A 122,875-nucleotide genomic window follows, 5' to 3' on the forward strand; every position below is an offset into this window, starting at 1 on the left:
CCTCACTAACTTGCCCAGTCCCCCTGTTGTAAGCCTGCTTGGGAGCTAGGATTTCTGGTTTGCACCACTGTGCCTGGCTGTATCTGACTTTTTTCTTTTTTTTTTTTGGTACCGGGGATCGAACTCGGGACCTTCCACTTGCAAGGCAGGTGGCAGAACCACTGAGCTAAATCCCCAGCCAATTTTGTTTGTTTGTTTGTTTGGTACCTGGGATCAAACTCGAGTCCTTGCGCTTGCGCAGCCGATGGCAAAACTACTGAGCTAAATCCCCAGCCCTGTATCTGACTTTTGAGGAACTGCCAACTGTGTCCACAGCAACTGCAGCAAGGTGTGATTTTCCCACATACTGGCTAGCACTTGTGGTCTTCCATTGTTGTTATGGCCTTCTGGGTAACAGTGAAGTGGTATTGATAATAGGAGGTAGGGTATGGCAAAGCTGGGGGAAAATAAGGGGGACCTGTCAACTACTAGATCCCAGGACAAACCGGGCATGGTACTGCACACCTGTAATCCCAGCACTCGAGAGGCTGAGGCAGGAGGATCGCTGCAAGTTTGAGGCTAATTTGGGCTAGCTACATAGCTTTTTGTTTTGTTTTGTTTTGGTACCGGTGATCGAACTCAGGTCCCTGCGCTGGCGTAGCAGGCTGCGAAACCACTGAGCTAAATCCCCAGCCCCTAGCTACATAGTTGTTTTTTTTTTGTTTTTTTTTTGGTACTAGGGATCGAATTCAGGTCCTTGCGCTTGCGAGGCAGGCGGCAGAACCACTGAGCTAAATCCCCGACCCCCTAGCTACATAGTTTAAGGACAGCCTCAGCTACATAGCAAGATGCTATCTCAAAAAGAAAAAAAAGAAGATCCCAGGACAGTGCCAAATAATTCCTAGGACCCCATATATGGGACTTTTCATGGGCTCCCACAAGACGACATATAAGGACACAGAAACCACTAGGAGCCCTCTATTTGACTCCTCAAAGAGCCCACTCTGTGTCTTCTAGACTAGGATGTCCTTTTATTTTTTGCTCTTTTTCTCCTTTCCTCTTTTTTTTGGTTCCGGGGATTGAACTTGGGTCCTTCCGCTAGCGAGGTAGGCAGTGGAACCACTGAGCTAAATCCCCGACACTCCTTTCCTTTTTTGTCTGGCTCAAGTTCACTCTGCAGAGCCAGTTTTTCCCTTAGCATTTCACCCTCACTTTTCAAATAAATTTTGGCATTTTTACAGTTCTTTGTTCAAGGCAAGAAGGACCTGGAATACATATTTGTGAGGCATTTCTTTCTTTTTTAGCAAAACATTTATTGGTACATTTTAGATATACATAATGATAACACTCATCGTAGGGAATTTGCATCTGTACAGTGAGGCATTATTATTCCATCTTTTTTTTTTTTTGGTACTGGGGATCGAACTCAGAACCTTGCGCTTGCAAGGCAGACAGCGCACCACTGAGCTAAATCCCCAGCGAGTGAGGCATTTTTTTTTCTTTCTCTCTCTTTTTGTTTTGTTTCTTTTTGATTTTCTTGTGAGGCATTTTTAAAGGAACTACTCTGTAACAGTATCTTTTGGCTTTTTGTATCTTAATTTTTTGCTGTCATTCACAGGTTGGGATTTCACTATCTGCAGTGGGATCTGACCCCAGCTCTGTGGGACCCCAAAGCCTGTACTTGGCCTAAACCTCTGCCCCATTGGGCTTCAGCTGCAGGGCCTGATGAAGTCCAAGGAGGCCCAGGGTGGGGGTAGGTGACGGACAGCACCTTTGCTCCTCCAGAGCCCTAGCGCTCGGGGAGCACCATCCCCTTCTGCCTGAGAGGGGAAGACTACAAAAGACACCTTCTGAGAGCCTCCCCCAGCCAGAGAGCAGCACCTCACCCTGGACCTGAGCTGAGCCCAGAAGAGCCATGGAAGGAGGACTTTCTTATCCTGGGTCCCTGGAAGTCCTCTCAAACTGTTATCAGGTAGCTCCTTTTAGAAATGACTCACCAATTAAACATTACCAGGGGGTCAGAGATTTAGCTCAGTGGTTTTGCTGCCTGCTGCGCAAGCGCAAAGACCCAGGTTCGACCCCCGGTACCAAAAAAAAAAAGTGTGGATGGAGCATAAGGGAGAAACTGGCTCTACAGAGTGAACTTGGTCCGAACAAAAGAGAGAAAAAAATTAAAAGCAAAAATAAAAGGGCATCCTTGGTCTGGGAGAGACAGGACAGGCTATCATGAAGGAACATGATAGTGAGTTCTTCATGGTGTCTGTGCCCTTTTATGCCATCCACACCTCGCAGGAACCTGCAAGAACTTGACATACAGGATCCTGAGAGGCAGCGTTGTAGATTCTGGGATGCTGCCACACTTCTCTTCCCAGCCAGTCTAGGCCATGACCTATCTCCTATCTCAAAACCACACTGGCACAGCCCGGGAAACCTTTCAGGGATGCCTCTTGGGTGAGAAAGGAGACCTGAAGTTGAAGAGACTTGGTGGGTAGGACCTTGCTGCTGAAGACCAAAGGGGGCCCTTTTACCCCAGGGGAGCTGTTCCCCAGGCTCATCTCTGGCTCAGCTGTGCAGGGCCCAACCCTACCAGGTTTTGTGACACCCCTCTTGGGTCCTATTCATTTGTAAAGCAACTCACAGAACTATGTAAGTGCTTTTCTTATGTTTACAGATGAATAGCCAAAAGAAAAAGATGTATAAGGAAGGGGGACTGAGCTTCCATGCCCTCTTCCAGTACGCCAGCCTCTTGGAACCTACACATGTTCAGCTACCCAGAACCTCAGAACTCAGTACCTTTGGATTTTTATGGAAGCTTCATTATATAGGCATAATAATTAAATTTCTGGCCATTGGTTTATGAACTCAGCTTTCAGCCCCTCTCTCTTCTCCCACTTGCAAAAGATGGGATGAGTAGAAAAAAAGATCCCAGCCCTGTATCACATGATTGGTTTCCCTGGCAACCAGCTTCCACCTGAAGCTATCTAGCTGCCCACCACCCCCTCACAGCCCTGTCTTCTCACATCATTATGAAACCATAGTAAGAGTTGTGACTGGCATATGGAAAAAGATGTAAGAAAAACTTAATGAACTAAGAGAAAGACAAAATCTCCTATAACATCTATCTATCTATCTATATCTATTCATTTTTGCAGTGCTGGGGACTGAACACAGGGCCTTTGCACTGAACTATGTTCACAGCCCTTTTTCATTTTTCATTTTGAGACAGGGCCTTGCCGAGTCATTAAGTTGCCCGGGCTGGGCTCAAACTTGTGATTCCCCTGACTCAATCTCCCAGGGTGCCACCATGAATGCACATAAAATAAGTGATGCTTCTGTGGGTCAAGGATCTGGGAGTGGCCTAGCTGTGATGCTTCAGCACAGGATCTCTTGGCAGGTTGCAGTCACACTGCCATCTGGGACCACAGACATCTGACAGCCTCAGCCCTTCAGTTCTTTTTCAGGAATAGGTAACTAGCCTCAGTGGTGGAGGTCCTTTACTGGGGCTCAGAGTTTACTGGAGGATGGCTCACTCATGTGCCTGTTGGGGAAAGGCCTGGCGACCTGGACCTCTTCTGCTCCCCACAAGACTTCTCTCCAACATGGGCACCAACTTCCCCTGGAGCAAGTGATGAGAGAGAGAGAATATGCACAATGAAAAATGGACTCAACATCCTTGTAATCTGATCTTGGAAGTAGTATACTATCACTTTGCCATGTTCCACTGTTTACTCTAGTACCCATCTCATATTTTCTGTATTCTTTTTTTCTTTTTGCAACAAGGTCTCACTCTACAGCTCAGGCTAGCCCCAAACACTATGTCACCCAGGCTGATCCTGAACTGGTAGCCGTCCTCCTGCCTCAGCCTCCTGAGTGCTGGTGCACACAACCACGCCTGGCATATTTTCTGTATTCTGATGCTTCCAAATCTGGGGCCTTTCTGACAACTTCTCCACACCCACACTGTGCTATGCCAGGGTTAGCCAATTTCTAGGGATAACAAACAACTTACCCAAGAGGAGTGTACCTCTCAAATGCAAACCACCCAATCTGGAGCTACTTCCTTTATTAGGTTCCCACACCCCACACCACATAGGGCAGGTTATAGACCCACAGGAACAGCACCTCCCTCCCCGCCCCTGTGCCCCAGAGCCTGCTGAAATTAATTTTAGTCAATTCCAAACCTGTTTACCCTTCCTTCCCTCAGAAACCATAATGAACTTGCCCATCGTTCCGCCCTCTCCTTCTGCCTTTTTTGTTTTTCTGGTACCAGGAATCAAACTCAGGACCTTGTACTTGCCAGGCAGGCGTGCACCGCTGAGCTACATCCCTGGCCCTCCTTCTGCTTTCTGACTTCGACTCCACTGCTTCTGACTGTCCCACCCCACCCCCGTGGTTCCTCCCCTTCTCTTGGAAACTGCAACTATTTTTTTTTTTTGCAGTCAAACCCTCAGACTCCTGAATGCTAGGCAAATGTTCTACCATAGTGCTACATCCTCAGCCCTTTTAATTTTTTATTTGTTTATTTTTTGAGACAGGGTCTTGGTACGTAGTTCAGGCTGGCCTTGAACTCATTATGTAGCATGGGCTAGCCTCAAATTTGTGATCCCCCTGCCTCAACCTCCCAGAGTGCTGAGATTACGGGCTTGCACCGCCATAACTGACTAAATTTTTTTTTTTGAGGCAGGGTCTCAACAAGTTGCCCAGGCTGGCCTGAGAACCTGTGATCCTTTTGCCTCAGTCTCCCTAAGTGGCTGGGTCTACAGGCATGCACTGCTACACCCAGCTTACACTTCTCAGTGGTGACCATTTCCTGCTCTGCTGTCCTTACTTCTACCTCAGATTTTCTAGTCATACCTTGTATTTTAGGACTGTCACACAGGCTGATTCTGATACAGTGTGGGAGGGACTGTACAGGGTGGAAATATGGAATGAGAGGTCTTTGGGCTGCCTTAGAGCTGTCTCCCCACACCACACATGTCCCATGGCAGAATGAATACAGGAGAAAGGCGTATAAAAGCCCCTCCTCATACAGGGACACGCTCAGGACAAGGGCAGTCTGATTCTGAAACCCATGACTAAGACAGGGCTGCTGAAACCAAGGTCTTAGAACCAAAAGGCAAATCCCCGAGCTCATTTACTCACTTATCAAGCAGTTAAATGACCGGGCTAGTCCAGGCATCTACATGCTTGAAGATTTGGTGGTGGACATCAAGGCCCTCACATGCCCTCTGGAGTAGACCTTGCCAGGTGTGGTGCTATGGCACTCGAAGGGCAGGTAGACCAAGGAAGAGAGCAAGGCACTCAGAGAATTGAGAGGAAACACAGGTTTGTTCGCTAGCAGGCCCAGTGGAAGTCACCTTCTAGAGTCTGAGCCCCAATTCTAAGTTTGTTTTCATTTTTGTATTACTCTTTAGGCAGGGCAGGGAAGCAAGCAGAATTTTACAGAACCAGAACTTAGCACAGGGCTAGGAAGGTGCAGGCAGATGTTGTTTCACCAGTTTATCTTTCAGGCACAGTGTCCTTCGTGGGTTTAGCGGAAGGAGCAAATCTTTTTTTTTTTGGTACCGGGGATAGAACTAAGGACCTTGTGCTTGTGAGGCAGGCACCTAAACCACTGAGCTAGATCCCCGGCCCAGAAGGAGCAAATCTTGAGACTGTTAGTCTCTGCCTTATCTTTTATTTGTTTCTATTTCAGTTGTGGCAAACACTTGTAACACCAGTTATTTGGGAGGCTGAGGCAAAAGGATCAAGAATTCAAGGCCAGCCTGGGCAACTTAGGGAGACCCTATCTCAAAATAAATGGCTGGAGAGGGCCGGGGATTTAGCTCAGTGGTTCCGCCGCCTGCCTCACAAGCACAAGGACCCGAGTTCGATCCCCAGTACCAAAAAAACCCCCCCAAAAAACAAAAGCAAAATAAATGGCTGGGGAGACCCAGCAGTGGTGGACAACAGCAATTTGGCAAGACCCTGTCTCAAAATCAAAAATAAAAAGAGGAACGAGGTGGAGGGGTCAGGGGGAGGCATGGGGATTTAGCTCAGTGGTGCTGCCACCTGCCTTGTAAGTGCAAGGTCCTGAGTTAGATCCCTGGTACCAAAAAAAAAAAAGAAAGAAAGTAAAAAGAAGGTTGGGGATGTAGCTCAGTGGTAGAGTGTTTCACATGGCCCTAGCTTCAATCCCTAGTACCACATAAACAAAATCTCAGTTTACCCCAAAATGTAGTTACTCAAAACAACCATTCCACTTTGCAAGGAAGCTGAGGCCCAGCTGGGCTGCTGGTTCCTGATGACTCTCTAACGGCAGCCTTGGCCTTAAACTGGAAGCTTGAGTGGGCTATCGGTGACCTCTACATGGTGGCAGCTCAAGGTGGTTAATAACAGAATCTGACAGGGAAGCCAATTGGGTGTAGTGGTGCACACCTGTAATCCCAGCACTCAGTTGGCTGAGGCCAGAGATCACCCCCAGTCCCAGGGTAAACTGAACTACATAACAAGAGCCTGAACTACATAGTAACAAAAACTGTTGTTTCAAGATTTTTGGCCTGAACACCAGAATGACAGAGCCACCCTCAACTGCAGCAGGAGTAGATGTAGAAAGATCCATCAACAGCCAGGCACAGGGGCACATGGTTGTAGTCCTCGTACTCAGGAGACTGAGGCAAGAGGATCACCATGAATTCAAAGCCAGATTGGGCTACATAGTAACCTTGTCTCAAAAAAAGGAAAAAAAAAAAACCCCACCATTACTGAGGCCACGTAACATAGGACAGACAGCCCAGGGAGGGGGAAGAGGTCAAATTTAGGGAAGCCCAAAAGATCTTTCCTAGACCTGGCCTCTTCTGAGTGTCACAGCCTGTGTGACCCAGCAACTCACTTTACTTGTCCTCTATCTTCAGTTTGTGAGTAGAAAGATTAATCCCTCTGATCTGCCTACTCTTTTTTTTTTTTTGGTACCAGGGATCAAACTCGGGTCCTTGGGCTTGCAAGGCAGGCGGCGGAACCACCGAGCTAAATCCCCAGCCCTGATCTGCCTACTCTTTAAAAAAAATCCTGGGGCCAGGGATTTAGCTCAGTGGTTCTGCCGCCTGCCTTGTAACTGCAAGGTCCCAAGTTTGATCCCCGGTACCAAAAAATTAAAATTAAAATTAAAACTTAAAAAAAAAAACCTGTATGGAAACTTGGCTGTACTGTACAAGTCCACAGGTTTCTATGAGAGAGTGGACAAGGTGTACGTAGTCTGGGCCTACTGTTTACCCACTACTTGGTAGATGCCGGGTGCTGGATGCTTTATTTACATGCTTTCATCCCCCACCAGAATCCTTAGTATAATTATTCTTTGCTGTAGTTTTAGTGATGAGAAAACAAGAAATACAGAGGAATCAACTACCTTTCCAAAGTCACCTTACCAGGTCTTCTGGGAGACCAAAGCTAGGCTTCATCTTCAGGCCCACCGGGACATAGCAACTGTAAAATTGATACAACTTTCTTTCTTTCTTTCTTTCTTTTTTTTTTTTTTGATACCGGAGATCGAACTCGTGTCCTTGCGCTTGTGCAGCAGGTGGCAAAACCACTGAGCTAAATCCCTGGCCCATCTATACAACTTTCTACACTTGCATTAGTTTTTCAGGGCAGCCATAACCAAAGGCCATAGACTGGGTGGTTTAAACAGCAGCAATTGATTTCCTCATCTTTCCAGAGGCTGATATCTGAGATCCAGGTGGCAGGAAGGGTAGGGTTTTTCTAGGCTTCTCCTTTGCTTCCCCATGACGCCCTCTGCCTCTTCTCATCAATTTTCCTGTGCACGACCTCCCTCATGTCTTGTGTTCTACTTCTCTTTCTTGGTGGAGCTGTGGGTAGAACCTAGGGCCTCATGCCAACTAAGCACAGGCTCTACTGCTGAGCTATTCCAGCCTTCATCTTGTTTTGTTTTGTTTGTTTGCTTGTTTGTTTTGAGACAGGGTCTCCCTGTGTAGTTCAGGCTGGCCTAGAACTCATTATATATCCCAGATTGGCCTCGAACTCAACGATCCTCCTGCCTCAGCCTCTGGAGTTCTGGGATTACAGACTTGTGCCACCACACCTGGGAGCCCTGTTTTTGGGGTACCTGGGATTGAACTCAGGATCTCGTGCTTGCAAGGCAGGTGCAGCACCACTAAGCTAAATCCCCGGCCCTTGCAGCCTCATTTTAACTTAATGATGTCTTTACAAATATGATGTTCAAATATAGTTACTTTCTGTAGTATTGAGTGGTGTTTTTTTTTTTTGGATACATTTTAGATATACATAATGATAACATTCATCATAGGGAATTTGTACCTGTACCTGATATATCTTGCTTCTTTTTTCCCATTACCCTTCCCACCCTTCAATTCCTCATCCCCTTATTTACAAAAGCTTTGTCTCCATTTATTCCTTTTATTCTCTTCTTTCCTCCTCCCCCCTCCCTCATTCTCCTTCTCATTTGAACATTTTCTTACCATTTCCCAATATCTATTATACATTTTGGTCCTTATTTCTACTTTGGTTTCTTTTCTTTTTTTTTTTTTTTGGTACTGGGGATCAAACTCGGGTCCTTGCGCTTGTGCAGCGGGTGGCAAAACCACTGAGTTTAAATCCCTGGCCCATCCACTTTGGTTTCTTAAACCAGAGAAACAATGTGGTATTTAAACATGTCTGACTTATTTCACTGAAGAATATGGTCTCTGGGCTGGAGATTTAGGTCAGTGGTTCTGGCACCTGCATCACAAGCACAAGGTCCCGAGTTCGATCCCAGGTACCAAAAAACAAAAAATTTAAAAATCAACATTAAAAAAAAAAAAGAGTATCGTCTCAAGGTGTATCCATTTAGCTTGAAATGTCTCAAGCTTATCCTTTTTATGGCAGAGTAGTACATTTATCCATTCATCGGTTGATGGGCATTTGAGCTGTTTCCAGGATTCAGCTATTCAAATTGTACGGCTATAAACATGGGTGTGCATATATTGCTGTTGTATGATGCTTTTCTTTTGGAAAGATACCAGGAAGAGGAATAGCTGTGTCAAATAGAACCTCTTGTTTTAGATTTTTTTGGGTTGTTTTTCTTTTTTTTTTTTTGGTACTAGGGATCAAACTCAGGATGTTGTGCTTGCGAAGCAGACAGCAGCACCACTGAGCTAGGTCCCTGGCTGTGCAAAAGCTTTTTTTTTTTTTTTTTTGGTACCGGGGATCGAACTCGGGTCCTTGCACTTGCACAGCAGGCGGCGAAACCACTGAGCTAAATCCCTGGCCTGAAAAAGCTTTTTAATAAGATGAGATCCCAGTTGTTGATTCTTTGTGATATTTTCTGTGTGATCAGGGTTTTGTTTATAAACTCTTTGCCTACACCAATGTCTTCAAGTGTTCTACCTATTCTATCTTCCAGCAAATTTAGTTTTTCTGTTTTCATATTTAGATCTTTGATCTATTTCGATTTTAGTTTAGTACATGGTGAAAGATATGGGTCTAATTTTTAAAATTTTTTTTGGTACCGGGGATCGAACTCAGGTCCTTGCGCTTGCAGATATGGGTCTAGTTTTAACCTTCTGCATGTGGAAAGCCAGTTTTTCCAGCACCATTTATTAAAGAAGCTTTCTTTCAATGAAGGTGGTTGGCTCCTTCTTCAAAGATAAAGTAGCTGACTGTGGTTGGAGTTGTTTCTGTATCTTCTAATCTGTTCCATTGATCCTAAGTTCTGCTTGGGTTTTTTTGTTTTGCTTTTTTTTTGGCCAGTACCATGCTGTTTTTATCATAGTAGCTTTGTAGTATAATTTCAAGTCAGGGATTGTGATGTCCCCTGCCTTGCCTTTGTGGCCCAGAATTAGTTTTGCTATTCTAGGTCTCTCCTGGTTCCAAATGAATTTTAGAATTGCTTTAATTCTGTGAGATGCACTATTAGTATTTTTTTTTTTTGGTGCTGGGAATCGAACTCAGGTCCTTGCACTTGCTCAGCAGGTGGTGAAACCACTGAGCTAAATCCCCAGCCCACTATTAGTATTTTAATTAGGATTGCATTAAATCTGTGTAATAATATTGGAAGTATGGCCATTTTCACTATATTGGTTCTTCCTACCCAAGAACAAGGGATATCTTTCCATTTTCTGATATCTTCTTCAATATTCTTTTTCAGAATACTGTAGTTTTCCATATAAAGGTTTTTTACTTCCTTCATTGCATTGATCACTAGGTGTTTCTTTCTTTCTTTCTTTCTTTTTTGGATGCTATTGTAAAAGCAATTATTGTTTCTCTAATTTCTCTCTCACTGAGTTTGTTATTTTTGTACAGGAATGCTACTGATTTTTTTTTTAATTTAAGTTTTTTTGTTTTTTGGTACCAGGGATCAAACTCAGGAACTTGTGCTTGCGAGGCAGGTGGCGGAACCACTGAGCTAACTCCCCGGCCCACTAAATCTGGAAGTCTCTTGGTGGAGTTTTTGCAGTCTCCTGTGTAAAGTATCATGTCATCTGCAAATAATGATAATTTAACTTCTTCCTTTCTTATCCTTATTCCTTTTATTTCTTTCTCTTGTCTAATTGCTTGGGCTAATAATTCCAGAACTATATTGAATAAGAGTAATGATAGTGGACACCCTTGTTTGTTCCTGATTTTAGAATGAAAGGTTTCAGTTTTTGTCCATTTAGTATGATGTTGGCTGTTGGTTTGTCATAAATGGCTTTTATCAGATTGAGGTAAAGATCATCTATTCCAATTTTCTGTAGTTTATACATGAATGGGTGTTGGACTTTGCAAATGCTTTTTTGTGCTTCTATTGAGATGATCATATGATTTTTGTCTTTCACTCTGTTATTATGGGGTATTACTTTTTTTTTTGGTTCTGGGGATCAAACTTGGTTCCTTGCGCTTGCCAGGCAGGCGGCAGGACCACTGAGCTAAATCCCCGGCCTGGTGTATTACATTTATTGATTTGTGTATGTTGAACCACCCCTGCATACCTGGGATGAATCCTACTTGATTTGCCATGTTCTGTTTGCCAGTATCTTATAGAGAATTTTTGCATCTATGTTCATTAAGGAGTTTAGCCTGTAGTTCTCTTTTTTAGGCTGGATCCTTCTCTGGTTCTGGTATCAGGGTAATACTTGCTTCCAGGAATGAATTTGAGAGTATTGCTTCCCTTTCAATTTCATTAAAGAGTTTGAGAAGTAGTAGCATTAAGTCTTCTCTAAATTTCTTGGAGAATTCAGCAGTGAATCTGTGAGGGCCTGTGATTTTCTTTGTTCATAGGTTTTTAATTACATCTTCAATTTCATTGACTGATACTGGTTTATTTAGAATTTTTATATCTTTTTGATTCAGCTTTGGTAATTCATATGTATCTAGGAATCTCTCCATTTTTTCTGTGTTTTTCCATCTTATTAGAACACAGATTCTCAAAGTAGGTATCGATTGTACGCCCAGCGAGAGAGAACCAACCAGAGACCGATATTAAATTCACACAGGACCAGCCAGGACAGAGCCGAGCATCAGACTCGAGCCCCGACTTGGGAGAGATTAACATATTTTATACACCTTTGAGGCCAACAGTTTCTAGGCCCCCCTATGGGATAGAACTAGTAAAGCAAGCAAAAGGTACAGAAGCGGAACATCCTGCTGTTAGAACATTTGTAAAACAATAGTTGATTAATTGTTATTTCTAAAGAGACTTTCTAAGGGAAGGAGGTTTTTAAGCTTCCTCCTTCTGAGTTCATCTAAAGGTCAGGCAGGTGGGTCAAGCAGCAATATGGAGTCTGTTTTGCTAACTAGGGTCCTTCATTGATGATCTGTGTCTCTGCAGGATCTGTTGTGACTTCACCCTTTTCATTCCAAATTGCATAGATTTGAGTCTTTCTTTCTTTTTGATAAGGTTGGCTAGGGGTTTGTCAATTTTATTTAATCTTTCAAAGAACCAACTCTTTGATTCATTGATTTTTTTGCATTGTTTTCTGTCTCAATCGCATTAATTTCTGCTCTGATTATTATAATTTCCTCCCTCGTACAAGCTTTGGGCTTGACTTGCTCTTCTTTTTTCTAGAAGCTTGAGATTCATTATTAGGTTGTTTATTTGAACTTGCTCTGTTTTTCTTATATAAATTTCCCTCATAGGGGGCCGGGGATTTAGCTCAGTGGTTCCGGCACCTGCCGCGCAAGTGCAAGGTCCCAAGTTCAATCCCTAGTACCAAAAAAAAAAACCCAAAAAACAAATTTCCTTCATAGGATTGCTTTCATTGTCTCCCCTAAGTTTCAGTGTATTGTGCTGGCATTATTGTTTAATTGTAGAAACTGTCTAATTTCTTCTTTACTTTCATCAGTGACCCATTGGTTGTTCAAGAGGGTATTATTTAATTTCAGTGTGTTTATGAGGTTCTTCTTTTTTTTTTTTTTTCTGTACTGGGGATCGAACTCAGGACCTTGCACTTGTGAGGCAGGCAGTGGAACCACTGAGCTAAATCCCCGGCCCCTGTTTGTGAGGTTCTTGTGGTTTCTTTTGCCATTGATTTCCAATTTCATTGCACTATGGTTTGATAATATGCATGAGATAATTCAGTTCGTTTGGATTTACTATGAGCATGTTCTATGAACTAGTGTGTGGTCTATTCTGGAGAATGTCCCATGCGCGGCTGAGAAGAATGTGTATTCTGATGTTGTGGAGTGGAACACTCTGTAGACATCTACTAAGTCCATTTGTTCAAAAGTTTGGTTCAGTTCTGATAGTTCTTTGTTGATTTTTTGACTAGTTGATCTACTTGTGACAGTAGGGTATTGAGGTCCCCCACTATAATTGTATTAGTGCTTATTTGATTTTTCATGTCCATTAATATTTGTTTTATATAGTTGAGTGGACTGGTATTTAGTGCATATATATTTATGATTGTTATCTCTTCCTTTTGGAATTTTCTCTTTACAAGGATGTAGTGACCTTCTTTGTCTCTCTTAATCAGTCCTGCCTTGAAAACTACTTTGTCTGCAAATAGAATAGATACCCCTGCTTTTTCCAGGTTCCTGTCACATGGAGTATTATTTGCCATCCTTTGACTTTCAGTCTATGAATTTCTTTTTGAATTAAATGTTTTTCTTATATGCAGCATATTGTTAGATTTTGCTTCTTTTTTTGTTGTTGTTGTTTCTGTTTTTTTTGTTTTGTTTTGTTTTGAGTCAGGGTCTCATTATGCAATTCAGGCTGGTTTTGAATTCACTATGTAGCCCAGGTTGGCCTCAAATTCATGGCAATCCTCCTGCCTCAGCCTCCTGAGTGTTGGAATTACAGGTGTGTACCATTATGCCTGGCTGGGTCTTGCTTCTGATCCATTCTGTGGGCGTGTTTCTTTTGATTGGTGAATTGAGACCATTTACATTGATGGTTATAACTGATATGTATTGATTTATCCTTGTCATGTTATTTTTCTGTTGTTGGTTCCTTTTTTTCCCACCCTATATTTAATTATTTGCCTTGTCTGTTGGATTAATTCTGTTGGAGTTCATGGAGTTGTAGTCCTCATGATCTCCTTCTGGAATGTCCTTCAAAACATTTTGGAGTAGGGCCGGGGATTTACCTCAGTGGTTCCGCTGCCTGCCTCGAAAGTACAAGGACCTGAGTTCAATCCCTGGTACCAAAAAAAAAAAAAAAAAACATTTTGGAGTGCTGGTTTGGTGGTCATGAATTTCTTCAGGTGTTCTTTGTCATAGAAGTATCTTATTTCTCCATCAATTTTGAAAGATAGTTATGCAGGGTACATCAATCTGGGTTAGAGGTTGTCATTTAGGGCTTGAAATACCTCACTCCAAGCTCTCCTGGACTTGTGGGTTTGTGTTGAAAAGTTTGCTATGATTCTGATGGGCTTTCCTTTATAAGTGATTTGTTTCTTTTTTCTAACAGCTTTTAATATTCTGTTCTTGTGTTGAATTTCTGGAATCTTGACCATTATATGCCTTGGTGTAGATATCTATCTATCTATCTATCTATCTATCTATATATATTTTTTTGGTACCAGGGATCGAACTCGGGTCCTTGGGCTTTCGAGGCAGGCAGCAGAACCACTGAGCTAAATCCCCGGCCCGGTGTAGATATTTTTTTGATCATAGGTACTTAGAGTTCTGTGTGCCTCCCTTATCTGTATGTCAAAATCTTTTTTTTTTTTTTTGGTACCGGGGATATCTAACTAGGGTCCTTGTCCTTGTGAGGCAGGTGGCAGAACCACTGAGCTAAACCCCTGGCCCCTGTATCTCAAATTCTTTTCCATGTTTGGGAAGTTTTCTGCCATTACTTCTGTGAACAGGTGTTTTTGTTTTTGTTTTTGTTTTTTGCAGAACCGGAGATCAAACTCAGGACCTTGCACTTTTGAGGCAGGTGCAGTACCCCTGAGCTAAATCTCTGGCCCTGTGAACAGGTTTTTTATATCATTTGCTTTATATCTTGCTTTTTCATTGACTCTGATAAATTTCATGTTATTCTTCTTTGTATTATATAGAAGCTGTTAGACTGATTTTTTTTGTAGTCCCTTGCTATTTTTAAGAAATCTTTCTTTTCACAATTGCTAACCACACTCCTGTCTTTTTTTTTTTTTTTTTTTTTTTTTTTTGAGACGGTTTTGCTGTCTAGTTCAGGTTGGACTTGAACTCACTATGTATCCCAGGCTGGCCTGGAACTCATGGCAATCCTCCTGCTTCAGCCTCCTGAGTGCTGAGATTACAGGTGTGTGCGACCATGCCTGTTTTTTTTTGGTTTTTGAGACAGGGTGTTGCTATGTACTTCAGGCTGGCCTTGAACTCACTGTGTAGCCCAGGCTGGCCTTCCACATGGCAGTCCTCCTGTCTCAGCCCCTGGATGCTGCGATTATAGGTGTGTGTCACCACACCCAGCTATAATCCTGTCTTCTATATCTGATATTCCGTCCTCACATTGGCTAATTGTGCTGTGAATACTTTCAATGAAATTTTTTTTTTTTTTGTACCTGGGATTGAACTCGAGACCTTGCACTTGTGAGGCAGGCTGTAGAACCACTGAGCTAAATCCCTGGCTCAATGGAATTTTTAATATCCTGAATATCTGTTTGAATCTGTTTCATGGATTCAATTTCTTTCCTATGTTGGGCATTCATGGCTTCCATCATTTTCCTAAGCTCCTGTATTTTTTTTTATCTGTATCTGCTCTAGAGTCACTAGCCTTGTCTCTCATTATGGTCATCATCTCTGTAGTTATCTGACAGATTATTTCTGATTTGATTTTTTTTCTAGAGCCTCATTCATATTTTTTTTTAATTTTTTTTTTTTTTTTGGTACTGGGGATTGAACTCTGGTCCTTGTGCTTTCCAGGCAGGTGCCGGAACCACCAAGCTAAATCCCTGGCTCGTTCATCTTCTTTGTTACTTCCACAGTTACCACTTCAGAGAGTCCAGGTGGGTGGCTTTCGAATTGTTCCACCTCACTGCCCCCTGAGTTTCCATTTGGTGGGCTGGAAGTCATGAGTTGCATCTTTTTTTTTTTTTTTTTTTACCAGGGATTGGACTTGGGACCTTGTGCTTGCAAGGCAGGCAGCGGAACCACTGAGCTAAATCCCCGGCCCCTTGGGGTTGCATCTTGCTTAAGTGTCTTCTCATTTTCTACTTTTCTCTTAATTTAATTCCTGGGTTGATGCTTGAAAATTGCTTATAGCAGGTAGCTTTAGTGCTAGTATTTAGAACCCTTAGGAAATGACTACTTCTCAGAGCTGTCCTCCAGGTATAGCTGGCTTTTGGGTTTTCAGTCTGTTGCAAGATCCTACCTCTTCAATTTATTGGGGTTGAGAAGTTGCTGCCTAATTGGCCTAGCCCCTGGCCTATAGTATTGTTTATCACTCTTAGGCAATCTGTTTTGGCATACCAGGAAGAACAACTGATTAGAACAATTACTTCATCTTGGCTAAAGTAGTACAATCAGCAATAACAATAGCATCAAACACAGCCTAGATACATATTGTGGTAACTATTAATTTGCCAGCTTTAACCATATGAACTGTATTAGTGATTATACAACAAAATCTAAAAGAAACCAGGAAATTATATACTGTAAATATGCCCTCAGTATGGTGATTTTACCCTCAGGGGAGAGATTTTTGTTTTTCCCTCAGGGGAGAAAATTTAAAAGGGATTGGGGGCGGGAGGGAAATAGAGAAATAGAAGAAGAGGAAGAGATTAGAAGCAAGGCTAGAGGACAAAGGAAGATTACGCAAACTTTGGAAAACTGGTGAAGAAGACAGGAGGGAAAGAGAGAAGGAAGAAATCAGAAGAACAGAACAGAACAACAACAACAAAATACTAGAAACGATGTTCACATTTATATAAAAATAAGAACAAACAAGAAAAAACAAAACAAAAGAAAAAAAGAAGGGAAAAAAATCTCCAGTTCAGGGCATGTCTTTACTGTCACTAGTAGACAGAGCCCAGATTTGTGTTGATTAATCCCAGTAAGCCAGCTGTAGAATTATGGTGGGGTAGTGGATAATCCCAGCAAGCCTGCACTTTTCATTCCACTGAAGTTCAGGCTGCTTTCTGGCAGTGAGGCTGGAACCTGATTTATTCAGCCTACAACACTCCATGTGCCTCCTGACAGCTTGAAATTGACTCCCTGCCAGCCTAAACTCAGCTCCTTGACCTTCTGCCAACTTGAACTTGGTTCCACCTCACTCTGACACTGGGAGCTGCTAGATAGAGCCATCCCGAAGCTGCTCTGAGTTCTGAGCTCATTTGGCCTCTCCAAGACAGCTACCAGGCAATAGTCCTCTCCTGGGAGTGCGTCTCAACCTGAATAACTCAGCAACCACTGCAGTCTGCTGCATCCATTGCTCCCTTCCATTGGCATGTTTCTCCAAGGAGACTTCTGGTGTCATCAGTAGTCACTGTGCATTTGTAGGATCAAGCCACCTCTCCCACACAGTGAGTCAGGGCTCAGGGAGAAAGTGTTACTTGGCATCTCTTTCTTCTGCATTGAGATCTCTCTCTTCACTCTCCTCATGGGCTTCAATTCTTGCTTCAGATCCTTGCTGGGTCCCAGGGACCCATTTCTCTCCTTCTCTTTCACACGTTACCATGTTCCAGCATCTGGACACCAAATCTCACAGAGGCTGTTTCTCTGCTGTTCACCACTCTGCCATCTTCCCAGAAGTCTGGTGCTGAGTGTTGAGACTTCAACATGTGAATTTGAGGCCACACACAGTTTAGCTCATCACAGTCCTTTGTGCTAAAAGATAAATGTACCACTATCAGAAAGGGTCTTATGGGCCAGGGATTTAGCTTGGTGGTTCCGCCACCTGCCTCACAAATGCAAGGTCCAGAGTTCAATCCCCAGTACCAAAAAAAGAGAAAGGCTCCTAATATTTTATTCCCTCAAAGTGTGAATCTTGGATTAATGCCTATAGTTCTCCTTATTCTTCTAAACAATACATAAGTTCTTTTTTTTAACAATACATAAGTTCTTTCAAATATATATCTAATTTGTTTTCTTCCCCTTTGAATTTTTTTTTTTTTGAGACAGGGTCTCACTATGTTGTCCAGGCTGACCCTGAATTCCTCAGGTCAAGTTATCTTCCTGCCTTAATTTCCCAAGTAGCCGGGATCATAGGCACAAACTACAGGACTAAGCTCTCCTTTCAATTTAATTTTAACTTATTCATTCTGACTCTCTTTATTTCCAGAATGTCCTCTTGAACTGTATTTTCAACTGTATCATTAGCCTTTGGCCATTTGTATACTTTGAGTACAAAAGTTTCCCTCCCTGTGATTTCTTGGAATAGCGAGAACATCTTAAAGGTGCACTTGTTTAAAAGAAATCCTGGGGCCGGGAATTTAGCTCAGTGGTTTCGCCACCTGCTGCGCAAGCACAAGGTCTTGAGTTCGATCCCTGGTACCAAAAACCAAAAGAAAAAAAGAAAAGGAAATCCTATAAGGGCCAGGGATTTGGCTCAGTGACACAGCACCTGCCTTGCAAGTGCAAGGTCCTGGTACCAAAAAAACCAAAACAACACAAACAACAAAAGAAATCAACTGTAAAGTTGATATGTTATATTTAGAAATATGAACAATATAAAGAATAGGCCTGGCTGGACATGGTGGCACACCTATAATCCCAGCACTCTGGAGGCTGAAACAAGAGGATCATTGTGAGTTCAAGGCTAGCCACTCTGAACTACACAGCAAGACTCTGTCTCAAAAAAAAAGAAAAAAAAAAAAAAAGAGTAGCCATAGAGGTAGAATGGGAACTTGTTGTGACAAAGGGTTAAAATTTCTCTGTGCACACAATCCTGCTCAGCGCACACAGAGTGTGCCAAAAATAATGTATACCCACTTCAGCAGTTTACCATACTAATAAATGTCTGGAAGCTCATGGCCACCACTTTGGAACTGTGTAATTGTAATGGCACCTCTTGTAATTATGAAGGCCAAAGGTAACTTGTATTAATCTCAAGATGCCCCAATATTTAGTATTAAAATATTTATGCAAGTTTTTCTTTTCCTAATGTATACAGGGAAGTCACACCACACTGCCCTAACACTGATAGAAACAGCACAAGATAAATACAAAAATAAATCAAAGACCTATTCATTCCTCCCAGCAAGTTCCAACCGATCTGGTCTCCGGAGTTGACATGGATAGATATCCTCGTGTGAAACTAAAGGCATCTGGGGGCAGAGTAAATGGCCTCCTCAATCAGCAACTCTAATGATCCACTTCAGACACAGGAACACAGGGTTCCAGAGGAATGAGCAGGAGCCAGGCAACCTAGAAAAAGCACTCCTGAGGTACATAGGCTTGCTGCCTATGACTCATACAAGATACATGGGCTTGCTGCCCAGACTCTTTTTCCACATCCTTGAACCCTGACTGTGTGAGTCATTTGTCTCTTGGAAGTCTGCTTGCTGTCCCTCTTGACAGTATACTCTGATCTGAATAAACTCCTCTTTTCTTGTTCTGATCTTGGTGATTTATTTTTTCTAGGGCCTTTGCATTGAGCTGTATCCCCTGCCCATTTATTGTTGTTGTTTTGTTTTTAAACATTTTCTTTAACTTTTTTTTTTTTTTGTACTGGGGATCGTACTCAGGTCCTTCCGCTTGCAAGGAAGGTGGCAGAACCACTGAGCTAAATCCCCGGCACTCCTGCCCATTTATCCCCTTTCATCCTTTTTTGAGATAGGGTCTAACTAAGTCACTAAATTAATTACCCAGGCTGGGCTTGAGTCTGGGATTTCTTGCATCAGTCTCCCAGAATGCTGGGATTACAGGCCTTCACCATGTCTTTTTTTTTTTTTTGGTACTGGGGATTGAACTCGGGTCCTTGCGCTAAATCCCTTGAGCTAAATCCCTGGGTTTTTTTTTTGAGACAGGATCTTGCTATGTAGCTCAGGGTGGCCTTGAAGTCATGGCATTCCTCCTGCCTCAGCCTCCTGAGTGCTAGGATTCCAGATGTATGCTCCAGGCCTGGGTAGGAAACTAGCATCTGGATAACTTTAAAACAGTCACCAAGGTGCTAGATGTGGTGGTGCATGCCTGTAATCCTAGCACTTGGGAGAGTGAGGCAGAGGGATCTCTGTGAGTTTGAGGTCAGCCTGAGCTGCATAGTGAGTTCAGGGCCAGCCTGCACTACATAGCAAGAGCCTGGCTCCAAAAACCAACCAACCAACCAACCAACCAACCAACCAAAAAACCTCCAAGGAACTTCTTAGCAAGCATTTCTTGTTCATTGTGTATGATGCAAACCACTGAATCCAAGAGATGTGAGACGGAAGCAGAGCCTCAGGACAGAGACTTATGAAGAAGTCTTGGGCTCAGCTGCACCTGAGGACAGAGGCCACATTGGGGTTTTTCGGTTACATCCTATATATGTGTCTTTTGCCCAGGTCCTTTCAGGGTGGAGTGAGGGGTTCACGTGAAACCTAAGAAGCTCTAGTAGATCTACACTAGACCTAGTTAGTGCACATGGCTGACATTGTTTCCTTTTTTTTTTTTCATTTCTACCAACTCAGTTATTTCCTTTTTATTAATTTTTATTAGTACATATTTGCAGTACATAATAATCACACTCATTATGGGAAAGCTGACATTTCTAGCTGACTTTAAGAAAGGAAATAAAGGAGTTTAGTCACGTCTTTCTGTTTGCTTTGCTTGTGTTGGGGCTGGTACCCAGAACCTCATGCATGACCTCCAAACCTATGCAACCAGGTATATCCTCAGCCCTGGGCCTGTCTTACTAGGGGATAAGAAAAAACAGACCTGAAAGGGTTTCCTGGAAGACCTGATATGATGGGGAGGCCACAGCCTGTTCCTGATCTTGTTCCTTCGTTTGCTTTATGGGGAGGAGAAGAGCAGAAAATATGAAGGAAGGACCCTTGAGGTTCCCAAGAGAGGTTCTTTGGGGAGAAAGTTCCTGAGGGTGCTTGAAGTCTCTTGAGGCTTGGAAATTGGTTGGGCAACTATTGGGCAGGAGAGACTCAAAGACTAACCCATCTGATCTCATGAGGCTATGAACCGCTCCAAAGGGAGGCCACCACTGCAGGACTGAATGATGCACCTGACTTCTGAGCTTCAGCTCTCAAGGGACTGGGGGGCTTGTAGAGTGCCCAGAGTTCTTGGGGCAGCTGGTCCTGCCCCTATCAGCCCATCACCAACCAATGTGTCGGAGTCTTCTCATCCTAGACTCTCCCAAGTTCAAGGTCCTTTTTCCCAGAAGAAAGAAAGCGCTTCTCAGATTGCAGAAGAGCTGTGAGAATGCCAGAGCAGAGAGGCCGGACGACATCAGCCTTGGCTCAAAAAGCCATACCATCTGAGGCCATAGTACAGCACTGAGGAAGCCCTAGTGGTTTGATCAAGCTACAGGTGGCCTTGAGGCTTTTTATATCAGCTTAGTGTTCCTTGGGCAAGAACTCAGAGCCTGGCCTTAGAGGACAGGGTGGAGACTGATGCCCTCTTCCTTTCTGGCTGGCCAGAACTCTGCCCTCTTCATGTTCATGCCACATTCTGCAAGAAGCCCTATCTTGACCGTCTCCTAGCAGAAAGAATCTGGGTAAACTGGACAGGAAGAGAACCTGCCCTAGGTACTTGCTGGAGGCCTGCTCCTCCCTTAGGCTTTCTTTGAATCCAGCTGTACAAAAAGCATCTTTGGGAGCCCAGTGCTCTGTGATGGCTGAGACCAGCTCCAGATCCCTCAGGATCATGATATGATAAGAGCGAGTGATAACAGCATAGCTGGGACCTTGAGTCAGACTCCTCAGGGTTTGAATCCAATTCTGGCTCTAGCTACCTGTGTGACTTTGGGCAGGTCACAACTCTTCTGAACCTCATTTATCTATCTAATCTGTAGTAATACCTCAGAGTGTTATCCTGAGGCTCTAGTGAGAGTGGGAGGACAAAACAAACCTTACAGGTGATTCTCATCAAAAGATTCTTTTTATCTTTTCCTTGATTGGCAGGATTCAAGTCATTGACTAATATACACTGGGAAAACAATGTTTTTTGTCATATTCTGAAGTTTAAAACTTAATATACAGGGACCTTACCTGGGATGATGAGGTGTTAGAGGACACAAAAGATATTTAGAAGGGCCGGGGATTTAGCTTGGTGGTTCTGCCGAATACCTCACAAGTTCGATCCCAGGTACCAAAAAAAAAAAAAAAAAAAGATATTTAGAAGCCCAGTGTGATGGTCCGCATGCTTGTAACCCCAGCACTCAAGAGGCTGAGGCAGGAGGATGCCCAGGAATTTGAGACCAGCTTGGGCTACATAGCTAGTTCAAGGCCAGTATGAACTACATAGCATCGGGCCGGGGAATTTAGCTCAGTGATGCTGCCGTCTACCTCACAAGGGCAAGGTCCCGAGTTCAATCCTGGGTACCAAAAAACAAAAAAAGAAAAGAAAAGAAAAAAAGAAATTACATAACAAGACCTTGTATCAAAAAAACAGACAGACAAACAAAAGAAGATATTTGGCGCTGTCAAGGTGGCCCTCTCAGTACATTCCTTGAGCCTGCTGTGGGCTTACTCATCAATATAGAGATGGGCAGGCATAGATGATCTTGGTGGAATGTTACAAAAGGATGCAGCAAGGGCCTAGAGGAGGGCTGAGTACCTAGATTCTGACTGAGGGCTTCACAGAGGAGGTGAAGATGGAGCCAAGCCCTGAAGGATGAGTAGGTGTTCCTGAGACGGGGAAGGACTTGTGAGGTAAAAGGAACATCCTGACATGGAGGTGGGATGGGGATAGTGTAGAGCCAGTGAGCAGTTTGGTCTGGCTGGGCTTTTGCTAGATGAGAATTTTGTTCTTTAAAAAAAGGACAAAAACTTACCTTAATTTATTATCATTCAAAGGGGAATTCAAAGACCCAATTCAAAAATGGGCATCTGAAAAGAAAATACATTTCTCAGACAAAGAAGAAAAAGCAGCAAATAAATATATGAAAAAATGTTCAATATCACTGGTCATCTGAGAGATGCAGATGAAAACAACACTGAGATTCCACCTCACCCCAGAAAGAATGGCTGCTATCAAGAAATCAACAAATTACAAATGCTGGTGGGGGTGTGGAGAGAAAGGAATCCTTCTCCATTGTTGGTGGGAATGTAGATTGGTGCAACCACTGTGAAAATCAGTATGGCGATACCTCAAAGAACTAAAACTGGAGGTTCCATTTGACCCAGCTATTCCCCTTCTTGGTATCTTCCCAAAAGAATTAAGAGCATCATACCATAGTGATATAGCACACTTATGTTTATAGTGGTGAAGTTTGCAAAGCTAAATCTTGGAAACAGTCCAAATGCCCATCAACCAATGAATGGATAAAGAAGATGTGGGGTGTTTTTTTATATATATATACAATGGAGTATTACTGTGCTGTAAAGAAGAATGACCTTGGCTGCCGCCCACCCGCTGCCTGCATCTCGAGAGCCCCGGTTTTGACAGACTTCACCAAAATGCCATCCCAAATGGAACACGCCATGGAAATCATGATGTTTACATTTCATAAATTTGCCAGCGACATAGGCTACTTAACAAAGGAGGACCTGTGAGTACTCATGGAAAAGGAGTTCCCTGGGTTTTTGGAAAATCAAAAAGATCCTCTGGTTGTGGACAAAATCATGAAGGACCTGGACCAGTGCCGAGACGGCCCTCTCATTCTGAAGACAGCGGGAAGCCATGAAAAATGGCGAGATGACCATGTCTGTGTTTTGTCAAGAAGACACCATGGTGGTACACCACGTACACCTGTAATCCCAGCACTTGTAAGGCTGAGGCAGGAGGATTGCTGCAAGTTTGAGGCTAGCCTGGGCTACATAGTGAGTTCAAGGCCAGCTTGAACTATATAGTGAGACCCAGTCTCAAGGAGAAGACAAAGAAGAAAATGAAGATGAAGAAGGAGAAGGAAAAGGAGAGGAAGAGGAAGAGGAAGGAGAAGAAGAGGAAGGGGAAAGGGAAGGAGGAGGAGGAAGAGAAAGAGAAGGAGAAGAGGAAGAAGAAGAGAGAAGAAGGAGAAGGAGAAGGAGAAGGCACTGGCACCGCTGTTGTTAGCTCTGGACCCTCATACCATCCTCCTGGACTGTGGCCACCATGCTTCTCTAGTTCCCTCTGATCCGATCTCCATCAACAATCAGATGAATTAAAAAAGAACAAGAAAGAAAAAACTGACCATTTTATCCCCTGATTAAAATCACCTAATGTAGGGCCGGGGATTTAGCTCAGTGGTTTTGCCACCTGCTGCCCAAGTGCAAGGACCAGAGTTTGATCCCCCATACCAAAAAATCCCCCCAAAATCACCTAATGTATGCATTTAATAAATGCTCCCTGGATAAAAGAAAAAAAAAAAAATAAACCTGGCTTGGCTGTGACAGGCAGGAAATGTGAATCCAGACCTGCTTCTCTTATCTCCTCCTGTAGCAGGCCCGGCTGTCCTGAGCCTCCCCCACCCCACACCGGGCCAAATGTGCTGATCTGGCTCCCCAGGACTCAGGCCCCGTCCTGGAGCAGGCGTGATCCCCACTCTGCCCCGCTGCACCACCACACTCGCTCCTTAGAGGGCAGTGCGCACTCCCTAAAGGAGCCCCTAAACCAGAGCTGGGCAGCACCTGAAACTCCCAGTGTTCTGGCTTCTTGTTTTGTTTTGTTTCCTTTTGTTTTTGACTATGCTGGCCTTGAACTCCTTATACAGTCCAGGCTGGATTTGAACTCCTGATCCTCCGCCTCTGCCTCCAGAGACCTGGGATTACAGGTGTGTGCCACCATGCCCCATTTATCCCAGCTCCTAGATATTTATTTGCCAATTTAGGAGATGGGTGAAGGACAGAATATGCCACCAGCTCTCACAAGTGGCTGGTGGTGACAGCAGAGAGCTGGACTGCTGGCCTGGCAGGGGTGGGGATACCACAGCACCAGTCCCAGCAACTCCTGCATGGGCATGCTGCCAGTCCTGGAAAGCTGGGAAGACTTTGCAGGGCACCGATCTCCCCTCAGGGCAGCACAGAGGGCTTCCTCCGTGACCCTCACCCTGAGGGACAGCCAAGGTCACAGCCTGAACCCTGCCACAGGCTTGCTAGAACCTGGCTTGCCGTGAGGCTCAGGCCAGGGCACCGGCCTTGCAGGCCTCTCTCTGGTTCTCAGTCTCATCCTCTGCTGTTTAGAAAGACAATCCGACTTCCAGCCAAGTGTCCTGCTACGATGTCCTGTCCAACTTCTCCACCAGTTCATCTTTCCTTCCAGAGCTCATTAAAGTGCCCCTCCTGTCACAAGCCACCTCAGCTCGTGACTACCTACCTCCCTGATGCCGGTTCCCAGCTCACTGGGTGCCTCAGTCATGACGCTTTCCAAACTCCCTGACGCATTGGAGCTATTTATAGACATGCTTGTCTCCCTGCGGGGAAGCAGATGTCAACCCCAAGCAGCTTCCAGAAATAGGCTCAAGAAAGTAGAGAAGGGCTGGAGAAAAACAGTGCTGTTGCTTGGGGAGTGTGTGTGTGTGTGTGTGTGTGTGTGTGTGCGTGTGTGTGTGAGACTGTTCATAAAAATTTACCAGTGTTACAAGGTTATAAATATAAGACTATTTAAAACAACATTCCATTTTATTTTATTTATTTATTATTTTGGTGTGTTTTTTTGTTGTTGGGTTTTTTTGGTACCGGGGATCAAACTCAGGTCCTTGCGCTTTCGCAGCAGGCAGCAAAACCACTAAATCCCCAGCCCTATTTTGGTTTTTTGAGACAAGGTCTCACTGTGTAGTTCAGGCTGGCCTAGAACTCACAGTGCTTTTCCTACCTCAGCCTCCCAAGTGCTGGGATTACAGGGATGCACCACCATGCCCAGCTCTCCAACCCTTTTTTTTTTTTTTGGTACCAGGGATCGAACTCTGGACCTTGTGCTTTTGAGGCAGGCAGCAGAATCACTGAGCTAAATCCCGGGCCCCTCCAACCCTTTTTTGCATAGAAAAAAAAAAGGAGGCTATAAAACAATTACCTCCAGTATCTTTTATAAAAGAAAAATCCTTTAATCACTATAATGATAATATATTTCTATTATGTATATACTTATGTTTGACTGGGTTATGCATGTGTGTAAACATATGTATGTTATATGTATACAGTATGTATATACACATACATACACAAGCATTTTGTTTTGGTGGTGCTGGGGATTGAACCCTGGACAGTCACACTGAGCTATACCCCCAACCCTTTAAAAAATTTTTCTCATTCCGCCTGCCTTGCAAGTGCAAGGTCCCAAGTTCAATCCCCAGTACCAAAAAAAATTTTTTTTTTTTTTCATTTTGAGACAGGGTCTCTCTGAGTCACTAAGCTGCCAAGGCTGGGTGTGAACTTGAGATCCTCCTGCCTCAGACTTCCAGAGTGCTGGGATTACAGGTGTGCACCACCATACCTGGCTCTGTTATTTAATATATCGATGTATGTGTATGTGTGCATGTGTGTATGCTTCATTTATGTCTGTGTATCAAGCTAACAGTAGTCAACTTGAAGATGGAAGGTTATATAGTTGGAGGGACTTTCATCATTTAAATTTTTTTTTTTGTATCAGGGATTGAATTCAGGACCTTGCGCTTGCAAGGCAGGTGTGGTTCATCATTTGAATTTTACAGGAAAGTGTCTGTGCTCCTAGGTATTTCTAAATAAATAAGGCGACAACCAGCTATTCCCCTTCATACTACAGCATCATACTACAGTGATATATGAACACTCATGTTTATAGCAGCACAGTTTGTAATATCTGAATTTTGGAAAAGCCCAAATGCCTATCAATGAATGAATGGATAAAGAAGATGTGGAGTTTTTATACAATGGAGTACTACTCTGACATGAAGAATAAGCTTGAGATACTTCTAACTAAATGGTTGCATCTTGAAACCATACTCTGAAGTGAAATAAATTGGGCACACATGTTTAAATATCGCATTGTTTCTCTGATGTGAGAAACCAAAAGTGTAAATAAGGACCAAAATGTATAATAGGCTGGGCCTGGTGGCGCACACCTGTAATCCTAGTACGCAGGGGGCTGAGACCAGAAGATTACCAAGAGTTCAAGGCCAGCCTGGACTACATAGTGAACCCTGTCTCAAAACAAAACAAAACAAAAACAAAGATTGCTGAGTTATATGCATGAGCAGCTACTGTCCTTCAGAGTAGTGAGCTCATGGCCCTGGGTCATCTTTTCTACCTGGCTGAAGCTGTTCATATCCACCACCCCACTTACCACAGAGCTGGCCCCCTTCTGCCTTCCTTAGGGTCCAAAGACTCTATTTGGCACTCTTTTGGGGGCTGGCAATAATTCTTTGGCTTTATTTTCAAACTTTGGATATTTTTTACTTGATAGAGAAGGATTTCAGCCCTCTCAGAAGCTTCTCTCCCCTCTCAATGATTCCCAACAACCTGAGCTACTGGGAACAAAAAGGAGCTGGGAGCTGGAGCCAGGAGCTCTCCTTGCTGAGGTGGGAATGGGGCGTGGCCAGTGGCTCCAGGCTGGGCTGGGTGAGGCTGATACACCTGGAGTCTTGGGGAAGTGGAGCTTGCCTGGTGCGCGGGCACACACACAACACACACTCTCCTTAGAATTCATTCTTTGATTTTGGGGGACACGAACTCAGTGTATCGGACACCTAGCAGGTTGGAAGTTACATTTATTTTCCCTATATTGCTGAAATTACAGGTGTGTGATACCCATCCCCCCTTATGTCTACCATTTATACAAAGGAGTGAAGTCACTCTATCAGTATAAGTTGACATGGCAGTAGACAGCTAATAATCACGTGGAGAAAATTCAGGCAGGCTTAAAAGAGGAGAGAAAACAGGCCAGGTCCAAAATTGTGCCTCAGTTTGGCTTTGGGCCTCGTGAGAGCCAAAGACAAAGCAGACAGAACCAGCTGCATGATTCTTCTTGACTCTGAGGAAAAGCATCCCAGTTCCTCAGGCAGAGGAAGTTGCTGGCTGTTCAGTATAAGGCATTTCTCACACCTATCATGGAAAGATGTGGCAGCTGTCCATAGCTGATGGCAGCTTTTCCTAACTAAATGCCAGTTCCAGAGCTGAGCAGCGTCAACAGGAAGCAGGGCGTGACTCAGCTCCGAAGCTCTGAGGGCAGGGAGGGTGCTTTCTGGGGCTCTAGCTGGTCCCAGGGAGGAGGCCTGGAGTTGAAGAGGAATGGACGACTGAATGCCGACAGAGGGTGTGGCCCCATCATTTTGGTTTACATAGCTAGATTTTGTTTTTGTTTTTCAGTGTTTAGGGAGGGGATCTGTCTCTCTCTCTCTCTCTCTCTCTCTCTCTCTCTCTCTCTCTCTCTCTCTCCCCCCCTCGATAAGCAAGTACTCTACCACTGGGACACACCCTCCCACCCAGTTTTTTGTTTTTTAGGATTTTTTGAGACAGGGTCTTGGTACACAGTCCAGGCTGGCCTTGCCACCTCAGTATTTTTAACCTGTATATTTCAACATCATCTACGGAATATACTTTTTTAGGGGAGGGAGGTGTTGGAGGAAGGGTCTCACTGTGTGACCCAGGCTGACCTCAAAATCTTGATCCTCAGCCTCCAGTGCTGGGATTATAGGCAGGCACCACCATGCTAGGTTTATAAAATTTTTTTTTTAAAGTGGGGGATTGGAATTGAATCAAGGCTCCAGATTTAATTACGTATTTACAGGAAGTCCAAAGGGAACAGACATTATTGCAGGGATATGAAAGGCAAAATCCAGAATGTGGAAAATTCCAAGCACAAGCAACTCAGAATCTTCAGCAAGAGTCTTAGCAGGCTTGGTGTAGTGGCACATGGCTGTAATCTCAGCACTCGAGGCAGAGGCAGGAGAATCGCCATGAGTTTGAGGTCAGCCTGGTCTACACAGTAAGTTCAAGGCCTGAACCACATAACAAGACCCTGTCTCAAAAATTAAAAAAGAATTTAAGAGGGCGGGGGATTTAGCTCAGTGTTTTTGCTGCCTGCTGCGCAAGTGCAAGGACCCGAGTTCAATCCCGTGTACCAAAAAAATAAATAAATTAATTAAAAATAAAAAGGCCTGGGAATGTGGTTCAGTAGTGCTTGCCTTACTATGCATAGTGTTCAATCTCTTCTTTCATGGGTCACGTGTGAGTGTGTGTGTGTATGTGCTTGTCAGTGTTCTGTTTATAGCTTTATGGAAATAACCAACTCTAAAAAGAATTAAGACAAAGTCCCTGGTGTGGTGCTACCTATGGAGGCTGGACAGGAGGATCACAAGTTTAAGGCCAGCCTGGAATACATGGTGAGAATCTCGCTAAAAAACAAATAGCTGGGAATGATGGCTCACACCTGTAATTCTAGCACTCAGGAGGCTGGAGCAGGAGGATCACCAAGAGTTTGAGGCTAGCCTAGGCTATGTAGTGAGTTTGAGGTCAGCCTAAACTACATAGTGAGATCTTGTCTCAAAATAAATAAACAAATAAAAATAAAAAACAGGCCGGGGATTTAGCCGCCTGCTGCGCAAGCGCAAGGACCCAAGTTTGATCCCTGGTACCAAAAAACCCCCAAAAAATCACAGCTACAATATATATTTGAGGACTAATTTTGTTTGTTTTTGTTTTGTTTTTTGAGACAGGGTCTTGCCATATTGTTCAGGTTAGCCTTGAACTCAAAGTCCAGGCTGGACTCAAACTCACAATGATCCTCCTGTTTCAACCTCCCCAGTGTTAGGATTACAATTGTGTGCCATCATGCCTTGCTACTAACCCCAGATCTCTTTCTCTCTTTTTTTTTGGTACAGGGGATCGAACTCGGGTCCTTGGGCTTGCGCAGCAGGCGGCGAAACCACTGAGCTAAATCCCTGGCCCAACCCCAGATCTCTTAACGAAGTACTTTCTGTGTTGTTCAATGGTCAATAAAATTCTGCAGGAGAGAGAGCTGGGGTGTGGTTCAATGGTAGAGAGTGAGTTTAGCATAGGTAATGTCCTGGCTTCAATCCTCAGGACCCCACCCCCAAAAGCAAAACAAAATGATCTTCCCTGGCAGAAGGGATTTATGGTAGTCCTTATTTTTCAGGAGTTTTTGCTTTTGGTCAGATGAGAGAAGCTCTAGAATGGCTTCTTTCTGATTCTAAAATACCTATAATCCAAGCACTCGGGAGGCTGAGACAGGAGGATCATCTTGGGGTTTGAGGCCAGTGTGGGCAACATAGTGTATTCAAGACCAGCTTACAGGACATAGCAAGGGCCGGGGATTTAGCTCAGTGGTTTCGCCGCCTGCTGCACAAGCACAAGGACCTAAGTTTGAAAAAAACAAAACAAAAAAAAAGCTGAAGGTAGTTTTGTTTGCTTGTTTAGGTAGGGTATTGCTATATCCTTTTTTTTCTTTGGTACCGGCGATCAAACTCGGGTCCTTGCGCTTGTGCAGCAGGCGGCGAAACCACTGAGCTAAATTCCCAGCCCTCTACCTTAAATTTTAAAATAATCCTATACCAACATGGCGTATTATGGGGTAGCACATTCAAATACCCTTCAGGGAACTGGAAGTTGTATTTTTTTTTTTTTTTGGTACCGGGGATCGAACTTGGGTCCTTGTGCTTGCGAGGCAGGCGACGGAACCATTGAGCTAAATCCCTGGCCCTGGAAGTTGTATTTTATTATATTTCCTAGCAGTGGAAAAGTTTATTAAAAAAAGTAAAAGTGAAGAGTGGGAGAGAAACTGGCTCTTCAGAGAGAGCTTGGGCTGAATAAATTTTTTTAAAAAGTAAGAGCAAAAATAAAAGTACATGCTGCGTCTGGGAAACACAGCATGGGCTATCATAGAAAGCTGTGATAGCTGGAACTAGAAGTGTACATGAAACAAAAGTGGCCAGAGGATAGTAAAGGTTGAAGCAGGGTAGTGAGTGACACAGGGGTTCATTAGACTATATTTATTACATTTTTTTTTTTGGTACTGGGGATCAAACTCGACACCTTGCACTTGCGAGGCAGGCGCCGGAACCACTGAGCTAAATCCCCAGCCTATTACTTTTTTCTATGTTTGAAATTTTCCATAATATAACTTTTGTGTGTGTGTGTGGTACTGGGGATGGAACCCAGGGGCCTTATGCACCCTAGGCAAGTGCTCTACCACTGAGTTATACTCCCCAGACCTCATAATAAAACATTTAAAAAATTAGATATAGCTGGGTATGGTGTCACATGCCTGTAATCCCAGCCTCTGGAGGCTGAGCCAGGCAGATTGCAAATTCAAGGCCAGCCTGGGAAACATAGGGATAGCCAGTTTCAATTAGGAAAAAAAGAAAAGAAAAAAAAGTATGTATTTTGACCTTGCCACTCACTGGCTGTGCAAACTTGGGCAAGTTTACTTCTCCGAGCCTCTGTTTCTCATCTGAAAAATGAGTAGGGCTGCAAAGATAGCTTCTTCCAAGCTTGCTACACAGATTGAGCTAATAGATGCACATAGCTCACTACATGGGAAACACTAAATATATGGTGCTGGCCTGTAGTTTTGACTCCTATAGGAATGTTGAGTTCCATGGATTTATTATGGAAAGTGGGCAGGAATTTAACTTAGGATCATGGGCTGGGGTGTAATTCAGTGGTAAAGTACTTGCCAGCATGCCTAATACACCGAGTTCCAAATCCAATGCTGAAAGAAAAAAAGAAAGAAAAAAAAAAAGGTAGGAGTGGTGGTACACACCTGCACTCGGGAGGCTGAGGCAGGAGGATCACCATGAGTTCGAGGCCACCCTGGACATATAGTAAGTTCAAGGCCAGCCTGAACTACATAGTGAGACCCTGTCTCAAACCCCTCCCCCCAAGAAATAGAGGGTCACAAACTCAAGGCCAGCCTGGACTACATAGCAAGATATATCTCAAAATAAAATTTACAAAAAGTGCTAGAGTTATAGCTCATTTCTAGAATGTTTGTCAAACATGTACGAGGCCCTGGTTCAATCCCTGGTACAGTTAAGGGGAGGATTAAATCTACTAATTTAGGATAATGTAATGTCAGCACTGGGACAGGCTCCTGGGAAATCTAGAAAGATCCTTTTGAGCAGGAGAAAGTGAGTCCCTGGGGGCTTTAGGAACTGCTGATGGTGCCAGAGGCAGTCAGTAGTAGGACAGAAATCAGACTCCAAAGGAGCTTCCTGGTGGTCCTGGGGTTCTGGGTTTTGTGGATTGAGTCATCTGTCCCCACCCTCCACTTCATAGGGCCATTCTTCCTTGGGTTAATATTGGTCAAGTAAAGACAAGTACACCAAGTGCACAGAGCTTTATAGTTTACAAAGTTGCAAACTTGGTCCAACAGACCCTCCCTCCAGCCTGGATGATAGTGAATTCTGGAGGAATATCCGATCTGGCAGAAAGACACCAAATCCCCCATGAGTGGGTTGGAAACTAAAGCTAATGGGCCAGGCTCTGCAATTGCTTGACTACTGTGAAAAATGAGAGTTCACCTTCAGAAGGTTAGATCTCTGCAAAACACTAAACGCCCGATACCCTCTTCGGCCTGTGGAAAAGTACTAAGCTACAGAGAAGTCAGCTACCAACTTCCAAGGAGGTTGGGAGGGGAAAGCAATTACTATGGCAACATCTTTGGCAGCCTCTTCTTGGCTAAAAACAGCAGCTTTCAGCAGGTTTCAGCAGGGTGGGGAAGAGCGAAGTCTTAACTCCAGCACAGCAACTGCTGGAAGCCAATCTCCTAGCAGAGCTCAGTGGCGAGAGGAAGATGACAGCCAATGAAGAGGCTTGGAGCTTGTGTCATCGTTTGGAGCTAGACTGAATTACCAGAAGGCAGGCACATGTGACCGTTTCCTTGGTGACCTCCCTTAGCAACTCTAACTGGTCCGTTTATGAGCTTTGGAAAATTCCACCCAGCACTTGCCTGATTTTTCTTTTTTTTTTTTAACTTTCTCTGTCTCTTCTTGCTCCAAGAAGAACAGGACAGGACGTCACTACCAAGATTTAACCCCTTTTAGATATGTACCTGGCTCTCGTCAGCTCTGGGGATCTAAGAGGGGTGCAGGCATCTCTTGGTTGTCCATGGTTACTCTAATTTCATAGCAGACTGCTGTTACCTACTGCCTTCTGCTTAGTACTGGAAGAGGGAGGGGAGGTGGCCCGAGACACGGAAGGGACAGCACCTCCTACAGGGTGTGTCACTTTGAGCCAGGCTCTGTACTCTGCTCCTGACCACCTCACAGCTCATTCCCATTTCACTGAGGAATAAACTGCTTTAGGATAAAGGAATTGCCAAGTTCCCTGAGTACATGCAGTAAGGAGAAGCAGGCTGGGACCACCTTGCCATGCAGGCCTCTGTCGTGCCCATGATGGGATGAGCCGCGACACACTGGGTGAGTGGAAGAATGGGAGGAAGCCCCTAGCAGCTCCAGGACACCCTAGTAGCCAGGCCGAGCTGAGGGCTGATGGATCCGGTTGAACATTTAGCCCATAGAGCTGGCCACACTGGGAATCTGGCTGAAGGCAGTGGAGAGGGCAAAGCTACAAGCACTCCTGTCTGGTTCCTGCTAGCCTGGGCTGGGAGAATCCACCAGGGACCACTGCCTAGAACCTACAGTGACTTTGAGTCCCCGGTGGGGCCTAGGCCACGCCCAACAGACTTGTGGATGACACATAAACTCAAGTAGGGCTGTGTCCTGAGGCAGGACTATAAGAAGACATGGACTCTGTTTTCAAGGTTATTAAGTGGCAATGACAAAACACAATAAAAACCATGTGGCATAGCTCAAGATAACAACGGATGAGTCATCAACTGAAAGGCACCATCAGGGGTGAAGTGGCTGGATGGCCTGACTGGGGGAAAGCTTCCAGGAGGGGGGATGGGGTCCCAGCTTGGTCCCTAACATTGGGAGGCTGGGGGCTCCCATTGTCAGGGAGAATGGCAGTGTTTTGGGAGAGAGGCACCTGGCTGGAGCTCCAGGGTAACTAGGGCCCCAGCAGGGAGCAGGAGTGGAGGTTTAACTGGGGGAGGGGCACATGGCCCTGCTTCAGGGCTGGGCAGAGAGTGAAGATGGGGGCGAGTGAGGAAGGGTGACATTTTTCATCCTAGGCTATCTCCCCATCTGGGGTCATTGTTGACACCTGGGCCTCAGCTGAAGTCTGCCTATGCAGAATAGTCACGGAAATTTCCACCCAGCTTCTTTCCCAGTGCTCAGTTCTCAGCTCCACCTTCTCCCCAGCCTGTGTAGGCTGCAGGATGGAGAGGCCGGCAGAGGGGGAGGATGACAGCGTCCTCCAGAACTCAGTGTGCCTGAGGCATGGGTGGCCTTCCCAGAGCACAGCACAACACAGTGGGTGGGGATGGACTGAGGCTGGGGGCACCTAAATGCTGTGAGTGTGATGCTGATGCATGATTTTCCTGGAGAGATGCAAAAGAAACATCCGCTTCCGAACTGAGGGGGACCAACAGTCCAAAGAATGACTCCGAAAAGTCCAGCTTGACAAGTAGATGAGTGTATTAGGGGTCACTTACAAAACAGTGGATGACTTGTGGGCTGCAGCACCCAAGGTCACCAACACCCACTTTGCTAAACTGCTGGTTTTACACAGTTCTAATTAAAATAGCAAAAGCGGGGTCAAAAGCAAGAGGTCTCTTTGGGAGAAGTTATGGCTGCTCCCCTCCCATCCCATCCTTAGTGGGAACTCTGATGGTCTCAGCAAACACTGTCTTGCCCCAGTGGTGGGTGGCCTCGTGCTGCAGTCTGGCACAGCCTCAGCACCCGGAGTTTAGGCATCAAAAGATGGAGTCACTTTGGCGAGGGTTCAGAGAACAGTTCTCACTACAACCACTCAAGCAGCCAGAACTGATCTGTGTGCTCTGATTTCTTGGGGAGAGTATTTTATATCTATGTCTAGAAACTTCCAAGTAGAAGTGGCTTCTTTGGGGAAAGAGGTTGGGAAGACACAGGAGCAGCCCCATCTCCCAGGAGCTCTCCGAGCAGCAGCAGTCGCTGGGAGTGCTGGGCTGGAATGAGTTCCTGTCACAGGGCCCAGGGCGATAGAGTTGGGTACCAACAGGCCCAGTGACATGCCTATGGTGTCCCTGCCATGGCCACAGGTGACAATGGGGCTGTCCTTCTGCCTCACTGGCACAATCCACTTCCCTGTCACTGCGTGGAGGCCCCAGAGGGGCACCTGTCCTCTCCCTGCAAATGAGAGGCTCCCTTTTGGCCCTCAGGGGACTGAAGGAACCCTGTTAACAAACACATAAGCATCCTGAAAACACAGGCCATGCTGGGGCAGAGAATGAGTGTGGGTGATGTTAAGGGACAGCTGGAGAGGCGGCTCACAGATCCTTTCTAAGGAGAGGTGCAGGGCAGGTGACGCGAATGACTGTGCCACCTGTGGCACTGGGTAGACCATTCCCTGAAGTTGGTCAGGGAGAGTAAAAGAACATGAGTCCAGCAGGGGCCAGGTGCTGAAGGACAGAAAGAAGAGAGCCTGTAGGGGAGCCATCATCCCCTAGTCTAGACCTCCACACCCTCTGACCTGGACTGTGACAATGAACCCAAGTACCCTCCCCTCCGCATCTCCCAGCTCGGCCACCTTACATATTCGGTTGCTTTTTTGTTTTTGTTGGGTTTTTAAAATTAATTTTATGGGGGCTGGGGATTTAGCTCAGTGGTTTCATTGCCTGCTGCGCAAGTGCAAGGACCCGAGTTCGATCCCCGGTACCCCCCCAAAAAAATTAATTTTATGGTACATTTTAGGTATACAATATAATGATATCCATCATTGGAAATATGTACCTTTACATAATCTATCTTGGTTGTTATTTTTTTCCCATTCCCTTGCCCTCCCTTCAACCCCCCCCCCATTTACAAAGACTTTGTTTCCATTTTTTCCTTTTCTCATATTAATTCCATAAGGTTTTTTTTGGTACCTGGGATCTATGTTTTTTGTTTTGTTTTGTTTTTGGTACCAGGGATCCAACTCAGGACACTTGCCAGGCAGGCGTGGTGCCACTGAGCTAAATACCCGGCCTTTTTTTGTTGTTTTTTTGAGACAGTGTCTTGCTGTGTAGTTCAGGCTGGCCTTGAACGCACTCTGTAGCCCTTGAGGTGACCCTGCTGCTTCAGCCTCCTGAGTGCTGGTATAGGAATGTGCCACCGGCTCCCACAGACTTGCTTCTGTGGCATGTGGGCCACGGCTGCACAGAGGAAGGAGGAACTTGCCTATGTGTGAGTGTGCACGTGTGTATGCAGAAGGCATACAATGTTTAATAAGCATCATGCTGGACATGCTGGGCCAACCCAAACATTCACCAGGAGCCTCAGGCAGTGACCGAACACCTTTGAAGTATGAGAATGTGCATGTGACCCACCCAGAAGACTCACTGGTCTTTCAGGCTGTTCTAGAAGGATCACTCAGCCTCCCGGCCTAGGACTCAGCCTCCACAGTGACTCACCCTGGAAGAATGGCAGCCAGGACTAAGTCAGGCTCTGTCTCTCCACTTTTGGGGGTAAGAGGGCACCTGGAGTCATATGAGGACCCGCCCAAACTCTGTGGGTCATAGTCTGCCCAGAGGTTCTTTGGAGAGGTACACAGTTCCCAGAATCCTATGAGGTACAGCTCAGTGTCATTTCATCCCAGTCTGATGGCAGCCATGTCTCTGTCACTCTCCATCTGTGCTGTTCCCAGGCAAGCACATAAATTGTCTCTAAATTCTGTGTTCTTCCTCACCACACCCTCCAACACCTGGCAACTGAGCAAACTGCTGAAAACCTGCATGGGGATGTACTCAACTGAACTTACTTTTCACAAGTGTCTCTGGGCTGGGCACTTCAGGACAGGGAACCATTGTCCTCTTATAGTCCCCTCCCATGTGGCATTACTAGGCACACTGCATGACCTGGGCATCTACCACCCTTGTGCTTTTCATTTTTTTGGTTGTATGTGTGTGTTTTTTACTGATTTGTAATTTATTTGTTTTGGGGGGCTTTTTTGGTACCAGGGTTCAAACTTGGGTCCTTGCGCTTGCAAAGCAGGCAACGAAAACACTGAGCTAAATAGCCGGCCCCTGATTTGTAATTTAAAAAAAATTTTTTTTGAGACAGAGTCTTGCTACATTGCCAGGCTGGTCTCAAACTCTTGGACTGCTGTGATCTTCCTGATCGAGCCTCCACAGAGTAGGTGGGACCACACACACATGCAACCATGTGCCCACTGTGGTTTTATTTATTTGTTTGTTTTTTTGTGACAGGGTCTTGCTATGTAGTTCAGGCTGGCCTCGAACTCACTGTGTAGCCCAGGCTGGGCTCAAACTCATTACAATCCTCCTGCCTCAGCCTCCTTAGTCCTGAGATCACAGTTGGGTGCCATCACACCAGGCTCTATTTTTGTTTTTTGAGACAGGGGCTTGTTATGTTGAACTCACTATGTGGCTCAGGCTGGCCTCGAACTCGAGGCAATCCTCTTTCCTCAGCCTCCTGATTTTTACTTTGCTCTTTTTTTTTTTTTTTTTTTTGAGACAGTCTCACTATATAGTCCATTCTGGACTCAAACTTGTAATCCTACTGCCCCAGCTGCCACAGTGCTGGTCTGTTTTTATTTTTTTTCACAGTGCTGGTCTTATGGGTGAGCCCCACTACACCTGGCTCTGTATGTGTTTAAATAACAGAAGAAATACAAGTCCAGTGTACTTATTTAGTCATTTCTCTAGACATTTCCTGAGCCCCTAATGTGTGCCAGGCATTAATGCCTCTCAGCCTCAGCCTCTGTCTCAGTTTCCTTGTCTGTCTGAAGAAGTAACAGCAGGACCTGCCCCTCATTGTTATAAGGGATGGAAGAGCTACCACAGTGTTCAACACCTGTACAGGAATGGAGCCGGGCACAGGACAAACTTGCTTATGCAGCCTCATAGTGCGCAGTAGGGGGACCACAGGAAGCCAGTGGCGGTTCAGCCTAGCGGGAAGAAAGCAGGTCAGTTAGCAAGTCTCCAGCCACGTGCAGCTGCTTGAGGAGAGAGAACAGACAGACAGGGCACCTGGGGAAGGAACATAGGAACTAGAAACAATGGTGGCACATCCCTGTAATCCCAGCACTTGGGAGACTGAGACAGGAGGATTTGGAATTGGTGCCTAGCCTGGGCAATTCAGCAACTTAGTGAGATTCTGTCTCAAATAAAAAATAAAAGGCCTGAGTATGTAGTTCAAATGTGAAGGCCCTGGGTTCAATCCCAGTACCACAAAAAAGAAAGAAAAACTAGAAACATGGGGATGGAGACAAAGCAGCCTTGCTCTGTGTGTGTGTGTGTGTGTGTGTGTGTGTGTGTGTGTGTGTGGTACTAGGGATTGAACCCAGGGTTGCTCTCCCACTGAGCTATACACCCTGCCCCCCCTTCTTATTTTGAGACAGAGTCTTGCTAAATTGCCCAGGATGGACTTGAGTTTGCAATTCTTCTGCCTCAGCCTCCCAAGTGCTGAGATCACAGGTGTGTACCTCCCTGCCTAGTTTGTTTTTAACATTGAGATGAGTTCTTGCTAAATTGTCCAAGCTAGCCTTAAACTTGCAATCCTCCTGTCTTAGCCTCCCCAGGGCTGGGCTCACTGGTGTGTCCCACAGTGCTAGGCCCTTGTGAAGTTTTTCATCTGTGGAATGATGGGCCAAAGCAGCCCTTCTGGAAAACACTGTTCTACTCCTCATTGCTCATCATTCTCCCACATCCCTCAATGCTACAGCTGGGCTCCCTCAGCCAGCCCTTCTGGAAAGATCCACAGTAGGCTTTGGGGACTAGGGCCAAAGACGTGCAGCTAACAAACTGCAGAAGGGGACCAGAAGCTGGGACTCAGATGGGGTGGTGAGGGCTGGCGGGGGGGGGGGGGGGAATGGCCCTTTTCAGAGGAGGAATCCTTTGCTCCCCCTCCTCCCCAAAAGAGCATTCTAGCCTTCATGGAACCCTTTCAAGAACTGCAGAGGAGAAGATGGTTCCTTAGTGAACCAAGTGGAGAATCTGTTGCCCTTCTCTTCTGTCCTGGTGACTTCAATGCCTGTGAGAGAGAGGCTGGGGCTGCCTTGTCCCCACCTCATTTTGGAGAAGAGCAAGGACACAGCTGCTTCCAGCCTCTGTGCCTGGTGTTGCTGGACTTGGCCTTAGCAATCTGCATGGTGGTGGGTGTGCCTGATGGGTCCCAGTGATTGATTTTACACTTTCTCCAAGATACACTTTTAGCATCCAAAATCCCCTAGGAAAAAAAATGCCCTCTCTACTGCTTGCCAAAGTCCTGAGCAGCCTCACGTCATCTCTGAGGGTTTTTCTTGCAGTGGGAGGAGTCTGAGTCTACACAGAAGCTTCACAGGCCTGTGTCCTTCCTGAAATCAGCTCTGAGAAGGTGGGCAGCCAGGGAGGGGGCTGGGAACTGCAAATTCTGCTCTGGGAAACAAGAAAGTTGTTTTCTTTAACTCCCTTTTCTTTTAGAGAAAAATCACAGGATGGGCTGGAATCATGGAGGCCTGGCAGGATTCCCTTGACTCACCCAGATGGCCTCTGGGCCCTGGGGCGACTGCAGGGCCGTGGGCTGCACAGCCCTGGCATGTTCTGTCAGGGACTTGCACAGAGGCCTGGTCCAAAGTTTTGCTGGTTCAGTGCTTCTCTGTGCCATACCCTGAAGCCACAGCCAGGAAACTGAAAATCTTCCACATTCTCTGTTCTCTTCCCACCCCTTTGTTTACTGTCATTTTATAAAATTACCATCGTCTATCCCAGCCTCTTTCATCTCATCCTCTTTTTTACACATTAAGTAATGACCCGAGAAGTTATTAGGTTCCACCCAAGGTCACTCGGGTGTTTGTCAAGGGAGTGATTGCTGGAACAGGAAGCGAGGGCCTCCTGTTTTGAGTCTGCGCTGTTTTGAGGGTGCATGATGTGACTGGCTAAATGGACTTCCTCTTAAATGAGTGTCCCCAGGCCAAATGAAGACTAGGTTTGACAGAAGGGAATAAGAAGGATATTAAAGGACCAATAGAGCAAGCAGCTGTAATCAGACATTCTGAGGTTAAATGGAACATGGATGCTAACCAAAGAAAAAATTCCTGTGACCTAAAGGATCCTTAGTTCTAAGAGTTGAGAAAAGCGGGGCATTGTGGTGCATACCTGCAATCCCAGGACTCCCAGGAGGCTGAGGCAGGAGGATGTGGAGTTCCAGGCCATCCTGACCTACATAGTAAGATACTGCCTCAAAAGAAAAATAAAATAAAATAAATTGAAAGAAGGAAGACCACATAATCAAACCTACACATAATCAGTAAATCTCCTACCCAAAGCACATGGTAATTTTATTTTATTTTATTTTTATTTTTGGTACTGGGGATCGAACTCGGGTCCTTCCCTTTCGAGACAGGCGGTGGAACCACTGAGCTAAATCCCTGGCCCTAACACATGGTAATTTTAGCCTTTTAAACTTTTATTTCTGTTTTGCTAGGGATGGAACCCAGGGCCTCACATGTGCTAAGCAAGTGTTGTACCGCTGAGCCACTTCCCCAGGCCAGGCTGGCCTTGTTTAAAGAAATCCAGACAAGAAGAGACTCACTGGAGTCATTTCCAGCCTGTGGCTCAACCTGCACCTCATGGGCTGGATGCAGATGAAGAGAAGGCTGGGATCAGAATATTCTGGACACAGCCTAAGTCTGTTTTGTGAAGCAAACAGTAGATAAAGGCAGTAAAATTTGGGCCTAAACAGTACAAGCAGGGGTTAGTATCCATACTGTTCTCTAAAAATGTATTTTTCACTTACTGATGACTGGAGAAAAACTGACAATTATTTTGTGCACTTTGTGATTCTTTTTATTTAAATTATTATAATATTAAATTATCATATATATAGTTTTGGTTGTTTTGTTTTGAGACAGATTCTTGCTACTTGCTACATAGTTCAGGCTGGTTTTGAACTCACTACATAGCCTACGCTGGCCTCCAACTCACAGCAATCCTCCTGCCTCAGCCTTGCCAGTGTTGGGATCACAGGTGTGTGTCACCAAGGCCACTGGGCCCTCTGGGATTTGTAAAGTTCACTACTTGGGCTCCAGAGCAGTCCCTAAGGCAATGATGGGGAAACTTTTAGAGCTTTCAAAAATAACAAACAGCCCACTGGGCATGAGTGTCACAGGTTCCCCACCACTACCTTACAGCCTCCCTCAGTGCTTGAAAAACTGCAGCTCAGGAGGCAGTCAGGCCTGGGGGAGGAAGCCAGCAGCAAAAGGGAGAAGCAAGGGACTCTAGAACACATTCTGCTAATTCACTGTGACTCCCCAGCCTCCCAAGTCCCCATTTATTTTTGTTTTTGTTTTGGTACCGGGCGATTGAACTCAGGACCTTGCACTTTCGAGGAAGCCGGCAGAACCACTGAACTAAATCTCAGCCCCAAGTCCCCATTTGTAAATTGAGGTAACCCGACTCAGTTTTTCTCCTCCCAGAGGTAAAATTCTACTAAAAAATTTCCAGCTCCAGAGCAAACATCACGACTATCTGAAGGGAATCACTGGCAACTCAGTAATATTCCACTCTGAAGGACTTTTCAAAAACGAAGGAAGAGAAAATAACAGCTTTGTCAGGGTCAGGGGAGAAGAGCTGCTTAAACTGGCCTCATTTTATTGGAGGATGGGAGGTGAAGGATGGGGTCAACAGGGGAACCAGTACGGACTTGGTAAGAGTCCCCAGCCCTTCACAATGACTGTATTTTTTTTTTTTATTATTGAGACAGGGTCTTGCTATGTAGTTCAGGCTGGCCATGAGTTCACATATGTTGCCCAGGCTGGCCTTGAACTCTCAGCAATCCTCCTGCCTCAGCTTCCCAAGTGCTGGGACTACAGGCGTGTGCCACCATGCCCAGAAAAACCACTGTCATTGACAGGAGCCAAAGGTGTTTTAAAAATGAGAGGATAGGAAAAAAAAAAGGCTGGGTATTTAGCTCAGTGGTGCTGGGCCTGCCTCAAAAGCACAAGGTCCTGAGTTTGATCCCTAGTACCAAAAAAAAGAGGATAAACTTCATATACAATTCTATGTCATTATTTAGTGGCTATCCTAACCTTCAGTGTCATTTTTCTCTCTTGGACAATACTGCCTAAAAACAGGCCAGTTTACAAATTCTAGACTAAAACTCTGGGATGAGGTAGGGGAAGAGGGTGGGTGTCTACACCTGGCCCTTGGCCCCAGGCTTCAGACCTCTGTGTGGCTTGGGGAATTTCATTATGCTTCACAGCTTTGTGTTTTATTTGTTTTTTGGTACCGGGAATTGAACTTGGGTCCTTGCGCTTGCGAGGCAGGCGGCGGAACCACTGAGCTAAATCCCCAGCCCTACAGCTTTGTGTTTTTAAAAACAAACACAAAAACAAAAACCAAACAGGCAGCTGGGCCTGGTAGCCCAGGCCTGCCAGCACTCTTGTAGGCTGAGGCAGGAGGAAGTTCAATTAGAGCCCAACCTGGGCAATTTAGCAAGACCCTGTCTCAGAAAATGAAAAGGGCAGAGAATGCAGCTCAATGTAAAAGCTCTGGGTTCAATCCGCAGGACTGCAAAAACAAAAAACAAAATATGAAGTAGCTGCTAGGTCAGCTTGAGACTCCCATAGGGAGAGAATTCTAAGAGCCAGTAACACAGAAACACCCACTGTGTGCTTCCCCAGAGACACAGCATGTAGCATTACGAGGGGCTCATGTTAATCTTTAACTAATGAGTGACTGAGACAGTAAAACAACAGGAGAGAAGGAAAACCTAGGCTGAAAAGACTTGAAAGCAGAATCTCCGCGGAAGAAAGACGAAGCCCCAAGAACTGTGGCTTGGCAGAAGAGGGCAACTCTGCAGCCCCTCAGCCACCTCCCGATTGTCACCCAGCCCCCACGCCACTATCTCGAACAGGACAGGCGTTGGGGGCGGGGTGCGCCTGCGCACTGAGGCGCTGCGGCAAATGCCTCCGCTCCAGGAAGGCAGCCAAGACCGGCTGAATCCGGTTAGAGCCGGTGGCGTCCGCCCGCGAGCCGGCACTCCACACAGGGAGGAGACGGCTCACGACTTGCGTATCCCTGCGCGGCGCGCCTTTTGGAGCCGCGCCCCTCCTCCACCCATTGTGCCCGCGGCCCGCGCCTCTGAGTTCTCCCGGAAATGGCCGCCGCTGTCGCCGTGCTTCCCCTTCCCCGGTTCCCAGGTCCGCGGCCGAGAGTTCTGGAAGCCGCTTGGTGCGGCGCTTCAGCCTCACGCTATTTACTGCTCCCTGCGCGGCCGTCCCCCCCCCCGCTACTGGCAAATCAGTGTCTCCTTGATCCCCTGGATGTAATTCTGGGGGGAGTTGTTTAAAAGATAAAGTATTCAAACCGTGTGGAAAGAAATTGCCTTGAGATTCACGGAAAAGCTTTTCTTTTGCCCCCAACTGTGATGTAAAAAGAGTTAAGGTCAGGGAGAAACCAGAGGTGACACAGGATCTGTAAGTCCCTAGAGAAGCAGTCGCGTCAGCAATAGTTTAGGTCTTGAGGCCTTCGCGGCCTGGCTGCCCAAGGTCGCTGTGTCCCTGGAGGCCAAGGCAGATGTTTTTCGTGACACTTTTAGGGTACTTCAACTTGGGTTTCCGTGGTGGTTTGGCTTTTGCTCACTTTAAGTGAGGGGCTGGACCCTTCCGATCGTTCATGTTTGCAAGAAACAGAGAGCTGTGGGGTCAAGCTAGTATTGAGTGACTGAGAACATAAAACGTGTAAAATGGCCGAGCCGCCCCCGATTCCAGAGGCCCCGAGGGCGTTCGTGAGGCCAGTTCAGAAGTGGGTGTTCGCACTCAGTGACCTCCCAAGCAGATCGCCTCGTGTGCTGACCCGGTTTCTAGAATAAAATAATGTGTGTGGCGTAATCTCGGGCGAATATCAGGGTCGAGGGCGGTGGGGAGAAACCCACAATTTTATTGTCGACTGTCTGCAGCGGATATCTGCGAGGCAGACGCCCGGTTACGAAATGAGAAATTAAAGACAACAAACACATCTTAGTCTTCCTTCAAATAACGGCAACTAGTACCTAGTGTACTTCACGAAAACACAAAAGGTACTTCAAGAGCTATTTTTAAAATGCCCAATATTGGCTCCGAGTTGTAAACGGTTTGGTAACCTATTTAAATATGGTTTCCATCCCTTGATTGTTGTTTCAGTTTATACTCACTTGTTAGTGAGTCCGGGGTATTTCTGGGTATTACTTTGTATTCAAATACCATAAACTGTTCAGAACAATCTAGAGAATTGTATAATTTCGAATCTATTTTTACCTCTTCCGGGGAACTATTTTTCTTCCTCACAAAGGCGGCGGAGGGTTATTTAATTCTAGCGATGTACGCCGTCATTCATGCATAAATACGGCTCTCTCAGCCCCTGCGGCAGGCTTTCAGGCAGCGAGCGCCGAGGAGGCTTATGAGGCAGAGCTTGAGGAAACGCAGATAAGTTTTTACTTAAAAAGATTGCTGTAATTAGAGAATTTAAGTAGTTATTAGCTTAACGAAGACATAGCACTTAAAATTAAGTTTTTAAAGTGGCTTTAATGGCTTTTAAAAATAAATAGGAAGACAAAGTAGTTTGAGAAAACATGAACGTGATGATTGAGGTGAAGCTTGTGCTTGGATTAAAAAAAAAGGTTAAGCCTCTATATTAAACCTTTGAAGCCTTTTGATTTAGCCTTTAGTGAAAGGTAGCCGTGTAGATTGTTAAACATGACTAAGCAATCTAAACGTTTTTATCGTTTTTCTTTTTCTTTTTTTGGTACCGGGGATCGAACTCAGGTCCTTGAGCTTGCGCAGCAGGCAGCGAAACCACTGAGCTAAATCCCCGGCCAAAACGTTTTTTAAAAGTAAAGTTGTAGGTAATTAAAATTCGAAGGCGGTGGTTTAAGGAAGTTTAAATGGAAGGTGGCTAGAGGACCATGACGCAGGAAAGATTTCGTGGTGGAGTATTTTATAAATATCGAAAATAAGTATCAGTTGGGAATGGTAGGTTAAATTTGAAGAAAGATTAGAAATTTGAAAAACTCGAGGACAAGTTGAAGGTGAAGACCTAGAGAAGATAGGAAAACTAGAAGATAAACGTATGCCTTTGGAAGAAGTGTTAATTTAAGCTACAACATAGGCAGAAGAAACTTAGAAGATGAAAATACTGTGAAGGAAAGGTATTGGAGCAACAAAAGGGCAAAATAATACAAACCTAGAAGAAAAGTAGAAGATAGAAACAAGATGAAATTTTGGTCAAGGAAAGGTATTTCAGATAGAAAATGCAATGACCTAAAACAACTGGACGAGAAAAGATAAATTGAAGCCAGAAATATGAGATAAAATACAATTAATTGGTAGTTTTTTAAAAAGCTTATTTTTAACTTAATGGTGGTGCATAAGTTTCAAATGCCAAAAGTGAGGATGTTTAGACTAGAGCCAGTTGTGAAGATTATTTGAAGATGATAGATCCAGTTAAGTCTACATGAGAAAGGAGCTATAGAAGGACTGAAGTAATTCAAAACCTGAGGCAGAATGCTTTTGAAAGAGTTGAAAGAATTAAAGGCTTTAAATCCAGTAGCTTAGTTCACTGAAAAATTTAAAGGACTTTGAATTCGAGATCAAGAATTAAACTTTGCATTGGACTTTGTGCTAATCCTTAAAACCCTGAGGACTAGTAATAAATGGCAGCTAACCCAGGTGCTACACAGAAGTGGATTCAGTGAATCTAGGAAGACAGGAGCAGCAGACAGGATTCCAGGAACCAGTGTTGGTGAAGCTAGGACGGAGGAGCCAGCAGTTCGTGGTGAAGATAGGAAGGAGTCCGGGAAGCAGTGCGATTTGGTGAAGGTGCCCCCTAATGTTTTGGTGGTGAAGCTAGGAGAGGAGTCGAAGGCGAAGCGAGTGCGGTTTTGTGAAGCTAGCAGCTTGGCTTGTCATCTACCTCGGAGGCGGCGAGCAGGCGCTGTGGATAGATAGCGGCTTCCTAGACCAGCATGCCTGTGTGCAGAGCTGCAGGGAGAGCAAGCGAGTGGTGTGGTAAAAACCCGGTCGGCTGTGTGGTCCTTTCCTGTAACTTGTGTATGGTAACTTTTTACTTTCCTAATGGTTTTGGGGGAGTTGTGTCCTTTGTAAAGTGTTTTACATGGGTGTAGGCCGATTTCCGGGTGTTGTAGGTTTTTCTTTTTCAGGCTTAAAGTTCTGTCATGCATCTTGTCTGAAGCATTTGAGGGCAGACTGCCAAGGCACGGAGGAATGGTAGATGGCAAGTTTTTTAAAAACCTATTTGAAGGAAAATTTTAATTTTATAGAGCCAGCAGACAAATTTTGAAGTAAATCTGTAAGGAGTCGTGTTTAGTTGGAGTTAAATAAAGTTTCAGTTTTGTGACTTGTTTTTTTTCCTCGCCCTGAATTAATAGTTCTGTAAACATGGAGTCTGGGTGTTGTAACGGGGGAAATTTTTTTCTGTGGTGGGGATGGGACAAAATGTATTTTGAGTTCTTTTCCCCTTAGGTCTGTCTAGAATCCTAAAGGCAAATGACTCAAGGTAACAGAAAAGAAAATCCAGTATCAGGATAATCAGAAAACCGCAGGTTTACAGTTTCTAGAGACTAGAGCACCAGTAGCGCTCACTTTCAGTCTGGAGGAGCTGTCCATTGGAGAAATGGCTGGTAGTTTTACTCTTTTTTAAACCCCTTAATCAGACTTTTTAAAGCACTTTAACGCCTGAACTGTATTTGGGGATGGTTTTAACAGGGAAGAGGGGGCGGGGGGAGGAAATGTGTTTTTTTTAAGATTTTCCACAGATACTATAGTGCTATTGACAGACTGAGTTAGAGAAGGCGAGTACCGCTATGCTGTTGGCACGAACATCTGCAGGGATTGGAGCTGCTTTTATCCTTGGAAGAGTTTTCCCAGTTGAAGCTGAAAAGTACAGCACAGTACAGCTTTGGTTCATACTCAGTCAACTCAGGAGAACTTCAGAAGAGCTTGGCTAGGCCAAATGTTGAAGTTAAGTTTTCAAATAACGGTTTACAGTACCAAAAGGGGAGGGGCAATTTTTGGCAATTAGTTGGCAGCTTGTTGTGGTTGGGATGGGGGGGTTAGGTAATTGTTTAGTTTATGATTTCAGATAATTCATTCCAGAGAAGTTAAAATACTTAGGATGGAAAAACTAAGGAAATCTCAACATTCAAGTTGGCAAGTAACTCCCAATCCTAGTTCTTTGTTTCTTCTAGTCTGAGTTGGGCAGCTGGGGAGATAGCGCTGGGGGTACCAGTGCATTAATTTGGGCAAGGAAGATAAACAATTAACAAGGTTGTCTTCCCCCCAAAGTATGTATACATTTATATACATGAGGCTTGGGGAAGGAAATTGTTGGACTGGGGTTGGTCTGGCCTCCTGAAATGATACTGAATAGTTGGCGGTCTTGGGAAAATTTTTAAAACCTACATTTTGGATACAGATGGTAGTGTGTGGTTCTCTTTTGGAATTTTTTTCAGGTGGTTTAATATAACTTAATACTACTGTAGGAACTTCAGAGCAAAGGAAGTGGCTTAATGACCCTGAAGGGATTTCTTCTGATGGTAGCTTTTATATTATCAAGTAAGATTCCATTTTCAGTTGTGTGGAAGCAAATTTTTTTCCTAGCTTAGGAAAAATTTTCCTTTGTGTGACTGGCAGTACATGATGTAAAGGTATGCTTTAAAATTTTGTGCATTGTATTTTAAATTTGTGTATTTGTAACAGAATTACGATAGTTCAGTTTTAAATGTCTCTTAGAGGGTGGGCTTTTGTTGATGAGGGAGGGGGAAACCTTTTTTTTTCTGTAGACTTTTTTCAGATAACATCTTCTGAGTCATAACCAGCCTTGGCAGTATGATGATGACCTAGATGCAGAGGGAACAGCTCCTTGGTGAATGATAAGTAAAGGCAGAAAAGATTATGTCATGCCTCCATTGGGGAATAAGCATAACCCTGAGATCTTACTACAGATGAAAACATTGGCCACATATGCAAAAATATTTAAACGAAAGAAAGCTACCAATTTAAAGTTATGGAATCTACCATTTTAAAGTTAATGGTTTATCAAGCTATACCCACAAAAATAAGGAACAAAGAAGATCAAATGTCTACCTCAAACCCTGCTTTTACAAAAGCAGAATAAAGTGAAATGAAACAAATGATGATATATACTGCGTTAATCCTGGAGTGAAAGAAGCTGAAATAATTGAGTGGGATCGAGTGGATTGAAAGGAGGCTGTCCTGTGTGCCAATCTTTCGTTTGCCTCAGACAGGTTTCTCTTCGTTATCAGAAGAGTTGCTTCATTTCTTCTGGGAGCAGAAAACAGCAGGCAGCTGTTAACAGATAAGTTTAACTTGTATCTGCAATTTTGCATGTTAGGGATAAGTGCTTAATTATGAGTTGTGGAGGTTAATCAGACATGGCACTTTTTCCTGACCCCATCCTTGGGGCATTTCAGGATTGTGAGAAATTTTCCCATCCATCTTTTTTTTTTTTTTTTAAAGTAACTAGGCCTTGTGCCAGTGGCCTTACATGAGATGGGATACTGCACCTCACTGGAGGCAGATCTTTAAACGCCTCTTAAGTGAGAAGAGCCTTAATCTCAATGCTTATGAAACAGGAATTTTTTAGCATTGAATCTCTGAAGACCCTTAGAAGGGCGATAGCATAATGTGCTGTTAAGTCAGATAAGTTTATCATGCTAAAACTTACATTTTGTGTTCCGATGTATATTGCGCATAAAACTTAAGTTAATAAAATATTACTAGAGAATGTATGTTTTTAGAAAACCTGTCTCCTTATTTAAATAAAATGTTTGTCTTGTAGTTAGTGTTGGGGCAATCTGGGGGGGTATTCTTCTCTAATCTTTCAGAAATTTTGTCTTCGAACACTCTTAAATGGACAAGAGCAGGAATTGAACAGAAGACCGAATTTAACTAACTTAAGGCAGGAAAGACAAATTTTATTCTTCATAAAATGATGAGCAATTAAAATCCCAGATACATGGCAATAGAGGCCTTCTTAATAAGGAATAAAGTACCTCTTAGACAGGTGGGAGCTAATGATGAGAGTAAAGGTAACTATTTTGTTTCTAGAAAGTCAGGAGTCTATAAGTTAAGTGATTAGAGTAATATTTTTCCACATTTCCAAAGTTTGCATGTTAAAAATGCTTATAATCTTCTCACCAAGTGTTAAGTTGTATTACACTGTTGAGCCAGGCACTGGGGAGGGGCATATGTGGGTTTCTTGAGAATTTTCCTTTGCAGAGGCTTCATTTCATCCTTCATGGAGCTGTTCAGGATTTTGATTTGCATATGAGTGCTTGGCTCTGCCTTCTGTTCTCCTAGTGAGTGTGTGAGACCTTGCAGTGAGTTTATCAGCATACTCAATTGTTTTCCTGGAATTTTGAAGGGAAGGGAGGAGGGGGATGGGGCTTACTTGTTTTAGCTTTTTTTTTACAGACTACAGAGAATGCAGTTGTCTTGACCTCAGGTCTGTGTGTCCTTTTGGCAAGTAATAATGCAGTACTGTTCTGATCTGCTGCTATTAAAATGCATTGTGAAACGACGGGAATATTGATTAAAAGTTGTGTTCTCCCAATGTCTGGAGTAGTGATTGTTGAAGGAAAAATCCATGAGTGATAAAGGCTGAGTGTTGAGGAAATTTCTGCGCCTTTTAAGTAATCTGTTTGTGATTGAAGCCAAAGTACCTTTTTGCTGTGCTTTTAGGTAAAATGCTTTTTGTTCATTTCTTCTGGTAGGGGGGGTGGGGGAGACTGAAGCCTTTAGTCTTTTCCAGATTCAACCTTAAAATCAGTGACAAGAAATAAATTCAAACAAGCAGCAGTCATCAAGAATTGTAACTGGCAAGTGTAAACATTTTTAACAGTTCAGTGGTCTTTAGTGCATTGTCTTGTGTGGGTTTCGTTTCTCTCCCCCCTCCCTTGGTCTCAATTCTTACATGCAGGAACATTGAGAACAGCAGATACGTAAACGAAGGGCCAGAGAAGCCAGACAGACCCAGTAAGGAAAAATAGCCTATTTGCTTTAAAATAAACCAAACATTCCAGTTTAAATGTGGGGATGGGAACCAATAGTTCTTTCAGATGGTACTCTTCAGACTAGAAGGATCTTCCAGTTGAATTCACCAGTGGACAAAATGACAACAGGTGAACAAGCTTTTTATATACTTGCGGAGTCAGATCAGTTATGGATAAGTAATTTAGTCTTGAAAAGGCTTCAGCTTTATGCTGGAGTAAGTAGCATGTAAGGTTGTGTATTGGCCTGGGGGTGGAGGGGTGAGGTGGGCGCTAAGCCTTTTCTTAAGATTTTTCAGGTACCCCTCTCTAAAGGGACCGAAGGCTTAAAGTAGGACACCTGGAGCCTTCCTGTGGCAAGAGACGTGTCAGCCTCATAACCTGGTCTTTATTAGCAGTGAGGACTCCTCAACACCTTTCTGGAGTGAATCATCCAGAAGAAGGCTTGAATATCCCTGGGCTCACCTTAACATTTAGAGCTGTTTTTATAGCAGCTTTTAACAAAGCCCAAATCTCAAAGCGATGCTTGAAGGGGAGGGAAAGGGGGAAAGCGGGCAACCGGTTTTCCCTAGCTTTTCCAGGAGCCTGTTAAAAGCAAGGTCTCCCCACAAGCGACTTCTCTGCCACATCGCTACCCCCTGCCTTTGGCCTAGCCACAGACACTTCCACCCCTCACCTCGATGCAGCCAGTAGCTTGGATCCTTGTGGGCATGGTGCATTGTCTGTTCAAGGTAACCATGGTGCCAAGGTCTGGTGGGTTGCACTACTAGAAGAGGCCATTGGTTTGTGTGTAAATTAACAGAATATTAAAACCACAACACTTTTAAGATTTTATGTATGCACTTACCCAGTGACTAAAACTATCTTAAGCCAGTAAAATAGATAACATGTTTAAAAATTGTAATGCTGGGTGGGAACATGTGACTTAAAAGACAGGCTTATAGTGGTGGAGAGGGCTGCTGGGTGGGATTGCAAAAATTCTCTGCTAAGACTTTTTCAGGTGAACATAAACAGCCTTGGTCAAGCTAGCATCTTAGCGGAAGGAGATTCTCCAGTGCAGTGCTCTTCAGTAGGGTTATAAAGGTTTTTCTTTTCCTGAGAAAACAAAAGTATTTTTGTTTTCTCAGGTTTTGCTTTTTGGCCTTTCCTTAGCTTTAAAAAAAAAAAAGCAAAAGATGCTGGTGGTTGGCACTCCTGGTTTCCAGGACGGGGTTCAAATCCCTGCGGCGTCTTTGCTTGACTCAGTCTGTCTTCGGAACTTTGCCTTTTTCCTGGCAGGAGGGTGCTGCTGAGGGCCAGAAGTGTGGGTGGGTGGGGTTGATGCCTTTTGAACTACCAGCGTTGCATCTATTCCAGGTTTGAGTTCATTTGTATTCATGTGAGTGCCTGATAACTGCCCTGCTCTCTATTCATGCATCTGGTATTTGGAGAAGAAATTCTTTTAAAAACTGATTTTAATGAAATAAAAAATTGAAAAGTTCTATAGTGTGGTTATTTGTGTGTAACCCTTCTCTGTGCATATGAGTAAGTGGGAAGAGCTAGGTGTCCTGTGTCCATCTTGTTTGCCTTTTGAGACGGTTACCATGTAGTGTACAGCAGGCTAATCTTGAACTTGGCCTTTTAAATGCTGGAATTGGTGGCCTGTGCAGCTGGCCCCAGCTTTTGCTTAATGTGTTGGTGGTACAGATTAATCCAGTCACCAATCTTTATACTAATACGTCTATAAATGGACTGAACTACTAGCTTGGGTTTGAATTGTCCAAATATAAATGAATACTAATTAAGTTTACCGTTTTATTTAAAAATTATTTGTAAATAGCTTTCAGTTTTACCCAATTGCTGCTATGTATTAGTTGTATTACAATTTTTACACCATTTAATGTTTTCCTTAAGGAACTGACACAACACCTGGTATAAATCAAACTGGCTGCAACAGAAACTATTTAAATCAGCTTTGTGCCTGGGAGACAGTTTCCAGGTAGTCCACTGGCCCGTTGCCTGTGAAAACTTCTTTAGTCCTCTACATCAATTCCCTGAAGTGTTTATTGCTGCTACTCACCCCATTCCCTGAACTCTTCTGTTCATTCTAATAAACAGGCCATAACCCTTAGTTACATTGAGGCCAGGGGCCTCAATTTTTTGAAGCATCCTGGTGTGGAGAGGTGCATAGCTGTAATCCCAGCACTCTGGATTGCCAGGAGTTTTTAGGCCATCCTGAACAACATAGGGGAGACCCTGTCTCCAAAAACAAATCTCTGCAAGACCATAAGTTTGAAAAGGTGAAAGGTTGGGCTGGGGATTTAGCTCAGTGGTTCTGGCGCCTGCCTTGCAAGCGCAAGGTCCTGAGTTCGATCTCTGGTACCAAAAAAAAAAGTGAAAGGATCTGATGGAGTCTCTACCAAGGCAACAGCTGCATTTGAACCTAGTCAATTTCCAGTAATTTTTAATTTTGGTTTTTGGTTTTTTTGTAGGGTGGGGGGGTCAAACTCCGGACCTTGTGCTTTCGAGCTAGGTGCCGTACCACTGAGCTAAATCCCTGGCCCCAGGGCTTTTTTTCCTTTTTTTTGAAGTAATTTTAATTTTATCCCATTCCCCCTTTCTTCCCCTCCCTATGTACAAAAACTTTGTTTCTGTTTTTTCTATTTTCACTTTTTTTTCTGTTCCTTCTTTCCTTCCTCCCTCCCTCCCTTGTTCCCATTTGAACATTTTCTTCCCACTTCAGTTAAGGGCTTATTCTGAATTGATGCCCATCCTTGGTTTTGCAGAGAAAGTCTGGCCAGGCATGGTGATAAGAGTTGGAAGGCCAGTTTGAACTGCATAGCAAGACTTTATCTTTAAAAAATGAAACCTTGTGTTGGAACTGAAAGCTCCATAGAGGCATAAAGACTGCACGGAAGAGCAAAGGATAAAGTTCCTGGTGTTGGGCCAGACAGATCAGTTAGTGACAGGAAGGGTCAAAAGTAGGCCAGAAGACACTTCTACGTCTAAGCACAAAAGGAATGGGAGGATAAAATCTTTCCAAAGGTTATGCACAGGCCGAGGGGCTTGATTATTGCTATTTGAGACAGTATCACTATGTAGTTGAGGCTGGCCTTAAACTCACTAGGTAGCCCAGGCTGTACCTTGGCCTCCTGAGTGCAGAGATGATAGGCACTTATGACTATGCCCACCCCCTGCCCATGGTTCTGGGGATCAAACCCAGGGACACTCCACCACTGAGCTACTCCCCCCCGCCCTCCCATTTTAGACAGGGTTTTGAAAAGTTGGCCAGACTTTTTTTTTTTTTTTGGTACCAGAGATCGAATTCGGGTCCTTGGGCTTGCGCAGCAGGCGGTGAAACCACTGAGCTAAATCCCCGGCCCCGTAGACTCTTGAACTTGCTATTTTCCTGCCTCAGCCTCTCAAGCAGCTGGGATTATAGGTATGCACCACTGCGCCCTGCTCAAAGGGCTTAATGTTAACCACATCCCAAGGGTGTCCTATATTTGCTCCTCTAGTTGTACAAAGTTGTGCTTGGTTTTGGGGCCTTTGTCCTACTGATAATCCTAATTTCAGTGGCAGCTCCACCTTCTCCAGACCTTCCCTCTCAGGCCCCAGGACTAGGACCAGCAGCAGATTTCTGCCCAGTATAGGGGCAAAGTTAGGAAAGACCTAGGAGGAGAGGGGTACACACTATAGTTAAAGATCTCAGGTTTTACCTGCAGTGTCAATTCAAAAGCCCAGAAAGTGTCAGAGATGTGGGTCAGATCCTGGCTCCTGACTTTGGCAAACGCAGATTTGAGAATGTCATCTAGCCTTTCCAGGCCTCCATTTTACCAGTCCTTAAGTGGAAACAATGTTATGCCTGCTGTGACATGGAAGGGTGGCCCCAGGAAAGGAAAATTGAGCTGTAAACGGGCTTTTGCTTCCACCTAGTGAAACAATATAGTATTGCAACTGTCCTTGAAATAAGTCCTAATACTACACATTTGTTCTGACAAATGCATTTTTTTTTTTTCTGGTACCGGGGATCGAACTCCAGTCCTTGGCGCTTGCCCAGCAGGCGGCGAAACCACTGAGCTAAATCCCCGGCCCAACAAATGCATTTTTATTGCTGAGTAGTGTTCCATTGTGTGGATACTCCATAATTTTTTTATCAATTAACTTGGTGTAAATTTGAGTTATATCTATTTTTGGAAATTATGAATAAAAATGCTACAAATACTTGTGTACAAATCAGTATGAACATAGGCTTATGCTTTTGCTTTTCTTGGGTTGTATTGTAGGTATGTTTTTAATTTTTTTCCCCAGTACTGGGAGGTTGAACCCAGGGCCTTTGCATTGAGCTACATCCCCAGCCCTTTTTCTTGTCTTTATTTTGAGGCAAGGTCTGGCTAAATTGCCAAGCTGCCCACACCGGGCTTGAAATTGCAATCATCCCACCTCAGGCTCCCAAAATTGTGGAATTATAGGCAAGGGCCACCAGGTCTACCTTAAATCATCATTATTGAGGCATAGTTTATATACATGCCTGGCTATATGCTGCTTTTTAAAGGAATTTCCAGGGGCTGAGGGTGTGAGAGGTGATAGCACACTTGCCCACCACGAATGAGAGCCTGGGTTCCAGCACTTGCAGTAAAAGAAAGAGCTGCATCTGGTGGCAGTGCTTGCAATCCAGCTACTTGAGAAGGTGAGGCAGGAGGATTGCAAATTCAAAAAAGCTCAGTTAATTTTATTTTTTGACGGGTCTTGCCGAGTTGCCTTGAACTTGCCACAATCATCCTGCTTCAGCCTCCTGAGTTATGGGATTACAGATGTGTGTGCCACCACACCAGGCTGGGACCCTTTTTCTTCCTCCTGCCTCTTGAATATTTTTTATTTGTTCACCCAATTCATTCATTTATGCATTCGGCAGCCTGTGAGCCAGCCTGCGTGGCCACACCCAGAGCCACAAACAGGTGACAGCAGTGTCTCGAGCTTGCAGAGCTGGAGGAAGGAGGCCAGGTTTGGCACTGAAGGCTGGAGGTAGGCAGGCAAGGAAGGCCTCTCCCTGAAGGGCCCATCTGCCTTCTCTCCCCTCTGGGTAGTGAGTCCCCTCTTTCTCTCTGGGCTGGACACCTCCACAAGGGTGCCCACCTGTCACCTCCCACTGCGTCTGGCTCCTGACTCCCGAAGGTGCCTGCCACCCTGCTCCTGTTTCCTGGAGGGCTCAGGTGGAGTCTTTCAGGTCCAAGAGGTCCCCTTTGCACTGGCCTCTCCTATCAGTCTCCTGCTCACCTCAGCCGGGTGCCACACTGCCCCTGTGTCCCCTCCTCTAGGCCACTGCTCTCAGGTACCCTTGAGGGCCCCAAGCTGACTAGGATCTTCGTCTACTCCTGGGGGGCCCCTGCCTGCCTCATCCTGCCTGACACCACATGCCCCATGTCCCTCCCTTGCCCTAAAGGAGCCACATGCTCCCATGCTGTTCTATCTCGAACCTTTCCCCTTCTGGAATCTTCCCGTCCTCTCTGTGTCCCTCGAAGTCCTCCCCTGCCCAGGTCAGCCAGGAAGCCGCAGTCGATCCTCTTCCTGCCCTGGCCTTGCCGCCCTTCCCAGTGTCTTCCAGGTCCCCTGGGGTCCAGTATGCAGGCCAAAATAGGAGGGCAGCGCCCTCTTTCATGCACAGGGTGCACGTGTGAACACGTGTGGACCCCATGCCACCTTGGCCGCACCCTCCATGCAGGGGCCAGTGTTGCCCCTCCTGGCTGTCACCTTTGTGATGCTTTTTCAGTGTGTGGCTCCACGCTTCCCTTTCTTTGTGCTGGGAATGGAACTCAGGGCCCAGGCATGCAAAGCATGTGCTCTACCTTTAAGCCACACACCCAGCTCCCTTTTCTTCTTTTTTTAAATTTTAGTAAATATTTTTATTTTGACTTGCTTTATTTTTAAATATTTACTTACTTATGAGATGGAGTCTTGCTGCATTGCCCAGGCAGGTCAGAAACTTTTGGGTACAAGTGCTCCTCCTGCCTCAGCCTCCCAGGTAGCTGGAACTATAGTTGCCCGACTCTGTATCCAGCTTTAGAATCCTTTATTTATTTATTTGTTTATTTTAACACAGGGTCTCACTGTGTAGCCCAGACTGGCCTCAAACTCTCAGCAATCCTCCTGCCTCAGCCTCTCAAGTGCTGGGATTATAGGCATGTGCCACTTTGCCCAACCTAGAATTGTTTAATTATTATTTATTTATTTATTTATTTTGGTACCAGGGATTGAACTCATGACCTTGCACTTGCAAGGCTGGCAGAAGTGCCAATGAGCTAAATCCCTGGCCCTGTTTAATTATTTTTTAATTTTAAAATTATTTTTAAATTTATCTTTGTGGTACTGGAGAGTGAACTCAGGACCTCTGCACTGAGCTACATCTTTAGAACTCTTTTTTTTTTTTTTTTGGTACTGGGGATTGAACATGGGATCTTCCACTTGCAAGGCAGGCGGCAGAACCACTGAGCTAAATCCCCAGCCCTCCTTTTTGTTTTTCGACAGGATCTCACTAAGTCACTAAGTTGCCCTGGCTGGGCTTGAATTTTCGGTCCTGCTGCCTCAGCCTCCCAGAGTGCTGGGATTAGAGGTCTGTACCACCATGGCCAGCTACCTAAGATGTGTTGACAAGATGGTCTCAGGAGGACCCTGCTCACTGAACTCAGCGACATGGTTTGGCACAACCTGGATGAAATGGGATCTTGGCCCATACTGGACGGAAGCCTCAGCTCCGTAGGGCAGTTCTGCCAGGAGACGGCTCCTGAGTTACTGTGAGTGATGCGAGGGCCGTTGGGGGCCTTGACAAGCACAGTGATGTGTGTGATGGTCTCTCTGGTGAGAGTGGCTTGTAGGGGACACAGATGGAGGAGGGGAGACTAGAGAGATTGATATTGCAAGTGCCAGGCAAAAGAGGAGAGGGGCTTCTTGGGGTGAAATGGAGTTGGGGACATGATGCCTGGAGTTTGGAGCCCAAAGCACCTGTTGGTGGCCTGTGGGGGTGTGGAAAGAATGTTGGGTGACCCTGACTTCTCACCTGGAGGGGTGGAGTTGCTGTTCACTGATGGGCAAAATCACGTAGGTCTGGGGATAGTCAGTTCCAGCCACTGTCAGTGGGAGAAGCTGGTGGCGGCAGGTGCTAAGCAGGAGGGAGATGTTCCTGTGGTTTCAGGCCTGAGACTCCATGAAATGCCGCGGGGGTGCCTTGCCTTACTCAGACCACCTGCTAGGCCTTAGACCTCAGCTCCGGAAGTCCTCCCCAAAAGCCACGCTCCTCCCCAGCCCACTCCATGCTGAGAAGGTGCCTCCCTCCCAGGCCTGGGTTTCAGCATCGCAGTCCCAGAGAGGGCACACACAGGCCTGCCACACATGTACTGCCAGTGCCAGCAGCTAGTGTGGTCAGGACAACAGCCTGGCAGCCCACAGGCACCACCCTATCAATTTACAGTGCACGATCTCCAGTCCCCAGCCCCCACCTTGCTTGGTGTGCCTTCTCTTCCTCGGGCCTCTTCCTTCATTTCACCGACAGGGAGGGGAACTGCACCCATCTGTCCTAGCAGCCCCAGTGCCCTCAGGAGATGGAGTCAGAGGGGAGAAGCTGGCCATCCTGGGTCTCTCCTGGGTGCAGGGCAGTGAGGGGCTGGCAAACCTGGGAAGGAGGATGTGGGGACCCAGAGCAAGGGCAGAGGGATCTGCTATTTAGCCTTACTGGGGAATGGCCACATCCATGGATGCCTGTTTGAGGGATATGGAGGAGAAAGACAACTTTGAAAGTACAAGGGGGCTGGGAGGTCAGCAGCTCAGGATGGGCAGAGACAAACTCTCCAAGCTTCCCACTATTTATTGAGCATGTACAATCTTTCAGAGGGGCTAGTGAGTGACTCAGGGAATGGCAGTGCCTGGGTCAGTGGGCTAGTAAAAGAGAAACAAAGCATTCTTTTTTTTCCCCAGAGCTATCAAACATCCATATATATTAAAAATATATAATACAGGGACTCAGCCCCAAACAACCAGAAAAAGGAAGTGAGTGAGGAAAAGCCGCTGAATTTTAGGAAGACAACCTGGGTCAGCTTGGAGGGACCCTAAACGGGCCAAAGTTTCAGTTATGTTCACACCCGCAGTGATGGGAGCTTGAGCAAGAATAAGACCCTTCGCTACGGAGTCCCCATGTTGTTACTGATTGTTGGAGGTTCTTTTGGTCTGTGTGAGTTCTCACAAATCCGTTATGATGCTGTGAAGATTAAAATTGATGCTGAATTGGAAAAAAAGCTGAAAATGAATAAAATATCTTTAGAGTCAGAATATGAGAAAATAAAGAACTCTACTTTTGAAGACTGGAAGAATATTCGTGGGTCAAGGCCTTGGGAAGATCCTGATCTCCTTCAAGGATGAAATGCAGAAATCCTTAAGACTAAGACAACATGACTGTGCTCATTCTTTTTAAAAAATGTTATCAATGGGACACACTGGATCACTGATTTAAAATTCTATCTGTGGAAACCTAGCTATGCGTAATTTGATAGAAGATAAACTTGATTTTTAAAAAGTCAAGTACAGGTCTTTGTACTTCTCAGCTAGTCCACTTACAAATCAAAGTAATGGTATTGACAACATAAAAACACATTTCAACAAAAATGTGAGTACTGCTATCAAAGTATGTCACATATCCCACTCTCCAGCTGGGCACTCATTTCCACCAGCCACTATTGCAACATTTTATACTTCATTCAGATTTATAATGAAAATAGTAGGCTTAGGTTCAAATTCTAACAGTAAAATTGAGTGGTGATTTCATGCTAAACTTACATAGGAAAGTGTATCTTGATCACCACCTGGTAACACTCTTAGTATTATTTGTAATATGTCATAGTAGGCTAATCAGTCTCTAAAGCACCACCTGATGAGTGTGTTGATGACATGTTTAAACATATTATCAATATTAAGGAAATAACATTCCCAGCTAAACAAAACATTTTAGGGGGTCGGGGATTTAGCTCAGTGGTTTCACCGCCTGCTGCGCAGGTGCAAGGACCCAAGTTCAATCCCCGGTACCCAAAAAAAAAAAAAAAATTTAAAGAAATTAACATTAAGACAAAAATAATGAAGTAGTACGTGATTGTAAGCAGACACAGCAAATTGTTAAGGTAATTCAGAGATAACTGCTATTTGGAAAAAGCTTATTTAAGGTATGCTTTATGCCTTAGCATAATTTGCATACAAAATTATCCTAGCTTTTTGCTTGTTTGGTTGGTTTTGGTTTTTAATTTTAGGTTTGCTATAACACAATCCCTAGTAAGAGGATAAGAATGTTCTTGTTTTTCTTATACATTTTGTCCTTTTCACTGTTCTGGACAGCCTTGACCCTCTACCTTCTGGTATTTTTATACTTAATTCTAAATGCCTAATGTCTCAACTAGTTCCACTACAATTGCCAGAAAGTCATAAATCTGGCCCACTTTTACCCCAGTGAAAAATTTTTATTCTTGTCAGCAAGTTAATGTTGAAAAGAGTAGAGTAAACTGGTTATCTTGTAGTGATAAAAAATATATATATATGTATAATACATATTAACCATCACTTGATAAGTAACTTTAGTAAAAAAAAAGAAAATTGTTAATATTGTATCCCTTTAAAGTTATCCAGAGTAGGGCTGGGGTTTTAGCTCAGTGGTTTCACCGCCTGCTGTGCAAGCGTAAGGACCCGAGTTTGATCCCCGGTACGAGAAAAAAAAAAAAAGAAAGTTATCCAGAGTATCATAGTCATACTGCCTAAAGTTATATACACATAAAAGGCAGAACATCTCAAATATCTTTTACATTTTTAAAAACTATACTTAATAACAAAAAGTCTAAAAATGCAGGCTTTAAAACATCATCTGATAGGTGTTGCATGTTAACAGTACCCAGGAATTGTAGGTTACCCTAAAGGTACTCAATTGGAAGGGGTGACCTTTGGACAACGTGTCAGGAACCAGAGATTCCAAAATACAGGGATTTCAACAGAAGTCACTTTTAAGTGGAAAAGTAGGTTTTCCGAGTGATTTTTTTGTCCTTGCAAATAGGTTTTCTCAATATGGGATGCTGGGACTTTGTTTCTTCTTGTTTAGGTGTCCCCCTCTCCTGCAGGTCAGGGTGGGCCCTGGGACAATACAGGTCGGTCTGAGCCCTCCCTCACCCAAGATTTACGACCTGACTGTGAAAAGGGCATTCTCTATCTTTGCACGACAAGTCCTTGACCGAAGGCAAGATTGGAGGGGCTGCTAGAGACTGAAAGAGATAAAAGCCATCCACCAGGGAGTGAAACAAACCAACACGTGGCTCACTGCAGCAACTGAACCCCATCTCCTTTCCTCCACCTCTCTCTTCTCCATTTGCACCTTGCCAGCGGTAATGGAGGCTTTTAATTCCAATTCATGCAAAAAGCCGGCTTCTTGCAAATACAGAAGGAGGTACAAACAGCAGAGTGAATAAGGGATGAGGGAGAAAGTAGAAGGTGGTGAGCAGTAGGGTGCGGTGTGTTGGGGAGGGGCTAGGCAGGCATTGTTATGCCCCAGGAAGGGGAGGGAAGGGGAGGATGGGCCAGGGAGAAAAGCTCCAAATCAGAGTAAGGGCTAGGTGGAGAAAAAGAGGCCACAAAAGAGAAGGCAGAGGGACGAGGGAAAACACCTAGTGAGTCTCTGTGGTGGGGGTCCCCATGCCCCCAGGGCCTACCCCAGGGCATTGGCAGCCCTTGGGGCCAGAAGAAGGGATCATGCCTCCACCTTCCAGGTTCTTCCCCTGCTTCCCTCCCTGACCTACACAAAAAGCGAAACAAAGCATTCTCGAAGGAATAGGACATGGGTCAATGATGAACCTGTTTTTTCCCCCAAGAGAAACTTATTTATGTTACTTTGTTCTGAAAGAACCATGGCATCGTCAGCAGATGTTATCTTGCCCTGAGTGCCACAGCCTCAGGAACCATTGAGGCCTTGGCTGTGACCAGGAGCAAGTGGAGTTTTTTTTCCGCATACCAAACTGGGTCACAAGGGAACAAATGCACCGGCCTCGAACAGACCCTAGCCTCAATTTATAGATTGTGGTCCAAACACAGCCTGACTGGGGTCTCGATTCCAGGGGAAGGGGTGTCCTGAGAGGAGAGGGAGGTGTCCTCCGGGTCCTAGGCCTGCCCACTTTGCAGCTGAGGTGGAACCTGGGCACCTGAGGCAAACATGTGGAGACAAAGCTGCTCCCCCTTGAGTATTGAAGACAGGTCCCATCTTGTGCATAGACGTCATCTGCTCCCTGCGTCCCTCTTAAGAACATGACAGATCTCACCAAGCTTGTATGAATGTAGTAGGCAGCTTGGCCCACACTTCTTCAGTCCTCTGGAGCTGAGCCCATGTGCTCCAGGAAGTGCCTGTGGTCAGCCCAGGGGCTCAAAAAAGGGAAGTCTTCCTGGAGGAGGAGGTACCTTGATGCAATGTTAGGACCACATGAGGGAAGATGGAGGATTGTCACCCCTGGAGGGGCCCAGGAGGCAAGAGGGCTGCCTATCTATGTGGCCACACCCCAACCTCTCCAGCCACCAAGATATGACATGTGCTGTGGGGACACCCAGCCTCCAGCTTCCCAAGCCTCCCCTTCATTTTCTCCTGATTTTTTCTTTCTTCTCTTTTGCTGTGAAACATTTCCATTTTCATTTCTGACCTTTTGGTGTCACCCTTACTTGCAAACCTAGGGCACTGAAAACCCTCACTAACTTAGGACTGGGACCTTCCTCCTTAACACAAGGACACAGCCTGCCTCCTGCCCTGCTATTGTCAGGGATCTAATTCCATCCTCTTTTATATCTCTCCATATGAGTAATAATTACTTGTTCTGTGTGTTTGGTGACTTTCATCCCTGTTTTTCTGCTCCTCATTGTAGTGTGTGTGTGTGTGTGTGTGTGTGTGTGTGTGTGTGTGTGTGTAGTACTGTGGTACTGGGGGTTGAATCCAGGGCCTTCCAATTGGGCTATATTCCCAGTTCTTTTTTGTTTATTTTTATTTTTATTTTTATTTTATTTTTTTCTTTTTGGTACCAGGGATTGAACTTGGGTCCTTGCACTTGCGCAGCAGGCAGCGAAACCACTGAGCAAAATCCCCGGCCCTATTTTTATTTTTTTTAGACAAGGTCTCACTATGTAGTTCAGGCTGGCCTTGAACTCCCTATGTAGCCCAGGCTGGTCTCAAACTTGCAGTGATCCTCCTGCTTCAGCCTCTTGAGTGCTGGGATTATAGGTGTGCACCACCACACCAAGCTGGGAAAGATTTTTATTTCCAAACAAACACCATTTGAATACCCCAAAACAGAGAACTGGCATATCATGAAACACCACCATCTACTATGGGTAAATATAACACTCCTTGGGCTGTGTACAATGCTACACATGTGTGCTTTGTGAGGATTCTGTTGTATTTTCTCTGTGAATCAAAAGAAATGTGTGTTTTTAAAATCATTTTTCCCTGAGTACTGGAGATTGAATCCAGGACTTTCCCCAGCCCTTTTTTAATTTTTTATTTTGAGATAAGGCATTGCTAAATTTCTCAGGCTAGGCCCAAACCTGCAGTCATCTTGCTTCAGGCTTCTAGACTGCTGGGATTACAAAGATGCACCACCACACCTGGTTGAAATCATCTTTATTGGAGTATAGTTTATACACAATAAAATTCGTGCTTTTGCCAGGGGATTTAGCTCAGTGGTGCTGCACCTGCCTTGCAAGCACCAAGGTCCTGAGTTTGACCCCCAGTACCAAAAAAAAAAATTTTTAATCAACAAAATTCATGCTTTTTAAATGTACAGGTTGAATTCTATCAAATGTATGTCCCATATAACCACAGTGAGCATATTTCAGAGCAATCCATCATATTCCATGGCTCTGCAAGTTTAGCCTTAAGCCAGCATCACAGTTTTCTGAGTCCTTGGAAATTCCACATAAATTTTTATTTTACTTTTGTAGTGCTGGTGATAGAACCCGGGGCTTCATACATGCTAGACAAGCACTCGAACACTGAGCTACATCCCCATCCCATCCATACAGATTTTTAAATCAGCTTGTCAAGTTTTGCAAAAAAGCCAGATGGGATTTTATTGACTGTACATCAATTTGGAAAGAATTATAATCTCTCTCTCTCTCTGTTTTTTTTTTGGTACCAGGGATTGAACTCAGGACCTTGTGTTTGCAAGGCAGGGTGCGGCACCACTGAGCTAAATCATCAGCCCAAGAATTACAATCTTTTTTTGGTACCGAGGATCGAACTTGATACCTTGTGCTTTCGAGGCAGGCAGTGGAACCACTGAGTTAAATCCTCAGCCCCAAGAATTATAATCTTGATAGTCTTCTGCCAGGCATGGTGGTACACACATGCACTCCTAGCAATCGGGAAGCTGAGGCAAAAGGATTGCTGGGCGTTTGAGGCTAGCCTGAAATACATAGCAAGAACTTGTCTCAAAAAACAAAAACAAAAACAGGCAAACAAAAAAATTAAGTTTTCTGATTCAAGAGTGTGACATATCCTTCCATTTATTTAGATATTCTTTAATCTCTTTCAACAATGTTTTGTACTTTTCAGACTATAAATTTCCAGGTCTTTCATTAAATTTATTCCTGTGTAGTTCATTCTTTCTGATGCTAGTGTAAATGAAATAGTTTCTTTAGTTTCATTTTTCAGACTGTTCATTGCTACAGTGAATGGAAATAAAACTGATCTTTTGATTTTATATCCAACAACCTTTGTGAACTCATCAGTAATTCTAATAACTTTTTCATGGATGCCTCAGGATTGTCTATGACAAGATGATGTCTTTTTTTTGGATCGAACTTGGGTCCTTGCGCTTGCACAGCAATCGGTGAAACCACTGAGCTAAATCCCCAGCCCCATGATGATGTCATTTGTGACTAGAGATATTTTTACTTCTTCCTTTCTGATCTAGATGAGTTTTACTTCTTCTTGCCACATTTCTCTGGTCAGAATCTGCAGTTCAATATTGAACAGATGCTGTGAGGTGGGTTTCCCTGTCTTGTTGCTGGCTTAGGGGAAAAGCATCCACCCCAAAGTACAATACTGGCTGGAAGTTTTTTCACAGATGCCACGCTAAGGAAGTTCCATTCTAATGCCAGGGTTTGTTTGTTTGTTTTGTTTTGCTTTTTGTCTTTTTTCAACGCTGAGTATTGAACCCAGGCAAGCACTTGATCACTGGGTGTTACCTTTAGCTCTTCTAATTCCAGTTTTTTGTTTTCTTTTCCTTTTTTGTTTTTTTGAGACAGGGTCTCATTATGCAGTTCAAGATGGTCTTGAACTCACTATGTAGCCCAGGCTGGCCCCAATTCATGTCAATCCCCCTGCCTCAGCTTCCCAAGTGATGGAATTACACAGTTTTTTGTTTGTTTGGGTTTTTTTCTTTTGTGTTTTTTTTTTGGTACTGGGGAATCAAACTCAGGACCTTGCACTTGCAAGGCAGGTGCAGTGCCATGGAGCTAAATCCCCAGCCCCCTTTCCTTTGTTTTTTTGAGATGGGGTTTCGCTATGTAGCTCAGGTTGGCCTTGAACTCACTATGTAGTCCAGGCTGGCCTCCTACTTGTGGCGATCCTCCTGCTTCAGACTCCCAAGTGTTGGGACTATCAGCATCCACCACAACGCTCAGCCTATACTGTTTGTTTTTTTTTTATATGGGGGATCAAACTCAGGACCTTGCACTTGCCAGGCAGGCATGGTGCCACTGAGCTAATTCCCTGGGCCCTATACTGTTTGTTTGTTTTTTATTTTTTTTGGTACCGGGGATTGAACTCAGGATCTTGAGCTTGCAAAGCAGGCGGTGGAACCACTGAGCTAAATCCCTGACCCTATACTGTTGTTTTTAAGTGTAAAAGAATATTGAATATTTTTCTTTTTCTTTTTGAGACAGGGTCTCACTGTGTAGTTCACAGTGGACTCACTATGTAACCCAGGCTGGCCTTGAACTTGTGGTGATCCTCCTGCCTCAGCCTCCCAAGTGCTGGGACTACAGGTGTGTGCACCACCAGGCCCAGGTCTCTATTTTTCTATTTCATTAATTTTCACTCTATCAATTTCTGCCATCCATTTGTTTTAGGGTTTTATACTTTGTTTTACTTTTTCTTTTTTTTAATACTTCTTTTTCTAATGTTTTAAGTAGAATTTTAGTTATTGCCTATAAAACCTAGACATTAGGGGGGTAGGGGAGAAGGGAGGAACAAGGAAGAAAAAGCAAATAGAAGAAAAAAAATGAAAACAAAACTTTTGTAAATAAGGAGGGAAAAGACTAGGGATTTAGCTCAGTGGCGCCACACCTGCCTCGCAAGCGGAAGGCTCCAAGTTCAATCCCTGGTACCAAAAAAACCACCAAAAACAATGAGGAGGGAAAGAGAGATTGAAGGGAGGAAAGGGGAATGGGAAAAAAAGAAGTAAGATATGTCAAGTCGAGGTACCAATTCCCTATGATGAATGTTATCATTATGTATACTAAAATTACCAATAAAATTAAAAGACGAAAAAAACCCCTAGACATTAAATGCTAAGCTGATAAAATATAGATATCTACAAAAGTATAAAAGTACATATCTCTTTAGAAAAAAGTTTAGTGAATCAAGTCTTAATATCTTTAAACTTTTAAAAATATCTTTAGGGGCCGGGGATTTAGCTCAGTGGTTTCGCCGCCTGCTGCGCAAGCACAAGGACCTGAGTTTGATCCCCCATACCAAATAAATAAATAAATAAATAAAATAAAAATATCTTTAAACATAAAAACTCAGGCATATCTATTGACTCAAGGTCATAAATCAAGCAGTGCCAAGGGCCAGCCCCCCCCCCCCAACTCAGCCAGTAGCTAAACCCCTGTAGAAAGGTTGGGGAAACTGCAGAACAGTGAACAGTATACTAGAGAGCTCCCAGTCTCCCAGATGCTAGAGAACTTGGGCAATCAGGTTATTGGCAAAGGAAATGAAGAAGACAGCCAGGCCATGAAGTCACCAGAAGCATTTGAAACCACAGCAGCAGAGCCTCTCACCTCCATACGGGCAGCCACAGAGCTCAGTCCCACAGCCCTGCTTGGGCAGCCAGAGGTCAAGGAGTGAGGCCCTCTAGACTCTGAGATGGTTTGTTTGTTTGAGACAGGGTCTCGCTATGCAGTTCAGGCTGTCTTTGAACTCACTGTTTTTAAATTTTATTTTATTGGTACATTTTGGATATACATAATGATAACATTCATCATAGGGAATTTGTACCTGTACGTGGTATAGCTTGTTTCTTTTTTTTTTTTGGTACCGGGGATCGAACTCCGGTCTTTGTGCTTGTGTAGCAGGCAGAGAAACCACTGAGCTAAATCCCCAGCCCACAGCTTGCTTCTTTTTATCCACATTTCTCTCTCCTCTCTTCAACCCTTTTTCCCCTTCTTATTTACAAAAGCTTTGTTTCCATTTTTTCCTTCTGTTCTTTTTCTCTTCTTTCTTTCTTTCTTTCTCTCTTTCTTTCGGTATTGGGGATTGAACTCAGGTCCTTGTGGTTGCGGGGCAGGTGGCTCAGCTAAACCACTGAGCTAAATCCCTGGGTTCTTCTCATTTCTTGAACTCACTTTGGAGCCCAGGCTGGCCTTGAACTTAAGGCAATCCTCCTGCCTCAGCCTCCCCAGTACTGAGTTACAGGTGTGCACCACCACACCTGGTATCTCTGCTATGTTTCTGAAGTAGCTGAGAAAGTTGTTTGCAAAACATGTGGGCAGGGGCCAGGGATTTTAGCTCAGTGCTTCCAAGTGCCTGCCTCAAAAGTGCAGGGTCCCGAGATTGATCCCCGGTACCAAAAACAACCCCCATGTGGCCAGGAGTTTTGAATCCCAGCAGCTCCAATGTCGTGTCAGGAGGGCGGAGCCTGTGCAGGTTGCATGTTGTCTCAGACATCCCAGGAATTTCAGCAACAGAAGAATCATATAGCAGGCCCTGCAGGTTGTGCATGCTTGGAGGCTGAGGCAGGAGGCTGACTTGCAAGTTTTGAGTCCCATCTGGGCAATTTATCCAGACTTTGCCTCAAAAAATAAAAAGGGCTGGGAACATAGCTTGGTGGTAGAGGCCCACTGACTTCAATCCCCAGTAGCCAGAAAATAAAGTGAAATAAAATAAAATAAATAACAAAAGGGCTGGGGATATAGCTTTCTAATAATAGAAAGAAAAAGAAAAAGGGCCACATGGCTGTAAAAAGAAATGGGAGTGCAAGGGAAAGAGGGAGACACATGTAATGTACTCCTGAATTTTCAGTGTGACCCAGAATTTGCTCCAGGTGCAGCTGAACAGGACTGGAGCCACAGCCTCTTGCGCAGCCTCATCTCCAGCCCTGCTGGGCACCAGCTCCCCACGGGCCTACAGTGGGACAGAGGAGGCCGAACTTCTTCCTCCAGTGAGATGCCTTGATAGGCCAATCCAAATGTGCAAACCCTCTGGGTATTTCTAAAAAGTGCAAAATTGGAGCCAGATGTGGTGTTGTATGTCTGTCATCCCAGCACTCTTAAGACACTGAGGCAGGAGGATTGCCATGAGTTTGAGGCCAGCCTGGGCTATATAGTGAATTCAGAACCACCCTGGATTGCATGTTAAGACCTGTTTCAAAAAAACCAAAACCAGGGCTGGGGATTTAGCTCAGTGGTTCGGGCACCTGCCTCGAAAGCACTAGGTCCTGAGTTTGATCCCCAGTACAAAAAAAAATTTAAAAAACCCAAAACAACCCCAAACCAAACCAAACCAAACAAAGCGGTATAAATATCAAGCAGTCGATCCATCCATACTAGAATATGGGTCATGGAGTTCTCTCTCTTGGAAAATACACACTGAGAAGCTTTGGCTGTTCCTGGCCGAATCGGCTCTGAAGGGGACTTGGCCTTGAAGTGGACACCAGGGAAGTCACAATAGTGTAGAGGCCACTGCTGTCAGAGCCTTGCCTGGGTAGAGAGAAACTGCCATTTGATCAAGCTGGAGGCAGCACAGACTCCCTGAGCCAGGGCCAGGTACTTTAGCATGACAGAGGGCCACCCAGACCCAGGGGCCATGGTGCTTCAGACTGCTGTGAATTCCAGCCAACCAGGACCAGGCTAATCATAAACTATAGCACCAAGAGTACTTCTTGCAAATGCTCTTCAGGAATGAAATGGGCTGGGATCATCCTGCTTTAGTTCCACCCAGCACTTGGAAAACACAGAGCAAAGTCCCTGAGAGGACAGCCCAGCAGCCACCAGCTGTGGAGAGTGGGCCTGTCTCTCACTACCCACCTCGGGGGCAAAAAGGATTCACACCCAGATGGCTAGGAAAAATGATCAAAAGTATTTTGGGGCTGGGGATATAGCAGTGGTAGAGCACTTGCCTAGCATGTGTGAAGCCCTGGGTTCAGTTCTCAGCCCCACAAAAACCAAAACCAAAAGCAAGTTTCTTCTCACAGCCTGGCTTCCCTCACATGGTGATTCATTGCATCCTGAGAAAAAGTACATAATTTCTTCAGCTGTCAATACTGTGACTCACATCCTTGAACCCTGTTCTTGCAAATTCTTGACTTTTTTAGGTCCTGCCCTACTGGGTGTTGTGCAGCTCCTTGGAAACCACACAGAGGCACTCAGCCTGGTCCTCGTTTCCAGTTGTGAGAGGAGCCAGTGCTCACGGGCCCTGAGACTGACTCACAGCAGGAAGCACCTGGGCTACCTTCGCCTCCTTCTCTCTCCTTCTCTAACTTGACTTGTAAGCATTTTATGGACATGGCTCCCTCCAACACTCCTCCTTCTTTGGCAAGAGTCTTGCTGATGATGTGCTATCTCTGGTAGTTCAGCATGGGTCAGACTAGTTGGGTCTCTTTCAATGAAATGGGTTTCGCCTGCACCCTTGTCTGGGTCTGGGTTCGGGTCTGCCTAGTGTAGACAGCACAGGAAGGACATCAGGCCTTGGCACAGTGTCTGCCATGGGGTGAGGAACTAGGTGCCCCTATCATGAGCCAGGCTCCCTGGACGTGGTGCAGGGGCGCAAGGCAGGTGACAGGCTCTGCAGTTTTCCTACCCCAAGTGGCCCTGGGTAGGCAGCAGCTCACTGGCAACTCTTCAGCAGGGTCACTGTGAGCCCTGAGGGAATTCTTACATGCTTGAGCAGGTGCTGAAGGGGTTTGTTTTTAAAATTTTAATTTATTAATATATATTTACGGAGCATAGCGTGGCATTTCAATAGATGTGTACAATGTGCAATGAGCAGATTAGACTAATTGGCAACTCTACCACCTCAGACACATCACCTCCCTGTGGTTTTTTTTTTTTTTGTACCGGGGATTGAACTTGGGACCTTGAGCTTGCACAGCAGGTGCCAGAACCACTGAGCTAAATCCCCAGCCCCCTGTGGTTTGTTTTTAAGAAAATTTCTCAATATTTAGATTTAGGACGGAGCATAGTACAAATCTTTTCTAAAATAAAATTTGGCCAGAAATAATGCCATGTGCCTCTAATCCCAGCACACAGGAGGGTGAGGCAGGAGGATCACCACCAGTTTGAGCCCAGCCTGGAGTACATAGTGAGTTCAAGTTCAGCCTGAACTACATAGTAAGACCCTGTCTCAACAAACAGACAAACAAAAATTAAATTGAGGGCCGAAGATTTAGCTCAGTGCCACTGTGCCTCGAAAGTGAAAGGTCCTGAGTTTGATCCCCAGTACAAAAAAAAAAATTAAATTGAATTAATTTGGTTAAAAATGCTGGAGCGGGCTGGGGATTTAGCTCAGTGGTTTCGCTGCCTGCTGCACAAGCGCAAGGACCCGAGTTCCATCCCTGGTGCCCAAAAAAAGAAAAAAAAAAAAAAAAAGGAATCCTTTTTCACTGTTGGTGGGAGTGTAGACTGGTGTAAGCACTGTGGAAATCAATGTGGAGATTCCTCAGAAAACTAAAAGTAGAGATTCCATCTGACCCAGCTATTCCCCTTCTTGATACCTTCCTGAAAGAATTAAAAGGATCATACCAGTGATATATGCACACCCATGTTTATAGCAGTACAGTTTGTAATAGCTAAATCTTGGAAACAGCCCAAATGCTTATCAATGGATGAATGGTTAAAGAAGATGTGGGTTGTTTTTTTGTGTTTTTTTGGTACTGGGGATCGAACTCCGGTCCTTGTGCTTGCGCAGCAGGCAGCAAAACCACTAAGCTAAATCCCCGGCCCGATGTGGGGTTTTTTATACAATGGGGTACTACTCTGCCATAAAGAAGGATGAGCTTCAGACATTTATATGGACCTTGAGACCATACTTTAAAAAATTTTTTTTGAGCATACTCTTAAGTGAAATAAATCAGACACATATGTCTAAATACCACATTGTTTCTCTGGTATGAGAAACCAAAAGAGGAAATAAGGACTAAAATGTATAATAGATATTGCAAAGTGGGAAGAAAATGTTCAAATGGGAAGGGAAATAAGGGAGGAGGGAGGGAGAAAGGAAGGAAGGGACAAGAAAAAAAAGTGAAAATAGAAGGAAAAAAATGGAAAAAAGCTTTTGTACATAGGGGTGGTTGAGGGGGGGAATGGGAAAACAGAGGTGGGATGTATCACGTACAGGTGCAAATTCCCTATGATGAATGTTGTCATTATGTATGCCTAAAATATACCAATGTTTTGCTATTAAAAATAATTTGGTTAACTGTTACATAAGATTCATCTTCGTTGTTGTTGTCGTCCCACCCCCCCATCCTGTCTCACACACACACACACACACACACACTCCCCCCTGTACTGGGGATCAAACTCAGGACCTTGCACTTGCGAGGCAGGTGCACCACCACTGAGCTAAATCCCTGGCCCATTGTTTAATAGCAGGTTTTCTCTTTCATGACTTGAATCTTATAAAATAGCAGAAAGAACACCAATGACAGGTTTACAAATGGTAAGTCATCAACAAGGCATGGACCAACTTCGGTGCTTGGGAGGATCACTTGGACCCCATTGCAAAGAGCCGTTGAAAAGGTCATAAGACTGCAGTTCATTCAGAAGAAAGGAACGGAGCTAATTAATCAAGAAGATGCCTCCTCTTGATACTGATGTACCGAACTATTGCAGTCTACCCATCTACAGCAGACTTGCAGAAAGCATTGACCATGTAATAGAGAATCCCTTATCCACACAGCCTTAGCTGTAAAGCAGGTGTTGCGTGAGCACATGGAAGAGATCAAGGCCCGTTTGAAGGAAGCACAGAAGAAGGGTCAGTTACAACCCTTCTCAAGTAAATGGAAAATAAGAGAAATTCCCACAGAATGTAGAGGAAAAGGCCAAAGAAATAAGATGAGGAAAGAAGAGAAAAGAGAGATGTAGAGGAAAGAACAGAAAAAGAGAGATGTAGGAGATACAATCTACATTTTTAGGAAAACCTCAAAGAGAGTACAAAGCAAATGAAGCTAAAACAATAATTACAGAACTTATTGAAGAAAAATTTCCAGAGTTGAACAAAGTAGGCCTGAAAATGAAGAAGGATCACAGGGTACCTTTAAAATTTAACGAGAAGAAAAAAAAAATGTAATGAGAAGAAAGCACCCCTAGGCATATCCTCATGACTTTTAAATTTCAAGCATAAAGAAAAAATTTTGCAAGTATCCAGAGAAAACAGTTCACATATAAAGGGGCAAAAGTCACACTGACCTCAGGTTTTTCCTCTTACAATTCTAAATACCAGAAGACAACGGAACAACATTTACAGTTTTAAGGGAAACTAATTTTGAACCAAGAATCATATACCCTTCCAAGTTAGTACTTGTGTATGAAGGCAAGTGCAAGACATTCTCAGATTCTAAGAGGTTAAGAAAGTATATCAACAGGGCCGGGTTTTAGCTCAGTGGCACCACTCCTGCCTCGAAAGCACAAGGTCCTGAATTTGATCCCCAGTATCCCCCCCCAAAAAAGTATATCAACAAAGAACCTCCTCTGAAAATTTTGCTGAATGATTTACTGCAGCCAACAGAAAAATTAAATAAATAGGGAGATAGTTGTAAGGAAGATTTAATGACTAAAACTAGTTAAGAATATGAAATCTAAAATGGCTACATATGCAGTAAGAAACCTAAATGCTAAATGGATTTGTAAGCTAGATCTAAAATTTTCAGTTCATATAGTTTTAAACTCTCAAAATGCATACCAAATATTAAGTGTCAATAAATGCTGTCTTATTTTTGTTTTAAAAAAAGGCATGGACCATTAATTTAGCAAGTAGCTCTTGGTATCTTACAGTGGGTTCAACTATACTAAGTCTTTTCCCCTGAAGTCTTTGGATCCTGCTAGCTAAGCTTAACGTTTCTATTTTATTGGGAGGAAAGAAGTCACTACAGGCAAATGACAGTTGGAGAGAAGCCTTTCCAAAACAAACATGCATAATACATTTATATAATATGTGTGTATATACATCATGAAATTACAGATAATATATAACATGTATGTATGTGTGTAAATATAGCTTTTCCTGCTTATAAAAGTGTAATTCATATTCATTGTGAAAACTCCAAACACCATGTGTTAGAAACAAATATTTTGTTGAATTATATTGTCAGTTTTTTGCTGTTTTTGCCTACAAACATAGGAATTCTTTTCAAACCCCGCAATTTAATACATTCAACCTAATAAACTGCAAGGAGAACTTCCTGTAAAGCTCATGTCCTGGGGAGGGGTTTGTGCCTCCCTCCAGGTTGCGCGTGCGTTTCTGCACGTTCATGGTTCACAGAATTCTTACCACAATGATGTAATATAGATCAATTTTTTGCAGTGTGGGGATTGAACCATGGTCTCATGCATACTAGGCAAGCACTTTACCACTGAGCTACCCCACAGCCCAGTATAGATAATTTTTGCAATCTGCTTTCTAAACACTTTGTAAAACAAAGTAAATCCTAGCACAGCTGTGCTAGCTGCTTCTCCTCTCAGGGCTTCAGTTTCCTTATCTGTGAAATGGACCTAATGATTCTGTGCCAGTTATGAATTCATTGCATCTCTACTCCAAATTTGCCTGCTCTTGGCTGGGTGTGGTGGCTCATGCCTGTAATCCCAGCACTCGGGAGGCTGAAGCAGGAGGATCGCCGCGAGTTCAGGGCCAGCCTGGGCTACATAGTGAGACCCTGCTCTGTGAATTTGCTCCTCCAGCTCTCCAAATATTTTTTCTCAGCCAGATGACACAATGTTAAAATTTGCCGGTAGGGGGCGCCAAGAGACGTTTTGGAAGAAAAGCAGGCATTATTCCTGGTTTTTTAGGGCTTCGCTTGGAGCTGCTTCCGCAGCTGCAGCCAGCTTCTCGGGCTCAGCCCTGTGGCCAAGACAGATTCTCCAGCACCTGGCTCCTGCAAGGTACTATGGCCAGCAGCATCCAGTGGCAGCTGCTTTCTCCAGCATTCCACAATCACCTTGAGATGGATAGAGTGCTCTTAGCGAGACACTTCCACACAAAGAGCTTCCCCAGGTTGGGAATGGTTTTCCAGGAAGTTCCACAGGGCTACTCAGCATTTCGTAGCTTCCTTGCTATCCAGTGAAGCACAGCCATCCCTCTCCACCCGGCTACTTATCACACTGGAGGCAGAAGGGGCTCTTGTTCGGGCCTTTTGTCCCCTCTGGGGTTTGTGGGTGGAGGCTGCTCTTCTTATCTGCTTTTCTGTTTTGTTTTTGTTTTTTGAGACAGGGTCTCCCTATGTAATTCAGGCTGGCTTTGGACTCACTATGTAGCTCAGGATGACCTTGAACTCCCGATGAACCTCCTGCCCTAGCCTCCTGAGTGCTGAGATTACAGGGGCGCGCCACCATGCCTGCTCTTCCTATATTCATTAGGGTTCTTTTCTTCCTAGCCAGTCTCCTGTTACTGCAGTCTCACGTTGCAGTTGACAGTTCTTTATATTGAACTTTTCCTGTTCATATTACTTGGTGGTTCCTCTCACCTGCTTTGTCCCAGACTGACTCAGCTTCCTACCCCATACTGTTGAGATCAGAGGTGGTACAGGAAGAGTGCTCAGCTTAGTACCTGACAGGCAAGGAGGACTTGGAAAGCATCAGCACCATCAGCACCATCACCCCCACCACCATCACTACCAATTTCATCGTACATCACCAACACCATCCTTATCCTCACCAATGCCATCAATAGCTACCATCATTGCTGAACCATGTACATGTCTCTATTATGAGCTCATGAACTTGTGATTCCATGGGTGCAGATTTAAGTCACTCCAATCCTGATGGACATTTGATTATCCCAACATTTCATATTACAAACAGTCCACATAAAAACCCACATAAACGCCAGCATTTACAGAAGCATTTATATATATTAACTCATGAATACTCACAACATGTACACTATTAATCTCCGTGGCTACTACAAAAAATACCGTGAAGTTAGTGCCATAGAACAGCACACATTTATTATCTTGTGGTTCTGAGGTCAGAAGTGTGAAATGAAGGTGTCATCAGGGCTCTAGGGCCATGCATCTTCCAGTGTCCAGGGGCCATCTGCACTCCTCGCTTCTGACCCCTTCCTCGTATCACTCCAACCTATGGTCACATCTACTTCCCACTATGATTACCCTGCTTCCCCTTATAATGACCCTGCAACTATGTCAGTTCTAGTCAAATAATCCAGAAAAATCTCCCCCTCAAAATTTTTAATCACTTTTGCAAAGTGTCTCACCATGTAAAGTATCATTTTCACATATTCTAAGTATTAAGAGGTGAATATCTCCTAATATTCTATTATTCATCTTACCACATCAATGGAATAGGCACTATTATTCTACCTATTTTAGAGAAGAGAAAACTGAAGCTCAGGGAGAATAAGTAACTTGCCCAAAGTCATTCAGCTTATAAATAGAGCTGGGATGCAAAGGCAGTCTGGCCTCAGAATCTAAGCTCTAACAACCACACAACCTCATATAAATCTTTTCTCCTCATGTCCTGTTTTACTCTTTCCCCAACATAGAACATAAATGCAAATATGTGGCTCTGCAAAAAGGGCACTAATGCTTAAGTACAAATGAGAAATTGTTCTCAGTTTCTGTTTTCCTTAGCCCTTCTCCGTTTTTTTTTTCTTTTTCTTTTTCTTTTTTTTTTGGTACTGGGGATGTAACTCAGGTCCTTGCACTTGCAAGGCAGGCAGTGGAACCACTGAGCTAAATCCCTGGCCCTACAAAACAGAAATTGTGTGGGGTGGAACATCCCTGTAATCTGAGTATTCTGGGAGGATGAGGCAGGAAGATCACAATTTCCAACCCATTGAGCAAATTGCAACTTAGTGAGACTCTGTCTCAAAAAATACAAAAAAGTGTTGGGAATGTAGCTCAGTGCAGGCTCTGAGTTCAATCCCTAGTACTGCAAAAACCAAAAACAAATGGGAGATATGACTGTGTGTGCGCGCGCGTGTGTGTTAGGGACTAAACCAGGGCTTTTGCACTGAACCACACCACACCCCAGGCCTTTTTTTTTTTTTTAAATTTAGAGACAGGATGTCACTAAGTTGCTAAATTGCCTGGGCTAGGGTCACCTGTCTCAGCCTTCTAGAATGCTGGGATTTCAAGTGTGTGCCTCCACAATCTGAGACATGATTCTTTGTTTTAAATCAATACATAACTCAGGTCCTACAAATAGCTGAACTCCTGGTCTGTGGAGCAGAGCTACCTTACTTGTGGCCCCACTGGGATGACCTAAGTACCCCCGGTAATCAGTACACAGAATCGAGGTGCCCAGATTTGAACAGGACTGCAGTGAGTCCCTTTTCTAGCGCCTTCCCAGCCCTCTACAGATATGTTCTGGACAAAGATGATTGGAATTTCTTCAAGGTCAGTGGTCTGTAGCAGTCAAGCAGTACAATTCTCTTGGTTCCCACCTTGTATATATTTTTGCATGCTTGAACATAGGTTTGTATAGAAGCGTAATTATTGGGGCAAAGGAGATGCATTTATAAGTGCTTAACAGACACCGAGAATTTGTTCTCTGTTTTTTTCTTTTACAGCACTGGGTGTCTAATCCAGGCCTCACACATGCTCGGCAAATGCTCTACCACTGAGTTACATCCCTAGCTGAGAATTTGTTTTTTTGTACCAGGGATCGAACTTGGGACCTTGCACTTGCAAAGCAGGCCGCAGAACCACTGAGCTAAATCCCCGACCCCAACCCAGCTGAGAATTTATTCTCAATTCCAGCTGTGCCAATTAATTCCCACCAGCAGTGCCTGAAGTCTTAAATCCTTCTCCATTTTGACCCTCAGAGTTTGAGCGAAGAATATTAGCTGAATACATAAACCAAGAGATTTTATAATTTATCAACTTAGTAACTGAGAAATATTTCTTTCAAGAAAGGAGAGGGCCAGGGATTTAGCTCAGTGGGATAGCCCTGCCTCAAAAGCGCAAGGTCCTGAGTTTGATCCCTAGTACCAAGAAAAAAAAAAAGGAGAGGAAGGGCTAGGCATATTGGCACATGCCAGTAATCTCCATACTGGTGAGGGTGAGGCAGGAGGATCCCTGTGAGTTCCAGGACAGCCTGAGCCACATAGTAAGTTCAAAGCCAGCCTGAACTGTTTAGCAAGACCCTATTAAAAAAAAAAAAAAAAAGACTATCACCTCCGGTTTCTTTTCTTTTCTTTTTTTGATACCAGGGATCGAACTCAGGACCTTGAGCTTATGAGGCAGGCAGTGGAACCACTGAGCTAAATCCCTTCCCTTATCACCTCCTAATAATAAAAAATTACAGTGAGAGTAAAGAACCCTTGGTTTCCTGGAGAGAAAACATAGTTCACTTAACACATTGCAAGACTGAAAATATTGTTCTAACCTAAATACAGCTGATTGTGATTACAGCTTTATTTTCCTGAGATATTGTCAGAAGTACAAGGGCCAGGGATTTGGCTCAGTGGTTCTGCCACCTGCCTTGCAAGGGCAAGGAACCCAAGTTTGATTCCCCGGTACCAAAAAAAAAAAAAAGAAGAAGTACAGTATTTGAGGATTTTATTTTTCTGCCTTCATGAATCATTTTCATCTCCCATTATTTTCTGAAGATCCCTAGGTAATAAATCAATGCCATCATTACGCTTTTCCAAATGCTTTTTTTTTCATCTTCCTTTTTACAACTTCCTTTTCAAGGCCTTCCATTTCCCTTCCCAGTGTGTTATTCATCTGGGCCCTGGTAGGTCTATTGACCACAACAGCACATGCTTACATCGTTACTTTTATTATCTTCACTTTGACAGGTGAGGAAAAGGGGCAAAATGACTTGTCCAAGATCCCCTAGAAATAGGATTCATAGAGAGGCCTCTGCCTCCAGATTCTGCCCACTTGATGCCTACTGTGCCTCTTCTGGAGCAGCTGGCCTCCCAGGGTCCCCAAGGGTCCCACGCCTGTCGGCCCTAGGACATCTCGAGAGGCAGGGACTCATCCTGGCTGCCGAGGGAGGCAGCCAGCAGCACAGTGCTCAGGCCCCACCACTTCCTACTGTATGAGCTTCTATAACCTCAGTCTCCTCAGCTGTGAGATGGGAACAACACTGGTTTCCATTGAAGGCAGTGATGAGAGGCTGGTGCTGTCCCCATCTTACAGGTGATGGAGTAGATGCTCACACAGGGCACGGGGCAGGCACAAGGGCAGAACGTGGGAAAGGGGTGCTGGCTCACCCTAAAGGGCATCTTTCCTGGGTTTTATGCCACTGTGGAAGTGAGGCTCAGGAACAGGAACCCTGGTGGGCAGCTCCTTTGCCGACCCTGTCTCCTGCCATTCTCTGCCAGCCCTATACTATACTTGGCTCCTACCTCCCTGCTGTTCCCAGAGACACCCAGATCTGCCCCAACCCAGTGATTCCACCCTTCCTGCACCTCTTTCTTCCCCAGTGGGGACCCTGTGTCTGGCACAGGCTAGGCTTTGGTAGCTGCTAAAGGAATGTGCCACTAATTAAATGCCATCACATGAAACCTATGTTCTTAGGCTTCTTTGATCCAATGATGACTACCTCCCAAAGGGTCAGCCCACCCCAGCCTGCTATTCTTGACCAGTTAGCACTCACCACACAGCTCCAACTGTGGGTCACCTGTCACTAACATTCTATATGCTGTATTCGTGTCTGAGACTTCCACTTGCCCCCTCCAGTGGCAGGACCCTCTCCACTCCCCATTGTTACCCATTCCATAGTCATAATGTTGTCACTGTCTTCTGCCTATGGAAGCCACACAGGAAGGGCTCTATTCTGTCCTGAGCAGCTGAAACTGTCTGATCCTGCCTCTGCGTGACTAACCTTAATCCTTGGACAAGGAAAGGAAGAGCAGGGCCAGGGATTTAGCTCAGTGGTGACGCCACCTGCCTCGCAAGCACGAGGTCCCGAGTTCGATCCCCAGTACCAAAAAAAAGGAAGAGCAAGTGGCTATTGAGTGGCTGTTCTGCTAGGTGTGGTGCCCACATGTGCACCTCAGTTTATAGATAGGGGACTCAGGCTCCCAGAGGGTTCAGGATCTGCCTACTATTCTGACTGTAATAGCAACCACTTATAGTGGTGCCTCCATTCATGAGCTTGATTCTTTCTACAATTCTGATTGCAAACCAAGTTGGACAGGAGCTGAATCAAATTCTATGTTTAGGTTCAACGTTGGTCTTATGCGGGAAATTTGATTTGGTTCTTGTCCAGTTCAGTTTGCAACCAGAATTGTGGAGAGAATTGAGTTTGTGAACTGAGGTACCTCTTACTGTTAATTATCTTTGCTTTTCCAGACAATGAAAGGGAGCTGTGAGTCCCACAGTCAGTGAGGGGCTGAGCCAAGATTTGATCGTAGCTTTGCCTGACTGTGGCATCCCTGTCATCCCATGAGAGTGTCCCCAAGCCATCCCATCCAAACATTGCACATTCCCTTCCAAAATCTCACCCACACTTATAGGGTGGGGCCAAGGGAACCGTTACCTGCCCAGGCCAGCCTCTCCTAGACACAGGGCTTTTTCTAGCAGAGCCCCCCTCCAGTGTTGTCGGCAGACTGAGCTGCCAACAGCCCCAGCACTTGGGGACTGGAGCAGATGCTAGCCTTGAGGACCAGAGATCCCAGGCTGCAGGGCCTCCTGACTTGCCCACCTGTATCTTGTCCACCTTCTTTCCTAGGGTTACTGCCTCGTCCCTCCCCTGGACTTTTGCCTCACTCTCTGCCCTCCGCCCGCCACTCCTCCAGAAGTCTCTCCACTGTCTCCCTGTCCCTCTCTCCTGGTCACTCCACATTCCACCAAGGCGGCTCCTCGCTGGGCCCTGGAGCCGCTCACTAGCTGGTAAGGGAGTGTCAGACTCGAAGCCAACATCTTTCACAGGTCTCGACCTCACTGTTTACTACACCCCTTCCTGGTGTGAATTGCCTTCCTTTTCTGTCGTCTGCCTATCTTTCCTCTTTTCCTCGGTTTCTCCGCTCTTCTCAAGCTCTCATCCTTACAATAATGCTGGAAGGAGGACTCTATTACCACTTCCCCTTTATATATAACAACAATTGAGAGAGTTTGGATAACCTGTCAGGGCTGACCCGAGGTTGGACCAGGAAACCGCCAGCAACCGTCCAGCCCACGACCCCGGCCCCGCCCCATCTCGCCGCCGTCCTGGCCAAATCGGGCGTGCCAGTTCTCTTCCGGCTCCAGCCCCGCCCATCAGGGCTCATCCACTTCCGAGCCAGGTCCCGCCCACCGAGGCCCCACCCCCAGACCAGGCCCCGCCCCGCCCCGGCTCGGGCGGCCGGAGGACCCGGAGCAAAGGCGCCCGAGCCCGCGGCGGCGGCCGGGGGACGATGTGGTTCTTTGCCCGGGATCCGGTCCGCGACTTCCCTTTCGAGCTCAGCCAGGAGCCTCCCGAAGGCAGCCCACCCGGCCCCTGGGTCCTGCACCGCGGACGCAAGAAGGTGAGTGAAGCCCCGCTCCGCAGGCCGCCGCCAACCTCGGCCTTGCCTAGTCTGCGCCGCCAGCCCCGCCGCGTCGCGCCCGGCCTAACGTGGCGGAGGAGGCTGTGGGCGGCGGGCCGCGAAGGGGACCCGGTGGTGCCGACGTGGCGAGCGGAAGGACTGAGGGACAGACCGGCCGACGGTCACGTGGGCCCGGCCGAGTCCCTAAGGGATGGCCCTGGGAGAGACCTGGTCGGCCCCTTCTTCCTGCGGTGCGGACCACCTCCAAGCTGGTGAGACCCAGCAGTCTGGCCCCCACCCTTCAGGCCGTGCTGTCCTTCCTCAGGCCACGGGCAGCCCGGTGTCCATCTTCGTGTACGATGTGAAGCCTGGCGCTGAGGAGCAGACCCAGGTGGCCAAAGCTGCCTTCAAGCGCCTTAAAACTCTCCGGCATCCCAACATCCTGGCCTACATCGATGGGCTGGAGGTACCTGGTGGCCTATCTGCCCATCTCTGCCCCTCACCTTCTCCTGGTCTCCCACTCCTGTCTTCTCTCTGCCTGTCCCTCAGTTTCCACCCGTTGGGCTTCAGCACCCCTAGATTTGGTTTCTGCTTCTTGATTGCCTTTCTCCATCATGTCTCTCACCAGCCCCCTCAAATTACCCTGATATCGCTGTCTCTTTCCCCAGACAGAAAAGTGCCTCCACATAGTGACAGAGGCTGTGACCCCCCTGGGAATGTACCTCAAGGCTCGAGGAGAAGCTGGTGGCTTGAAGGAGCAGGAGCTGTCTTGGGGGCTCCACCAAATAGTGAAAGCTCTGAGCTTCCTGGTCAATGACTGCAGCCTCATTCACAACAATGTCTGCATGGCCGCTGTGTTTGTGGACCGAGCTGGAGAGTGGAAACTTGGGGGCCTGGACTACATGTACTCAGCCCAGGGCAATGATGGGGGACCACCCAGCAAGGGGATCCCTGAGCTTGAGCAGTATGACCCCCCGGAGTTGGCTGACAGCAGTGGCAGAGTGGTCAGAGAGAAGTGGTGGGTGACTGGGGGCAGCATGCCTCAATCTGCCCTTTTTTGGAGGCCCCTGGAACCTTGGGACCCTTAGACTAGCTGTACTTCCCCGTCCCTTGCTGCCTGGCTGGGGAGGGAACCAGGTTCCCAAGAATAGGGCCCATTTCTCTGCTCCCAGGGAACTCAGTGTGATAGGGCAGGACAGACACAGACTTAGGTATTGGGTGATTCAGAGTTTGAAAGCTGTGTGACCTGGAGCAGATATCCTTGCTTCTCTGAGCCTCAGATACTTTATCTATTAAACTGAGCAGGGCTGGGGATTTAGCTCAGTGGTTTCACCGCCTGCTACGCAAGCACAAGGACCCGAGTTCAATCCCTGGTACCAAAAAAAAAAAAAAAGTCACATAAACTGAGCTAATAAAACCCATTTCTGCTTGGGGCTGATAGATCAGCTAAGGAACACAGCCAGGGCCTGGTGCCCAAGGAGGGTTGGAGGCCTCCACTAGTGGTTGATGGGGCCCTGAGCAGCTCTGGGTCACTGCCACAGGTCAGCAGACATGTGGCGCCTGGGCTGCCTCATCTGGGAAGTCTTCAATGGGCCTCTCCCTCGGGCAGCCGCCCTGCGCAACCCTGGGAAGGTGAGCGTCCAGCCCCCAGCCATCTGCTCTACCCCAGCCCCTCTATCCCTGCCAGCCACCCACCGCCCCTTCCCTGACCCTGAGACTTCCTCTACAGATTCCCAAATCACTGGTGCCCCATTACTGTGAGCTGGTGGGAGCCAATCCCAAGGTGCGTCCCAACCCATCCCGCTTCCTGCAGAACTGCCAGGCTCCTGGCAGCTTCATGAACAACTGCTTTGTGGAGACCAACCTCTTTCTGGAAGAGATTCAGGTGAGCCCTCCCCCAACCCCCATCCTCACCCCCAGCTTCGCCCTTACAGTCCTTGCCTCTGCCCCCACCGCACCTTTTCGGCTCTCTCATAATTGGACCCCCTGATGACAAGCATGGACTACAGCACTAAGCCCTTTGGGTGCAAAACCCTGGCTCCAACTCTTTGTTTTGTTTTTGGTACCGAGGATCGAACTCGGGTCCTTGTGCTTGCTCAGCAGGCTGTGAAACCACTGAGCTAAATCCCCGGCCCCCTGGCTCCAACTCTTACTTGCTGTGTGACTTTCCAGGGTTGAAGCTCAGTCCTAATAATAATGTTACTTCAAAGGAATATGGGGCCTGGGGGTGTAGCTCAGTGGTTGAGTGCTCGCCTCGCCTGAATAAGAAAGGCCCTGAGTTCCATCCTCAGTGCTGCAAAAAAACAAAGCAAATAGGCTGGGGATTTAGCTCAGTGGCGCCGTGCCTGCCTCGCAAGCACAAGGTCTTAGTTCAATCCAGGTACCACAAAAATAAAGCAAACAAAGCATAGGGAAGAGGTGCGTAGCACAGGTTGTCCATGGGGGATCCATTCCAGGACCCCTGTACATACAAAAAATGGAGGTGTGTGAGTGCCTTATGTAAAATGGTGTAGTGTTTGTGCATAACTTACATTCTCCTGTACTGAAACTGTTTCTAGGTGATTTATAATACCTAACACAATGTAAGTGTTATGTAAATAGTTTGGGGTTTTGGGGGGTTTTTTTGGTACCAGAGATCGAACTTGGGACCTTGTGCTTGTGAAGCAGGCACTGAAACCACTGAGCTAGATCCCTGGCTGTAAATAGTTATTATACTGTATTGTTTAGGGAATCATGACAGGAAAAGTATGTCTGTACATGTTCAGTATGTACTCAGTATTTGTTTCCCCAATATTTTTGATTTGTGGCCCAAGTAGGGCAGGAAGGGTCCCTGGAGAACCTGAGCCAGATCTTAAAGGAGAAACTGTTGGAGACACTGAGCCCTGCTGCCTCCCAGCCAGTGTGGAGGCAACAAAAACCTTATCTTTTGGAGTTCTGCTCTCATGGACTTGGGGATGTGCTCAACCCAGCCAGGCAGGGGAGCCAAGTAAGGCCCTTACTTCATTGGGCCTCAGTTTCCTCATCTAGGTTGTTGTGAGCAGAAGAGGTATTGCGATAGAGTCTGATCCACTAGTGGCTGCGCTCCTGGTAGCAGGTCAGGTATGGCAGACAGGATAGTCATTAACTGACAGGCTGGCTGCTGCTGTGTCCAGGCCTGTGCTGGCAGATTTTATGTGCATTTTCTGGTTGAATCCTTTAAACAGCCGTGAAAAATCATAGAGTTATTACCCCATTTTATGGAAGGAGAACCTTGCCCAGAATCACATAGCAAGTAAGTGGGAGAGCTGGGCTTTGAACCCAAGCAGTGGGCACTCCAGAGGGCACAGTTCTGGTCCTGCTCTTTCAGGCCAAGGTGTCCCCTGTCCTTACATGTCACTGGGTGTATGTGTAACCAGCTGCTTTCCTCCTGGGTCCTGTTCTCACTCCCCAGATCAAAGAGCCAGCTGAGAAGCAAAAGTTCTTCCAAGAGCTGAGCAAGAGCCTGGACTCATTCCCTGAGGATTTCTGTCGGCACAAGGTGCTGCCCCAGCTGCTGACTGCCTTCAAGTTTGGCAATGCTGGGGCTGTGGTCCTCACACCCCTCTTCAAGGTCAGTGCGGCCAGGAGCCCCCATGATGGCAGAGCTGGAAGGCCCAGAGCTTCACAGGGCCCCAACACCCAACGGGGTGCATTCAAACTGCCAAAAGAGAAGTGCTAGGGTGGGGACAGCCCTGCAAGCATCCAGGGGTGGGCAGCAGGGCAGAGCAGCTCTTTGCCCACATGAGGAAGAGCATCATGGTGGTTTGGCAAGCTGGTGCCACCTGACCAGCTGCAGGAAGGCCATCTTGTTCTTGGGGAGGAGAAACCCTGTGCTTCCAGATTCCTTTGTCTTCAGTCGCTTTACTTCAGAGCCATTGACCCTTCCTCATAATTTGCAAGATAGCTCCCCTGGTCTGAACCATGCACCACTCCATTTTCCTGTCCTCCCACCTCCCCTCTCAGCATTCAGCTTCCTGACTTCTGGGGACTGGACCCTCCTCCTTCCTTGGACCCCAACCCACCCTTATGTGGGCACCTGCCTTTCCCCTCCCCAAACACCCCAGGAGACCCTTTGTCCTGAAGGCACTTGCTGGAGGGGGAGAAGACAGCCATTAAATCCTGTGTAATTGGAACTCTCAGAAATTGTAGGCAAAATTAAGTCTACACATGGTGTCTAGGGGCCTGTTTTCGTGAATGTATCTTGTTTTGGTTTTTTATGAGAGGACAACTCTTCATAGGTGTCCCCCCCATTTTTTTTTTTTGTACCAGGGATCGAACTCAGGTCCTTGCACTTGCGAGGCAGGCAGCAGAACCACTGAGCTAAATCCCTGGCCTTTTCTTTTTTGTTTTTTGAGACAGGGTCTTTGTAGTTTAGGCTGGCCTTGAACTTATTATTTAGCCCAGCTTGGCCTCGAACTCGAGGCAATCCTCCTGCCTCAGCCTCTCAAGTGCTGGGATTACAGGAATCTACCACCACCCCCAATTCTTCATACGTTTCTTTGAGTTTTTTTAAATATATTTTTTATTAGTACATGTTTGCAGTGCATAGCAGTTACATTCATTGTGTGGAGTACATAACACATCTTGTTTTTTTATCCCTTTCCTTTCATGGTGCCTGTTTATAGGAAGGAGTGTGGAGCATTAATCAGCCTCCTCAAAGAGGCCTTGTCCCTGAAAGGCTAAGGGCAGAGCTAACTGAGATGACCACTGAGGACCTCCGCTCCACTCCAGCATCACACTATCTCATTCCCACCTGGGAAACCAGCAGGGAGCCTGTGCAAGTGAAGCAGGCCGCATGAAGTTGTCCCATTCTCATGGGTGTAGCTGAACCCCTTTTCCTGCTGTGTCCCTCAGGTGGGCAAGTTCCTCAGTGCCGAGGAGTATCAGCAGAAGATCATCCCTGTGGTGGTCAAGATGTTCTCATCCACTGACCGAGCCATGCGCATCCGCCTCCTGCAGCAGGTGGGGCCCTTGGGCAGACCTTACCCTGGTCCACTCTCTTAGACCCTAACCTGGCTGCTGGGGAGGTGCCTTCCTTTCCTCTAGCCCAGGCAGGTGGCTGTCCAGGGACCCCTGAGCTCCTTTCCTGAACATAGACACAGATGAGGGGCCAGAAAGGCCAGACCCCTTGAAGGCCTTGGGGATGCCCAAGCTGCAGGGCTCAGAGGCTCCCTACCCCTGGCTCAGTCACTCTAGCCCTCTGGAGTGGGGACACAGTCCCTTCTGCCAACCCCAGGGCAACTGGGACAATCAGACAGGGTTGATGAGCTCTAGGGAGGGGGACCCTTGTGAACCAGGGAGAACCAGTGGCACCCAGGTACCAGGCCCTCTCCAGTTGCCAAGCACACCAGGCTTCCTTAGGCCAAACACATGGGCAGCACTCAGGAGGCTGACCTGGGAAAACCAAGTCCAGAGTGGCGCAAACTGCAGTGTGGGGAGAAGGGGCTGGCCATGTTCTCACGCCTCACCCTGGACTACAGATGGAGCAGTTCATCCAATACCTTGATGAACCAACAGTGAACACCCAGATCTTTCCCCACGTCGTGCATGGCTTCCTGGACACCAACCCTGCCATCCGGGAGCAGACAGTCAAGGTGGGTGTGGCCAGGCCAGAGCAGTTCAGTGAACACACCTGGTTTTCCCGGAGGGCTTGCTCAGAACACAGAGGCCTTGGTTTCCGGCTATGGGTCTGAGCAGATTGTGGGAAGGCAGGCACAGTTTGTGCTGTATGCTTGCATGGTCCAGACCGTGGGTGTAGCCCTTGCCAGCAGGGGTACAGGCTGGTCATGGCCCACAGACCTTTTAGAGGATACTACCTGAGCACCTGTCTGTGCCCAGCTCATGCCCTGGCTAGGATGTAGTGTGCCCAACCCCCCAGCCCTCAAGGGGGGCCAGACTGTAGACCTGGAAGACAATAAATAGAGGAAATATATATTATGTTAGGAAATGAGTGTACAGAGAGTTTGCAGTTTTAGAAATGGGACCACCTTGCCAGGCATGATGGTGCACACTACCTATAATCTCAGCACTTGGGAGGCTGAGGCAGGAGGATTGCCATGAGTTTGAGGACAGCCTGAGCTACATAGTGAGATAGTGAGTTCAAAGCCAGCCTGAATTACATAGTGAACCCTGTCTCAATTAAAAAAAAAAAAAATGGGACCACTTTGCTGAGGAGCCTTTATGGAAAGGGGACCAAGGAATGATCTACAGGAGATGAGGAAACAGGTACAAAGGCCCTGTGGCTGGAAGGACTATAAAAGTAGCAGCAAGAGATTTAGCCTGGCTAAAGGGAAATGGTTGTGGGAGGTAGAGTCCAGGGGTGACAGTGGGGTGTGGCAAGGACCTGGGGCATTCTTTGGAAGTGCATCCAGAGCAGTGACACCGTCTGAGTAAGGACCAGGTTAACAGGAGGCTGGGCCCCAGCTGGACTCAGTCTGCTTCACAGCCAGGTGGAGATGAGCTGGCCACTGGCCATGCACATGTGAAGTTTAGGGGAGAAATCTGGGCTAGGGGTTCACACCTGCAGTCTGTCAACTAATAAGGGAGCCTGTTAAAACCTTGAAATGGGAGATTCCAGGCTAAGAGCATTAAATATAACAGGCCAAAGGATTCACTCTGGGATGTGTGAACATTAATATCGCAGCAAAAGGAGCAGCCATTGAGGTTGGGGGGAGGCCCAGGAAGGGCTCATGTCCTGGAAGACCGGAGATAAAAATTTTAAGGTGAAGAGAGAACGTGGGGGTATTAAAACTACTGAGGGGGCCGGGGATTTAGCTCAGTGGTTTCGCTGCCTGCTGCACAAGCGCAAGAACCTGAGTTCGACCCCTGGTATCAAAAAAAAAACCCCAAAACTGCTGAGGGATCAGTTTTGGTGAGGACAGAATTAACCATTGAATTTAGCAATGTGGAGGTTATCAGTGTTTTCAACCTGAGCCAGCTTGGTAGTGAGTGAAAGTCTAAGTGGTGTGTAGACAGCAGAGAGCAGAGGAGAGAAACGGGAGACAGGAGTGCAGACAAACTTCCGATGTATTGCTGTAAAGGCAGACAGAGAAATGGAGAACCTTCTTTGTCAATATGCCAGTGGGTTTTGCAGGCTTTGGCAGGTCTGAGAGCCAAGGGCCACCAGTGGCCAGTGTACTCTTCCAAGAGGCCATTCCTACCTTGGCCTGCAGTCCCTACTGTCCCCTTCATCCCACAGTCCATGCTGCTCCTGGCCCCAAAGCTGAATGAGACCAACCTCAACGTGGAGCTGATGAAGCACTTCGCACGGCTGCAGGCCAAGGATGAACAGGGGCCCATCCGCTGCAACACCACTGTCTGCCTGGGCAAAATTGGCTCTTACCTCAGTGCCAGTGTGAGTGTCCCAGGCTCAGGATGCCTGTGTGCTGGTCCCTCATTCCCCAGAGACCTGGACCCTGGGCACTATTAGCTCTGGTGTTGCACTCCCAGAGCTGGATTAGGTTGTACCAGGTGTGCACAGCCTGTAGAAGGTGGACCTGGGATCTGAACCAGGGTCTGCTTGTTCATCCCCTCAGCCAGGGTCTGTATTCTTGGACGTTTGTGATACCCAGGCAGTTAATAGGAATGAATAGATTGGGTCAGCAGGGCAGGGAGGAAAGAGGCATGTGCCCATCCCTGGGCAGCTGCTGCTCTGGCCCATTTCCCTGAGGCAGTCTGGAGCCCAGTGGTCGGGACAAGGAGGCAAGGTCGAGTTTTAGGTAGATTCTCCCCATTTAGGTTGCTGGTGATGATAAATCCCCTGTTCTGGAAAGTAAGACCTCATGGGTCTGGGCCCCCATGTTAACCCAACACTTAGGAGTCCTCTCCCCCTGCCCCACCAGACCAGACACAGGGTCCTCATCTCCGCCTTCAGCCGGGCCACAAAAGACCCATTTGCCCCATCCCGGGTTGCGGGTGTCCTAGGCTTTGCTGCCACCCACAACCTCTACTCAGTGAGTGACTGTGCCCACAAGATCCTGCCTGTGCTCTGTAGCCTCACTGTGGATCCTGAAAAATCCGTTCGGGAACAGGTAAGGCACAGCTGAAGCCTGACCTTGGGGCTGGGACTCTAGGGGCTGTGTGGGCCCTGGCCAGCCTGGTGGGCTCTCAGAGATCTGGGATTCCCCAGCTCCGCCCCTTGCTACCCCACAGGCCTTCAAAGCCATTCGAAGCTTCTTGTCCAAACTGGAGTCTGTGTCAGAGGATCCCACCCAGCTGGCAGAAGTAGGTGAGTGGCCCACAGTTGTGTTCCTTTTCCTCTGCCATGTCCTTGACACTAATTTGGTGTGTCCTGTCCCACTGGTGTGTCTGAGAGCTAGGAAAATCCTACTAAGAAGTCCTGACTCCCCACTCTACTTCATAGATAGGAGGACACAGGCCTGGAGAAGAGAAGGGACAGCTGCAGGTCACTTGTCCTCCTTTCCCCTCCCTGCCAAGCCTGAGGTGCCCATACTTGCCTGTTTCTCCTGCACTACCCAGAGAAAGATGTCCATGCGGCCTCCAGCCCTGGGATGGGCGGAGCTGCAGCCAGCTGGGCAGGCTGGGCTGTGACTGGAGTCTCCTCACTCACCTCCAAGCTGATCCGTGCACACCCCACGGCCACACCGGCTGGGACAAATGTGCCCCAGAGACCACCGCCTGAGGGTAAGTGTTCCAGCCTGGCTGCAAAGTGGCTGAGAGGACCAGGAGGTGACAGCCCCAGGGGCTGCTATTGTCTGGCTCTTGCAATGGTGATGGGGAGCTAGGGGATGAGGTGGGGTCTAGTCCCCTTGTGGGTTTCCTTGGTGCCCCTCTCTCATCTTGCTCCCAGTCCAAAGACCTCCCTGAGAGCTCAGGGACTTCTGTTCCCAGGACATCCTACCCCAGCCCCCACCCCTGTGCCTGCTACCCCTACAACCTCAAGCCACTGGGAGACACAGCAGGAGGACAAAGGTGAAGCAGAGGACAGCAGCACTGCTGACAGATGGGATGATGAGGACTGGGGCAGCTTGGAGGTGAGTAGGGTGAGGCTGGAGTTAGGCCTGCCCTCTGCACAGCACCCCTGCAGGTCGGCTCATGGAATTGGCTCTGTAGGCTGGAGCCAGCACCTGAGCCCATACTCAACTCCAGGGGCCCCTGGAGCACAATGGGAAACAGACAGGCGGGCAGTGGTTGAATAGACCCTGGACTTGCCACTCTTCTCTGTGCCCTGTCCCTCATCCACCTGTGTCAGTGCCCACCCAGCTTAGGGTCAGCAAGGAAAGGCTACCCCAGGCCTAGAACCAGACCAGGTCTGTGGGGGCTGCCGAGGATGGGTGGGAATGAAGTGGGCTGCCTTGAAGAGAATCACAGAGCTCTGGGCCAGTCTCCCCATCTGGCTGACAGCAGTCTCTGGACCCAGAGGCAAGGGGAGGGCCATGGAGCATCTAGACCTGATCCCTAGCCTGAGAGATGGGCCATGTCAGGTAGGGGTCAGTGTATCCACTTTATAGACAGGGAAGCAAGTGAGAAGACCACATGGGTGTCGAGGCATGGGGGTGCTTCCCTATAATTCTAGCACTTTGGGAAGCTGAGACAGGAGGTTCACAAGTCCAAACCCAGCCTGGGCTACTTAGCAATTTGGTGAGACCTTGTTTAAAAATAATTCATTAAAAGCTGGGTGTGGTGGCACAAGCCTGTAACCCCAGCACTCCGGAGGCTGAGACAGGAGGATCACTGTGAGTTCGAGGCCAGCCTGAACTGCATAGCAAACCCTGTCTCAAAAAAAAAAAAAAATCATACATCTCCTACTGTGCAAGCGCAAGGACCCGAGTTCCATCCCCAGTACTAAAAAAAAACAACAAAAAAAAATCATTAAAAAAAATGGGGATGTTGCTCAGGGCAAAGGCCCTGGGTTCAATCTCCAATATCACACATATAAACATGGAGACCACAGGGTGGAGCCCTTGGCCAGAAAGGGGCTTTTGGGAGTTGGGAGTGTTATTGGTCATGTCCTCTCCTTCTTACTCTGCAGCAGGAGGCGGAGCCTGTGTTGGCCCAGCAGCATGACTGGAATTCGAGGAGCCAAGCTACCAGAGCTGGGCAGGTGAGCTGGGTCAGTCAGGGTGCATTGTGTGTGTCAGGGTAGGATCTACCTGCCCCTCTCCCCTCAGGACATGCTATTCTGCAGGTCAGCCACCCGGAGCGCAAGTCCCCAGAGTCGGACTGGAGCAGCTGGGAAGCTGAGGGCTCCTGGGAGCAGGGCTGGCAAGAGTCCAACTCCTCAGAGCCACCCCCTGAAGGCACGAGGCTGGCCAGCGAGTATAATTGGGGTGGCCCAGAGTCCAGTGACAAAGGTGACCCCTTTGCTGCCCTGTCTGTGTGTTCCAGTGCCCAGGTATGGGTCAGTGAGGGTGCAGAATGGGGTAGACCTCAGCTGAGTGTCAGCCCCTACTGTAGCCAGCACTTCCCTTTTTAGCCCAGGCCAGATGTGGACTCATGGGGTGAGGACAACTGGGAGGGCCTGGAGACTGAGAGCCGTAAGTGCTTCCCCTGGAGGGCTGGCAGCCAAGGCAGGAGGGCCTGGGGAGCTGATACCTGCACAGGTCAGCCCTCAGCCTGTTTTTCCTTCCCTTCCCCAGGGCAGGCAAAGGCTGAGCTGGCCAGGAAAAAGCGTGAGGAACGGAGGCGGGAGATGGAGGCCAAACGCGCAGAGAAGAAGGCAGCAAAGGGCCCCATGAAGCTGGGAGCCCGGAAGCTGGACTGAACCCTCGGTATGGGCTGTTCCATCGCGAGAGCAGGCCCAGCAATGTATTTATTGTACAAACCATGTGAGCCCGGCCGGCAGCCTGCCAGGCATATCTCACTTGTACATATTCAGAGCCACAATAAATTCTATTTCACACGCCCTGTCCTGGGCTCCATCTAGTCCCTCCAAGATGGCTGGGGTCTGGCGCTGCCCTGCACAGTCCTGGCCAACCACAGATGTGAACATCAATTTGCTTTGAAAGCCAAGAGTAAATCAAAGAGGCACGATCTGATTTATCACTTTCTAGGACTCATCCTCAGGAAGACCAACAGTGCCCAGCAGACCCAACACCAACCATGAATGGGGGCCTCTATGGGTACCCTCAGGCCTTGGGGTGCAGAAAAGGGTCTGCAGGCCCTGGAGGGTCCCTGGGTCCAAACGCTGAATTGGGGCAGGAGCCAGAGACTGAGCTTGGCCCCCAGTGTCAGCCGAAACCTCTTGGTGATCGGGTGATCGCCAAGGTTGCTCAGCGGCGGCGCTGAGGCACACAAGCCCCGTGCGGGCGGCTGCGAGCGAAGCCGGCCTTGCAGACGCAGCGGAAGGAACCACTGGTATTCACGCAGCGCTCGCTCTTGCATAGCAGCCCGCGCTGGTTCAGTTCTCTGCACTCATCGATGTCTGCAGGAGGGGGCGACAGTGTGGCCTTCGCTGAGCTTCCAGCCCACCCCCACCGGGCCCATCGCTCTGGCCCCGAAGTCCTGCTCACCCACACAGCGGGAACGGGAGGTGTCCAGCTGGAAGCCTCCCGGACATTCGCACACGGCGCCGCCCGGCCTTGGAACGCACCGGCCACTCACGCAGCGGCACTCGTCTGAGTCCTCCTCGGAGCTATCTTCGTCTGTGCCAGCCGGAGGGATGCGGCCGTCAGCATCGACCCCACTGAAGAAGGACAGCTGGATCCCTCCCCTCCCCTTGCCCCAGGCTGTACTCACCTCTCGGGGGTTTTCCCAGCAGCAAGGGGCTCGCGTCCCAAAATGAATTGCTCTCACTCTGCGATGTCTGGCAATGGGAGCCTGGGAGGAGGGTCAGGAAGGTCAGTGACCTCGTTGTGCCCCCGGAGCCCCCACCCCAGCCCTTGCCATGCTCACCCGCGCCACGCGGCGGGCACGGGCGGCACTGCGCGCCCCAACCGCGGCCCTGGCGGCAGCAGCAGTCGTCGAAGGTGAGCGCAGGCCCGGCCAGGGGCCCTGCGCACATGCCGTCCTCCCCGCGCCGGCTCCAGCACACGTCACGCCTCTCCGAGGTCCGCTCTGCGGAGGAGACTGGGGATCAGAGAGGGGCCTGCGGCGGAGACAACTACTGCATTCCTCCTCATCCGCGTGGGGGCCGCAGACCCGGGGCTCCGCCCGACCGACAGGACCCCGGAGTCGCCCTCACCCGCCAGGCTCTCAGGGAGCTGGCAGTCGCGGCCGGAGGGCCCGGGCACCCAGGGCGGGCGACATTCGCAGCGGTACGAGCCCGGCAGGTTGACGCAGCGGCCAGGGCGGCAGGCTGCCGGGTCCTGACACTCGTCCACGTCTACAGGCAGCGAGGGGTGGGTGGGGGTGGCAGTCACGGCTTGGCCCGGCCCGCCGCCTTCCCTGATCCCGGCTGCCCGGCCCGGGCCTCACCCATCTCCTCCGGGCTCAGACACTGTCGCTGCGCGGGGCTGTACTCGGCCGGGGGGGTGCAGGCGCAGCGATAGCCGCCGCGCGTGTTCTCGCACACGCCGTTCCTGCAGTTGGACTCGTCCAGACACTCGTCCACGTCTGCGGGGAGGAGCGCGGTGGCAGTGGCAGGCCTCCGTGGTCGGGCCCAGGGCTCCTCCCGCCTCTCCACTGCCTCCGCGGGGCGGCTCACCCACGCACTCCAGGAGGTTCCCGTCGTAGTAGAAGCCCTGCTTGCAGTAGCACTCGTAGCCAGGCTGCGTGTTCACACACTTGCCCTCCTTGCAGATTTCCGCCCCGAACAACATACACTCGTCGATGTCTGCAGGGTGACAGCCGTGGGTGCCCCGCCGCCTCTACCTCCCCGGCCACTGGGCCCGCAGCCAGGAGGCGGGAACAGGGCTCATCCGCAGAGCGAAACAAACCCAGCCTGCAAAGCGATCCCCGCCAAGTTTGGAGTGACAGGGCAGGGCGTGCTGGGGGCGGGGCAGGCAAGAGGGCATAGGCCTGGCTTTTGGCCCAACCCACAAGTGGGCAGCCGCAAACCCGGGGCGGGGCGGGGCCAGCGGGCGGAGCTGTGTCGGGACTTACCACGGTGGGCTGGGATGCCATAGTTGACAATATTGTTGTCCTGTGTGTAGCCCTTTCCATCCGGGCAGAGGCTGTGAAACTCAGCTGCGGGGAGAGAGCAGACGCGGGGAGGGAAGGAGGTAGGACTGAGCGCGGCCTACGGGCCGGGCCGTGGAAGGCAGACAGGGACTCTCCACCTCATTTCCCAGCTACCCATGGGAGGACCATTTCTCCTAGTCAGTTTCCAGATAAACCAACCCAGGCTCTAGGAAGGGCTCCTGACCTGAGCTGTAGACTGGGCATGGGTAGATTTCGCAGTGGTCTCCCCAGCCGGCCCCCAGGGAGCAGCAGCATTCCTGCTGGGTTACGTTAGTGGCCAATACACTGTCACAGAACACCGTGTCATCGAAGTTAAGGTAGCACTCCTTCTTGTGGTGTGGCTGCTCCACCTCTGAGGAAGGAGTTAGCTCAGGGTCGTGCAGACTGCTCACCCCTTCCCTGTCCATCCACCGCATCCCTCTGGCTCCCACCTTCCTTCTTCCTTTAGTGCCACATGAGAGCTAGGCTCCCCCCAGGTGGTGGTCAGGACCCTTAAAGGTCTGGTCCTACTAGACTCCCCCAGGCAAAAGGTATATTTCCTATTCTGCAAATTCAGGAGAGTGGGACCACGACATGTTTCTGGACTCCAGCTTCAGCTCAGGGTACTTGTCTAATCTGAGGAGGGAGCTAGGAGACACTTACCCTCACAGCCATGATAGTCCTGGGTGGGTGTGAAGCCCTCATCGCAGACACAAACGTAAGAGCCCTGCAGGTTCTCACAGGCCCCATGGGGCAGGCACAGGCTGGGGTCTTGGCTGCATTCATCTATGTCTGCAGGGAGTGGCTCTGATGAGGCCCAGCCCCTTTCCCTGGGATATGCCCCCACAATTTCAGACCCTCGATTTCCATAAAGTGCACACAACTTAAGTCCCCTGGAGTCTGTCTGTATGGGTAGGTGAGTGCACATTCACTTTTGTCATCCTTCATAAGACCTTCATGGCACCTGGTGACAGTCAAATGAAGTCCTCTCAGCTTGGCTTTGAGGACCTTCTCTTTGATTTTTCAATACCTTTCAGTCCATACTGTACTCCAGCCCCGACCACAAAAGTGTCCGGTCTCTAAAAGCAAGCTGCTCCCAGATCTGTTTTGTAAGTACTGTTCTTGGGAGTGGAATACCACCCTGTGCCTTTCTCTGCCTAGGGAACTCCTACTCTGCTTCAAGTCCCAATTCAATGGTCACCTCTCCATTAACCTCTAGCCTAGACTTTCTTGGCATTCCAAACCCTGAGAATCAGTTTACATTTTGCCCTGCTGTGAGCTCCAGGTCCCTGCTGAATACTTATTGTACAGCACAGAATCTGGCAGATACACTACTGGATGATCAGTTAGCTCTTGTTGATGAATGTGTGTATGGCTGAGTTGATGGGTTAGACTGATCTGTAAAGAGCTGAGCAGAAAGGTGGGTGTGGTGGTGCACATCTTTAATCCCAGCACTTGGGAGGCTAAGGCAAGAGGATCAACTCTAGTTCAAGGCCAGCCTGGGCTACATAGTGAGTTCAGGGCCAGCCTGAACAATAAAGTGAGACCCTGTCTCAAAAAAAAAAAAAAAAAAAAAAGAGCTGAGCAGAACGCCTGTGAGTAGTAAGTGATTACTACTGTCATCCTTTTTAGTCAGGTGAAAGAGTGGAAGAACGAGTGTAGGATGTAGGATGGATGAGTGGGAAGGAAAAAAATAAAAGTCTGCAGTGTATCTAGGGGATTGCTGCTCCCTGCCTCCCGCTCAGGAGCCCTCAGGCCATCCCTCATACCTTGGCACTTCCTGCCACCCACCAGCCGATGCCCCGGAGGGCAGAGACATTGGTAGGAGCCATTGGTGTTGATACAGTCACCCCCAATGCAGGCCGCAGGAAAGTCACATTCATCAATGTCTGTATGGGAAGGAGCAGGTGGAGAATAGCAAATGCATATAGCCTAAGCCTGCCAAAGCCCCTAACCCTGCAGCCCTGGGTTAATCCAGCACCCCCACACCCCATCTGGAATCTGGATGAGGACTGGATCTGGGCAAGGGCTCTGGAGGAGGAAGGGACAGGCCAGTGCCTGGGCTCCAGAACCTCTCACCCTCACAGTGGCTCCGGTCCCTTGACAGATGGTAGCCAGAGAGGCACTGACACTGGAAGGAGCCTGGTGTGTTGGTGCAGATGCCATTGTCACAGACGTCCCCAGCCTCACACTCATCCACATCTGCAGGGCACAGTGGGTGACAGAGGCCAGGCTGGGGTTAGTCTCAGGCCTCTGCTACTTTTTTTTTAGTTCCTACCCGGGGCCTAGAGACCCAAATGGAGGTCAGCAGAGCTCGAGAGACCTTCACCCCACTCCTACATGGCACACCATGCCCCAGCAGCCACAGCAAGTATTTCTGGCATCCCTGGGCCAGGTCTGATTGATGCTCAACAGCTCATCAAATAAGAGGCACTGTCTCTGTTTTGTCCACACACCACCTTGGGCTTTCTCAGCTTCTCAGATGATGCTCTGCGGACCTCACCGTGTCCCTCTTTCTACTCTCCCACCTACCATTCACCCTCCCTCATCTCCTCCTGCTCCCCCTACAACCTACCCCCGTGTGAGCAGCCCCACTTCAACCCTACCTACACAGCCCCACAGCCCTCAGTCCAAGGTCCAGGTGGGTAGGTCTGGCCTAGGACTCCCAGCCTCTGGTGTTGTCTCCAGCCCAGCAACCCATAGGGACCACCCCCTCAACCTGTCCAACGCTGAGCTCAGCATATCCCCTCCCAAATGTGCAGTGTCACCCAGAGTCCCCAAACCAGACCCCTGGAGTGTCCATCACTCCCATCTCTCTTCACCTTGACATCCAGCCAACAATTAATTGATTCTAATATTTCTCTATCATCAGACAATCTCATGATGATCCTGAGCCCACTGCTCTTATCCCATCCACTTCCTGTCCCCTCTCATCCTTCATTGCTAATTCCTACTGGTCCCTTTAGACAACTCAGGCCTCCTTCCTGCCAGTCCACTGGTGTTTTCCCCAGCTCCATCCAGGCCTCCTGCCTTGTCTCTACAGTCTGTCTTATGTTCCGAAGTTTCTCTGAATCCCAACCCTCAGCTGTCTCTTGATGTGTAATAAACATCAGTGCAGGAGACTCTACTAATGCCGTCCAAATCATTAACCTTTTTTTTCTTCAAATTTAAATAACATGCCTACAAGAAAAAAACTAAATAAAAATAAAAGAACAAATGTAAGTAACATGCTTTGCAAACGCAGCTTCAAGCCTTGCCTCCAAGACCCTACCTGGATACTCTGTCTCCCCTTCTCTGTACAATGAATGAGTCACCGGATCAGTGAGCTGGGGATGAATTAGTAGCCTCCCACCCAGCCATTTCAGAGACAGGATGGCCCAGGCCCCTACAGGAACTAGGGGGTGGCCTGCGGGGCCGGCGTGAGCTCACCCACACAGCTGCGGCCGTCCGGCGCCGGCGCGTAGCCCTGGGCGCAAGTGCAGTGGAAGGAACCCGGGAGGTTCTCACACCAGCCGGGAGAGCAGGGACTGCCCTCCGCGCACTCGTTGATGTCTGCAGCAGAGATGGCTTGCTTCAGACACTAACCGCATAGTGCAAGGGTGTGGATCTCCTCCGCCTGGGGTTAGGGGGCGCCCTTCTATTCCCAGGAGCCCCCACCCTTCAGGCGCCTCTTGCTGCCGCTAGCCCCACCGACCCCCCCTGCCTGATCCGGAGCCAGACCCGGCCCCACAGAGCGGGTATCACCTGGACAGGTCCCGCCCACCGCCCGTCAAGGCCCTGCCCTCACCGCGGCAGGCCCCGCCCCCTTGGCTGCGGTAGCCGGGCTGACAAGGGATGCACTTGAAGCTTCCGGGTTTGTTCTCGCATTTGCCATCAGGGCAGGAGCTGGGGTCCCGGCATTCATCGATGTCTACGGAAGGGAGCAACAGGAGGACCGGTATGGGGACAGCGTGGCTGGCCAGGCGCTCATGGTCCTCAGCGCTCATGGTCCTCCTTCATCACAAATCGACAAGGCGAACCTGCCCTCTGGGCTGAGACTCCAACCTGAGAAGTTTGGAGCTGAGCCGTGATGAGCGGAAACCTCCCGCCCCCATACCAGGTCGACAGAGAGCTGAGAACGCCCTGTGGTCAGCGGGCCCCCACCTTCGCACACGGGCGGTCTCGAGGCTTTGAGCCGGTAGCCCGGGTAGCAGTTGCACTTGTAATGGCCGGGAAAGTTGATGCAGAAGCCGCCGTCGCCGCACACGTGGGGCTTGGAGCACTCGTTCAGGTCTGAGGGGAGAAAGAGGAGAAAGTGGGAGCGCGGGGAAGGGTTACTCCACGCCAGGAGGCGAGAGCCTGCCCCACCCGAAAAGCCCCACGGCGCTCACCCACGCACGAGCGGCCCCCAGAGCCCACGTGGAGGCGGTAGCCGTGGTTGCAGTGACAGTTGTAGGAGCCGCCGGTGTTCAGGCAGGTGCCCTTCCCAGGACCGCACGGCTCCGCATCACACTCGTTCACGTCTGGGAAGGACCGGCGAAGGGAAGTTGTGAGCCTGGCCTGCCTCGGGGCCAGCCAACCACGCGCCCGCCCTGCCCGCGCTCACCCACGCAGTAGCGGTGCTGCGGATGCGACCTGTAGCCGGGGTTGCAGTGGCAGGAGTAGTCAGAGGGGCCTGGGACGCACTCTCCGTGCCCACAGATGTTCTGGTTCAGTCGGCACTCGTCGATCTCTGGGGGCATCAGCAGCCCAGGGGGTTGAGCAGGGATCACCTGTCTTCTGCCGCGACCCCAGGGCAGACCCTGACACCCCCCCACACCCCAGTCCTACTTATGGGAATACTTGAGCCGAGTCACAGGCTGACCTCAGGTTCATGCACACCTGGATTCCAATGCTAGAATTTTCTACGCCTTATTTTAAATAACCTCAGTGTCACGATCCCAGATGCCCCCATACAATACTCCAGGTCCAGACATTGAGAACACTCCAATACCAGGCCCCCTGATACTTCCATATCCACTCACTCCAAGAGCCTGACCTGAGCCACCCCAAACAAAGCCATATTCCCCTGAGGGCCTGGTCATCCCAGTACCCTTATCCACAGGGCTCTGAGACCCAGTTCTCCTCATGTCAATACCTTAGACTCTGTAGCCTCACGTGCACTGATATCCTCTAGCCAGTGACTCCAACACCCTTTCCCCAGGGACCTGGGCCCCCAGGCCACCATGGTGTATTATTTCCTCTCCCTGAGGCAGGGGAAAGGCAGGCAGGACCCACTTCCTTGGACTTCTGACTTATGTCAACAGGTGGTCTGATGCAGGAACACCCCTCACCTCTGTCTTCCAGCCCAGGACTTCTGCTTCCTCCTTCTCCCTCCTTTTGATCCCTTCTATCCACAAGTCTTACCTCCAGTACCCCACTCCTACCTCCAGGCAACCCAGGCAGTGCTGAACCTGGCCTGGGCCCAAAGCCACCCAACCAGTGGCCTTCACCAGGCTGCTCTTTGCCTGCAGCCACTCTCCAAGGGCCTTCCTAACACCCTCCCTCCCCAGGTGCCTCATCAGCTATGTTCCCAGAGCTCCCAGGGCTGCCATCTTCCACCTGAGCCCTCACCCTAGAAGCTCATCTAGGCTCATGGTTTCACTTGGGCTGGCAGCTCCCTTATGCTTCGGAGCACACACTGACATGGGCTTAATTCTGGCTCAACTGTGTGACCCAGGGCAAGTCACTGAGCCTTTTTGTGCCTCAGATTTCTCATCTGGAAAGTGAGAGGAGCAATACCCACTTCACTTTAGGAGAAGGTTAAATGATATTTAATATGAAAAACTCTTCAGGTAGTGCTTGGCACAGACGGATTGCTGTCTGCAGTAACAATTATTATAATGCTCAAATCTTTGTGGGCACTTCCTGTAGCCTCCAGCATCAAACCCAAGCCTCTTTAACAAGGCTGCATGTACTGCCTCCTCAGGTTCAGACAAACCCATCTGTATGTGGTTTCCCTCTTCTGCCTAGTGTTTCCCACTTCCATCCCTTTGCCCAAACTTAACTACCCTTGGAATGTTCTTCTCTTCAACCTGCATGCCCCTGCAGTCCCCACTTCTCTTGAATTTCTAACAATCTTTAAAACCCTGCCCAGAAACTTTAAGTCTTTACTCATCTACCCTACATATTATCACAAACCCGACTTCCTTCCTTCTTTGATTTATTTTTTCATAGCGTTTATGAGACTTACTAGATTTTTACTTACTGATCTGTCTTTTGTCTGTCTGCTCTGCAAGGACAAGAAATTTTTATCTGTTTTTGTTCACTGTAGTATCCCTAGCACCTCAACAGTGCATGACACATAGTAGGTACTCAATAAATACAAGCTGAAAGAACAAATATCCAGACTGGGATGACCACCACACTATCTGGACCACTTGTGAGCAAGGTGGGATACCCACTGCTCACCACTTCCTCAGTGCCTAGCCTCAGACAAATGTTAGCCTGGTGGTGCTAGAGAATGATTGGAGGGGACAGGAGGAAGAGAAAGACTGAACTCAGGGGAGTGGCCTTGCTGGCAGGCCTTACCTGTGACCTGAGTAGGGGCAATCTCCACCGCACTGCGGGAGGGGGGCAAGTCTGGGGGCAGGAACCAGCGGATGGTAGGTGGCGAGGGGCGGGATATCAGCTCTGCAGGCAGCAGCAGGCGGGCTGGTCAGAAACACCCTCTCTTCTCCCCCCAAATCACACCCCAGCCTCACTGTCCAGTGAGTACCTAAGCTGTGATCCCCCCTACTCCAACTAAGCCCCTTCATCCCTGCATTGCCCAGCTTACCTGGGTAGGGCCGGGCAGGAGAGGTGGTAGCTGTGGAGTGGCTCTGCTGTACTGACCGCTCCTCGATCAATGGCTGCAGGTAACAGCAGCATGAGCCCTCCCTGAATCCCTCACTTCCTTTACCCCTCTCACCTGGGGTCATACTCACTGGATCTGTGGTCAACCCTAAGAGGGAAAAGATGAAAATATTAAAGGTTGGGGTGGGAGAGGATGTCAGGTGTGAAATTAGCAGCTGGGGCTTTTTGATTAGGATCCCTAAGACTTCAATAATCACGTCTCTGGTTCAAAGGTCAAGATTAGTCCTGGGGTCAGAGTGTGTTTGCTTAGTGGTCAGGGCCAGGTCTGGAGAGTAATGTAGTGGCTGATCAAGGGACTAGGTTACAGATGAAGGCACAGGAAGTTATAGCCTAGTGTCTGGGTTAGGGGTCAGAGGGTCAGGCCTGGGGGTCAGGGATTAGAATTAGGGGCTTAGATTATGAGGTCATAGCTGTGGAGAGGGGTCAAAGGGTCAGGCCGGACCTCTCTCTTCTTCTGTGTCCTCAGGTGGTGGTGCCCGGCTGGGGCTCTCAGGAAGCTGCTGGGGTTTGGGTGGTCCATCAGGGTGCAGGAAAAGGGAAAAGTCACTTTCGCCCTGGATGGTGAGCGTCTGGTGGGAGGTGAGGATGTGGTACCCTTTCCCAGCTGGGCAGATCTCTTTGAAGGCAGCTGTGGTAAGAGAACAACAGACATAGAACTGTTTCCTGGCCAGATCCTTGATTAGGCAGCTGCTCCTGCTCCCCCGCCCCCCGCCCCGCCCCGCACTCACCAGTGCCATCTGCTGGGCAGCGCTGACACCTTGCTCCCCAGGCCTTGCCCACGCTGCAACAACAGAGCTGGCGGGTGAGGCGTGTGGTCAGGGGGTGCTGGCACTGGTGCTCTGGGCTTACTAGGCGGAAACACAGGCTCTTCTCCTCAGGCTTGTCCGCTGCAGAGGGCAGTGCGGGGGGGGGCGTGAGCATCTGGGCCTGAACACTCTGTGTCCCTCTGCCCAGCTGCTCCAGACCTTGCTTCTGTGGCCCAGACAACCCTTGATACTCATGTGGCTTCTGAGTTCCTATAAACCTTGACACCTGTGTGACCACTGACCCCACGGACCCTGATCCTGGCTGCTCTGTACTTCACCTTCTTTCCCATTAAACCCACTACCTACAGGACCCTGACTTCATATAAGCCTTGAGCCCAAGTGACCTCTAACCTCAGATCTCAGATGACCCTTGGCCCCACTGATCCCAATCCTATCTGCTCTGGGCCTTGTTCCTCATGCACTCAACCTTCAACCCTACTCTGACCTCTTACAACCTTGGATTCTTACAGCTGGGAGCTTTAAGATTCCCACCCAGGCCTGTAACTTTCCAGTATCCTGAGGGCCCCCATCTCACCAATGCACTGAGTGCGGGAGGGGCCCAAACTATGGCCAGGTGGGCAGATGCAGCGATAGGAGCCCAGGCTGTTGAGGCAGTCACCGGGCCGACACATTCCTGGCATCGTGCACTCGTTGATGTCTGTGGTAAGCAGGAGTTTGGTCCCTCTAGTCTGGTGCCATAGGGTGACAGCAAGCTGCTCCAAGAACCTCAGGGTCCTGTCCCAGCCCAACTCCTCCCTCACCAACACCGAGACACCCTCCCCATGGTGACCTCTGGCTGCCTCCCCAGTCCACAGATCTCCTGCTGGCAGTACCCTGGCAGTAGCTGCTGTTGAACTTCTTGTAGCCCTGGGGGCACTCAGAGCCCACCTCACGTATAGGGCCTGGCTTCTGCACCCCTGTATCTGCAGAGAGAGGAGAGTGTGGTGGGGGGGGGATACTGGGTGCTTGTGGAAGAGAAAGGAGAAGCATGGGGGTGCCAAGTGGATGGGGAGGGGATGTGGCGACATAGGTAGGGCAGGAGACTCCTGCAGGGGTGGGAGGAGGGTGGGTTGGGGGCCCCCACTGAGCCCAGGCACTCACACTGCAGCTGAGGGCACTTGTGGCACTTGCTCTGGCCCCAGGCAGTGCCGATGCTCCCACAGCAGTCCTCCTGCTTGGTGAGGCCGGGCAGGGGGTTGCTGCCACACTATGGGGACGGGTGGCAGAGGAGTCACAGAGTACCAGACGCCACTCCCCTCCTACCTGAGGCCCTCCTCCCCAGCCTATGGATCCTCAGTTTTATGTAATGCTCATGAGACCCTGAGAGATGGCAGAGTGGTCCCCTGGGGACAGTGTATTCACTTACTAGCTGCTTGGGCAGCGTGTCCTGGAAGCAGCGGCCCAGGGGTTTCTGGGAGAGTGGTCGTTGGTGCTGAGGCTTGGAGTGTGGCAGCAGGTGCTGGGAAGGGGCAGGGCCCTCGGCTTTTGGCCCCTCGATGCGGTGCACCTGGACAGAGGCCTCAGGCGGGTGGTGGACTCGAACATTCACCACGGGGGGCGGGGCCTGCACTGAGAGCGGGGCACGGTGGCCTCAGGGCTGCTCAGTGCCAGGGTCGCCCAGCTGGGCTGCTCCAAGGCTGGCCTCTGCCCAGATCCAGCCCCATGCCAGCCCCTCTCCCCCGCCCAGAATTTGCCCTTTGCTTGGTACCTTCTGCTGATATCTGTCCTGGCCCCAGGGGCACCAGGAAAGCCGCATGCTGGGCAGGAGGCCCCTCCCCCTGCCCAGGAGGATCGGCGATCACCTGCACCGCGTAGATGGCATGCTTGCTGGCCACGGACTCGCCCTCTGGAACCAGGGGCTGCAGGGTGCCTGTGGACCCCGCCCGGGCCAGCCCTGGACCTGAGCCTCCTCCTGCACCGCCAGCTCCTCCAGCAGGCACCTGGCAGAAGCGGCCGGTGAAGTCGGGGGGACACAGGCACTGGTTTCGGGAGGAGCACTGGCCACCGTTCATGCAGGGCAGAGGGCACACCACTGAGAAGGGGACATGAGGCAGGTCACCGGCTGACCTCCAGCCCCCAGGCCCACTCTCTCCCACATCCTGCCCCCCTTCCCTTGCCACCCACTGGCTCTGTTGTCCTTGGGAAGCTGGTTTTGGTGACACATCACACACACAGAAAATGCCCACTCTAGGTCCCCAACCTTATTATACCCACAGTGGGTTGTGGGGTCAAGTTTCCAACTTAAATCCCAGCGAGGCCATGTGCCAGCTGTGTGACCCTCTGCAACTCACCTCCCCTGCCCTGTGCCCCACTGCCCTCGTCCTTGGGCTTGTTGTATGGGTTAAATGAGGCAATGCTCATACAAACACTTGGCATACAGAAGTGCACAGAGAAGTATGGAATAAGTAACTGTGAATGCTGCTGCTGCTGCTGCTGCTGATGGTGGTGGTGGTGAGCTGCTTTCCCATGACCTTTTCTGGAAATTCGAACTTTCCCTTCTCATCCTCCTAATTCCAGCCTCAGTCCCTCTCCAGGTTCATCCTCTCTCCCCTTGCCTCTGCCTTGCCACCCCAGAGCCCACACCTGATACTGCCAGTGATGCCCCATCTCCGGATACAGCCAGTCCCTGACCTCTCCTGTAACTCTCTTAGCCACCTCCACCCCAGCACTGTCTGAAATCAGCATCTCTCCCTACCTAGGTTCACAGCCAGGAAGCGCTGCCTGCCTAGCTGCACAGAACAGCACCTTTTTCTGCTGCCCCAAACCTCCAATGAACTCATCTCCCCTCCTCCCCATGGCCCCCGCCCCTCCCCCAGCTCTTGCCATGCCACCCAGACCCTCTGTCTCCCTGCTTCATCCTACCTCTCCACAATCCCAGCATCCCCAGAGAAACCTACTTCAGGCAGAGCTCTGGCAGAACCCACACCAGCTCCAGACCTTGCTTGGACATTCAAGGCTCTCCACAGCCCAGAACCCTACCAGGCCCCTCTGGTCTTTCCATGTGCACTCTACATCCCAGGGCTCACCTCCCTCCTGCCTGCCTTTCATTCCACCCCAGGGCTCTGTCTCCCATCTCCCCATGTTCAAACCTGACCCTTCTGAGCTCAGCTTCTTCCCCAGGAAGGGATCCCTTCTCACATCCCACCTACCATGTTCACTCTCCTGAGTTTCCTTGCTTAGTTATAGTCATGTCAGTCTCCCCCACTCTATAGGGTACTTTGGAGGGCAGGGTTTCTGCTCTGGGTCCCAGAGGAGGGACAGGAGATGAATGAAGGAGAGAATGAGCACAAAGTGAGACCTCACTGTTTCTCTGTCACATACACCCAACATGTGGTTCAGGACCTTGGAGCCCTAAGCTACTACACTAGCCAGAGCCCCTCTCCTGCCTACCCCAGGGGGATTCCCTCACTTCCTCGGGAAAGAAGGCAAGGCCCAGGGATTTAGCTCAGTCATTCCACCACCTGCCCCACAATCCAAAGGTCCCGAATTTGATCCCCGGTACCAAAAAACAAAAACAAAAACAAATAGGGAAAGAAGGCAGCTGTGCTGCTTTCCAGGACACCTGAGGGTTTCGGTGGGACAGCCTTAATCCCTCCACCCCCACCCAGCCCATCCTGCCTGGCCTCTTGGGGCCAACAGGCTTCACAGGGCAGAAGAAGTGTGTCCTGGGTCTGGGGAGGCAGAATCCTCTCCTTCCTGCCTCCCAGTGACTCATCCATAGCGGTGAGGGTGACCTCCTAGTGACATCCGCCCACTGTGGCCTGGGCACTTAGCCTGAGGGATGTGGGCAGCATGGATGTAGACAGCAGCCTGCACAGGATGGCCAGGGGGCCTGGGAGGCAGGGTACACACACACTCACATGCACAGTCATCTCCTCACACACGCTGACTTATTCTGACACCAACACAGGCTCATTATGTAAACACTCCCATCCCCTCCCTGACAGTGAATGCAGACATACACCCAAGAAAACAACACAGAGACACTGGCTAATCACTGTGCGCTACTCCAAGGCCTAATCATGCCCCCAAACACATGGGGGCCGTGTGAACATACACACACACACACACACACACACACACACACACCCCATCTGGTGGAGTTTCTTAGGGCTGGAGTGGATGAGTGAACAGAGGAATGTGTGAGAGGGGCTGTTTTGCTGGTGCCATCCTGGGCTCGGCCTAATTACCCTGTCCAGGAGGGTAATTACTGCTGGGACACCTCCCCCCAGCCTGGCCCACAGGGCCCTGGTGGAGGAGGCCCAAGCCCCAGGCCTGGCCCATGAGGAGATGCTGGGGAAGAGATGGGCTCCAGGCTGGGTAGGAAGGTCCTACAGGCTTGGGCTGGGGTGGTTCAGAGGGCTGTTAAGATGTGGAGAGCTTTCTAGGAGGCATGGGAAAAAGAGGCAAGCCAGTCCCCATCTCCAGGCTGCACCCCACTCCTTAGGCCTTACTTAACAGGGTCCCTCTCAGACCTTGCCGGTGTTTTTCACCCCAGCCCTGACCTCGGCTCCTCCTCCCAGAGAAAGCAGGTGTATGCTCTGGGCAGGGCCTGCTTCAGTCATTTTAAAACCTCTGTTTTGTGGGGAAGTATTCACCCCTTCTTGGACACTTCCAGCCCCTGCTCCCATTCCTCAAAACCCCTGTTGGTTCCAGCACCTTCCTGGAAGCCTGTGCCACCCACGACCCCATTCTAGCCCCCAACCCCAACCAAGCTTCAAAGTTCAGGCCTCTTGTAACACCCCCCCAACTGGCCTCCAGGACTGCAGTCAAAGATCTCTGCTATGTGTACCTTAACTCCCCAACTGTAATGCCAGAGGCTCCACTCTGCAGCCTGCCTGGTTCTGGTGCCTGTCCTTCCCGTCTCCCCACCACTCCCAGCCTAATCCCCCGGCCCTCACCCACGCGGAAGCCGGAGCCAGTGAGTGTGTCGGTGCTGTGGCCATTCTCTCCGATCAGCGTCATGTTGGTGCCGTGGTGACAGCTGTCCCGACACTGGCCTTTGAGACAGGTCCGCTTGCAGTACACCGGCGCAAAGACCACCTTGAAGCGCTCGCGGGCTAGCGCCCCGCCCCCGCCGGCGCCCCGCTCGCCGGCCGGCCCCCCCTCGGCCCCGCCGCCCGGGCCCAGCAGAGGCAGCAGGAGCAGAAGCAGCAGCCCCACCGCCTCCGCCCGGCGCATCGCAGGGGCCAGGCCGCCGGCGACCCCTCGGGGCCCGGGCATCCGGGGCCGCGCGACCCCGGGAGGCGCGCCGGGCGGGGGCTAAGGGCCCGGCGCCCGCGGAGGTCGAGGGCCGGGAGCGCGGGCCAGGCGCGGAGAGGGCAGCGAGGCAGCGGAGCGAGAGGGGAGCGGGCAGGGAGGGGACGGCAGGCGCGCGCCGGGGCCCAGTGCGAGGCCGGAGATGGAGGTGGACCGCGGGGAGCCCAGAAACTTCCCGGCCCGGAGAAGCTCAACCAGGCCCCGAACTGAGGCCAGGCCGAGGAGGCTGGAGCCAGTGGAGGCGGAGAGGAGGAGCGAGCGAGGGGAAGGCCGGGCGGCCAGCCCGCGGCGCGCCCCCCTGCCCGGCTGCTCTCCGGTGGCCGCCGGGAAGCAGGAGCGCGCGGGGAGGACGCAGGGAGAAGTGAGCAGTTGTTTTCCCTGGCTGGAGCGCGGCGCGGCGGCGGTGAGGGGGGCTGGGACGCTGGCCCCGGGCCAGGGAGACAGTTTTTTTTTCTGTGTAAAGCGTCGCCGAGGCCGCCCGCAGGAGCGAGGGTGTGCGGACGGGCGGGAGGGCTGAGGTGGGGGCGTTCCCCACCCCAGATGCCCGCCCCGCCGGACCCCGCTGGGTCCTTTCCAGGGAGCCCTCACCTGGGACCCGCGGGCCGGGCGGCCAGATTCCTCCGGGCGGGGCCGCGGCCTGCGCTAAACCTCCCGCCCCGCCCCGTCTAAGCAGGAACCCGAGGCCGGGGGAGGAAGATGGGCCTTGCCCGGGGTCACATCGATTTGAGGACGGATCCAGTGGAGCTGGAACCCAAGCCTCTCAGCTTTTTCCCAGTCGCCCTTGAGCGTGTGGGGGTCTCATGGCCCCAAAGTCAGTTCTTGGTTCTCGTCCACTCCCCTCTGAGGAAAGACTCCAGGAGGGGCACCTTTTAGCCAAGGCACAGTGATCTCTCGGGAAAAAGAAAAAGCCTGTGGGGTACAGAAGGGGAGCAGAAAGAACAAAGTTGGAAATCCAGCTCCCCTGTCAACCCCCCATTTAGAGGGCTTCCTGGTGCCCATCTTGCCACTCCCCCCTCTTTCCCCTCGTCTGGCTGGGCTGGCGGGACTGGCTCTGGGCCTCAGACACTCTGGAATCGCCAAGGTCTGAGCTCAGGGCCTGGCCCCCTTCCCAGGCTAACAGCCTCCAGGAGGGGGACATTGCTTAAGGGCCTAGGGGGCTGGGGAGGGACACAGCAGGGCCTCAGACTAGGGGTTGGCAGGGGCTAGGGAGGGGTCTTGAGTTTGATCAAGTCTAGAGAGGATCCGGTTCTGTCCACTGATCTGGAAAGGAAGTTGTGGTGTTCCCAGACCTAGGCCATAAGTGAGACCCCAGGCTCCAGTGTCTGACTTACAAAACTCAACAAGGGGAGGGGTGACCAGGGTTGGGGGATGCCAAGTTAGGGTGGAGCCAAACCCTCTTTGGGAGGGCACAAGGACTGGCAGTCGGATGGGGAGAGGGGTTGGAGCTTATCTTCAGGCACACCTGTTCAAGGAACTCATGCTTTTTATGTTGGGATGAATTTATTTGGGTACCTCTGGGGGGAACTGAGGGAGACTCAGTTACTCAGTAATTGTTCAGCCCTGTTCAGTTGAGTTTAGTGTTACAGGGCTGGGAGGGGGCAGCCTTCTGTCCCCAGTGAATTCCCTGCTGGTGGAATCCTGGAGGGCTTATGAGGGGTGCCCGCCCCCAGCTCTGGTCATGTTCTGAGGCAGGGAATAATACTGAATGGTTAGCACCTGCCAGGCACAGCACTGAGCATTTTATATTCATTTTTTCCCTCACAGTCATCTGAACCTTCCCCTGGCTAGAGCAGGCAGCGGCTCACCTTGGAACACAGCTCATATAATAATCCTGGCTTGGAGGCTCAATTTCTCTAAGCCTCAGTTTTCTCTCTTGTGAAATGGGGTCTACTCATTCACCACACACTGGGAACACACTCCATGCTGAGCTCTCCCCTACAGCCAGAAGCAATCCTGCCTTCGTGGAGCCTCTGTACCAGGGGAGATGGACATGTGACCAATCACTTCGCACCTAACAGTGGTTACCACAGAGGTCAGTGCTCTGACCAAGAAGAGCAGGGACCAGAGCAAGTGCAGTTGTAAGACCTGAGAATCCAGCAGGGCCCTCTGACAAAGGAACTTTTCCAGTGGAGGCTGGAGGATGATGCTCGAGCATCCTGTTGGAGCTGGGGAAACTGAGGAAACTGAAGAGGCTATTTGTCTGGGATCATGCAAAGAGAGGCAGAGAGAGATGAAAATTCAGTTCTCCTGGGCCCTAGGGCAGGATGGAGGAGCATCCAGGTGGAGCGACCAGGCGGGAAGGGAAAGAGCAGCATAGCTAGGAGGGGTAGGTCAGGGTAAATTTTGTGCCACGGGACTGTGTTAAGGCAAGAGGGGGCACTCCTGCCTTCTTCCCAGGAGAGGTTCCCAAGATTCTGCTTGGATAGTAGGGAGCTGGAATCTATGGACTTTGTGAATGTGGCAGGGAAGGAGAAACCCGTGGCTCAGATGGTTCCCTGCATCTGGCTAGAGCCCCTGGGTAGGTGGACAAGGAAAGGCAGAGGAGAGAGAAGCACAGGAAAGGGTTCACAGCACTTTGGTGGACTTGATGTGCCTGAGATGCAGTGTGTCATCCAAGCCAAGCTGCCTGAGGCCAGATCAGACAGGACAGGTGACCTGGGGACCTAAGCTCAGTCCTCAGCCCACCAGGCATCTCCATTATGGGGAGGGATGACTCAGGGAGAGATGAGGGCCCAGTAGGAACCAGGCAGATCACCATTCCCGCATCCCAGAGAGGAGGGGAATCAGCCCAAAGACCCAGAAGGAGCTTAGGAGGGAGACAGGAGGAAACTAAGACCCAGAGTGGGAAGCAGCAAGAGGGTGTCTGGAAGGAGGGTGTAGCCAGCATGGTGTGCTGCTGCTGAGAGCAGGATGGGGCAGGCAGCCCTCACTGGGCACTGGGGAGACAGGGAGCGGTGAAAGGTGAAAGGGCTCAGCCCAGCACAGCAGGCAATGATGCTCCAGTTTGCCTGTTGTCATCATCAAATTCCAAAGCTCTCAGGGCCTCAGCAGGAAGCACTGGGTACCCTACGCTGTGTGAGAAAGCAGAGTAAAAAGACAGACAGAAGGAGGGAGCCATCTCTCTCTGCGCTGGCAAGAGGGGGAGCCTTTGCCCCAGTGAAGGAACTACAAGGAGCCAGCACCCCATTATCTAATTGGGGAGAGCCTGGCAGGAGCTGGAGGGATGACTACCCCAAGGAGCTGCAGACTCAGCAGACACCTGCCTCCCTGAGGCCTGCCAGGAACAAATATTACCCTAGCCTTCTCTGGCCCCCAGGACGCCAGTCATGCACATGGACCACAGCCTCCTGGCAAGCAGCAGGGCGGTGGAGAGGGCAGAGTGGACCTGCAGGGGAAAGTGAGACAGCCCAGCACATGTGTTATTGCCCGCCCCTTTTCTAGCCTTCTCACCATACAGCGCCCTTCATCTTCCTTGAAGCTGCTGTTTTCCTGCCTCGCAAATGTGTGCTCTCCTGCAGGTCAGAGAAGATCATTAAGGCCACCAATGGGACTTCTCATGGCTCCCCTGCCTCCTCTGGAGCTCCCTGCTCCACTTGGTCCCAGTCACTTTTTTTGTTGTTGTTTTGGTTTTTTTGGTACTTGGAATTGAACTCAGGTCCTTGTGCTTTCGAGGCAGGTGGTGGAACCACTGAGCTAAATCCCCAGGCCCCCAGTCACTTTTTAAGGCACAATTCTGGGCTGGCTGTGGTAGTGCAAACTTGTAATCCCAACACTCTGAGGGGACTGACTGGGCAATTTAGTGATTTAGCAAGACCTTAGTTCAGAATAAGAAATAAAAATAAAAAAGGGGCTGAAGCTATAGCTCAGTGTGAAGTCCCTGGGTTTAATTGAAGTAGTTAAAGACAAAACAAAACACAACAAAAAAACAAACCTGGGCTGGGCTTAGAGGTGCACACCTGTAATACTAGCACTTTAGGAGGCTGAAATAGGAAGTATAAATTCAAGTCCAGCCTGGACAACTTAATAACTTAGCAAGAGCTGTCTCAAAACAAAAGATTTAAAAAGGACTGAGGATGTAGCTCAGAGTGAAGGCCCTGGGTTCAATTCTCAGTGCTGAAAAAATTAATCAATCAATCAATTAATTAATTAATTAATTATAATTCCAGGGTTGAGGATGTAGCCCAGTGGTAGAGCATTTGCCTAGCATGTGTGAAGCCCTGGACTCAATCCCCAAAATAGTAGTAGTAAGGGCTGGGGATTTAGCTTAGTGGTTCTGGCACCTCCCTTGCAAGCACAAGTCCCGAGTTCGATCCCCGATACCAAAAAAGAAAAAGTAGTAGTAGTAGTAGTAATATTATTATATTATTATTATTATTATTATTCAGGGTGACTAGAGGTACAGCTCAGTGGTAGATTCAGCATGTGCAAGGCCCTAGGTTCAATTCTCAGCACTGGGAAAAAGAGAGAGAGAGAGTGAGAGAGAGAGAGAAAACAGCCAGGCATGGTGGCACAGGTGTATAACCCCAATATTTGAGAGGCTGAGGCAGGAGGATTACAAATTCAAGTTCAGCCTTGGCAACTTGGTGATAATATAGGAAAAATATAACTCCTTCCCCAACTTGCTAGAAGTCAGATGGGCCAAGTTTATGTCCCCTGAAATCAAAGAATGAATTCCAAAGGACAAAAGAAGTTAAGAGTGGGAAAGGTTTATTGAAGAATAGGAATGGCTCCTGAGAGCCAAGAGGGGCCCTGAGTGGGTTGCCACTGAGACCCTTTGTCAGGGGTAATTTATAAGTAAAGTCACAATGTAGGCACAGCGTAGGTCAAACTATAAATCAACCTATAGGATTACGATATTACTGCTTAGCTGATATTTATTTTTTTCTGTTACCGGGGATCAAGCTCAGGACCTTATGTTTGCCAGGCAGGCTCAGTGCCACTGAGCTACATCCCCGACCCTGCTTAGCTGATACTGATCCAATAGGGAAGTGGGACACTTCTAGGGACACTAGCTAGGGCTGTCATCATTAACCTTGGCTTATTTATGATTTCTAAAACTGGAATATTTTTGGAGAGGGATGGATCCAAGTGTTGTGGTCACTTACCTGGGTGTCTGGTGCATATCTGGACTTAATGAACTGGGTGTTACTAACTACAATACAGTCTCAAGTGATTACAATACAGTCTCTTGAGGTCTTGCCTTCTTCAGATGCACCTCTGGCCACAATTTTAATTTCTGTTTGGTTTTTTTTGGTACCGGGAATTGAACTCAGGACCTTGTGCCTTCAAGGCAAGCATGGTGCCACTGAGCTAAGTCCCCAGCCCTTAATGTCTTTATTTTCACTGGCTTCCTTGAAAGCTCAGTGCCTCTTTCACTGCATATTAATTTCTATCTTTTTTTTTATGGTACGAGGTATCGAACTCAGGACTTTGTGCTTGCGAGGCAGACGAGGTGCCACTGAGCTAAATCCCCAGACCTATTAATTTATATCTAACTTAGCTGCCTAAATTAGTGAGACTTTGTCTCAAAATAAAGACTTTTTTAAAAGGAAGCCTGGGAATGTAGCTCCTGTGAGGTCCTGGGTTCAAGCCCCAGTACCACCAAAAACCCTACAAAAAGCAAAAGACAATTCCAAGCACACCACTCTCCTGCCTAAAAAATCCCCAGTGGCTTCCTTTTGTTCATCTATATCAGCAAGGTGCCCTGTTCTCCGAGAGGCTGAGATTGTACTCCTACCTGGGGTGCTCTTCCAATCCTTCACGTCCAGGGTTCCTAGGATTGTCTTTCTCCAGCCTCTGGGTAACATTACCTGCCTGTTTCCTCCAGTTCGCATCAAGGTCTGTAACATTCTTTTAATAATTTGGGGATTTTGTTGTTGTTGTTGTTGTTGTTGTTTTCTCAGCCAAGGTCTCTCACTTTGTAGCCCAGGCTGGCCTCAAACTCACAATCTTCCTGCCTCAGCCTCCCAGAGTGCTGGGATTGCAGGCATGACCACCATGCCCAGTTAAGTTTATATTTATTTGCTTACGGTCCATCTGATCTCCCTTCCTGGAAAACACAGCCTTGTTTCCAGATCTCAAGACCGGGCCTGGCATTTATCAGGTGCTGAAGTTTGTTGATTTACCATGAACTGTACACTGTTATGTCATTTCATACTCCCAGCAACACTGCAAAGGAGAAACTGAGGCTTTGAGAGATGAAACAAGTTAACTCAGGTCACTCGATAAGTGCAGGAGTTGAACCTAAGCCTTCCCGATTCAAAACCCACAGAGTATTCCTGAGGAGAAGAATGGGATGTCAGGAGGTCCCAAAAATGTCCTGAAGGTAGGTAGATGGGGCCCTGAGTCCACGCTGTAGAATGAGACAAGGAGGAGCTGCGGGAGCCAGGTCCAAAGAATATTCAGACTGCTCTTGGGTTTATGAGGCCCAGAGAAGGCAAGGGACTTGGCCAACATTACACAGCCTGGCAATGGCAGAGGCAGGATTCGAACCCTTAATGGAGCAGGTTCCTGATGCCCTATTAAAGCATACTTGGGCTGGGCATGGTGGCACATGCATGTAATCCCAGTACTCAGAGGCTAAGGCAGGAGGATTGTCACAGTTCCAGGCCAGCCTGGGCTACATAGTGAGTTCAGGGCCAGCCTGAACTACATAGTGAGACCCTGTCTAAAAAACAAACAAAAAAACCAAACAACACACACACACACCAAGTCATAACTGAACAGAGCTACCTGGATAATGAAAGTTGGTCTCAGAAGGCACACAGTACAGTGACCATTTTCTGGCCTTGATTCTCCTGACTGCATCATGTACGGGCTACATGAAAACCCATTGATTTCTCTTTGTCTTCTTCCCCATTTTCCAATAGGAAACAGTGAACTGATACTAATGAAGCCTCTGGTAACTGATGTCTGGCACACAGGAAGCACTCGGCATACATCTATCAGCTGCTTTTCTTGTCGTCTGGGTCTGGGGGCCACCAAGGCTGGGGCAGGAGGGGCTGCCATTCAGAGATGGCCAACTGTGTCCAGGCTCTATGCTGCCTCCATATGGCATCTTTCTGAGTTTTTAATGTCTCTGGAAAGCTTCTACGTGATAAGGAAAGAAATGGTTCTGAGAGTAGGGTGATGGTAGGGCAGGGAAGAGAAGTTCATCAGCTTCTCATCACCTCACCACCTCATCAGCTCTCAGGAGGACAGGTGGAGTTACAGAGGCCTGGAGGAGGCATATCTCTCCTAGGGTGTTGTATTGAAAGAGGCTGCTACTGAATCCCTTGGATGTAGCCCTTGCTGTGGGTACCCAGATGACAAGCACTGAGAGATGGGATTGGAGAACGAGACGACGTGTGAGTTCTTTTTCTTTTTGCAGTGCTGGGATTGCACCCCCAGCCTCACACATGCCAGGCAAGTGGTTTACTACCTGAGCTGTACCCCCAGCCCCTCTTTATGCTTGATAAATCAGAGAGGCTCTTCGCCCCATTACTCTTCTCACCTTTCACATTCAGGAAAAAGTCTACTGATGGGATCTTAGGTGTTAGAGGAACACTGATTGCTTGGATGGAGTCATGGAACTACCACCCTGTGACATCCCATGTGGGTGCCCATGGATACATTTCTTATCTGCTCCAAGTGTCAGCTTCCTCAACTGAAAATTGGAATGATGATGAAACCTAATTCATAGCCAAGTGTTGTGGTACATGCCTGTAATCCCAGAACTGGGGAGGGTGAAGTGGGAGGATCTTAGTTTGTTGTTTTTTTTTTTTTTAGGAGGATCTTAGTTTTGAGGCCAGCCTGGACTACATATCGAGAGCTTGTCTCTGAAAAACCCAACCAAACCCCAAATCACAGTGTTGTGTTACAGATTAAATGAGAAACTTTCTGAAAAGCTCTTAGCTCAGTGTCTGGCCACAGACAAAAAGTTAATTTTGATTTTTATTGTGGTATCATTGGCCCTTCCTTGTTTCACAGAAATGTCAACTCAGTCACATTGAAGTGAACAAGAAGAAAAAGTGCCCTTTAGGGTGAAAACACAGTGATATAATTTCTGTCATTCAGAGCCACACCATTGCCATGTGATACTACCCCACCACATAAGCCAGTTGGGCTCTGTGTGAAAACACCATCATTGAGCGGGAAAGAAGGGACACAAACCCAACAGTCCAAGTAGGTTTCTTGCTAAACCTGAGAGGGACCTCTCTGTGAGAGCAGAACAGAGGTGTCTCTTATAGGCTAAGAGACTTTTTTTAAATAGAGTTTTTTGGCCGGCTTTTGAGGAGGTGGGTTGGAGAAGCAGCAGGCTCATGGCTGGCTGATGTGTCCTCTGTGACCTGCTGACCAGTCCTCCGGGGACTGCTCGTGGCCTAAGTAAAATGAAACCTACTTTTCTCTAAGATGGCAGGGAGAGGGGGCTCATTCGAACTGGTAGTGTCCCTGTCCCTGTCCGGGCTCTATCAATCCTGATGCGCACTGTCCCCACTCAGGAAAGGTTCTAATTACTGCTGTGCTGTCAGTGCCACAGATAGACAGATGTTAGCCTGACTCACATGAACACATGGTAAATTCTGTTGACGAGGCAAGTCAGAAAGAGCCAAGCCCAGCAATTCCCAGGCAACTGACCTGCCCACTGTGACTACTGTGAATATATTTACCACCAACACTTCCTTGACAAGGAAGTGGTCCCTTATTAAGGTCCCTTGTCAAGGACCACGAGGGGTCTGAGATGCTACCCAACTTGTGAGCTAACAAGTTAGCCTGCCACTGCACTGGTTCATAGAAGCAGATATAAGATTCCTGGGTCAGAAACAGAGGACTTCGTTATGGCACTGCGACAGCATGAGCACCAGTGACATAGGAAATGAGGGTACGGGAAAGGAGGTTGCGGACATAGGTGTGACTTGTTAATTACAAGATCCTAGGGCTGGGGATGTATCTCAGTGGCACTGCGCCTGCCTGGCAAACTCAAAGTCCTGAGTTTGGTTCCCAGTACCAAAAAAAAAAAAAAAAAAGATTCTGGAACACATGCACAGCACAGTTCCCAAGGTTTTCCATAGGATGCCCTAGACCTGATGTCAGCCTGAGGAGTGGGATCCCAGCCTGGCCTCTCAGGACTCATATATAGAAGTTCTCATGGATTTCCTTGAGATTTGGGCACAGCCACCAAGAGCTTGCTCTCATGGCTTTCTTCATGATAGCCGGCTCTGCTTCCTCTAGGGTATACTTTTACCTTGCTTTTTCCTCTTTTACTCAACCCAAGCTCACTCTGCAGAGCCACTTTCTTCCTCACTCTTTGCTTTTACTTTTTCAAATAAACTTTGCCACTGCTTTTTGCTTGTTTCATTCAGTTCTTTGTTTGAGAAAAGAAGAAGCTGGAATCCAGTGATGAGGCACTTTTAAAGGGGCTGCCTGATAATACCAGCATACTGACATCAACTCCCCTCATCCCCAAGTCCCATGGGGGTGATGCTGTTGGCTCAGACAGAAGTCTGAACTTGGGGTGGGCTGCATCATGGATGAGGACTCTAAGCTTAGGGAATCCAAAGGCAGTAAGCATCCCTGTCCCTTCCTGTGGACAGACACTATCTCCATCTCTCATGGCTTTTGCTGTACAGATATCCTTGAAAAGAGTCCAGACCAAAGGGACTTGCAAGATGTGCAGAAACTCCAGAGATCCATGGGAATTTGTCTTCCAATAATATCCACTTCTCATTTTGATGCCAGCTTAGCTTTTGGTGAATTTTTTCACAAGTACATTACTCTGTGGGCAAATCTTATTCATCTGATCAACAGGGCCGAGAACCAAATCTGTTAAATTGTCACATTCAGCACTGATCAAGGATATTAGCAGCAGAACAGGGCTCCAAGCAACAGGATGAGATCAACTTGCAGTATTAATCTCAGTCATGCCCTTCAGGGTCCCTGGTAAGAAAATCCATAAAGCATCAGATCTACTTTTTCTTATTTTTTATTATTTTGGTTTTGTTTTTAGGCTGGGTCTTGCTATGTATCTCAGGAAGCTGGCTTCAAACTCACAGTGATCCTCCTGCCTCAGCCTCCTGAGTACTGGGATTACAGGCCTGCACCACCACACCTGGCTCAGGCCTGCTTCAGAAAGCCAGGCAACTTTCTCTGTAAGTCTCCATGTGACCTCCCTACTTGACCCACTGCAGACTGTATTGACACTTGCATGAACTCTGTCTTGGCCCCCAAAGAAGCCCAGGGAGATTCTACCACCCCTAACCACCTTGGCTGACCTAAATGATCCAAGGTAGTGGTCACTTTGACTAAAGTCAGGGACAAATTCCAAGTTGCTGTGTTTTCAGGAGACAAGTTAATATGCGACTTCCACATAAGTAGGACGGTCTCAGGGGGCACATGATGCTTCTCCCCCAAGCCAGTGGGACCTGCATCAGATGGGGGACAAAGACTGATAGTGCCCTGAATGTGGCCTCCTCACAGCCCAATTTGAACAAGTAGTCTAGTCCTTGTTTTGGGAAGGACTGACGGAGGGCATCAGTCAACTTGTCTTATTTGTCCATGCCTCTGGGGTGGCATTTGTCACCCCATGGAATGACTCAGTGATGGCTACAGGAGTGGGATGGGGCCACTTCTGGAGGTGTTGGTGTTTATGTAGGCAGTACAAGAGCTGAGGTCACTCCTGAAGTTTCCCAACTCTGGAGAAGGCCAAGTAGAAGGACAATCAAACAGAGCCTTCTGGTGGAGAATAGCAAACCCAACATGCAGTTAAATTTAAGGCATTTGGGCTGGGGATTTAGCTCAGTAGTTTTGGCACCTGCTGTGCAGGCACAAGGACCCAAGTTCAATCCCTGGTACCAAAACAAAACAAAAAAATTTAAGGAACTAGCCTGTAATCCCAACTGATATGCTTATATCTAGATGTCCTCCCAAAGCCTCATGTACTCATTGGTGGGACTTTTTAGAGGTGGCCAGATCTAGGATACGTGACACTGGGATTAAGAGTGTTTGGTACTGGGCCAGGGATTTAGCTCAGTGGCACAGTGCCTGCCTCACAAGCGCCAGGTCCTGAGTTTGATCCCTCGTACCAAAAAAAAAAAAGAGTGTTTGGTACTAGCTGGGCATGGTGGCATAAACTGGCATGGTGGCACATGCCTGTAGTCCCAGCATTTAAGAGGCTGAGACAGGAGGATCACCACTAAATTTGAGGCCAGCCTGGGCTACATAGTGAGTTCAAGGCCAGCCTAAACTACATAGAGATCCTGTCTCAAAAAAAAAAAACTGTTTGGTACTGGTCAGGTGTGGTGGTGCTTGCCTGTAATCCCAGCACTTAGAAGGCTGGGGCAGGAAATTCAAGGCTAGCCTGAACTACATAGCAAGACCCTGTCTCAAAAAAAAAAAAAAAAAAAGAGTGTGTTATACTAGGATTTGTCCACTAATTGGTTTATCATAGCTCTGGGTGTGGATAATGGGGAGCCCCACTGTGGGTGTGGGTGGCACCACCCAAAAACCTTTTAGCCTGAATGGAATAAAAGGGAAAGGGAGACTGCTCAGTTTTTGCTGCTTCTTGCTGCTTTTTTCTGCCTGCCTTGCCATGGACTGTTTCTCCTCTGTGATGACCTCTGCCATGCTGCCCTGCCTTGGAGCCAACTGATTATGGACCAAAACCTCTACAAACTATGAGCTGAAGTCAACCTTTTCTCTCTCTCTTTTTTTTTTTTTGTACTGGAGATCGAACTCAGGACCTTGTGCTTGGGAGGCAGGCGTGGTGCCGCTAAGCTAAATTCCTGGCCCTTCTCTCATTTTTTTTTAAGACAGGGTCTTACTGTGTAGTTCAGACTGGCCTTGAACTCATTATGTAGCCTAGGCTGGCCTCAAACTCTCCATGATCCTCCTGCCTCAGCCTCCTGAGTGCTGGGATGACAGGCATACACAACCAGGCCTGACCAAACCTTTCCTCTTTTAACTTGTGGGTGTTGGGTATTGTGTCTCAGCAACAACGAGAAAAGTAACAAAGACACCAACACCCTGGGAGGCTGAGGCAGGAGGATTACTAGTTCTAGCCCAGCCTGGGCAATTTAGCAGCTTAGCTAAACCCTGTCTCAAAATTTTAAAAAAATTTAAAGGGCTGGGAATGTAGCTCAGTGTGAAGGCCCTAGGTTCAATCACCAGGAAAGACAAATAAATAAATAAATAAATAAATAAGAAAAATTAAGACACTTAGAAGCATCTAGGAGAGGGAGGAAGGGTGTGTTCCTTAGTGAGGAAGACTCTAGGGAGGAACAGAGCATTAATGTCCCTCTTCTCCCACATCTCCCAAGAGCTGAGGTTTGCCTTCCTGGTGGCCAAGGTCACTACCCTGCCTGTGCTGTCACAGAATTGATGTGTTCCATCCCAGTAGCTGGAATTTAACCTTTCCCAATCACCCCCTATCATGTGGCCCTGTCACCTGGGTCACACAGGGGAAAGACAAGGGCATTTCTATCAAACTCACAGGGACACATAGGCCTGCGTTGCACATGTGCCACTGCTGAGGGGACTCAAAGAGAGAAAGCACTGCAGTTATTCTCACCACAACAAGAGTTCTGGTAACCTGGACCCCTGTGCTTCCACCTGAGATTGCACCAACCAGGCTGGTCTGGAATCAGTTAGGGACAAATAGGAGATATCTTGTCCAGGAATGGTGAGTATGGAACCTGGAGTTTTAAAAATTGGTCTGGATAAACTTCCACCCCTCTCATTCTGATCATTATGAAGGGTATCGCCAAGAGGAGATGTCCCCTCCTGGGGACACTGCCTTCAGTGACTGGGCTGTCTCACTAAGGTACAAGGACCAGATGGAGTCAGAAATTCTCTTAAATTCATTCCTGAAGAAGTCCCCCGCTTTCAGTACTGGGGATTGAAAGTAGGGCCTTCTCGCACAGCATTTTGAAATGAAGTATCACTAAGTTGCTACGGCTGGGCTCAATGTGGCAATCTTCTTGCCTCAGCCTTCCAGAGGGCTGGGATTACAGGTGCCACCACCATTCCTCACCAGAAATGGACTTGTGTTGATTTCTGAGGAGCCTGTTTCAGGGCTCAATGGTACTATAAGCCCGTGGATGGTAAAGGTATGGTCCACTGAACCTCTTGTTGTTGTGGTGGTGGGGTTTTTTTTGGTACCGGGGATCGAACTCGGGACCTTGCATTTGCAAGGCAGACAGCGGAAACATTGAGCTAAATCCCCTGACTCAGCTGAGCCTCTTGACTATCAGAACATTGTTGAATGGCTTTTGAGATACAAAGTGCTCCATCGCTAGTCCAGACAGCTATAAACATAATGCAAGACTCATCTCAAGAACCACATGGTGTGGCCAGAATTGGCTGACTACTCTGGAAGAGCAGCACTCTAGGGAGAAAGTGTGAGCTATCACCTTAGCTCCGACTGAGAAACACAAGTTGGTGTGTTCACCTGGACTCAGAGTATGAGGGGGAATGCTGCATATCTAGTGGCCTCCCTCAGCAGAGGACCGAAAAGATGGATTTCTTAGCAGGAATCACAGGTCTGGCATGGAGTGGGAATCCCCATGTCAGAAGCATAGAATCTTCCTCTCAGGTAAAAAAGCCGAAAACCAAGACCAGACCAGGCCACAACAAGCCTTTATTGCAGGGACAATCTGCCGGCATGTCTGAACCAAGGAGAGACAAAAGCAATATGGCTGGGACAGGGAGCGTTTTTTACAGGAGCTGGGGTGAGGTTCAGTGAGGTAGTGGTTAGGGACTGGAGGAGCCAGTGACATCACTAGTTGCTAGGAGGAGAGCAAGTATTAGGTTACTCTTTTGGTGGGAATAGGGGCATGTTGGAAAGGTTGTCCTTTGGTGGGAGAAGCCATCTTGGGGTGGCTTTAGGTAGGGAGCAGGGCATTATGGGAAGATGGCTGCTATTATATATAGTAGCCATATTAGGGTGAGGGAAATCTATCACTTCCTTTGTGCCTGTGCTTTGATGGTGGCTGTGTTGCCATATCTGGTGTGATGGTGGTCTGGGCAGAAATGGAGGTGATGCAGGCAATGAAGAAAGATCGACAGCTGGAGTCATTAGTCTCACCAGGGAATGGCCTTTAACACAACCTCTGTAAGCATTGTAGACCGGTGCTCTCAAACTTTTCGGCAACAGGGTCTGGTTTTGTGGAAGACAATTTTTCCTTTGACTAGGATTGGGGTAGTGTGGGTGAGAGGTGATGGTTTGGGGATAACTGGAAGGAACATAACTGAGACCCCTCACATGCACAGTTCACAACAGGACTTGCACTCCTAAGAGAATCTAATGCTATCTGCAGAGCTGACAGGAAGTGGAGCTGACATGGGAGTGGAGCTCAGGAGTTGAAGCAAGCAAGGGAGAGGATGTAAATGCAGATGACACTTTGCTTAGTCACCAGCCACTCACCTCCTCAGGCCCTGGATTGGTACCTGGAGCTGAGTACCCCTGATGGAGATGGTTTGAGCAACCAAGATTTATTCCCATAGTTAGCTGAAAATGTTGCTATACACAGCCCTGTATTGTTTGGAAGGGCTCTTCTTACTACTGGCATTATCTCCTTCACATTTGAGAGGCTCCATGACACAGCAACCACAGCCACATGGCTTTTTGCTTGCAGTGGCAAGCTTTTCACCCGTGGGCTGACCTGGCTTTAATGTGGTCAGTATCTAGCTAAAGGTCTTGTCAGTTTTGTTGATCTTTACAAAGAACTAACTTTTGGGCTAGTTAATTTCCACTATCACTTTTCTATTCTTTGTTTCCACTTTAATTTTTGTTACATCCTTCCTTCAGCTTGTATTTGGTTAGCTTTGATCTAGTTTCTTTCTTTCTTTTTTTTTTTTTGGTACCAGGGATCGAACTTGGGTCCTTGTGGTTGCAAGGCAGGCGGCGGAACCACTGAGCTAAATCCCTGGCCCCTTCTTTTTTTTCTTTTGAGACAGGATTTTGCTTTCTTGAACTTGCTATGTAGCCCAGGCTGGCCTCAAACTCCCAGTGATCCTCCTGCCTCAGACTCCCGAATCCTGGGATTACAGGCATGCACCACCACACTTGGGCTGACTTTATTAAAGAAGATCACCTTGATAGGGGATATTTCTTTTTTTTAAGCAAAACATTTATTGGTACTTTTTTTATACACGTAATGATAACATTCATTATAGGGAATTTGTACCTGAACATGATATATCTTCCTTCTCCCCCCCCCCGTCTTAACCCCCCCCCCCCCCGTCCCAGTAGGGGATATTTCTGCCTCATTGTCATAGTAAAGATCTCTTAGGTTTTCACCTGGTCTTTTTTTTGGTACGGGGGATCAAACTCAGATCCTTGCACTTGTGAGGCAGGCGCTGGAACCACTGAGCTAAATCCCCGGCCCAATTTAGGTAAATCTTTATGATTAGCTCCACACCCCAGAAACTCAACGACCTAGCCCCAACCAGGGGGATGTCTGGCAGTTGACTTCGAACCCACTGCATGGTACTTGGCCTGCAGGCACCTTCCTAATTCCACCTCATGAGCAGAATAAAGTTGAAGACTATTTATTGCTTGGTTCGTCATATTATTTGGCCAGTATGTATGCTACCAATTCCCTGCCCTCCCTTCAAAACCTGTTAATCAGCTCATGAGACCTTCATCTTTTTTTTTGTTTTTGTTTTTTTTGTTTTTTTTGGTACCAGGGATCAAACTCAGGACCTTTCGCTTGCAAGGCAGGTGGTGGAACCACTGAGCTAAATCCCCGGCCCCTTCATCTTTTTTCTTACCAAAAGATACACCAAGGGGCCCGGGGATTTACCTCAGTGGTTCTGCTGCCTGCCTCACAAGTGGAAGGTCCCGAGTTCAATTCCCAGTACCAAAAAAAAAAAAAAAAAATACATCAAGGGCTGGAATTGTAGCTCAGTGTTAAGTAGTGTGCTTGCCTACCATGGATGAGGCCCTGGGTTTAATCCTTAGTACCCTGGTACTATCACCACCACCACCAAAACAAATAAACAAAACAGTAAAAGAAAGAAAAGAAAGACACATCTCTACCCACATCCCACTCTCATTGTAAAAACTGTCAAAATTGTGTAGGGTCTAAGATTTTACTCTACTTTTTTTTGTTTGTTTGTTTTACTCTACTTTTTTATGGTGCCATGGATTGAACCCAAGGCCTCATGCATGCTGAACATGTGCTCCACTTCTGATCCCTTTACCCTACTTTTAAGCAAACAAGTCAGACTGACAGAAGCTTATGGATGCTGGCAAAAGACACCAAACTTCTGGGTCAGAGATAAAAGGACATTATTATAGCACACTAAGCAACATGAAAATGAGTGTATCTATGTCCTTCTTCTTCCCTTCAAGTCTAATGAAGACAATGCACATGGGCCCACATGGATGCCTATACACATGACCAGTTGGATTATAGGACAGGAAAACAAACCTTTTGGGGGGTGTGTTTGTGTGTGTGTGTGTGTGATACTGGAGATTGAATCCAGGTCCTTTGCACTAAGCTACATCACCAGCAATTCTTTTTTTTTTGGTACTGGGGATTGAACTCAGGACCTTGCACTTGCAAGGCAGGCAGCAGAACCACTGAGCTAAATCCCTGGCCCAGCACTTCTCTTTTGAGACAGGGTCTCACTAAGTTCCCCAGGCTTTGCTTGAACTTGTGGTCCTCATGCCTCAGCCTCCCTGAATGCCAGGATTACAGGCATGTACCACCATGCCCTGTTGAATACAAATCTTTTATAATGAGCAGTAAGGATGCCTGTCCTTTGTTCTAGAGGAAGACATCTTTGCAGTCCAAGGTTGTTCACTACACAAGCATCCTTGAAAAGATGACATGGTGGTGCACCCCTGCAAACCCAACTACTCAGAGGCTGAGGCAGGAGGTTCATAAATTTGAGACCAGTCTTGACAATTTAAAATAAAATAAAAGGGCCAGGGGGTTTAGCTCAGTGGTGCTGCCTCCTGCCTTACAAGCACAAGGTTCCGAGTTTAATCCCTGGTACCAAACTAAACAAACAAACAAACAAATAAATAAATAATAAAAATAAAATAAGTAAAAATAAAATTTAAATTAAAAGGGCTGGGGATGTTACTTGGTGCTAAAGTGCTCAATTAGCATGTACAAGGTCTGGGTTCAAATCTCCAGTACCAGGAAGAAAGAGAAAGAAAGGATGAAAGAAAGAAAGAAAGAAAGAGGCTGGAGATTTAGCTCAGTGGTTCTGCCACCTGCCCCGAAAGCGCAAGGTCCCAAGTTCAATCCCTGGTACCAGAAAAAAAAAAAAGACAATAGAAGAAAGAAAAAGAGACACATCATTGATCTTGTATAGCGGCCTGCCCTCACGCTATAGGGTGCACTTCTCTTCTTAGTTTTACTTGGCCCAAACTTGTTCTTTTCTTTTCCTACCTTTGTTTCTTCTTATTTTTTTAAGTTGGGTTTTTTTTTCTCTTTTTTGGAGACCATGATAAGGACCTTGGGTTGTCTAAATGTAATGGAGAGATGCCAGATTTTTTTTTTTGAGACACTATGTGGCCCA

At 47.9% G+C, this 122,875-nt stretch overlaps 2 protein-coding genes, 3 long non-coding RNA genes and 1 pseudogene across 13 annotated transcripts; 3 read left to right on the top strand and 3 right to left on the bottom strand.

Annotated features, from left to right (window-relative positions):
• Window positions 1–16,275: 16,275 nt before the first annotated feature.
• Window positions 16,276–24,928, bottom strand: LOC110350670 (uncharacterized). The gene is made up of 4 exons (XR_015448923.1): window positions 24,754–24,928; window positions 22,295–22,349; window positions 21,510–21,835; window positions 16,276–17,199 (listed from the first exon to the last, which is right to left on the bottom strand). It is a non-coding gene; the product is annotated as an uncharacterized LOC110350670 (long non-coding RNA).
• Window positions 24,929–31,894: 6,966 nt separating this feature from the next.
• Window positions 31,895–47,974, top strand: LOC147829510 (uncharacterized). 2 transcript variants are annotated; one of them, XR_015448922.1, is made up of 3 exons: window positions 32,037–32,791; window positions 37,815–37,890; window positions 39,878–47,974. It is a non-coding gene; the product is annotated as an uncharacterized LOC147829510 (long non-coding RNA). The 2 variants fall into 2 exon arrangements; XR_015448921.1 differs by lacking the exon at window positions 37,815–37,890 and having other exon boundaries at window positions 31,895–32,791.
• On the bottom strand, window positions 36,740–42,291 carry LOC110350669 (uncharacterized). The gene is made up of 3 exons (XR_002397393.2): window positions 42,164–42,291; window positions 39,550–39,627; window positions 36,740–37,361 (listed from the first exon to the last, which is right to left on the bottom strand). It is a non-coding gene; the product is annotated as an uncharacterized LOC110350669 (long non-coding RNA).
• A 9,586-nt stretch (window positions 47,975–57,560) lies between the features above and the next one.
• LOC101722446 (cytochrome c oxidase assembly protein COX16 homolog, mitochondrial pseudogene) lies at window positions 57,561–58,425 on the top strand (annotated as a pseudogene).
• A 20,729-nt stretch (window positions 58,426–79,154) lies between these two features.
• Scyl1 (SCY1 like pseudokinase 1) lies at window positions 79,155–90,228 on the top strand. Of its 4 annotated transcripts, none has more exons than XM_013074839.3 (17): window positions 79,155–79,349; window positions 79,675–79,815; window positions 80,018–80,367; window positions 80,891–80,981; window positions 81,079–81,234; window positions 82,780–82,938; window positions 84,222–84,329; window positions 84,848–84,961; window positions 86,566–86,721; window positions 87,209–87,397; window positions 87,519–87,594; window positions 87,846–88,010; window positions 88,218–88,360; window positions 89,359–89,430; window positions 89,498–89,721; window positions 89,803–89,863; window positions 89,966–90,228. In XM_013074839.3, the coding sequence occupies exons 1-17, from the start codon at window positions 79,239–79,241 to the stop codon at window positions 90,062–90,064; spliced, it is 2,415 nt and encodes an 804-aa protein (XP_012930293.2). In that variant the 5' UTR covers window positions 79,155–79,238; the 3' UTR covers window positions 90,065–90,228. The 4 variants fall into 4 exon arrangements, with proteins under 4 accessions (XP_012930293.2, XP_004852453.2, XP_021120253.2 ...); XM_004852396.4 differs by having other exon boundaries at window positions 89,515–89,721; XM_021264594.2 differs by having other exon boundaries at window positions 89,362–89,430.
• On the bottom strand, window positions 90,057–105,431 carry Ltbp3 (latent transforming growth factor beta binding protein 3). 5 transcript variants are annotated; one of them, XM_004852400.4, is made up of 28 exons: window positions 105,007–105,428; window positions 101,814–102,137; window positions 101,472–101,674; window positions 101,207–101,312; window positions 100,939–101,028; window positions 100,641–100,763; window positions 100,028–100,186; window positions 99,742–99,927; window positions 99,371–99,387; window positions 99,223–99,295; window positions 98,976–99,077; window positions 97,012–97,137; window positions 96,797–96,928; window positions 96,570–96,698; window positions 96,214–96,336; window positions 95,856–95,978; window positions 94,506–94,628; window positions 94,196–94,315; window positions 93,090–93,218; window positions 92,632–92,799; window positions 92,370–92,453; window positions 91,972–92,100; window positions 91,743–91,880; window positions 91,510–91,650; window positions 91,221–91,382; window positions 91,065–91,145; window positions 90,839–90,970; window positions 90,057–90,750 (listed from the first exon to the last, which is right to left on the bottom strand). In XM_004852400.4, exons 1-28 carry the CDS (start codon window positions 105,326–105,328, stop codon window positions 90,599–90,601), a joined length of 3,897 nt encoding a protein of 1,298 aa, XP_004852457.1. In that variant the 5' UTR covers window positions 105,329–105,428; the 3' UTR covers window positions 90,057–90,598. The 5 variants fall into 5 exon arrangements, with proteins under 5 accessions (XP_004852457.1, XP_087061436.1, XP_021120252.2 ...); XM_087205310.1 differs by having other exon boundaries at window positions 99,223–99,387; window positions 105,007–105,431; XM_021264593.2 differs by lacking the exon at window positions 98,976–99,077 and having other exon boundaries at window positions 105,007–105,430.
• Between the last annotated feature and the right edge of the window lie 17,444 nt (window positions 105,432–122,875).

This window comes from Heterocephalus glaber, unplaced genomic scaffold (assembly GCF_053883595.1).
Source record: "Heterocephalus glaber isolate CG9 unplaced genomic scaffold, H.glaber_assembly_v1.0 deba00000594, whole genome shotgun sequence".
In the NCBI taxonomy this organism is placed as follows: domain Eukaryota; kingdom Metazoa; phylum Chordata; class Mammalia; order Rodentia; family Bathyergidae; genus Heterocephalus; species Heterocephalus glaber.

Coding starts and splice junctions, on each gene's coding strand:
- Scyl1 (XM_004852396.4), top strand. CDS start 79,239: ATGTGGTTCTTTGCCCGGGATCCGGTCCGCGACTTCCCTTTCGAGCTC. Junction 81,235..82,779: donor TCTTTCTGGAAGAGATTCAG/GTGAGCCCTCCC, acceptor CTCACTCCCCAG/ATCAAAGAGCCAGCTGAGAA. Junction 86,722..87,208: donor GCTCTTACCTCAGTGCCAGT/GTGAGTGTCCCA, acceptor CTGCCCCACCAG/ACCAGACACAGGGTCCTCAT.
- Ltbp3 (XM_087205310.1), bottom strand. CDS start 105,328: ATGCCCGGGCCCCGAGGGGTCGCCGGCGGCCTGGCCCCTGCGATGCGC. Junction 101,675..101,813: donor AGGACAGATATCAGCAGAAG/GTACCAAGCAAA, acceptor CCCCGCTCTCAG/TGCAGGCCCCGCCCCCCGTG. Junction 101,313..101,471: donor ACACGCTGCCCAAGCAGCTA/GTAAGTGAATAC, acceptor CCGTCCCCATAG/TGTGGCAGCAACCCCCTGCC.